Source organism: Anomaloglossus baeobatrachus, chromosome 12 (genome assembly GCF_048569485.1).
Source record: "Anomaloglossus baeobatrachus isolate aAnoBae1 chromosome 12, aAnoBae1.hap1, whole genome shotgun sequence".
Taxonomy (NCBI): Eukaryota; Metazoa; Chordata; class Amphibia; order Anura; family Aromobatidae; genus Anomaloglossus; species Anomaloglossus baeobatrachus.
The window spans coordinates 28,357,080-28,501,258 of NC_134364.1; the positions used below are offsets into that span (position 1 = coordinate 28,357,080).

General features: G+C 48.2%; 2 protein-coding genes and 1 long non-coding RNA gene across 3 annotated transcripts in view; all 3 read right to left on the bottom strand.

The window, feature by feature from the left end:
- Positions 1-9,175: 9,175 nt before the first annotated feature.
- PLEKHD1 (pleckstrin homology and coiled-coil domain containing D1) lies at positions 9,176-99,755 on the bottom strand. The gene is made up of 13 exons (XM_075329872.1): positions 99,271-99,755; positions 99,020-99,113; positions 76,736-76,825; positions 68,585-68,661; positions 65,876-65,967; positions 55,626-55,678; positions 53,815-53,909; positions 43,346-43,439; positions 41,222-41,397; positions 35,433-35,565; positions 23,389-23,533; positions 21,870-22,013; positions 9,176-13,316 (listed from the first exon to the last, which is right to left on the bottom strand). Exons 1-13 carry the CDS (start codon positions 99,753-99,755, stop codon positions 13,159-13,161), a joined length of 1,836 nt encoding a protein of 611 aa, XP_075185987.1. The 3' UTR covers positions 9,176-13,158.
- Positions 99,756-128,604: 28,849 nt separating this feature from the next.
- On the bottom strand, positions 128,605-132,886 carry LOC142258274 (uncharacterized). Its single transcript, XR_012727735.1, has 2 exons — positions 131,005-132,886; positions 128,605-130,944 (listed from the first exon to the last, which is right to left on the bottom strand). It is a non-coding gene; the product is annotated as an uncharacterized LOC142258274 (long non-coding RNA).
- A 2,413-nt stretch (positions 132,887-135,299) lies between these two features.
- The window catches only part of SLC39A9 (solute carrier family 39 member 9), a 34,793-nt gene continuing 25,913 nt past the window's right edge, over positions 135,300-144,179 (bottom strand). Inside the window, exons 7-8 of the mRNA XM_075330811.1 lie at positions 142,055-142,189; positions 135,300-136,081 (exon numbers count right to left, since the gene is read on the bottom strand). Coding sequence (XP_075186926.1) covers positions 135,848-136,081; positions 142,055-142,189 — 369 coding nt within the window. The 3' untranslated portion in view covers positions 135,300-135,847. The remainder of the gene's footprint in view (positions 136,082-142,054; positions 142,190-144,179) is intronic.

The following is a 144,179-nucleotide window of genomic DNA, read 5'->3' on the forward strand; positions in this document are numbered from 1 at the left end:
GGAGGTGCCTTCATAGTTGCGCCTCGTTCCTGGTGATTGCTCTGTTTCTTTACTGGGCTTGTCCTGTCTGAAATTCGCCAGTTGTACTTCATGTTTGCTCGGTGTGCTCTTGGCTCTTGTCTGGTGTAAGTGTTCTGATCTTGGCTTCTGATCTTGGACCTCTTCCTGACCACGTCTCTGTTTGTTCCCTGAACCGTATACGTTACCTCCCGGCTTCTGACCTCGGACTTCTTCCTGACCACATCTCTGTCTGCTCCCTGAACCTTATACGTTACCTCCCAGCTTCTGACCTCGGACCTCTTCCTGACCACGTCTCTGTCTGTTCCCTGAACCTTATACGTTACCTCCCGGCTTCTGACCTCGGACCTCTTCCTGACCACGTCTCTGTCTGTTCCCTGAACCTTATACGTTACCTGCTGGCTTCTGACCTCGGACCTCTTCCTGACCACGTCTCTGTCTGTTCCCTGAACCTTATATGTTACCTCCTGACTACCCTTCCATTCATACTGCTCGTAGTGGCTAGCATCACAGTTTCACTGTCCCTGTTCTTCCTGCCTATAGTACTTGGAATATTCAGAGACCTCTGTCAATCAATGCCAGTGCTCGAAGAGAGTACACCCACAGTGTGACCGACATGCAAGGAGGCAGAGAAGGATGACACCTCCGTGCTCACACCGGGCTGTTTGTCACACTGCTGAGGGTTTACTCCAAGGAAAAAGAAGTCTGCATAGAAAGCTCCCGCCAAGCCAGTGCTGTCAGTCACCTGTGAGGGAGTGTGACGCCTGCCTGGATCCACAGACTCAGACGGAGACAGCCTAGAGGGAAGCCACTCACCGAGCAGGACCCCCAGAACCCTGAAACCATTTAACCCCTATACAGGGATTTGGAATTACACAGGGCCCCGGTGATCACTACCTGTGGAAGGCTGCAGTCCGGAGAGTAGTCGTCAGGCAGGGTCAAATCAGGAATTGCAGAACAGGGACAGAATCGGCAGACAAGGACGTAATCAGAAAATGTAGCAGAGGTCAAATCCGGATCGGGCAGCGAGGTACATAAACAGCAGGCAGAAGGGTAGTCAGAAGACAAGCAAGGTCAGCACACAGGAATCAAAATACAAACAGCACAGGAACCAGGAATACAGACTATCTCTGGCAGTGGTCAGCAGACAGGAGGGGGAATAAGAAGGGTGTGGTGTCTTCCCATTGGCTGTAGCTGAACGCTGGCAACTTCAGCTGGATGACACATGCCACCTACAGTCAGCCAGTGGCACTGCAGATCCCCAGGAAACCCAGACCAGTGGGCACCGACTCCTCTCCCATCACCAGCACCATCCATAGCAGGAACACGGCATCGCCTGGCGATCGGACCAGAAGTCGCAGGAGCGGACTCCGGTGGGGACATGACAGTGAGGCATGGATATGCAAAACCAGAGGGCAGAGCTGTGCACAGAGCCATTTGAGCACACCAAGGGTACATTGAGCAAACTAATTAGCATATTGGAATAAACTTCATTTTCTGCATAATGGAAGATTAGAACACTAAAGGTAGGATTTTTATAGGGGCTGTAATCCCTACATTGCTACGTGCTTAGGTCACACTGTCAAGCCTGGGCTGACGGACTCCCTTGCAGCTTATATATCCAGCATTTAGCCATGTGCATGACTCTAAATAACCCAGCTATACAAGTAGAGTACAACTGATTACAATGGCATGGAGATACATAGATTAGTAATGTACAGTATATGTTCTGCTAATCCCATCATTACGATGAGTTGAGAATGGAAGCACAAAACCCAAAATGTCAATCAATCCCGTAACATTGTTGCACAAGTTATCTTCTTGCATGACCATCATCCGGAAATTGCTCTATGGATGCATCACGATGTTTCGGTGTATTTTCCTGCTCTCTTTTTGTACAATCACTTTCCATTGTTCGATTTCTACCGACTGGTGAAATGTATTTTTGTACAATAAATTGACAACACTTTCACCCAAATTGTTTGTCCTTCATTTGCAAGATTAAAGGGGTCTCTGCAAACCCACAAACTGCAAAGTTAGCTACTGACATGTCTATATTAGAAGCCCTTAAAGAATCATACCAGTAACATACACTTTAGTATAATGTTCATCAGTATACAAATGAGGGCGCTTTGGTGCACCCTTGGCAAGGCCAAAATGCCGATGCACCATTAAGACCTCCAATTTGCCAATCTATCACTCTCCCTAAGCTTGATTTACAGTGCTGTCCTTAAACTCAAATTACTGTTCATGTAGTTGCGCACTGACACTGAAGAACCCCAGTGCCGCGCTCTCAGTGTGGGTGCGAGCAGACTCTAATCCTTGGCTCCTCTCGGAATCTACTAGATCACTCCGTGCATAGTGGGAGATAAGAAGATCCCTACACCCACAATGATTGTGTGCGTGCACCGACACTGCATGCGCCACTGGGTTCCTTCAGTATCAGTGTGCATGAGAAAGTCGTAAAGGGCGTAATGTTGAACATTGCCCTCTCCAAGGGTACTCCATAGTACCCTCAATTACATATGGATCAAAAGTAAATATTTGTGCAACTACACCACTAAATTGTATGTTATCGGAATGATTCTTATAGGGGCTAAGTCCCTTATATAGATGTTTAAAGGGACTCTGTCACCAGGTTACCACCTTATCTGAAAGCAGCATAACATAGGGACAGGGACCCTGATTCCGGCAATGTGTCACTTATTGGGCTGCTTAGTATAGTTTTTATAAAATCACTGATTAATCAGTAGTTAATTATCATTAGAGGACTACTTGGCCTGCTCTACATTCATATAACTGGTAGATCTGCAGTAGAGAAAACACTGATTTTATCAAAATGACAGCAAACAGCTCAGTAAGTGACACATCGCTGGAATCGGGGTCTCTGTCTCTACATTATGCTGCCCTCAGATGCGGGAGCAAAAATCTGGTGACAAATTCCCTTTAAGCAACTAAATGGGGGTGACTGACTCCCTTTAAGGGTGTATTATAGGGTTTACTTGCTATAGACCCTTCTTAAATGGTTCAATCAGCATCAAGGTAGGTATTAAGTAGCAGAGCCAAAGAAATAAGTGAAAAAATGGTTATCAAATACTATATAGGCCTGTAACTTTTATCAGACTGGCTGGTTGCAGTAATAAGGTCCATCAGTAAAAAACACTTGAAAGGGTTCTCCTTGCTTCTCTTTGATGTAGCACATCACATATTTCTAGACCTTCCAGCTATTAACACTTTGGTTAATAGAAGTATAACATGAAACAGTCTTTTCACCCAGAAAAAGCTTTATTTTTATTTTTTTAATTAAATAAACATCTACTGAGAATAGTCTAGGAAAACGTCTAGGTTGGCACTGTAAATTAAAGAGATAGGGAAAAGACATTGAGGTCGAAGTAAGATGCCAAGGAAAGGAAGCAGGGCCGGCGTCAGCACCCGGCAAACCCGGGCAAATGCCGGGGCCCTGGGGAGCCGGGGGGGCCCACTCGGCCTCGTCAGTTCTCCTGTCCCTTGGCCGGGGCCCACTCGCCTTTACAGTTCTGCGGTCCCCGGCCGAGTTCCGGGGACCGCAGTCCTCGGCAGCAATCTGCGGCGCCGTCACTTTAAGGCGCGCAGACATCCTCGTTTGAATTTCACCTGTGGGCGGAGCTACCGCCTTCTCAGTCCCACAGATGAAGGAGGCGAGCTTCTGTCCGGCGCTGTGTGGGCCCCCTCTCCACCGTGACCTAATCGGGTAAGTGCCCTCCCCGCCTCCCCATTATAGGCCCCGGTGAGCTGCTTCTACCCCCTGGATGTATGCCCTGGCCCCTGCCAATGCCCCCACCCGCCGATTCCGCGGGTGCTGGCCCCGCCGAGCCGCGGGTGTGGGCCCTGCCGAGCCGCGGGTGCTGCCAGTGCCGCGGGTGTGGGCCCTGCCGAGCCGCGGGTGCTGCCAGTGCCGCGGGTGTGGGCCCTGCCGAGCCGCGGGTGCTGCCAGTGCCGCGGGTGTGGGCCCTGCCGAGCCGCGGGTGCTGCCAGTGCCGCGGGTGTGGGCCCCGCCGAGCCGCGGGTGCTGCCGCTGGTGCTGTCCCCGCCAAGCCGCGGGTGTGGGCCCCACAGAGCAGCAGAGTTGTGTGCACTGCATTTGTCTGAATATAGCAGAGTTGTATGTGTTTGTCTGAATGTAGCAGAGTTGTATGTGTTTGTCTGAATGTAGCAGAGTTGTATGTGTTTGTCTGTATGTAGCAGAGTTGTATGTGTTTGTCTGTATGTAGCAGAGTTGTGTGTGTTTGTCTGTATGTAGCAGAGTTGTGTGTGTTTGTCTGTATGTAGCAGAGTTGTATGTGTCTGTATGTAGCAGAGTTGTGTGTGTTTGTCTGTATGTAGCAGAGTTGTATGTGTTTGTATGTAGCAGAGTTGTATGTGTTTGTATGTAGCAGAGTTGTATGTGTTTGTCTGTATGTAGCAGAGTTGTATGTGTTTGTATGTAGCAGAGTTGTATGTGTTTGTATGTAGCAGAGTTGTATGTGTTTGTATGTAGCAGAGTTGTATGTGTTTGTCTGTAGCAGAGTTATATGTGTTTGTATGTAGCAGAGTTGTATGTGTTTGTCTGTATGTAGCAGAGTTGTATGTGTTTGTCTGTATGTAGCAGAGTTGTGTGTGTTTGTCTGTATGTAGCAGAGTTGTATGTGTTTGTATGTAGCAGAGTTGTATGTGTTTGTCTGTATGTAGCAGAGTTGTGTGTGTTTGTCTGTATGTAGCAGAGTTGTATGTGTTTGTCTGTATGTAGCAGAGTTGTATGTGTTTGTCTGTATGTAGCAGAGTTGTGTGTGTTTGTCTGTATGTAGCAGAGTTGTGTGTGTTTGTCTGTATGTAGCAGAGTTGTATGTGTTTGTATGTAGCAGAGTTGTATGTGTTTGTATGTAGCAGAGTTGTATGTGTTTGTATGTAGCAGAGTTGTATGTGTTTGTCTGTATGTAGCAGAGTTGTATGTGTTTGTCTGTATGTAGCAAAGTTGTGTTTGTCTGAATGTAGCAGAGCTGTGTGCATTTGTCTGAATGTAGCAGAGTTGTATGTGTTTGTATGTAGCAGAGTTGTATGTGTTTGTATGTAGCAGAGTTGTGTGTGTTTGTTTGTATGTAGCAGAGTTGTGTGTGTGTGTGTCTGTCTGTATGCAGCAGACTTGTGTGTGTGTGTCTGTAAGTGTATATGACTGTATATATTTGTCTGTTTATATGTATTTTTGTGAGTTTGTCTTTAAATATGTATATGTTCGTATCGGTGTCTGTGTGTGGATGGGGCCCACTGGGACTCTTCCGCCCGGGGCCCACAAAAACCTGGAGCCGGCCCTGAAAGGAAGAAATATGTTCTTAGAATTTAATATAAATACGAACATAACCTTTTGGACACTATTTCAGGATGGATGAAGTTCTTACTATAGGTTTGTAGATAGAGATTAGTTTTTCTACTAAAGAGCATAAAATTTCCTGCCCATGAAAAAAGCACTGGTCACCTATCTACATAAATGTATGATATCTAGGGGTCTCATCGATCACTAGGATGGGGATCCCTTGCCCTTGTTCCTGAGGCGTTTAAATGAAGTGGCAAATTACCACTAAGGCTATGTGCTCACGCTACAGGATTTACCGCGGATTTACCGCGGATTTTGCCGCGGATTTACCGCGGATTTGCCGAAAATCTGCAGCAGCAGCACTTCCAAGCCATTTCAATGGCATTTTGGAAATGCTGTGCCCATGCTGCGGATTTTTCCGCGGCGGATTTGCCGCGGATTTTGATCCGGAAAAATCTGCAGCATGTCAATTGTTTGGTGCAGATTTGGTGCAGATTTTTGGCTTTGAATGGGAAAAAAAAAAAAAAAAAAATCCGCATCAAAATCCGCGGCAAATCCGCAATAAATCCGCGGCAAATCCGCGGGTGTGGATTTGCCGCGAAAGTCACGGATTTTCAGGCAAAAAAATCCGCAGGGACATTCTAGCGTGGGCACATAGCCTAATTGTAATGTCTATGGAGTCACAAAGATAACAGCGCTGCACTCTGCCGTCTCTGATAGTCTCGTAGATACTGATGTGAAGGTAATGCACACAAGTGACCACTAGAGAGAAAAGAAGTCCATAAAGTAGAAAACTACGGCATACACCATCCAAGATCCAGAAAGTGCTTTTATTCCATATAGCGTGCAGGTAAAATAGTGGTGAAGGAATCAAATTGCCAAACATTATGATTAGAGGGTACAATCTTGCATGCCTGATGAGACATGTAATAGACTGGCTGAGGAAGACTAATAGATATTCTGACATAAAGTTGGAGAGTGAGTTCTGCAAGCCCTGGGATCTAGGAGCATTGCTACATACGTCACTAGTCAACATTCCACGGAAAATTAAACACTCCCTAGTGTGCAGAGATACGGTGATGGCATGGAAAGCAGTGAGAAAAAAATTTAATCTGTCCTGGCGAATTTCCAAATATTTAGATATCTGGAACTCACCGGAGTTCCCTATGGGCAGGAATAACAAACTATTTTCAGAATGGAGGAATAAAGGGATAAGGGGGGTGAAAGATCTGCTGCACGAATCAGAACATAGATGGATGACATACCAGGAAATGGTAGTAAAATATGGGCTATCCCCATTTCAGATCATACAATATAAACAGATAGAAAGGGGAATAATGGGACTGCTGAGAGATGTTAGAAAGGAACAGATGATGAATGACATGGACCGACTGATCATGAAAGATAGTCATGAAATTAATATATCCTCATTATACAAGGATTTGAGGGAAACGTTGGTTCCACTAAGTTCTGACCAAGTCTTGGGAACATGGGCAAGGCAACTGAAGGACACAGGGGCAGAAGAAAAGATACTGCAGGGATGGGTGAAAATGAGGAGTGAGGTGATCAATGGAGGCTGGAGGGATACACAATTTAGGCTGATGCATAGATCGATATATGGCTTTAACATCCCAAGCAAGCAAGGGATAAATAAATTAGACCATTGCCCCAAATGTAAATTGCCAAAAACAGACCTGTTTCATGGGATCTGGCAGTGCCCAGAGAGCCAGAAACTTTGGAAAAGGATACAGAAACTCATAAACGACATCTGGGGAGTGGAGTTGGAAATGGACCCAATGTTATGGATTTTTCATTATGTGGGAGAGGGGAGTGTGAAAGAGGGGAGGGAGCAGGGGGCCATAGTACCAAAACTGTTTCACAGTGTGGCAATGGTGGTCAAGAAGGCTATACTGGGTAAATGGTTGGAGGGGAACGCCCCGTCGGAAGATGAGGTGATAAACCGGATCAAATCATTGCTCAGAATAGAGCAGCTGGAAGCAGAAAGGAACAAAGATGAACGGGCAGGCACATTTTTTAAAAAGTGGAGCAAGTTTATAGTAAAACAATGTGGGGAGATAGAAATACAAAACATAGTAAACCCCTTTAAATACACAGAATGGTATCTACTGGAGGATATACAAGGGACATTGGGGAAGTTGAGATTGAGGTGCGGTGGCGGGACAGGACAATTGTCTTAGAAGTATATGCTAATCACCTAGGGAAAGAATGTGGAGAAGTCAAGTAAATCTCTCGTGATTTAAAGAGTGTGTATGGGTGCGAAGTTAGATGTATTAAGTTGCCAAGGGGGAAGTCCTGAGAACTAAGGAGAACAGGGTAGAGTTAAGACAAAAATCATTTACGCGTATGTACATTGGAAAGCTATATTATTATTTGCAATGTTATTGGATTTAATGTTATGATAATGAAAACTGAAATAAAATTTATGTTTAAAAAAAAAAAATAGCGGTGAAGAGAGAGCCGGGTGTAGGCCCCCCAAGGACGACGGCCGTTTCGCACCTTGTGTGCTTCTACGGGTCGGTGCGAAACGGCTGTCGTCCTTGGGGGGCCTGCACCCGGCTCTCTCTTCCCCGCTATTTTATCTGCACGCTATATGGAATAAAGCTGTAGGGTGGGAGAGAAAAGGCGCAATAGGGTCTTACCCGGTTTGAGGGTGAGCAAGAAAGGAGAAGGATACACTCACCTGATCGGGTTGTGCCAGTCACAACCCCTTTGTAGGCGTTAGTGAGTGCCTGGGTGGTTCAGCAGCGGCCCTGTTTGAGAATATGGTATATCACAAAAAACAGGGAGGAAAACGGGTTTCATGCCGCGCTAAAAAAGCACGAGTGTTGATATGTTGAAAATTGATATTCTTTTATTGAACAATTCCAACACGTTTCAGAGACATGTCCGTCTCCTTCTTCAGGGAAAAAAGAGAACAAAATTGTTCAATAAAAGAATATCAATTTTCAACATATCAACACTCGTGGTTTTTAGCGCGGCATGAAACCCGTTTTCCTCCCTGTTTATATGGAATAAAAGCACTTTGTGGATCTTGGATGATGTATGCCGTGGTTTTCTACTTTATGGACTTCTGTTCTGGATATCTCCTATCCTCGCCCACGTGCACCCATTACCATTTCTTCTAAAAGGAGGACTGAGGCTGTTCCAAGGTATTCGGTGTAAGACATTGCACGGTTCAGTGCGGAACCGTTTCAGTTAATTACATTGACACAAGTGACCACTATTCATTGTGATCTCCCTCGGAATGTTGACGACGGAATGTTCACAACATTCCAAGGGAGATTATTAGAGACAATATTAGAGACTGGTTCCGGTCCGGTAGATAGATTTTTACATTTTTTTCATCTGCAAACCACGTTCACTTCACACAGTTATATCAATCACTAAGATTATGCTTCTCTTGGAGAGCTTAGCGGTAGCCAGTAACAAAGATGCGCAGCCAAATTAGTAGCATTTACAGGATATCTTCCCTTATAGCCTTTTATTGCAGTATTAAAGGGAATCTGTCTTCAAGTTTTTGGCACATAATCTGAGAGCAGCATAATGTAGAGACAGAGACCCTGATTCCAGCGATGTGTCACTGACAGGGCTTCTTTAGTTTTGATAAAATCACTAGTTAATGACCAGTAGATTATCATTACAGGACTACTTGGGGTGCTGCAGGTATTCCAACATATTCATGAGCTCTGTATAACTGCTAGATCTGCAGCAGAGAAAACATTGTTTTATCAAAATGACAGCAAACAGCTCAGTAAGTGACACATCGCTGGAATCAGGGTCTTTGTCTCTACATTTTGCTGTTCTCAGATGGAGGAGCAAAAACCTGGTGACAGATTCCCTTGAACATGAAAAACCCTTAATACCTAAGCTGCACTCCTGGTCGCTAATAAGCAACAATAATTTGGATTTGTTTTTTGTGACTTGCTCCAAAAAAATGAATAAAATACCTTGTAAAAATCCACAAGTTACACTGATTCTGTTTCTCTTTTCATTTTGTTATATTCACATTTGTTGTTTGTGGAGCACAGTATGTGAAATCTCTGCTGGTAGTGCACCTTGGCGTTTCTTCAGAGCCTTCTCTAGGGGCGTGCACTATCACTCCTCTCTCCCATGTGCTGTCAATCACAGTGTGTAGATTATCTAGTAGACTCAATCTGTGATTGGCAGCCTCTGAGATTGAAGGGTTAAAGTGCACGTCCCTAGAGAAGACTCTGAAGAAACACCCAGTTGGTCTGCAACCAGAGATTTCACATGTGCTTCTGTAGCTCAAAAAAAGTAGAAGGGGGTAACTTCTGCAAAGGCCACTTTACACGCAGCGATATTGGTATCAATATCGCTAGCAAGCGTACCCGCCCCCGTCGGTTGTGCGTCACGGGCTAATCGCTTACAACATCGCTTACACCCGTCACATGGACTTACGTGCCTAGCGACGTCGTTGTGGCCGGCGAACCGCTTCCTTTCTAAGGGGGCGGTTCGTTCGGCGTCACAGCGACATCACTAAGCGGCCGCCCAATAGAAGAGGAGGGGCGGAGATGAGCGGGACGAACATCCATCCCGCCCACCTCCTTCCTTCCTCATTGCCGGCGGCCGCAGGTACGATGTTGTTCCTCGTTCCTGCGGTGTCACACATAGCGATGTGTGCTGCCTCAGGAACGACGAACAACCTGCGTCCTGCAACAGCAACGATAATCGGGAAAGGAGCGACGCATCAACGATCAATAATTAGGTAAGTAATTTTGATCGTTAACGGTCGTTCCTGCGTTTCACACGCAACGACGTCGCTAACAAGGCCGGATGTGCGTCACAAATTCCGTGACCCCAACGACATCTCGTTAGCCATGTCGTTGCGTGTAAAGCGGCCTTAAGGATGATGAAGGAGTCTGGAAGAGATGAAATTAGATTATTACTTGTCCTGAAGAAGAAGGCGGTGAATTTTGAAACCCGTAGACAATAAAATTATTATTCATCATCCTTATGGCGGCGCTGGAGAAGTTAACCCTTTCTTCTTTTTTTTGTGCTACATTTGCATGTCACGTGGGTCTCCTGCAGCCGTTCTTTGCCTACACAGTTGGTTGTGACTTTCACAACCTGTTAAAGGTGAGCCTCTCCCAGACCTTTCTCTGTATTATTAATTGGATAAGACCCTATGTGCATTTTCTGTCTCTCCAGAATTTTTTTGACAAAATGTGCTCCAGAAGAATCAAACGTAAATATCTCTGCAATTTTTTTGAGCAAGTCCTCTTTAAATTGCTTCAACTTGTAGCCACCACTAGGGGGAGCTCACTGCATATAAATGCACCTATCTAAAAATCCAATAATTAAAGGGAATCTGTCAGCACAAGATGATTGATTAAACTAAGCACAGGCGTTTGGTGCACCCTTGGGGTGGTCAAACAGTTCTGTACGACTGTCAATCTTAAAAAACCTAGAAGGGAACACTTTTTATGTAGATTTAGATTTGACTATGGCTTACTACAATCTCCCTATCTCATCAAGGTACTCGCAAGGCTCCAGTAAGCTGAAATGTGGCAAGTTCTTCTGTGGGGCAATTACAATAGAGAGTTAAGGGGGCTTTACACGCTACCATATCGCTGATGAAAGCACCCACCCCCGTCAGTTGTGCGTCACGGACAAATCGCTGACCGTGGCGCACAAAATCGTTAGGAGCCGTCACACGTACTTACCTGTGTAGCGACGTCGCTGTTGCCGGCGAACCGCCTCCTTTCTAAGGGGGCGGTTCGTGCAGCGTCACAGCGGCGTCACTAAGCGGCCGCCCAATAGAAGCAGAGGGGCGGAGATGAGCGGGCGTAACTTCCCGCCCACCTCCTTCCTTCCTCATTGCCGGCGGCCGCAGGTAAGCTGTAGTTCATCGTTCCCGAGGTGTCACACGTAGCGATGTAGCGATGTGTGCTGTCTCAGGAACGACGAACAACCTGCGTCCTGCAACAATCAACGATTTTTTGAAAATGAACGATGTATCAACGATCAACGATTAGGTGAGGATTTTTGATCGCTAACGACGCCGGATGTGAGTCCCAGAATCCATGACCCCGGCGATATATCGTTAGATACATCGTTGCATGTAACGGGGCCTTAAGGCTGTGTTCACACCTGTGTCAGTTTTTTTTTTTTTTTTTTTTAAATCTGTCGTCATCACAGAAGAATTATGTTAACTGCAGCAGGGAGCATAATGGACCCCAATATAAATTAAAGGTGTCTGATACGTCGTTGCGTGTAACGGGGCCTTTAGGCTAAGTGCCCAAGTTGCTTTTTTGCATGCTTCTTTTCTGCACACAAATAGCATGTTTTGTCAAACAAAAAGCAGCTGAAAAAAAGTGCATTTTTATTGCGTTTGCACATTTTTTATACGCGTTTTTCCTGCTTCTTTTTAGTCATGGCGATCGCGGGGTTCAGTCGCTATACCCCCTCGATCGCCACCAGGTCTCCAGCTGATGTTACAGCCGGTACCCAGATCTCACTGCCCAGAGTGGTGCCTGCGCAGTTCCTGGCAGTTTAACCCCCTGAATGCTGCGATCAATGCGATTGCAGCATTCACGGGGCAGGGAAAGGGATCTCTTACCTTTCCCTGGTGATCAGGTCTCGTAATGTGATCACAGGGACCCAATCGCTGGCATGGTAACCCAGGGTCATCATCATGACGACCCCGGGTTACTGAGCTACGGAGAGCCTCACACACCATGATGTATGCACGGTATGTGAGGTGAAGTGCTGCAATATATCACTGTAGTGATAAACCATTGCAGGGGATTATAGAAGCGCAGAAACAATTAACATACTGCTTTTTTTCAGCAACAAAATCTGCAAGGTAAAAAGAAGCAGCGTGTGCACAGCAGGTGACTATTCCCATAGACTTTGCTGGGATGATTTTTTCCCTGCAGTATTGATTAAAATCTGCAAGGAAAAACGCCATGTGTGCACACAGCCTTACTGTAGCCGCCACCTGACAGTGAAACATATGGCCACAACTTTTGTTCCCTGATTAGCTGCCTCTGTTATGGGAGGGGCGGCGTAAATAAAAAAAATATTATCATCTACTAAAATGATGAAAAATTAACCAGTTTCTTTCTCTTGCTTTATAAACGTTGCTATTTTTTTAAAAAAATCCATAATTTAGTTCCAGAGATAGGGTCCTTTTTTCTTTGGTGCTATTTTTTAATGTCTTTATGAAAGGGGCGTGGCTCCCAGTATTCTTTGGGGGCGTGTCTTTAGCCTAGGCTAATTGTGAGCCACGCCCCTTTTGAAAAGACCATATAAGTTTGCACCAAATATAAAGGCTCATATCTCTGGAACCGTATGATAGATTTAAAAAAATAAAAAAGCGGATTACTCAGGGGAGCAGAGACAATAAAAGAAAAGGCAATAAATGGCCTTTTTTGACCCAGTATAGGTTCCCCTTAAAGAAGGTCTTGCTTCCATTGCTGTGTGTTTTGTTTGAAGGACACGCCTGATGGTGATACACGCATAAAAAAATATTTGACACTAATTTGTACCACTAATGACGCATCGTATGGGAGAAAGGGTGACAATGGGTTGGTGGGGGTAGACCTTGTGGGTACATGTTGGGTGCTGGGGGCAGAGCTGTGCTGGAGTTGTACATTGGTCTGTGTATTGGGGGGCATTTCTCGCAACATGCAGACTCAGAGGCACTGTGCATGAAAGCTCTGCGGCAATATCCTGAAAGGTGATAAAAAAACACCCTGCACACAGTACTCGCAGGAAGACACGGACATTAGCTAGGGCTTTGTGAGCACAATCCTCATGGTGAATGGATGTCACTTGTCATGTCCTTGTGAAGGCTCCTTCTGAGAGATGATCTGGTAGAGAGTTTCCCGAAAATGTTTATCTCTTGTCAGGTTTCTGGCGGCTTCTTTGAGGCTTTGGATGTCGCTGGTCTCAGCCGGAGACATCAAGAAAGAGTGCGAGTGCCTTACTGCAAAAAAAGACAAGAAGGTAAAACAAAGAGAAGGGCTCACCTGTAAAAAGTAGCACAAGAGAGAAGTGAAAGCGATGCCTAGAGCAGTGATATGTCACGGCGGAATACCCATAATGACAGCTAGAGTGCCCCATAACAGTCTCCCAACATTTATAGTGGCAGCCTAAAAGGTTAATCCCATCTTAGGCCTCCTGCTTGGTCCGTTTCCTGACGTACCGGAGACACGGGCACACGTAGACCCATTTAAATCAATGGGTCTGCGCTCACGTGCGTGTTCTGCCATGGACCGTGTGTACGTATGGAGCATACGTATGTTCATGTGCTCCACACGTAGACACGTCCGTTTTTCTCCAGCATCACGGGTGTCACACGGAACGCAAACGGACCACATGGAGGTGCTCCGTGTGACTCGCGTCGGAGAAAACACATGTGTCTGAGAAAATAATAAAAAAACTTTACTCACCTTCTCCAGCCCTGCAGCCTCTGCCGCTCCTGTCACTTGCTTCAGACCGCTGCTCATTATGCTCATTGCATATTCAATTCACTGCGGCCGGAAGCAGCAGCAGCGGGGAGTCAGCAGTACCGGAGACCGAAGATCAGCACCACGGACAGCAAAGCCAGGGACAGGTGAGCAGAAAGTTCCCGTTCTCTGTGTGTTATCACGGATAATACACGGAGAACACACATGTGCCATACACACTGCTCACAGAGGGCAAAACACACCTTTGACACATCCATGAAAAATGTGCGTGGTTTTTCACAAACGTGTGAAAGAGGCCTTAGATGTTCATTTTTGGATAGTGCTTGTAAAAACGAGAACTTTTGCCATATACTTCTTATTAAAATTTCCAACCGTTCTCGAGAAATTAACGTTTTTTTTCTTTTGCTTACAGCTTGTTTCCTAAGACACCGACCACCGCTGCTGTCTAGTTTTAAGCACTGCTCTGAAGGTGTCCAGCAATGGGATGTAACAAGATGTTACTGTCACGGGTGTGTCACGGGTGACAGACAGTCATGTGGTTTATGGCAATAGAAGGTCACAGCGTTTGGCTGCGCAAAATGCTCCCTGAATTTCCATTGTTCCTCCTGTCAGTATTCAGTGTATTAGGTAGCTTTCCTGTTGGATTTTCATCTCTTCTCCTTTAGGACCCAGCGGAGCTCTCCTATCATCCAGCTGCTGATTATCAGTACTCTCCATGTGCTTAAAGGGAACCTGTCACCTAGAATATGCGTTCTGACCTATCAGCAGACGCATGTGTGCCCTAATTACACCTCCCTACTCATCCTTGTGATGTAAAATTGTATAATATGAAAGTAATAAAAAAAGTTTTATTACCTTCATATTTCCTATGTAAATTAGAGAACCGCTGGCCACATGGGCATCGTCTTGCCCTATGGACATCTGCATACATTCCGTGGTATCATGCCCCTGTGGGCTTGATACCATGGAGTCACATGAGCGACGTCCCCGTCGCTCATTCTATCCTGCGCACGTTTACACTTACCATTGCGGCAGGCTTCTCTTCCGGATTGTCCTTGTCAGTTTCAGACGCGCACTGCGCATGCGTGTCTGAAGCCGGCGATTGAACACCTGGAAAAGAAGCCTGCACCAATGCGCGCAGGATAGAATGAGCGACGGGGACGTCGCTCATGTGACTCCATGGTATCATGCCTACAGGGGCGTGATACCACGGAAAGTATGCAGACGTCCATAGGGCAAGGAGCCACCCATGTGGCCAGCGGCTCTGTAATTTACATAGGAAATATGAAGGTAATAAAACATTTAATACTTTCATATTATACAATTTTACAACACAAGGATGGGTAGGGAGGTGTAATTAGGGCACACATGCGTCTGCTCATAGGTCAGAACGCATATTCTAGGTGACAGGTTCCCTTTAAATACTCTCATCTTACCTGCACTTGTGCTGCTGATATTATTCAATTTAATTCAAGCTCTGGATACAAGCAGGCGGCTTGTACTCATCTGTGGTATTTTTGTTGTAACTTTGCTGAACTTCTACCTGAGTCCCCTGTGTGTCCTCCTTGTTGTCTTCTCTAGTGTTTACTGGGGCTGATGAAGAACTCATCCCACCTGTTCCCTATTTAGGGCCCAGCACTAGGGATACCTAGGGTCAGGTATCTGACTCAGCGCATAGGTACACAGGGACCAGCAGTAGGTTTGGTCAGGGGTCACCATCTTCCCTATCCCTAGACGCAGTGTTCCCCTTTCCTTCCCTTTTGCCGTTCGCTTGGTACTTCCTTGTACCTAACTTGACTGCTGCTGGTCAGTGCTTACAAGCTCAATACTAAAGAGCTTGGCAGCACTGTGCATGTCCTGTTTTCTAGCACTGGTGGTCGGTCTCCAAGACAATGAGCTGTAAACAAAAGAAAAGAGTTAATATCTAAAGAACAGAAGGAAACTTTAATAAACTGTAAATTGCAAAATTTCTAGTATTTACAAGCACTAATCATTAGTGAAGATGGAAATAACCCGTGACATAAGAGCTTGAAATAGTGTTTAAAGGAAAAGTAAAAAAACTAACAAAAAAGCACGCTCATCTTCTCTCACTACAAGGAAATAACATGTGACAAGTTGGATACTCGTCACCCATTTTGCACTGTCCTCTATGAACATGTATTAGGAGAGGCGGGTGCTCTTAGTCCAGGAGGGAAGGGAGTCGGGTCATGGCTGTTGCGCGAGACTTGTTTGCTTTATTGGATTCAGCAGGATTCTTCTTTTTCGGAGACTCGGAGATAATTGAGGAAGGATGATAAGCATGGGAGACAAATGTAGTTATGTCAAGACGGTAATATAAACTCTGTATGGCCAGTCCAAGGACGCTGAGATAAATAAGACAAATATATCAACAAAAAAATTAAAGGGGTTGTCCAGTACTTTTAAATTGACTATCCTTAGAATACTTCATCAATATTAGAGCAGAAGGGGTGCAACAGCAAGTGGTGACAACAGGGGTCATCAATATTAGATCAGAAGAGGTGCAACAGCAAGCGGTGACGACAGGGGTCATCAATATTACATTAGAAGAGGTGCAACAGCAAGTGGTGACGACAGGGGTCATCAATATTAGAGCAGAAGGGGTGCAACAGCAAGTGGTGACGACAGGGGTCATCAATATTAGATCAGAAGAGGTGCAACAACAAGCGGTGGCGATAGGGGTCATCAATATTACATCAGAAGAGGCGCAACAGCAAGCGGTGATGACAGGGGTCATCAATATTACATCAGAAGAGGTGCAACAGCAAGCGGTGACGACAGGGGTCATCAATATTACATCAGAAGAGGTGCAACAGCAAGCGGTGATGACAGGGGTCATCAATATTAGATCAGAAGAGGTGCAACAACAAGCGGTGACGACAGGGGTCATCAATATTAGATCAGAAGAGGTGCAACAGCAAGCGGTGATAACAGGGGTCATCAATATTACATCAGAAGAGGTGCAACAGCAAGCGGTGACGACAGGGGTCATCAATATTACATCAGAAGAGGTTCAACAGCAAGCGGTGACGACAGGGGTCATCAATATTAGATTAGAAGAGGTTCAACAGCAAGCGGTGACGACAGGGGTCATCAATATTAGATTAGAAGAGGTTCAACAGCAAGCGGTGACGACAGGGGTCATCAATATTAGAGCAGAAGAGGTGCAACAGCAAGCGGTGACGACAGGGGTCATCAATATTAGATAAGAAGAGATGCAACAGCAAGCGGTGACGACAGGGGTCATCAATATTACATCAGAAGAGATGCAACAGCAAGCGGTGACGACAGGGGTCATCAATATTAGAGCAGAAGGGGTGCAACAGCAAGCAGTGACGACAGGGGTCATCAATATTAGATCAGAAGAGGTGCAACAACAAGCGGTGACGACAGGGGTCATCAATATTAGGTCAGAAGAGGTGCAACAGCAAGCGGTGACGACAGGGGTCATCAATATTACATCAGAAGAGGTGCAACAGCAAGTGGTGACGACAAGGGTCATCAATATTAGGTCAGAAGAGGTGCAACAGCAAGTGGTGACGACAGGGGTCATCAATATTAGGTCAGAAGAGGTGCAACAGCAAGTGGTGACGGCAGGGGTCATCAATATTACATCAGAAGAGGTGCAACAGCAAGCGGTGACGACAGGGGTCATCAATATTAGAGCAGAAGGGGTGCAACAGCAAGTGGTGATGACAGGGGTTATCAATATTAGATCAGAAGAGGTGCAACAGCAAGCGGTGACGGCAGGGGTCATCAATATTAGAGCAGAAGGGGTGCAACAGCAAGCGATGACGACAGGGGTCATCAATATTACATCAGAAGAGGTGCAACAGCAAGCGGTGACGACAGGGGTCATCAATATTAGAGCAGAAGAGGTGCAACAGCAAGCGATGACGACAGGGGTCATCAATATTAGAGCAGAAGAGGTGCAACAGCAAGCGGTGACGGCAGGGATCATCAATATTAGAGCAGAAGAGGTGCAACAGCAAGCGGTGACGGCAGGGGTCAGGTTTTATAAGTTGCCGAAGTAACAACACAGCTTTTTCAAATGTATAGTGTCACGCTAGGTACGGGAAAGTACCAAACGAGCAGCGAAAGGTAAAGGAAGGGGACCCCTGCATTTAAGGAAGGGGGCATGGTGATCCCTGACTAAACCTACTGCTAATCTCGAAGGTCCATCACCGCCCTAGATAGGTTCCCCACCTATGTGCCGAGCCGTATACCTGACCCTAGGTAACCCTAGTGCTAGGCCTTAAATAGGGAATGAATGGGATGAGCTCTTCATCAACCCCACTAAATGCTAAAGAAAGACACAAGGAGGTCACACAGGGGAAAAAAGCATGAACTACGTATCCACAGATGACACAGGCAGGAGTTCAGCAAAGCTTCAGCAACAATATCAAAAAGGAGTACAAGCCACCTGCTTGCAACCAGAGCTAGAATGAACTGAATGATATCACCAGCACCAGTCCAGGGAAGAAGGGAGTATTTAAGCACCAAAAGAATACTAATGATCAGCAGCTGGGTGGAAGGCGAGCTCCTGCTGGGTCCTAAAGGGGAGAGATGAATCCAGCAGGAAAGCTACCTATACCAATTATTACTGGTAGCAGGAACAACAGAAAGTCAGGAAGCATTCTGCGCAGCCAAACGCTGTGACCTTCTATTGCCAGAAACCACATGACTGTCTGTCACATGTGACACACCCGTGGCATGTAATGGCCACAGCAGGGTACTGCAGATCTCCCATCCATTCAAATAGGAGTGGATGTGCCATACTTGACTGCAACCACTATAAAGTTCCCCTTCGTAACTGATCACATTCGGCCATCATCGGCAGCAGGAACAATTGACCGATGGGTGTGCCAGGTGTTGCGCCCCTACCAATCTGATATTTCTCCCGTGGATAGGTCGTCAATATAAAAGTACTGGACAACCCCTTTAAGCAAAACAAAAACTAATAAAGTCAACCCCTTTATTCAATAAAGGTATACAGATATTTGCTATTTTTATGATGCTTTTTTTGGATACAAATATTTAGCCATAAATTTCAATTTTTATTTTTCATTGTAAAGCTTAAGGATGAAAATGGAGTTGATGAGTGAGCAGATTTGGCATGAAAAGGGTTACAGTGAGATAATCTGACACTTTTCTGCCAAAGCCCGTGGATCACGCACCTGTCGGGGTCGCTGCCTGCTGCTGTCAAATAAGAGAGAGAGTGGTCACAGAGCTTCTGCGAGGAAATCCGAAAGCCAAATCCTAAATCCAAATCCTTCTAGAGGCCATGAACCGATAAAAGGGAAAACAAACATACATAGCAGTTTGTTTCCCCCATAAGCACCCGGGACAGAATTCTTTCATCATGGAAGCTTATGTGTGGGCTAAATCTGCAACGTTCCAGTATCACTCAGCATTGTGGCTGCAACGTTCCCTTTTATATTTATTTATAGAAAAATGCGATTACTTCTCATCCTCTGATTGGATGTTTTCTGTATTTTTCTTTTATTCTAGTTTATTCTTATGTCGTATACATTTAAAGAGGACCAACCACCAGGATTTCCCTATATAAACTAAAGCCAGGGCTATACTGGGGCTATCATGCTGATTCTATACATACCTTCATACATTTCCCTGTATAAACAATTCCCTGAAGAAGTTATTTATGAAACGTACGTCGGAGTGGCAGGACCGCACAGACACCAGTAAGTGACCCTTTGTATTCAGCCTTCTAAACCTTAATGCATTGCTCCCAGTTCAATTGAACCGCAATTGATAGTACTACGGCTATATGCATATCCTTGGTACTCGCTATGAGACCTAATTGGCACATTGCACTTTTTGGATATTGCATGCTTTGCACTTAGCACTTTTAAAAATTTTTATTTCTCCAGTAGAAATGGTTTGAATTGATCTTTAATGTGAACAGCACTTTGCACTTTATAATTTTTTACAAAGTTTTCTCTATTGAATTAAATTGTTAAAGTCATTGAGCACTTTATAATATTTCATAATTTATTATTCTAATAATTTTTTAGTGCAATTCAGTGCAATATTCATCGTTTTCAAATTTTATACATATTTTGTGTCTCTTTAATAGAATTGGCTGTTACTCTATTGTTACTATTTTTTGCCTTTTACAAATTGTCATTTGACTTTTCCATACATTAATTAGGCAATAATTTATTAATATTGTATGAATTAACTGGGTCTGGTTGGTCCTTTACACCTGTTTGACCACATAATTTTAATAAATTTTTATTGTGTATTTATGTAATAAAGATAATTATATTTTGGCCATATACTTTGTTTTCTTTTGTTGTATACATACCTTTAGTTGTGAGATCGGATGTATACTTTCTCAAAAATAGGCAAGTAAAGTTTGTGACATTCACTGTTATTTGATTGATAGCAGCTGCAGAATATCTAATAGGTGGGTTTCGTTTTGCCCGCCCCTGTCCTCCCTCTCCCCTGTCCTTCCTCCCTTTTTCCTCCTCCTGTAATAACAGAGACAGGGGAAGGAAGGACCTTGCTTCCTTCTTATTTTCTTTATTTTTCCTTTATTTTTTTTTATTCCTTAAGTTGTTGGATCTGGATCAACACCTGGAATCCCGGGCCCGGGTCCAGCACTCGGATAAGTTTGAAACCACGCTGATCCAGACTTTTAGGCTTTATGCCCACGGTGAAAGTGTCCTCTGGATATATCCGCAGGACATTCCGCAGGAGCTCCCAGAAAACCGCAGCACAACTTTGTCATTTTACATGCTGCGGATGTATTGCGGAATGTCCTGCGGATATGGTGCGGTCATTCTGCATTGAGGATACAGGACCATGGCTTCAACACTGCATCCTCAATGCAGAACAAGTGCTGCAGTGATCGGTGAGTTCATACTTACCTCCATCACCCAGCACTTCACATTCCGGCACTGTCGGCACTGTACAGGAGGTGGGCGGGCCTGAACTAGCTCCGGCTGTCACATGACCGGAGCTCGTGCAGGCCCCGCCCACCTCCTTTTTCCTGTACCTGGCTCCACCGCGCTCCTCCGCACTGGAGGAAGTGTCTCCGGTGTCTTATATCAAGGCAGGTAAGTATGGGACCCTGCGAAAAAATACGCAGGAATAATTCACATGCTGCAGATTTCTCCGCAGGGAAATCTGCATTATTTCCGCTGCGGAAAAAAACGCAGCATGGGCACAGCACTCCCCAAATGCCATAGAAATGGCTGGGGACTCGTACTGCGGATTTTTGAAAAATCCACGGAATTTCCTCGAAAAAAAAATAATTCCGCAGCGTGGGCACATAGCCTTAAGCCCGTTTTACACGGTACAATATATCTTACGATGTGTCGGCGGGGTAACGTTGTAAGTGACGCACATCCGGCATCGTAAGGTATGTTGTACTGTGTGACAGGTACGTGCGATTGCGATTGAACGGTAAAACGTTCATCGCACGCACGTCGTTCATTTCTCTAGAATTGGACGTCAGATTATTCATCGTACCCGGGGTAGCGCACATCGCAGTGTGTGACACCCCGGGAATGAAGAACAGATCTTACCTGCGTCCTGCGGCTCCCGCCGGCAATGCGGAAGGAAGGAGGTGGGCGGGATGTTTACGTCCCGCTCAGCTCCGCCCCTCCGCTTCTATTGGCCGGCTGCCGCGTGACGTCGATGTGACGCCGAACGTCCCTCCCACTCCAGGAAGTGGATGTTCGCCGCCCACAACGAGGTCGTATGGAAGGTAAGTACGTGTGACGGGGGTTAATCGTTTGTGCGGCACGTTCAACAAATTGGACATGCCGCACATACTATGGGGGCGGTTATGATCGCATACGATATCGTATGCGAAATTGCAACGTGTAAAGCAGGCTTTACAGTCCTGGTCCTCCCATCACTACTTTTTATGCATCTTGTTAGGTAACCAGGGGTTCCCATAAGAAATTCACAATAGCTGGTATTTGTAGTCCCACAATAGTTTTTAGTTATCACTTATTCACTGATATCAACACTAAAATCCCACCATTCTCTATAGTAAATACTATCGGTCACTGACTCACAGTGAGAGAAATTTGGTCTCTGTTGGTGAAAGCGGCAGCTCTTGATGCGCCTGGTTGCTGCTCTTGGCACGTATACAGAATTCTTCATTATCGCCGGCTTCATTGCCTCAATCTCGGAATTCCTGATGCATTCTTCAAAAAACTCTAAGGAGAATTCAGATCAGGCATTGTAAAAGTTTAATGACAGGTCTCTCCCAAGTGTATATTGTATTCAGGGGGTGCAGACGTAGCTGTACAGTTTAATAGCTGAATTCTAATCATACTGTTTAATTTTAGAGCACCAATGATGCCATGGAGCTATACCAGTGAAAAAGGTACAAAATATAAATTATAATTAACAAAATAACAATGACAAGCTGGTAGAGAGGAGGAGAGGACCCTGCCTTCGCGGGCATAGCGGGTAATGGAAAAGGAGATGGTAGGTTGGGGGGGCCATAGCAGCTCCGGTGGTGGTGGGGGTGAGGCGGCAGTGGAGTCATTGCATGCTATAAGCTTTCTTGAAGAAATGGGTTTTTTAGTTCTTTCTGAAGGTAAAAGGGGGGGCAAACAAATGTGGTCTGTCGTAAAATCCGGTGCTGGAATGGGGGCAGCAGTAGTGGTGAAGCGGGGTCACAGGAGGCAGTGGCGTTGGTGGAGTAGGGCAATGCTGCAGGCGGTGCAGTGGGTGTCCCAGATGCTCGCTGCAGGCACTGTGAGGCAGGAGGGGCATCCAGAAACTGTCGGCAGTGCGGGCTACAAAGAAATGGCGCCTGGAGTCGGCGCATGCGTAGATGGAGGGAGCTATCAGCTTAATGACAAGCCGAGATCTCATCTGTGCACGCGCCACCTTTGGACGTCATTTTCCTTAAGTCCTCTGCAGGGAATCAATGTGCCGGAGGCGGCGCATGCGCAGTAAGATCTCGAGCTGAGAGCGCCATCTGTGCACTCGCAGACTCCGGGCATCAATATTTGAAGCCCGTGCTGCTGACATTTTCAAAATGTCAGCCCCTGGCTTACAGCAGCCCAGCACCCAGCGCAAAGCACTGCCCGCAGTAAGCCCACAGCACAGCACCTGTGGCCCGCAGCATCTCCCTGCCTCCAGTGACGCCTCTACACCACCCCCGGTAAGCTACATTCACATTATAAGACACACCGCTCATTTTCCTCCCAAATATAGAGCACATGAGCAAGCGGCAGAGTAGGTGCTGGAGGTGTGTGTGGAAAAGTCGGGTGAGAAAGCGATCATCCAAACAATGGGCTGAACTGTCGCGTGGCTGACATCTATATAAAGTGTATGGGGGCTAAAAACTTCACCTTCCATAACATGTAATGAGTTCAATCACTTTACGAGAAACGTTACTAGACTTTGTCTACCTTAGGTCTCAGTCAGACATCCCTATGTCATGTACGTGGTCTATATGGTGGTTTTCAAGGATAGAACGGGTACCCAGTATAGTCTATGGAGCTAGTCACATATCCAATTACCAATGCAAGTCTACGGGTCTGTGAAAATCACATCTGAATGATCTCTTACGCTTACTTTTCAAGTGACTGACATCTGCCCTCATTTTTTCCTCTTTGTCTTGGTTTAAGACGGTGGAATTCAGGCCGGCTTCAAGCCTCCGCAAAGCCTCCTCTGCGTCATGAAGCTTCCGCTCGAGGTCCAGCTGAACCTTCAACTGCAGCTTAGGAAAAAAAAAAAGAAGTACATTAGTAAAGCTGTGAACCGTCTCAGACATTGCTGACTATGCCCAGTGCGAGAAAGATGCTTGTAACAGGCGGATTGTGAGAAAACACCAAGGAAATTACAAGACATGCAAAACCCAGAAACGACACTTGTTTGGGCAATCTACCGTATAATATAATATAATGCCAACCATTATGTATAAAGCCAATGAGGCTAGTGCGCTGGCAACACTAGCCCCACTGCTGCACTAATATAACACAAGGAAAGATAAGACAAACAGGAGAAAACGGCCAAAAAAAAGGATAAAGTCAATCTTAAGGAACACTCCTCCACAGGACCTTCCACCAAAGGGATTTGTATCTTCAGCAAAGATTGCTGGTTAAGACCACTACTTAAACCAACAGGGGTGGCTACAAATATGCTCTGCTAGGAGCTGCTGGCAAGAAAAACTGACAATACCTCCTCAAGCACCAAAAGAAATAAAACTACGTTTAATTATAGAGTGTTAGATGGTAATGAGTGAACCTGTCACTAGTCTACAAATAATAGAGAGACAAACGTGACAATTTCCGGACCCATTCAATTGAAAGGATCCTGTAATTTATTTTTATTATTTTTTATTATAGGGTCCAAACCTTCCCAAATGATTAAGACACTTGTGATATTAAATTACTCCAGGTTCTAGGTGAGGTTTAGTTTATTCCACTTGCACTACAGACCCCCTCTCACTATTACATCTGTCCGTACGCACCAATTAAAATGGTATTCATAGCATAAAGGCAATTAAAAAAAAAAAATCACCTTATTACATTATACCCAGATTCTAGAGCACTTTATTCTTCTACTCTTCTATGTGCTAGACAAGATTTTCTCAATGTTGATAAAGATCTCTTCAAATTTCATTTACATTTTGGAATCCATTTTAGAATAACAAAAACAGAAATAAAACAAACTAAAAAAATATATAAATTATAATAAAAAATAATAAAAATAAATTAGAGGGTCCTTTCAATTGAATGGGTCTGGAAATTGTCAAGGTTGTCTATTATTTGTAGACTAGTGACAGGTTCACTCATTACCATCTAACACTCTATAATTAAACGTAGTTTCATTTCTTTTGGTGCCTGAAAAGTTAATGTCAGTTTGTGTTGCCAGCAGCTCCTAGCAGAGCAGCTTTGTAGCCACCCCTGTTGGTTTAAGTAGTGGTCTTACCCAGCAATCTTTGCTGAAGATACAAATCCCTTGTACTCTGGTTGCTTTGGTGGAAGGTCCTGTGGAGGAGTGTTCCTGAAGGTGGAATTTATCCTTTTTTGTGGCCGATTTCTCCTGTTTGTCTTATCTTTCCTTGTGCCATATTAGTGCAGTAGTGGGGCTTGCATTCTTCACCTGCCAGCGCACTAGCCAGGGCATCAACAGAGTTTCTCAGGGTCCCAGGTTCCTGCTCGGCAACAGCTGAGGAGACTGTATAAAGCCTAACTTGGAGAGTAGGAACAGCTGCAGGTGAATGCAGGAGGTGTCCCTTCTACCCCTCACACTAGCGCTAGGATCCATCATTGTTATAGTATCACCTGTGTTTCCCGTTACTTGTGTTATTGTTTGTTGTATTTTTTGTTGTGCGTCACGTTCCCCATTGGTCTGAACGAACGTGCCACGCTAGTCATACCTGGCAAGCAAAACAGAAATGTCCTAAAATGTTTTCTACTTGATTACAAAGCAGCTGATATCCATTATTTATCTGGATCAAAAAAATTGTTTGATCTGGCCTAAAGGGGGCTTAACACGCTGCGATCTCGCTAGCGAGCGTACCCGCTCCCGTCGGTTGTGCGTCACGGGCAAATCGCTGCCTGTGGCGCACAACATCACTTACACACGTCACACGGACTTACTTTCCCTGCGACGTCGCTGTGGCCGGCGAACCGCCTCCTTTCTAAGGGGGCGGTTCGTGCGGCATCACAGCGACGTCACACGGCAGCCGTCCAATAGAAGTGGAGGGGCGGGGATGAGTGGAACGAACATCCCGCCCACCTTCTTCCTTCCTCATTGTGGGTGGCCGCAGGTATGAGGTTGTTCATCGTTCCTACGGTGTCACAAATAGCGATGTGTGGTGCCGCAGGAACGACGAACAACCTCGCTACTGACCAGACAACGATTTTTGGTAAATGAACGATGTAGCACAGACCAACGATTTTTGCCTCTTTTGCGATTGTTTAAGGTCGCACATAGGTGTTACACACTGCAATGTCACTAACGACGCCGGATGTGCGTCACAAACACCGTGACCCCGACGATAAATCGTTAGCGATGTCGCAGCGTGTAAATGGCCCTTAAAACTCGGACAGCAACTAGATCTGTTATTTTAACACTGAAGTCTGTGGGAGGGGATCACAATAGATGGCCGTCTGTTATGTCATCCGCTAATGGATCCATTTGTCAAGCACTGCACATGTCCAGAACAATAGAGGTGTTCAGAGAAGCCTCAAATGGAGCAAAAACAGATCCAATTGGAAAATGTGTATTCGCTTTTGTCCTGATTGTGCTCAACCAAGCTTTTTAGCCCTTTCCCGACATGGCGATTTTCCGTTTTTTTTGCTTTCATTGTTTCCTCCGTTTCTTCAAAAAATCATAACTTTTTTATTTGTCTGTCAAGATAGCCGCATCAGGGCTTGATTTTTGTGGGACAACTTATACTTTTGGATGACACTATCCACTATATCATGTAATGTACTGAAAAACATGAAAAAAAATCAAAGTATGTTTTCATTATTTTCATATTTTGAAAAACATTTTTAAAATTTTTATGTATTTTGTAGTTCCCTTTAGGGACATGAACCTGCAATTGTATGATCGCTTGCACTACACACAGCAGCCACTTTCGGCTCACACTGTGCACTGCAAGACAGGGGACACTTATGAGCGGTGACATCAGGAACATCACTGTTCATCACACCAGGTGTCCCTGGTCTTGCGGTGCGCAGCATGAGCCAGGAGTGGCTGCTGCTCAAAGCCTTTTACTAAAATGGTCAACAAGCGAAAGTGTGTGTGTGTGTGTGTGTGTGTGTGTGTGTGTGTGGTGGGTGGTTCAAATCAAGTATTTGTGTGTGGTTTTTCCTTTTTACTCACTGTGTTAGTAATGGGGGTGTCTGATAGATGTCTCTCCATTACTAACCCCTGGGCTGGATGCCAGCTGACACTACACAGCTGACATCAACCCCAACTACCATTACTCAGATTGCCACCCCACAAAGTGAAGAGCTGGGCAAAGTGCATCTAATGTGATGTGTCACTTCTGGGGCGGCTGCGGGCTGGTATTTTTAGGCTGGGAGGGGACCAAATAACGATGAATGTCCCCAGCCTGATTGTTACGTCGCCACCGAAGTCTGCTCCAGCGACTTCTGCTCCGATCGCCAGGCGACGCCGTGTTCCTGCCATGGATGGTGCTGCTGATTGGAGAGGAGTCGATGCCAGCGGCACCGGTGGGCGCAGGCTCCGATCATCCACTGGGCTGGGTTATCTTGGGATCTGCAGTACCACTGGCTGACTGTGGGTGGCGTGTGTCTTCCAGCTGAAGTTGCCAGCGTTCAGCTACAGCCAACGGGAAGAGACCACACCCTTCTTAGTTCCCCTCCTGTCACATGACCACTGCCAGAGATAGTTCTGATTTCCTGGCTCCTGGTCCACCCTATTCTGTTTGGTGATTCCTGTGTGCTGACTTCTGCGTGTTTTCTGACTACCCTTCTGCCTGCTGTTTTTGTACCTCGCTGCCCAATCCGGATTTGACCTCTGCTATGTTTTCTGATTACGTCCTTGCCTGCCGATTCTGTCCCTGTTCCGCAATTCCTGGTTTGACCCTGCCTGACGACTACTCTCATCGGACTACAGCCTTCCACAGGTAGTGATCTCCAGGGCCCTATGTAATTCCAAATCCCTGTATAGGGGTTAAAGGGTTTCAGGGTTCTGGGGGTCCTGCTTGGTGAGTGGCTTCCCTCTAGTCTGTCCATTACATCCCACCTGAGTTTCTTGATCGAGGCAGGCGTTACACTGATAATAACATCCCCCAGCTGTCTGCTCTTTCTTTGCTTGTTATCAAAAATAGGGGGGGCCCTAGATCATTTTTTTTTCTCATTTATTTATTTAATCATAAAAAGCTGTCAAATAAGCTCCACGGGTTGTAATTTTTTTTTATCTGTCTGTCGCTCTCTGTCTATCTATTATCTATCTCTATAGATCTGACAGAAATAAAGAAACTCTTCTCCAGTGATATATGTAAAACTCCATTATTGATACATCAACTCCAAGGGATATACTCGTATATATACATATCATATAGGAGAGGTTTGAGGTGTTTGGATTACACAGAAGAACATTTGTGAGATGCGCAGAACCGGAACAAAAAACATTGTCTGAATCAAACCATCACATTAGTTGTATAAATAACATTCAAATAATAGATTGTACTGTCATGAATAGGGAAAATAGGTAACATACAAATATATATTTGTATATATCTACACTAGCTGTAGTACCCGGCGTTGCCCGGGATAGTAACTGTCTCTCTGTCTCTCTCCCAGTCTCTGTCTGTGCGTCTCTGTCTGTCTGTCTCTCTGTCTGTGTCTTTCTTTGTCTGATTGTGTCTATGTGTCTGTCTGTTCTATCCCTCTATCTGTATTTGTATCAGTCTGTCTTCATCTCTGTGTCTGTCTGTCTCTCTCTATCTCTGTCTCTATGTGTGTGTCTGTCTGTCTCTTTCTTTCCCCGTCTGCCTCTTTCCCCATCTGTCTTTGTCTGTCTCTTTCCCCGTTCACCTCTTTCCAGGTCTGTCTCTTTCCCCGTCTGTCTCTTTCCCCGTATGTCTTTTTCCCATTCTGTCTCTTTCCCAGTCTCTCTCTTTGCCCGTCTGTCTCTTTGTCCATCTGTCTCTTTGTCTATCTGTCTCTTTCCAGGGCTGTTTTTTTCCAGGGCTATCTCTTTCCAGGGCTGTCTCTTTGCCCATCTGTCTCTTTGCCCGTCTGTCTCTTTGCCCGTCTGTCTCTTTGCCCGGCTGTCTCTTTGCCCGGCTGTCTCTTTGCCCGGCTGTCTTTTTGCCCGGCTGTCTCTTTGCCCGGCTGTCTCTTTGCCCAGCTGTTTTTTTCCAGGGCTGTCTCTTTCCAAGGCTGTCTCTTTCCCAGTCTGTCTCTTTCCAGGGCTGTCTCTTTGCCCGTCTGTCTCTTTGCCCGTCTGTCTCTTTGCCCGTCTGTCTCTTTGCCCGTCTGTCTCTTTCCAGGGCTGTCTCTTTCCAGGGCTGTCTCTTTCCAGGGCTGTCTCTTTCCAGGGCTGTCTCTTTCCAGGGCTGTCCTTTACCAGTCTGTCTCTTTGCCTGGCTGTCTCTTTCCAGGGCTGTCTCCTTCCAGGGCTATCTCTTTCCAGGGCTGTCTCTTTCCCCGTCTGTCTCTTTCCAGGTCTGTCTCTTTCCAGGTCTGTCTCTTTCCAGGTCTGTCTCTTTCCAGGTCTGTCTCTTTGCCTGGCTTTCTCTTTGCCCGGCTGTCTCTTTGCCCGGCTGTCTCTTTGCCTGGCTGTCTCTTTGCCCAGCTGTCTCTTTGCCCAGCTGTCTCTTTGCCCGGCTGTCTCTTTGCCCGGCTGTCTTTTTCCAGGGCTGTCTCTTTGCCCATCTGTCTCTTTGCCCATCTGTCTCTTTGCCCGGCTGTCTCTTTGCCCGGCTGTCTCTTTGCCTGGCTGTCTCTTTGCCCGGCTGTCTCTTTGCCCGGCTGTCTCTTTGCCCGGCTGTCTCTATCCAGGGCAGTCTTTTTCCAGGTCTGCCTCTTTGCCTGTCTGTCACTTTGCCCGTCTGTCTCTTTGCTCGTTTGTCTCTTTGCCTGTCTGTCTCTTTGCCTGTCTGTCTCTTTCCAGGTGTGTCTCTTTGCCCGTCTGTCTCTGTCTGTCTTTCTGTCTGTCTGTCTCTTTCTGTCTCTCTATCTGTCTCCCCACCGACATCATATTACCTCACACATAGGTTTCTTATACTAACAGTTTATTTTGTTCCTATAGCAACCACTGACAGTTGCTATTAATAGCCAGTAGCTCCCACCTCCGTTCAGTTTAATGGAGACAGGATTTTTTAGAGTAACTGTAAAGCACGGGGTTAAGTTTTCCTGTCAAAACATTATCTATGACATTCTCTGGGTCACATGAGGCATCTGTGCAAAATTTCGTGATTGTAAATGTGACGGTGCAAATTCCTTTAGCGGACACACACACACACACACACACACACACTGAGCTTTATATATTATCTATATATATAATTGCCTTATTCTGTCTGTCTGTCTGTCTGTCTGTCTGTCATGCTCCGAAATTGTGTCCTTACGGTGACACAAAGCTGATTGGCCGCTGGGCTCGCCATGGCCCCGCCCCCCCACACGGATTGGCCTCTCTCCCCGGCTCTCTGCAGGCCCCGCCCCCCTCACGCAATTTACGCTCGCTCTGGCCCAACTGACACGGAGCCGCGACTCCCAGGTGAGTACACACACACGCATCAGATCACACTCACTCTCACACTCACTCTCACACACACCTCACACATCACAACATGCTGGGATATCGCTTGCTTCTACACTGGCTCCGTCAGGATCCCAGCAGCGCCAGACATAACCTTGCGATGCTGGGATCTTGACGGAGGCCGTGAAAGCTGGTAACCATTATACACATCGGGTAACTAAGGTCCCTTAGTTACCCGATGTGTATCATAGTTACCAGTGTACACCGGCTCACACTCACACACACATCACACACACATCACATCGCATCCACACATCAAGGTCCTGCAGCGGCGGAAAATACAGACACATAACAGCACACACATAACAGCACACACATACACACACACAAATCAGATCACACTCACACACACCTCACACATCACATCGCATCCACATACTCACAACATCCTGGGATATCGCTTGCTTCTCGGCGGCGGTACTGTGCTGTTAGCTTCCAGGACCTGCGGGAGGATCACATGGCCAGAAGCATGTGATACCTCCAGATGTTGTGAGTATAAGCGCGTATGTGCGATATCGTCAGTGTCTGTGTGTGTGAGTGTATGCGATCGGGTGTGTGTGAGTGGATGCGATCGGGTGTGTGTGAGTGGATGCGATCGGGTTTGTGTGAGTGGATGCGATCGGGTGTGTGTGAGTGGATGCGATCGGGTGTGTGTGAGTGGATGCGATCGGGTGTGTGTGAGTGGATGCGATCGGGTGTGTGTGAGTGGATGCGATCGGGTGTGTGAGTGTCGGCAGAGGAGCACGGCGTGCTGGAGGAGGCTGGGAGCAGAGAGGCTGATCATGGGGAAGGCTGGGAGGAGAGAGGCTGATGCTGGGGGAGGCTGGGAGGGGGAGGCTGGGACGAGGGAGGCTGATGCTGGTGGAGGCTGATGCTTGGGGAGGCTGATGCTGGGGGAGGCTGGAAGGAGAGAGGCTAATGCTGGTGGAGGCTAATGCTGGTGGAGGCTGATGCTTGGGGAGGCTGATGCTGGGGGAGACTGGGAGGGGAAGGCTGATGCTGAGGGAGGCTGGGAGGAAGGAGGCTGGGAGGAGAGAGGATGATCCTGGGGAAGGCTGGGAACGGGAGGCTGATGCTGAGGGAGGCTGGAAGGAGAGAGGCTGATGCTGGGGGAGGCTGGAAGGAGAGAGGCTGATGCTGGTGGAGGCTGATGCTTGGGGAGGCTGATGCTGGGGGAGACTGGGAGCGGAAGGCTGATGCTGAGGGAGGCTGGGAGGGGGAGGCTGGGAGGAAGGAGGCTGGGAGGAGAGAGGCTGATCCTGGGGAGGCTGGAAGGAGAGAGGCTGATGCATGGGGAGGCTGATGCTGGGGGAGACTGGGAGCGGAAGGCTGATGCTGAGGGAGGCTGGGAGGGGGAGGCTGGGAGGAAGGAGGCTGGGAGGAGAGAGGCTGATCCTGGGGAAGGCTGGGAAGGGGAGGCTGATGCTGAGGGAAGCTGGAAGGAGAGAGGCTGATGCTGGGGGAGGCTGGAAGGAGAGAGGCTGAGGCTGGGAGGAGAGAGGCTGATGATGGGGAAGGCTGATGCTGAGGGAGGCTGGGAGGGGAAAGCTGATGCTGGGGAAGGCTGGGAGGACGGAGGCTGGGAGGAGAGAGGCTGATCCTGGGGAAGGCTGGGAGAGGGAGGCTGATGCTGGAGGAGGCTGGAAGGAGAGAGGCTGATGCTGGCGGAGGCTGATGCTGGGGGAGGCTGGAAGGAGAGAGGCTGATGCTGGTGGAGGCTGATGCTTTGGGAGGCTGGGAGAGGGAGGCTGATGCTGAGGGAGGCTGGGAGGAGGGAGGCTGGGAGAGGTAGGCTGAGAGAAGAGAGGCTGATGCGCACACACACACACACACACACACACACACACACACACACACACATACACACGCGCACTGCACAACACACCACACACACACACACACACTGGGAACCACAAACAACTGCCCTACACAGACACCCACACATACAGACAACGCTGCACACACACAACACCCAACACACAAACACCGCGGCACACACAAATATACGCACATACCGCACAACACACACATTGCACAAAACATACCTCCCCCAAAACACACCACACACACACAAACCGCGCAACACACACACACAACGCTACAGACACACAGCGCTCCACAAACAACGCAACACACGCAACACACATACAACACCGCTCTCACCCCCCGCCACACCCAGACAACACCCAGAACATGTACAGCGCCTACACAAACACTTGGTAACTACACACAACAACATCTCTATATATATATATATATATATATATATATAACAAAAATCATACATGAACTACACAATACGTAAATTCTAGAATACCCGATGCGTAGAATCGGGCCACCTTCTAGTATATATATATATATATATATATATATATATACACACACACATGTACACACTACAGTTCAAAAGTTTAGGGTCACTTAGATATTTCCTTATTTTTGAAAGGAAAGCACATTTTTTTTGCAATGAACCTAACATTAAATTAAACAGAAATCCCCTCTATACATTGTTAATGTGGTAAATGACTATTCTAGCTTCAAACGTCTGGTTGTTAATGCAATATCTACACAGGTGTATAAAGGCCCATTTCCAACAACCACCACTCCAGTGTTCTAATGGACAAGAACATAATGCCTGCTTTACACGCTTCAATAAATCTTTCAATCCGTCATCGGGGTCAAGTTGTAAGTGACGCACATCCTGCATCGTTCGTGACGTATTTGCGTGTGACACCTACGTGCAATCAAGATTGAACGAAAATACGGTGATCGCATACACGTCGTTTATTCCTCATACATTGGACGTTTTGTTGTATGAACCTAGTCAATTGAAACGTGTGACATCCCTCATACGATTTTGGTGTCTGAGGCTATGTGCGCAGGTGTGCGCTCTGCACCGCAGCTTAAAAAAGGTTGCTTCAGAGCGCAGCTGAAAAGCTGCGTTCTGAAGCGCCTCACAATGTCTGTCATGCACTAATCTCTGTCAGTCGGTCACTATCTCTGTCCCTCTCTCTCTGTCCATGTCAGTCTATCCCTCTTACCCCCTCTCTCATATACTCACCGATCCCCGATGCTGCACGGCATTCACACTGCTCCGGCGGCTTTTACTGTTTTGAAAAAGCCAGCCACCCATTAAACAATCTCGTATTCCCTGCTTTCCCCGCCCACCGGCGCCTATGATTGGTTACAGTGAGACACGCCCCCACGCTGAGTGACAGGTGTCACACTGCACCCAATCACAGCAGCCGGTGGGCGTGTCTATACTGTGCAGTGAAATAAATAATTAAATAATTAAAAAAACGGCGTGCGGTCCCCCCAATTTTAAAACCAGCCAGATAAAGCCATACGGCTGAAGGCTGGTATTCTCAGGATGGGGAGCTCCACGTTATGGGGAGCCCCCCAGCCTAACAATATCAGCCAACAGCCGCCCAGAATTGCCGCATACATTATATGCGACAGTTCTGGGACTGTACCCGGCTCTTCCCGATTTGCCCTGGTGCGTTGGCAAATCGGGGTAATAAGGAGTTATTGGCAGCCCATAGCTGCCAATAAGTCCTAGATTAATCATGTCAGGCGTCTATGAGACACCTTCCATGATTAATCTGTAAATTACAGTAAATAAACACACACACCCGAAAAAATCCTTTATTATAAATAAAAAACACAAACATATACCCTGGTTCACCACTTTAATCAGCCCCAAAAAGCCCTCCATGTCCGGCGTAATCCAGGATGGTCCAGCGTCGCTTCCAGCGCTGCTGCATGGAGGTGACCGGAGCTGCAGAAGACACCGCCGCTCCGGTCACCTCCACACAGCAAATGAAGACAGCCGGCGATCAGCTGAGCTGTCACTGAGGTTACCCGCTGTCACTGGATCCAGCAGTGGATGCAGCGGTGGCCGCGGGTAACCTCAGTGACAGCTCAGCTGATCGCGCGGCTGTCTTCATTTGCTGTGTGGAGGTGACCGGAGCGGCGGTGTATTCTGCAGCTCCGGTCACCTCCATGCAGCAGCGCTGGAAGCGACGCTGCATCATCCTGGAGTACGCCGGACATGGAGGGCTTTTTGGGGCTGATTAAAGTGGTGAACCAGGGTATATGTTTGTGTTTTTTATTTATAATAAAGGATTTTTCGGGTGTGTGTGTTTATTTACTGTAACTTACAGATTAATCATGGAAGGTGTCTCATAGACGCCTGACATGATTAATCTAGGAGTTATTGGCAGCTATGGGCTGCCAATAACTCCTTATTACCCCGATTTGCCAACGCACCAGGGCAAATCGGGAAGAGCCGGGTACAGTCCCAGAACTGTCGCATCTAATGTATGCGGCAATTCTGGGCGGCTGCAGGCTGATATTGTTAGGCTGGGGGGCTCCCCATAACGTGGAGCTCCCCATCCTGAGAATACCAGCCTTCAGCCGTATGGCTTTATCTGGCTGGTTTTAAAATTGGGGGGGACCGCACGCCGTTTTTTTTAATTATTTAATTATTTATTTCACTACACAGTATAGACACGCCCACTGGCTGCTGTGATTGGGTGCAGTGTGACACCTGTCACTCAGCGTGGGGGCTTGTCTCACTGTAACCAATCATAGGCGCCGGTGGGTGGGGAAAGCAGGGAACACGAGATTGTTTAATGGGCGGCCGGCTTTTTCAAAACAGTAAAAGCCGCCGGAGCAGTGTGAATGCCGTGCAGTGCCGGGGATCGAGGATCGGTGAGTATATGAGAGAGGGCTGCTCAATTCACTTACTCAGGAGTTTAGCGGTCACCGGTGAGCCCTTCACAGGTGACCGCTAATCAGGACGCGACACAGACAGAGCCGCAGCATGAAAAGATGCTGGAAGAGTGCCTGACGCCATCTGTCAAGCATGGTGGAGGTAATGTGATGGTCTGGGGTTGCTTTGGTGCTGGTAAAGTGGGAGATTTGTACAATGTAAAAGGGATTTTGAATAAGGAAGGCGATCACTCCTGTGGACAGCGCTCGATTGAAGCCAATTTCTTCCTACAAAATGCAGCAAGTCAACAGCAAATACACATTTTTTTATACCTGCATTCTTAGAGCATTTTTGACTGACTTCATTGAAGTCAATGGGTAAAAAAAGCAGCAAAAACGCTATTATTTTCTGCACAGAATATGCAAGTCGCAAATAAGCAACGTGCGCATGATACTTTATCATTCTCATTGACTTTATTGACATGACAATTCCCTTCAGGTTTTGTGACAAATTTGCATTCAAAAATGAAAACCAAAAAAAAGTGGAAAAAAAAACGAGAAAGTGTGCACACGGCCTACTGGATTCCAGTTCTAGAATTGGCGGTGTGTGCATCGGATGACATTGTAATCTCCAGAATTAGTCATGACTTTACCTTTAACTCTTTCTCCGTCTGTTCTTTCTCCACAGTGAGTTCAGCTAAGGAGTTCTGTAGAGCCTGGGACTCGGAGACATAGAAGGCCCGCTCCTCCTCCAGTAACCGGAATCGCTCTTCATTTTCCTTCATCCTGAGGTTTAGATTATAGCACAATGTAAGAAAATACAACAGTGCTAAGAAATACCCATATACACAAGCATGGACTAGTCATTATTTAGTAGATTAGCCAATTTACAGAGGACCTGTCACAGGTTTTTGCTCGTTTTATTGCTGCTGCTCCCTAGAGAAATCCTGTTTTGTTTTGTTTTTTCCAATTCAAGATAAACCGGGGAGAGAGCAATGATTCCCAAAGAAACCATGTAGTGGCAATTACATTGGTTTCTGCCATATCATCTCCATGCGGTGACCTGCTGCTATCACAGCAAACCATTCTACCAAACATGAGGGGTCTGATGACGTCCAATGGATTAAGGCCATGTGCGCACGTTGCGTTTTTTTCTGCGTTTTGGCTGCGTTTACAACTGCACTGTGTCATTGACAAAATGCATCCGTTGTGCTTCCCCAGCAAAGTCTATGAGAATCATGAAAAATCTGCGCGCACGATGCTTTTTGAAACGCAGCGTTTTGATTGTCAAAAATTTGTCAAAATCTCTGCATTTGAAGAAGCAGCATGTCAATTGTTTTTGCCAGCTGCGTTCTACACTCATTGAAATCAATGAGTTGTAGAAAATCACTGGCAAAATGTTAAGCAGTACATTTGCATTGCATTATTATTGATATCCGCATGTTTTTTTAACATAACAAAGACAGGTCTTTCGTCTTTCTCTCTCGGTCGGTCTGTCAGTCGGTCTCTTTCTCTCTGTCTCTATCTCTCTCTCTGTCCATGTCGGTCTCTCCCTCCCACCCCTTCTCTCATACTCACCGATCACCGGCGCGGCGCTGCACGGCGTTCACACTGTGGCGGCTTCTCCTCTTTTGAAAATGCCGGCCGCTCATTAATCCATCTCGTATTCCCTGCTTCCTCCGCCCACCGGCGCCTATGATTGGTTTCAGTCAGACACACCCCCACGTTGAGTCACAGCTGTCTCACTGCAACTAATCACAGCCGCCGGTTGGCGTGTCTATATCAAGCAGTAAAGAAAATAAATAAATAATTGAAAAAAAAACAACGTGCGGTCCCCCCAATTTGGATACCAGCCAGGGTAAAGCCACACAACTGAAGGCTGTTATTCTCAGGATAGGGAGCTCCACGTTATGGGGAGCCCCCCAGCCTAACAATATCAGCCAGCAGTCGCCCGGAATTGCCACATCCATTAGATGCGACAGTCCCGGGACTTTACCCGGCTCATCCCGAATTGCCCTGGTGCGGTGGCAAACAGGGTAATAAGGAGTTAATGGCAGCAGCCCATAGCTGCCACTAAGTCCTAGGTTAATCATGGCAGGCGTCTCCCCGAGATACCTTCCATGATTAACCTGTAAGTTAAAGAAAATAAACACACATATCCAAAAAATCCTTTATTTGGAATGAAAGACAAGACAACACCCTCTTTCACCACTTTATTAACGCCTCAAAAACAACTCCAGGTCCGACGTAATCCACGCAAGGTCCCACGACGCTTTCAGCTCTGCTACATCGGAAGCTGACAGGAGCGGCAATAGAACACCGCTGCTCTTGTGAGCTCCATTCAGCAACTGAAGTGAGTCGCGCGATCAGCTGTGCTGTCACTGAGGTTACTCGCAGCCACCACTCTCAGGTGGACGACTGCAGCTGTGGCCGCGAGTAACCTGAGTGAAAGCACAGCTGATCGCGCGGCTCACTGCAGTCAGTCAGAGGATTTGCGATCACAGGTGAGTCCTTCACGTGTGACCGCAAATCAAGCCGCGGCACACGCACAGAGTCGCGTGATCACAATGAAGTCGGGTGAAGTTCATCCGAGTTCATTCTGATCGCATGGCACTGTCTCGCAGCCAGCCAATGCTCTTTTTGACAGTGCGGTCCCACTCAGCTCTGCTGCAAGTCTATGGGGATGCTGTAGAGCCGAGTGGGACCGCACTGTGAAAAATGTGCGTTTTGGATGCTTTTCCCACTCTGTCTATGGCCTCTTTTACACGTCCGTGAAAATCACACACGTTTTTCACGGACATGTCAAAGGTGCGTATTGCCCTTGGTGTGCCGTGTGTATGAGCTACATGTGTTCTCCATGTGTTATCTGTGATAACACATGGAGAACGGGAACTTTCTACTCACCTGTCCCTGGCTTTGCTGTCCGTGGTGCTGATCTTCGGTCTCCGGTCCTGCTGACTCCCCGCTGCTGCTGCTTCCGGCCGCAGTAAAGTGAATATTCAATTAGCATAATGAGCGGCGGTCGGCAGCAAGTGACAGCAGCGGCAGAGACAGCAGGGCTGGAGAAGGTGAGTAAAGTTTTGTTTTTTTCTTCTCACAGACACGTCTTCTCTCCGGTGCGTGTCACACGGAACACATCCGTGTGGTCTGTTTGCGTTCCGTGTGACACCCGTGATGCCGGAGAGAAAACGGACATGTCGGCGTGAGAAACACACGGACACATGTAAGTACGGAACGGACACACGTTCCGTGCGCAAATACTTACGTGTGTCTCCAAAACCATAGGAATACCTAGGTCTACGTGTGTATGTGTCTCCGGTATGTGCGAAAACTGACCAAACACGTACCGGAGGCACGTACGTGTGAAAGAGGCCTATGGCAGAGAAAGCATCCAGAACGCATGAATTCTCCAGGAATGTGCGCACGTTGCGTTTTGCCGAATGCGTCTCAGAACGCAGCTTTTTCATCTGCATTCTGAGATGCACAGACAGTGACTTACATACTGTGGAATAGAATGCAACGTGCGCACATGGCCTTAAGCTTTGGCTGCTTGTAGATGATGTCTTAGAAGTGACTGAACATACTGTATATAAAAGGATTGCTTCTGGGTTCTTACGGATTGATACCCTTGCCATGTTCTGAGTCACCCTGATGACCCCATCCCAAAAGGTTCTCCGAGCCGGGCACAACTACCAGCTGTGCAACATTGTCCACTCATGGGTCCCGCAGCACCAACTTATGTTAGAGACATCCATTTATGGAGAGCAGAAGGGACTCGATACCACCTTGAAATAATTTTGTAGCTTGTTTCTTAGGACTAAAAGGGGCTTTACACATAGCAACATCGCTAGCGATGTTGCTCGTGAAAGCACCCGGCCCCGTCGTTTGTGCATCACGGGCAAATCGCTGCCCGTGGCGCACAATATCGCTAACACCCGTCACACATACTTACCTTCCTAGTGACGTCGCTGTGTGCGGCGAACAACCTCTTCGTTAAGGGGGAGGTTCGTTCGCCGTCACAGCGATGTCACACAGTTGCCGACCAATAGAAATGGAGGGGCGGTGACCAGCCGCATTAACGACACGCCCACCTCGTTCCCGGAGGACGCAGGTAAGCTGTTGTTTATCGTTCCTGGGTTGTCACACGTAGCGATGTGTGCTGCCTCAGGAACGACGAACAACCTGCGTCCCAAATGACCAACGAGATTTTGAAAATGAACAACGTGTCAACGATCAACGATTAGGTGAGTATGTTTGATCATTAACACTTGCTCAGAGCTGTTACACGCAACGACGTCAAACTCACTGCATACACACACAGAGGTAAGACCATACATGCTTAGAAGGAAATAAAGAATCAGGGAGGAAATAAACAAACAACGAGGCTTTTTCCCCCAACACATCAAATAATGCACAAGAGATCAACAGAACTAGATCACCACAGCACAAGACCGGTAATGCAAATTAAGCTATAATCGCCATGAGGGAACAGGCTCCACCATCTTTAAAAGGGCAGAAGCGGCTGTGATAGGTCTCCTGTAACCTGTGATCCTAGCAGCAATCCACTGGCTAGCAAAAATTAACCCCTGCTAGTGTGATCACAAATAAGCACATAACTGGTCGACGCCCGAGTCTGACTGTGCAAAAAAGCACCATAATGTGAGTGTGGCAATATGCCACTAGGTGTCACTAAAAGTCACTAGAGACAGGGAAGTCAAACACGCCGGTGGTCAGACGTCAGGAAGTCAGATAAGGTACACGGGGAGCAAGCAGAGTCGGGGTCAGGGTACAAGCCAGAGGTCAGAAGCCAGAAAGTCAGATAAGGTACACAGGGAGCGAGTGAAGCCGAGATAAGTCTAAGGCCGCATCACACGGTACGATATATCGGGCGATATGTCGGCGGGGTCACAGAATTCGTGATGCACATCTGGCATCGTTAGAGATGTCGTACCGTTTGACACCTCCGAACGACTGTGAACGAGCAAAAATACTCACCTTATCGTTGCTCGCTGACACGTCATTCATTTTCAAAATGTCGGTCCTCCTTCTGTGCTCTGGTTGTTCATCGTTCCCGAGGCAGCACACATCGCTCCGTGTGACACCCCGGGAACGACGAACACAGCTTACCTGCGTCCCGCCGGCAATGCGGAAGGAAGGAGGTGGGTTGGATGTTACGTCCCGCTCATCTCCGCCCCTCCGCTTTATTGGCTGGCCGCTGTGTGACGTTGCTGTGACGCCGAATATCCCTCCCCCTTCAGGAAGAGGATGTTCACCGCCCACAGCGAGGTCGTGCGGGAGGTAAGTACGTGTGACGGGGTTAAACGACTTTGTGCGCCACGGGCAATGAACTGCCCGTGACGCACAAACGACGGGGGCGGGTGCGATCGCTCATGCGTGTGACGCCGGCATAAGAGCCAGAGGTCAGAAGCCAGAAGGATAACGTCAGAGACAGGGACACGGGAAGAGAAGGGTAACAAAGGTCCGGGGTAGGGAGGCAAGATCAGAACACACTGCAGAGCAGGAACTACGACTGGCAGCGTTCCGGGTGAAGTTGCTCACTAATGAAGCCGAGCACTCACCCGGAACGAGGCACCTGAACACAGGCCCCTCCCCGCACCAGCACAGGACTCGAAGGCTGAGAATATTGGCTCTGCAGGACAGCAGAGCACTGTGGATCATGACATTGAGATGTTAGACTGTGCAGTGTGAACAGGTTCAGAAGTCACCATGACACTCGGTGAGTTTAGAGCTGAACAATGTGTGACACTTCTCTGCCATATAAAGGACACCAGTGCTTTGAAAATCAAGGACCATTTTACAGATATCACAACGGAACTTCTGAGCTTTGTTATGTCTCTGTCTACTATTGTTCTGCGGTATAGGATAGCATTGTATAGCATTCACCAAAATGTCCAGAAACTAAGAAATAGGATGTCTTAAGGGTTCTCAGATACTAGAAAAAAAATAATGAACTTAAGGAAATATGATTAGAACTGATAGATACCTTTAGTGCGGTAATCATACTCATTTTGCCTAGGGAGTACTATAGTACATAAAAATATCCACTGCCTGGTGACAGAATTAATACTGTAGAGGAAGGGTACGTTCCCACAATCAGTGTTACTCATGTGGATGCTGTGTATTTTCCAGTACAAGCACAGTGGATGGGATGAATAGAGATCTCCTGCCCTCGGTGCTTCTTTATTACGTTGCGTAATCTGACCTACGGTGCGTTTGAGATTGGAAAGTCTACATGATCCTGATGTTTTCCATCTGCAGAAGTATCTTACCCATTCTGTCTGCTCCAGTGATTTCTAACTACAAACCCAACCATACATAGATATTGGTTCTCCAGGACAGGTTGGGCCTGTTCTGCACAAGTTCCAGTCTGTAAGTTTCGGAGAGGTCACACAAACTCCATGATTGTCTCTTACCACCGCACCTGCTTTCAGCCTGAAGCTTCTCCTCCAGCAATTTCTGCATCTTGCTCTCGATCTGCTGCAGGTTGCCATGCACACTTGGCTTAAGATTTTCCATACGATGGCCTTCTGCGTGAGATGTATGCTGACTGCTGGCTTCCAATATTGCTAGGGCCCTCTGCTTCTCTACTGACAGCTCCTATCAATAAGTAATAAATATGTGCACTGCATTAAAAACGACCATAAAGATTCAACATTTATGTATTAGGTTACATGTATTATTTATTAGAGCAATCTAACTGCTGGGACAAAATGGTCATGTACTTATGGAATCGATAAGTCAACAGTGGTAGGCTCTTTTAGTCTCCTCACACTGGCATGTCACTCTCCACAACAATACATATTACCCCTTAAACCCCAGTCAGAGGCCTCTCATACAGCCAAATCAGATCTCTTGATTTGCACTGAGGAGGAGCAACACACTGAAACCTGTTTCTGCAAATAGAGATTCTGGTTTGGCTTTTATTCCAAGGGGAACTTTGCACGTTGCGGCATCGCTACTGCGATATCGTCGGGGCCAAATAAATCGAAAGTGACGCACATCCAGCGCCGGTAACGACGTCGCAACGTGTAAAGCCTAGATGCGCCGATAAACGATCGCAAAAGCGTCGGAAATCGGTGATCTGTGTAGCGTCGCTCATTTTCATAATGTCGCACCAATAGGAGATGCGATGTTGTTCCTCGTTCCTGCGGCAGCACACATCGCTGTGTATGAAGCCGCAGGAGCGAGGAACATCTCCTACCTGCCTCCACCGGCTATGCGGAAGGAAGGAGGTGGGCGGGAAGTTTACGTCCCGCTAATCTCCGCCCTTCCGCCGCTATTGGCCGCCTGCCGTGTGACGTTGCTGTGATGCCGCACGACCCGCCCCCTTAGGAAGGAAGCAGGTCGCCGGCCAGAGCGACGTCGCAGGGCAGGTAAGTGCGTGTGAAGCTGCCGTAGCGATAATGTTCGCTACGGCAGCTATCACAAGATATCGTATGTGCGACGGGGGCGGGTACTATCGCGCTCGGCATCGCCAGCATCGGCTGGCGATGTCGCAGCGTGCAAAGTACCCCTAAGCCAGATAGCAAGACTCATTAAGGGGTCGATATTGACTTTTAGGATAGCTACTTCCAATAGACATTACCTTTTAAACCCTAGTCAGAGGCCTCTCAAATAGCCAAATCAAATTTCTTGATTTGTACTTATGAGGGGCAAACACCCCAAAACATGTGTCTACAAATAGAGATTTTGGTTTGGCTTTTATTCTAAGTCAAATTGCCTGACTTGTTACAGGATTGATATTGACTTTTAGGATAGCTACTTCCAATAGACATTACCTCTTAAACCCTAGTCAGAGGCCTCACAAATAGCCAATTCAGATCTGTAGATTTGCACTGAGGAGGAGCAACACACTGAAACGTGTGTCTACAAATAGAGATTTTGGTTTGGCTTTTATTCTAAGCTACATGGCAAGACTCATTAAGGGGTCGATATTGACTTGTAGGATTGCTACTTCCAATAGGTGGCACTAGAGTTCAAGTCCTCTTCCTTTCTGAAGAGACAATTTGCATATTTGACTCTTTTAAAGGGGTTGTCCACTACTAGAACAACTCCTGCTGAATCCACCTGTTTCCCCCGGGTTACATAATAAAGTCTATACTCACCTCCAGTACAGGTGCCCTTCTAGCAGTGTCTGGGATCACGGTGTCGAGGCTCACGTAGGGCTGTGACATCACGTGAGCCCTGCGTCCAATCAGCGCCGGCTTCTCTCCCCCCGCCTAAGTCATTGCTTTGTAAAGTGACAGAGAGGACTCTACATCTCTTAATCTTTTATTTTACGGATGTGGTTTATCTAATTTTCTACTAGGGTTATACCTTTAGCCACTAATATCAGTTTTCAATTTTATTTTATTTTTTACAAACATTTTTCACGTAAAATTGCATGAAGGCGCCTGCGTGTATAATGTGCCAAATTGCATTTTGACAATGTGCCAGGTATTAGGGTCAATATGAATATATTATTTAGTAATTTAAATTTTATTTCTACATGTCAAAAGTGTGATGAAGTTTCTGATTATCACGGATCCTAATTTGATGGACATACCTCCATGGTCTTCTGCAGGTTTTGTGCGAGGCTGCACAGCTCCAGTTTCTCTTCTCCTACTCCTTTCAGACTATGGACGGTAACGTCTAGCTCCCTAAAATCACATGTACATAAAGTGAACAACAAGTACATGGTTTGTATAGTATTGATATGCACAGTTTTGTTTTTTCATTGTTTTATCTCACTAAAGGGGCTTTACACGCAACGACATCGCTAACGAGATGTTGTTGGGGTCACGGAATTCGTGACGCACATCCGGCCTCATTAACAATGTTGTTGCGTGTGACACTTACGAGCGACCGCTAACGATCAAAATTACTCACCTAATCGTTGATCGTTGACACGTCGTTCTAATCCCAAATATCGTTGATGGTGCTAGACGCAGGTTGTTCGTTGTTCCTGAGGCAGCACATATCGCTACGTGTGACACCCCAGGAATGACGAACAGCACCTTACCTGCGTCCTCCAGCCACGAGGTGGGCGTCACTTTCTTTCAGCTGCTCTCCGCCCCTCTGCTTGGATTGGACAGCTGCCATGTGACGTTGTTGTGACGCCGCACAAACCGCCCCCTTAAAAAGGAGGCGGTTCGCCGGCCACAACGACGTTGCTAAGCAGGTAAGTACGTGTGACGGTTCCTAGCGATGTTGTGCGCCACGGGCAGCGATTTGCCAGTGACGCACAACCGACGGGAGAGGGTGCTTTCACCAGCGACATCGCTAGCGATGTCGCTGCGTGTAAAGCAGCCTTAACATTACTTCTATTCCCACTTCCTCGCCTGCGCTCTTGAGGGGACTCTTGTCATGTAAGTCTATGTAGTGTCACCACGTGGTTCCACAGGATTACATTGGTTCACACACCTGTATTTTCTCCACCTCTGAGAAAAACGGTCTGATTATACCAATGAAGGCCCCGTTACACGCAACGACATCGCTAACGAGATATCACTGGGGTCACGGAATTCGTGACGCACATCCGGCCTCGTTAGCGACGTCGTTGCGTGTGACACATACCAGCGACCGCTAACGATGCAAAATACTCACCAAATCGATGATTGTTGACACGTCGTCCATTTCCCAAATGTCGTTGATCTTCTGGGACGCAGGTTGTTCGTCGTTCCTGAGGCAGCACACATCGCTATGTGTGACACCCCGGGAACGACGAACAACAACGTACCTGCATCCCCCGGCTACGAGGTGAGCGTGACTTCCATGCGGCTGCTCTCCACCCCTCCGCTTCTATTGGACGCCTGACATGTGATGTCACTGTGACGCCGAACAAACCACCCCCTTAGAAAAGAGGCTGTTCGCCGGCCACAGCGACGTCGCTAGGAAGGTAAGTATGTGTGACGGGTCCTAGCGATTTTGTCCGCCATGGGCAGCGATTTGCCCGTGACGCACAAATGATGGCGACGGGTGCGAACGCTAGCGATGTCGCAGCGTGTAAAGCTCCCTTTAGTCTATGAAGTGTCACCACGTAGATCCACAGGATTACATTGGTTCACACACCTGTATTTTCTCCACCTCTGAGAAAAACCGTCTGATTATACCAATGAGACTCTGATCACGGTTTGAACAAAGTCTGATCAGAGCGGGATCCGGTTTTTTTTTTCCAGAGATGGAGAATAAAAAATAAAAGAAGTTTCTCCGGGGGGCGGAGCCGGACATGGCCGAGTGAGGAAGCAGCTTCTCTGAGCTCCTCTCTGCAGAACTCCATAGCACTGGCCCAAGACTCCAAAATGGGCAAATTAACGGGCAAAAAGGCCACAGCACGAACCCCAAAGAAGGCTCCCATGGCTCAAGGCAAAATCGGGGCATATCTGTCTAATCCACGGGGCTCCAGCGCTCTATCGCAGCCCGAGCTGGAAAGGCAGCAAGAATCGCGGCCTGCTGACCCGATAACTGACCTCAAGACGTCGGTGGAGAGGCGGGGGTCGACAGTGGAGTCGCGGGGACCCGGGGGAACCGCGGTGACCACCGATAGCAGTGACGGTCACGGGCCGGGGGATGTGCGGAGGAGCGGCCGACAACATGAATCACAGGCCCCACTCCAAAATGGCCGCCGCACGCTTCCAGACCAGGCCCTGCAGCGTCAGCAAGATGACCCCTCAGCGGCAGCATCACCGCCCGCTACTCCTTCATCGCAGCCCGCGATGGGAATGGAACTTCCCGGTGGCCGGCAGAACATCGACTTACCTCCGGTCGCTTCCAGATGCCTAATGCCTCTTCAGCCTGCAGCACACACGCAGACAGGCTCTGGAGCGGCGTTCGGGAAACATCCATTACAGCAGCGCTCCCAGAGTGAGGGGGCCCCGCGGTCACCAGTCTCCCGCGTTGTCAACAGCACCACCGATGGAGGTAGGAAACAAAACCCGGGCACCCCGGCCCCACCGCATACCAAAATCTCCAGCCCGCAGGCGATAACTGGACTGGGGGAGGGGGGAAGGGGCACAGTCATGGCTGGCGACAGCAGCCCCCCATCATTTGCAAAAGGCACAATTATTTACCTGACGGCCCCCCCTATAACACCGCCATATACGGGCACTAATGTGGAGCAGAGGGGATCCTACAGCATCCAAGGGCCCCAGGACCAGACTGGGGGAAACCTCCAAGGGCCCCCTCCTTATACTCCCCCTGCGAGGTGGTCCACGGGCTCCTCAAGGGAAAATAGCCCGACGGGCCCAGGAGGTAGCATGGTGGCAACCACTAAAGGTCAGTGGAACGATGGGCCCAGGGCACCAGGGACCCCTCCACAACAGATTACCACAGTAGCACACTTGGGAGGAAATATAAGCACCTCTAGAAGTTCACAAATACTATATGACCCAGCTTTGCAGGACTCTATCGGCTCTTTTTCCACAACATCTTTCTCCACTAATGTGATAAATGAAGAGCGTCCAGCATCCTTAGCAGACCTACGGTCCCTTTTCCAAGCAATGCCCACTAAAAATGATATAGCTGCTTTGGCCAACCAGGTAGTGGCAGAATGTAAGCAAGAATTTGCCCAGCTACGGATGGACCTTTCTTCACTCACCCAAAGGGTGGATGTCCTTACAGACCAACAAACAACATCTCAAGCTGACATCCAATCTGTCCAAGCCACACTGCAGGTTCAGTCCAAGCAGCTATTCTCTCTCCAACAGCATGTGGACGACTTAGAGAATAGAAATCGAAGAAATAACCTGCGTATCAGGGGTCTGCCGGAGTCAATTGCCCCTCCTGACATACCTTCAGTCCTTATTTCAATCTTTAATAATTTACTAAAAAGACCACCCGGGGCCCCCCTGGAACTTGACAGGGCCCACAGGGCATTACGCCCCCCGGACCCAGGGGACCCCCGCCCGAGAGACATTGTATGCAGGGTGCACTATTTTGCAGCAAAGGAAGCTATCCTTCAAGCAGCTCGAAAGAAACAGTCCCTAACGTACAATGGATCTACAATACGCATCATGCCGGATCTTTCGAGACACACCTTAGCTCAGAGGGCGGTTCTCAAACCCTTGTTGGATGTCATTAGAGAAAGGGGTCTCCCGTTTCGTTGGGGTTTTCCCTTTTCTCTGTCGGTACAAAAAAATTCAAGATGGTGGGTAATGCGGTCACCAGAAGACCTCCCATCCTTTACCTCAAACCTGGGTCTACCCCCAATCTCCATCTCTCAATGGCCCACCACCTTGCTCCAACCGTGGGTCCCAAGGGAACGCCCAGCCCCTCCCCACGCAAATCCATCCCCCGTTCATGCAAGGGGACTCCCCCCGAGAGAGACTCGGGACCGGAGATTGGGCCGTCCGAGATAAAGGTCAAGATATCGGGGACTACCCAATGTATCGTAAACTTTAACTAGCTAAGTACATAGACTTTACTTTCTAACCTGCCGAGTGCCCAAGGCCCTTATTACTCAAACTTTTGATTATATGCGCCAGTGTTTATGGTAATCTCTAATGTTAACAGTATACTACGGAGCTATCAACGGTTATGTCTGATCTTTTTCTCCCCCAAGTAGGTCGGGACCCTCTGTCTTGCCCGGGTGAGGCGGACAAGCTCCCCCGGAACGTTTGTTCTCAGCTAGTGTATTGTGCGGGAGCTATACTCCTGCTGTTTTCTCTGCTTCAACTCCTATTCTTTTTACTCTTCATCTGCCTTTCACAGTTCACACTTCCTTCTCCCTCCCCAAATGGTGGCCGAGACGGGCTAGTCCGTCCCTATATCTCATGTACCTATAACACTTCAATCTTTTACAGATGGCCAACCTGACAATCGCCTCCTTCAATGCTAAGGGTCTTAACGTGCCGGAGAAGAGAGCACAGGTCCTCTACCACTTCCACAAGCACAAGGTGAAAATAGTATGTTTTCAAGAAACGCATTTCAAACAGGGACACGCCCCTATCTTAAAGAACAAGTACTACCAAACCTGGTTATTTTCAGATAACCCAGAATCCCGCTCAAAGGGAGTGGCGATTGCCATTCACAAGTCTCTTCCACATCAAATTATAAACTGCACATCAGACGGTACGGGACGGTATATTATCCTCTCACTAATAGCTGGAGACCAAACATTCTCAATCATAAATGCTTACGCCCCAAACCAGAGACAAGATGACTTTCTGGCTAGCCTTGCCGACACTGCGATGCCCCTAATTAGAGGTACAGCAATTCTCTGTATTGACCTTAATGCTACTCTGGACCCTACATTAGATAACTCCAAGGGGAAGTCCAGCATTTCATACACCACCATCAAACGTATCAAAAGGGTTCTATTAAGTATCCAGTTGTTTGATACTTGGAGAATAACACATCCGTCAGATAGAGACTATAGTTTCTACTCGCACTCACAAGACTCCTACAGTCGTATAGACTACATCTTCATACAGCACAATGCTCTCCCTTGGGTCCGACAGACTGGAATAGGCAGCATATTGTGGTCAGACCACGCCCCAGTATACTGTGAGGTAGAGGTTCCTTCCCTCCCAGCCCCTGCGGGAACATGGCGGCTTAATGAATCTTTGCTCATGGATGAGCTCTGTGTTTCTGATGTGCTGACCACGATCACTCATTTTTCAGAGGATCATTTGGCAGACGACACAGCCCCCACGTTTAAGTGGGAGGCACTGAAGTGCGTCTTGAGGGGCACTTTCATCAAACATGGAGCCCGTATTAAAAAAGAAAAAGCCCAGAATCTAACAGAGGCCCTCCGCAGGGTCTCGGGGTTAGAGCTTGCTCATAAGCGAGCTTTATCAGCCACCACCTTACAGGCCCTCTTGCAGGCCAGATTACAGGTCAAGAAATTGCTGGATGCGTCATACCAGCGCCTGTTGCAAGTGGGAAGGGGGAAATTTTATGAATTCGGGGATAAGCCGGGCAGACTATTGGCAAATGCACTGAAGGAAGGGAAAGCCCACACTCTAATTCCCTGCATTAAAAATACAAGAGACGAGATGCTCTATGCTACTCCTGATATCTCTTCTGCCTTCCATGCGTACTATTCCAAATTATACAATCTGACACCTCGGTTTCCTGAGATAGACCACGAGCCCCCTACAATGCCCTCTCCCTTTCAACCTCTTAATCAGTCCACAATTGAGGACCTCGAGAAGCCATTTCTTCTTGAGGACATTCTGTCAGTAATCCGTGACACACCCGGTAACAAAAGTCCCGGCCCGGATGGATTCCCAGCCAAATTTTATAAGACGTTTGCAGAACAGTTAGCACCCCTAATGCTCCTTTCTTTTAACGCTATATCAGATGAGACCCCATTCCCTCCCCACTCCACGACAGCTCATGTGGCTTTGCTCCGAAAACCTGGTAAAGACCCTACCGCATGTAGCAGCTTCAGACCAATATCGTTGCTCAATGTGGATTTGAAGATCTATGCTAAGCTTCTTGCAAACAGACTCAATCCCCTTTTGCCAGATCTGGTGCACTTGGACCAAGCAGGATTCGTTCCTGGTAGGGAAGCAAGGGACAACACCCTAAAAACCCTAGACCTGGTCCAACATGCTCACACCCAAAAAATCCCCGTGATGATGTTATCGTTAGACGCCGAAAAGGCATTCGATAGAATTTCCTGGCATTCTATTTCTCAGACTTTGTCCCATGTTGGTTTTGGTCCAACCTTCTCATCTAAAATTTTGGCCTTATACTGTTCCCCGACCGCGCGTCTAAAGATTAATGGCACCCTGTCGAGTCCCTTTGATATCCATAACGGGACTCGACAGGGATGCCCCCTATCCCCATTGCTCTATATCTTAGTCATGGAGCATCTGTTGTCGGCCATCCGGCTTAACCCCGACATACGGGGGATTAAAGTTGCCACTCAAGAATATAAATGCGCCGCCTTCGCGGATGACCTACTTATTTATGTGCAAAACCCACTCACTTCCCTTCCATCCTTAATGCGTGAACTCAATCGTTTTAGCAAATGGTCCAATTTTAAAATCAACCTTGACAAATCTGAAGCCCTAAACATATCACTTTCCCAAGCAACAGTAGATGCTATAAAACCAAACTTCCCCTTCAAATGGCCACCACACGGCAGTATCGGCTACCTAGGTATCACTATCCCATCTGATGTAACCAGACTTTTCCAGCTTAATTTTCAAAACTTTCTCTCCAAACTCGAGAGGGACCTGACTGTATGGCATAGAGGCACCCTCTCATGGTTCGGTAGGATCAGTGCCCTCAGGATGACAGCCCTGCCCAGACTGCTCTACTTACTCCAGACGGTCCCGGTATATGTCCCGGCGTCGTATTGGGTAAAGTTACAGCGCCTGTTTAATCAATTTGTGTGGTCCAAGGGACGGTCCCGACTCGGGAGGAATGTCCTAACTAGGACCAAGGGGGCGGGAGGGGTGGGGCTGCCTGACTGTCGGCGTTATTATCTGGCTGCTGCCCATGCAAGGGTCTTAGACCTCTTACATAACTCTGGATCGAAGCTCTGGGTCCGCCTGGCACACGACCTGTGCCCCTTATCTATTCTATCCATGCCATGGAACTGGCCACTTCTTACCAAACATAAGATAGGAATGTCCTACACCACTAAACAAACATTACAATCAGTACACTCAATGCCACGGATTAAGCGCCTGCTCCAGACTCAGGGACCCCTCATGCCACTGACGGATAACCCTGACTTTTTACCAGGGGCATCGTCTAATAACTTTTTGGGAAGCTCAAAACAGAACCCCCTGAGACTGGGACAGGTGGCACCAGAAGGGGTTCTTCTCCCACTTCCGGACATTGTGGGGCAGAGAGACTTCAAAATGCGGTTCTACTTTGAATATGCCCAACTTAAACACTTCATAACCACGCAGGGGCTAGACCTAACTTGTCCCTCATCCCCAACCCCTTTTGAACTTATCTGTACAGGGATACCCGACACTAGACATGCAATATCAAGGATTTATGGGATCTTGACAGCAGCAGCAGAAACACCACTTCCTCGCTTCTGTACTGCTTGGGAGGCAGAGCTCGGCCAGACATTCTCCAGGGATCAATGGGAACGATGCTTCCGCCTGACCCACAAGTCAGCGGTTGCAACGAGAATGCAAGAGACTTGCTACAAAATTCTCTCCAGGTGGTACAAGGTCCCGTCATCCCTTCATAAGTGGTGCCCCGAAATCCCTGACACATGCTGGCGGTGCGGAGCACAGGGAGGTACCATGGCCCATATCTGGTGGTACTGTCCGAGCTTGGCGGCCTTCTGGAGCAAGGTGCTGGTGGGCATCCAGGAGGTCACAGGGATCTTAGTCCCCAGTCGCCCCGAGGCAGCCCTATTGTTTATGTTTAAAATACCAGAAAAGGTGTATAAAAAGTCTCTTACCGGACATCTACTCCAGGCCGCCAAGACAGTAATCCCACGACATTGGAAAGACCCTACCCCCCCCGTCCATAGAGGAATGGGCGACAGAAGTAAATGTAATACACCGCATGGAGATGGTAATGGCTCAATCGCGAGGCCAGCTAGTGGAAGCCTCCTCTAAATGGTATCAGTGGGAATCTTTTCTCTCTGACCCAAGGTTTCTTGCCCTCGTTGACCCTCAGTAAATAAGACTCTCAGCTAGCCACACCTTCCATAGTCATTTGCATTCTTTTCAGGTTCACGCCCAACAGACGGGACGCCAGCCTCGGCCAACATACTCCTATCCACATCTTTCCCCCTACGGTTCTCCCCCTCTTGTCTCCCCCACCCACTTCTGATCTACTCTTTTCCTTGTTCATCCTTCTTTACCTTTACTTTGGTTTCTTGTTCTCTATTAGTAAGTCATGTTGTTTGATTATTTCCTCAACGACAGTTGTAAAGATTACTGAGCCTGTGGCCTTTAGCCGCCGTGATGGCTCCTTGTTTATCAAAATTGTATTCAATGGTTTGCAATGTTGTTGTACTCTTTCCTTTGAAAACCAATAAAACTTTAAATTGGAAAAAAAAAGAAGTTTCTCCACCTTTTCCATTATGTTAGTCATGTCATCTGAGTGAGGAACGTTTTTTTTCACAGACTCAGATTTGAATGGGCGAGTGTCATCCAATTATCAGAGGCAAACGTGCATGCTATGATTTATTTCATACACTGAATTGGTGATTCAAAGAAATTGTTCATCTGCTCTGCCTCATTGAGTAACATTGGTCCGGGTGCGATCTAAGGTTTTGATGGACAGAACTGTGTGATTGGCTGGGCTGGGCTGTGTTACCCTGCACATCACAGCACCGTTCCTGCTTGCGGCGTTCTGCGGCAAAGGAGCGAGCGCGCGAGATGCTGGGCTGTGATGAGCGGTGAAGCTCTGCCCACAACCCAGTCACTCACGTCGCTCAGTGATATCAGGTCAACTGGAAGTTGACGTGACATCACCGGACATCAGAGGTCACGGAGCCCGGGGGTCACGTGATGGGGATGAGCGGACTATAATAGTGCCGCTCACAGGCAGAATGTACTGCACAAGGTATTTGTGAGAAGTCTTGTTTCTGAATGTTATATTGATGTGGCTAGTAATGCTAAGTAGGGAACCACCCCTTTAAAGAGGTGGTCTAGGTCAGCAATAAGGGCTACCTGATATCATAGTATAACACAAACGAGTGCTATTTGATGCTTTATCGGATCACACGCTCTCCAGTGATATAGTATGGAGTAGTGACGACCACCGTTAATTTTCTCACGCTGATTCACCATGAGAAAAAGATTGTTGCATGCTTTTAATGGCACCATTCATCAGATGGCACGCACCCTTCCAGGTGTATGGGAGCATGTGAAACATCGCCCTACACTGATGTCATCTGAGTGCAGTGTAATATACTGCGAGACAGACAATGGAGAAGATGGAGAAATTACTCTCTCCATCTTCTCCGCACCGCTCCAATTGTCACATGCGAGAGAATCAGATCACAGTGAATGACACTCGGCGGACGCTCGCAGCAGAGTCCGAGATGAGTGTCATTAGAATAATTGATCCGATTCCCTCACATCTGATACTATATGCTTGTCTGACCCCGGCCTAAGAGGGATGATGAAGGCTAAAGGCCCCGTTACACGCAACGACGTATTAACGATATATCGCCGGGGTCACGGATTCCGTGACGCACATCCGGCATCGTTAGCGACGTCGTTGCATGTGACACCAACGAGCGATCGTTATTGATGGAAAATACTCACCTAATCATCCATCGTTGACACGTCGTTCCTTTTCAAAAAATCGTTGATTGTTGAGGTCGCAGGTTGTTCGTCGTTCCCGAGGAAGCACACATCGCTATGTGTGACACCTCAGGAACGATGAACTACAGCTTACCTGCAGCCGCCAGCAATGAGGAAGGAAGGAGGTTGGCGGGATGTTGGGCCCGCTCATCTCCGCCCATCCGCTTCTATTGGGCAGCCGCTCAGAGATGCCGCTGTGACGCCGCACGTAGAGCCCCCTTAGAAAGGAGGCGGTTCGCCGGCAACAGCGAAGTCGCTAGGCAGGTAAATCCGTGTGACGGCTCCTAACGATATTGTGCGCCACGGGCAGCGATTTGCCCGTGACGCACAACCGACGGGGGCGGGTACGCTTGCTAGCGATATTGCTGTGTGTAAAGCCCCCTTAAGACTGTGTTGACATCTATAACAGATGTGAGCGCACACCATGTGAATGGAGCAGATGGGCGCATTTATTGACTGTCTTCATTCTGAAGCCAATAGTCACCAAACGAGTCTTGGAAAATAGTAAAAAATAAGTCTTTTTTTTAAGTCTTAATGAAATTTACATATTCCCAAGAGGGTCAATAACGACTGTGCAGTCACAAGATGAGACAATCACTTAAGTATAATTTTCATATATATATATATATATATATATATATATATATATATGTGTGTGTGTGCGTGCGTGTGTGCATGTGTGTGTGTGTATATATATATATATATATATATATATATATATATATATGGGTACCCGAGTATGTATTGGGAACATGAGTTGCTTAGCAGCAGTAATCTTTGTGATCAGAAACTTAGCTGTTTGATCTTCTCTTGCTCCAGCCTCAGCTCTTGTACAAGATCCTCAAACCGACTCTTTTCAGTCTCCAGAACCTGATTTAACTTTTCCAGCTCCTTAGGAAACAAGATATAAATGGAGGGTAAGTCCATGTAAATAAAATCATAACAGTCAAGCTAAAATAATACGACTTGATGACATGCTGCACAGTCCCGGTGTTCAATAATGTGGACGTCTGGTCATTCGCCACTGAAGTTACTGGGAGTTCTGGAAAAGCACAAGCGACTTATACCACAAGTGCACTGATTTTGATGGGGAAAAAAGTGCTGGCATGCAGGGCTAATATTCCAATCAAGAATGTGCAGCTTTGTTTCATATTTAAGGATCTGACTTCCAGTTGGAAATCTTACATTTACAATTTTGGCTAGGGTCATATGAACGGTCTTCTTTCTTCTGAAAAAATTGATACAATTAGAGTAATCACACTCTGATTGGAGTGTGACCAAAATGTGACCGGAGTGTGATCAGAGTGTAATCGGAGTGTGATCAGAATGTAACTGGAGTGTGACCGGAGTGTGATCAGAATGTGATCAGAATGTGATCGGAATGTGATCAGAATGTGATCGGAGTGTGATCAGAATGTGATCGGAATGTGATCGGAGTGTGATCAGAGTGTGATCGGAGTGTGATCGGAGTGTGATCGGAGTGTGATCAGAATGTAACTGGAGTGTGACCGGAGTGTGATCAGAATGTGATCGGAATGTGATCGGAGTGTGATCGGAGTGTGATCGGAGTGTGATCGGAGTGTGAACAGAGTGTGATCGGAGTGTGAACAGAGTGTGAACAGAGTGTGAACAGAGTGTGATCGGAGTGTGAACGGAGTGTGAACAGAGTGTGCTCGGAGTGTGAACAGAGTGTGCTCGGAGTGTGAACAGAGTGTGCTCGGAGTGTGAACAGAGTGTGCTCGGAGTGTGAACAGAGTGTGCTCGGAGTGTGAACAGAGTGTGCTCGGAGTGTGAACAGAGTGTGCTCGGAGTGTGAACAGAGTGTGCTCGGAGTGTGAACAGAGTGTGCTCGGAGTGTGAACAGAGTGTGCTCGGAGTGTGAACAGAGTGTGCTCGGAGTGTGAACAGAGTGTGCTCGGAGTGTGAACAGAGTGTGAACAGAGTGTGCTCGGAGTGTGAACAGAGTGTGCTCGGAGTGTGAACAGAGTGTGCTCGGAGTGTGAACAGAGTGTGCTCGGAGTGTGAACAGAGTGTGCTCGGAGTGTGAACAGAGTGTGCTCGGAGTGTGAACAGAGTGTGCTCGGAGTGTGATCGGAGTATGATACAATTTTCTCCGATTTGGAGAATAGAAAAAAAAAATTCTCCATCGCACGAAGATGTCATCCGAGTGCCTGATTTTTTTCTACAGTCTTATAGACATGAATGGCCAAGTGCAATCTGAGAATCAGAGGCAAATCATGCTTGATGCAATTTTTTTTTCCATGGACCAATCACATATGAATAACATGGGGACGGGTGCTATCTGTCCAAACTACGGATAGCACTTATAAAATTTTTACGGCCGTGTGCACAAAGCCCTATAGGTGCAGATCCATTTGATACGAGCTCTTCTGCCTGCACTCATGGCTGCATGCTCTGTGCTTACGGCAGACAACCCTTTACAGCCAATAGAGAACGCACACTGAATAAATGCACTGAAAAGATGCTAACGTCGCCCCGTCTCTCGGAGGGTAGGTATAATATCAGTGTGAGGTTACAGAGGAAAATCTACCGAATCTGCCATAGAAGGTAACAGAATCAATCCTTTTTCCACAATGTTTCTATCACCTCTTTCTGCTCCCGCTGTGAGCACAGTTCTTCTGTTTCCTCCATCAGTTTATCTGCAAGAAAAGAGAATAAAAAAGAGAAATAAGCACAAGTCATCACATCACTTTGAAACCTACAAAGGAAAAAATATTCTCAGCGTAAACGATATCTGATGCATATCGTGTGATCAGAGTGTAATAGAGTGTGATTGAAGTGTGATCAGAGAGTGATCAGAGTGTAAAGGGTGCTTTACACGCTGCGACATCGCTAGCGATCTCGTTAGTGATGTGACACGCCAGATCGCAGATGTGACCGGCGCTATAAAAACGACTTATGTGCATCTGCGATCTGGCATGTCACATCGCTAATGAGATGGCTAGCGATGTCGCAGCGTCTAAAGCACCCTTAATGAAGTGTGATTGGAGTGTGATCAGAGTGTAATAGAGTGTGATTGGAGTGTGATCAGAGTGTAATAGAGTGTGATTGGAGTGTGATCGGAGTGTGATCAGAGTGTGATTGGAGTGTGATCGGAGTGTGATCAGAGTGTGATTGGAGTGTGATCAGAGTATAATGAAGTGTGATTGGAGTGTGATCAGAGTGTGATTGGAGTGCGATCAGAGTTTAATAAAGTGTGATTGGAGAGTGATAGAGTGTGATCGGAATGTGATCACAGTGTGCTCGGAGTGTGATCAGAGTGTGATCAGAGTGTGGTCAGAGTGTGATCAGAGTGTGATCAGAGTGTGGTCAGAGTGTGGTCAGAGTGTGGTCAGAGTGTGGTCAGAGTGTGGTCAGAGTGTGGTCAGAGTGTGATTGGAGTTTGATCATAGTGTGATTGGAGTGTGATCAGAGTTTAATAGAGTGTGATTGTGTCGCGGGCGGGGAGGAGTGTGTCAGCACACCGCGCTCACCCCTTCCGCTCTGGTCCGGCGGCTGCCGCTGCTCAGTGGTGGCTCGAGCTGTGGGCTGGATCCCGGGGGTTCTCGAGCGGCGCTCCTCGCCCGTGAGTGAAAGGGGATTTGGGGTGTTTGGATAATGTCCGTGACGCCACCCACGGTTGTGGTGATTTGTAGCACCACCGCTGCTCAATATGGGGGTCCCCGGGGGTGGTGATGTGGAGCAGCTAGGTGTTGTGTTGCCCCTCCGTGGGTAGGGGGTTGGTGATCCCGGGGCCCGGTGATGATATGTAGGATGCAGGGCCTGGTGGGCGCAGGGACGCGGGGGCAGCGCTGTGCCTTGCGGCACTGTGGTACTCACTCAGCCTGGGACAGTGACACAGTTCTCGGTAAACAAACGGCTGGTTGGTCGGTCCCACGGACGGCTGCACTTGCTCACCCAGTCGGTAGCGGTGATGTCCCTTTTCCTTGCACCTAATGTTGTCTGTTGGTCGCGATGGGTTCCCACCGGTAACCCTCTCCCCGGCTTCAAGCTGGACCGGAGGAGCTCTACTCTTTGCCCGCAGGCGCTGGCCCTCAGAAACTGGTGCCCTGGCGGTGGCGGTGTCTCTGTTGTACAGGTTGGGCTGTTGCCTTCACTCGGGACTTGGTTGTTGGGGGATCTACGTCCCCTTCACTGACGGATTTGGCAAGTTTGGCGACTCCTAGCCTTGCCGGGGTCCGAGAGGCCCCTGCCCTGGTGCTGACTGTCTTTTGGTACGCTGCTCCAGACCGCCGGGTCACTACCCGTCCGCGGTCCTTCCAGGAACTTCCAAACGGTCACCCCTTCAGACAATCACCACTGTTGCTGACCTTGCTGACCCTGTCCTGCACACAGCGGGACACACTTCAAGCTTCCTTTCTGTAACTGTTCTCACTTTCCTTCAGCTTCTCTTACTCCTCCTTTACCACTTCCACTTCACTTCACTACTTTTACTTCCTTAGCTCATCTTCGCTGTTTACTCCTCTCCGTCCCTCACTGGACTTCCCTCAAGCTCTTCCCTGAGCTGACTGCTGGTTTTTCCCGCCTCCAGAGCTGTGAACTCCTCGGTGGGCGGAGCCAACCGCCTGGCCCACCCCCTGGTGTGAACATCAGCCTCTGGAGGAAGGCAACAAGGATTTTAGTTTAGCTTTTTTGTTCCTAACTGGGATGTAGGGTGTGATGGTGCAATGACCTGTGACCCCTGGCTTGCCCAGGGCGTCACATTCCCCCTTAGCAAAATGCAGACCGTCCGCGGGCTGCCGTTCCAACACCGGTTTTATTTTTCTGTAAAAGGGATAACAAGGTTAATAAAACATAAATACATTTTTAATAACTCTTCCCTTACGGGAGGCACATTTCTTTAAACGTTTCAACAGTTTACGGTTACGGTTTCCGCTCTCTCCCACCCAAGTAACCTGGCCCTGATGCTGCCCCTAAAACCCAGGCAGCACCCCTTGACCCACAGTCCAGCACATGGTACCCGAGCGGGATCTGTCCTTCCCCTCCAGAGGGTAACCACCGGTTCCTTTGGTGGCTGGGCCCCAGCCTGCTCTGCTGCGGGCCCTCCCTCCAATCTGCCTCTCCGGAGGCGGCATTGCGGAAAACGATAACGGTAAACAACTTTTTACAAGCCACTTAACGTTTGTGGTTGCCCTGCAAGTTCACGGGCTTGTCCATGGATAGTCCTCCATGCGAAACAACTTTTAAACGGTCCCTTTGGGGACAACGGTGCCGGCTCCGGCCGGTTGCAAATCACACGGAAAATCAGATGAGGTACTCGGTAATCATTTCTCATTTTTCAAACTTTCAAACAACACAAACCACTCTTTACACTTCCTGACCCCTCTTACTCACAGGACGGTCTCCCTGTACCTAAGTGGGGGTCTACCTAGGTTGGGACGGGTGGACCTCCGGGGCCCGGTGTCAGTGGAGCTAGACAATGGGGTAGAGGGAACAATCGGTTCCTCCTCCCTGCTAAAGTGTGGAGCAGGCGGAGGTATAGGGGAGCTGGGTACAGGTTCATCCCTGGGCACTGGCACTGGTTCTGGCTCACGGTTGACCGCTTCCACCACTTCTTCATCCACGGGTTGTGGGAACAGTATCACTGGAAGAATCACCGCGCCGTTCTGTGTAGGCCAGTCTGCTGGGAAGTCACCCATTACAGTGTGGATTACCTCTGCTGCCTTCTCTGCTGGTGGAGGGACCGGTACTTCAGCCATGGCCCTCAATGCTGGTGGGCACCTTTTTAGATGGTCCCGGGAAACTGTGGCCAGAGTGCCCCCTTGGTCACGACTGATCTGGTAGGCTTTTCCATCTTCCCATTCCGTGGGTTGTATGACGTACAGAATTTGTTCCCACTGATCATCCAGCTTGTGGGTCTTCCTCTTCCGCTTCAACACCACATCTCCTGGCTGGAAAGGACCCGCAGACGCCTTCTGGTTGAACCGGTGCTCCTGCTGTTCTCGACTTCGACTGAGGTTTTTCTCCACGTACTCCTGGATTTGCCGGTATTGTGCTATCCTCCGACTTTCCCACTCAGCTGTCGAAGGGAGCGCTTCTGGGGACTCCAACCCCATCTCCAGATCTACCGGCAGGCGGCCAGGCCGAGCCCTCATCAGATACGCTGGAGTGCACTTTGTCGAGCTGGACGGGATATTGTTGTACATGTCGACCAAGTCGGGTAACTTTTCCGGCCACAGGTTCCGTTCCTCCAGCGGTAGCGTCTTGAGGAGTCCCAGGACCAAGTGGTTCATTTTCTCACACATGCCGTTGGCCTGGGCGTGGTAAGGGGTGGTCCGGATCTTCTTGCAGCCGTACAACTGGCAGAACTCGTGGAATACCTCTGCTTCAAAGGCCGGGCCTTGGTCAGTCAGCACCTTTTCTGGGTATCCATGGGGTCGGCAGAAATAAGCCTGGAACGCCCGAGCAGCAGTTCGACCAGTTAGGTCCTTAACGGGGAATACCACCATAAATCTTGAGTAGTGGTCTACAATGGTCAATGCGTAGGTGTACCCACTTCGGCTGGGGCTGAGCTTGACATGGTCTAGGGCGACCAGCTCCAGCGGTTGATGGGTGACTATTGGGTGCAGGGGCGCCCTCTGGCTGGTCTCGTCCTTTCTCCTCAGCGTACAAGGACCACACTCTCGGCACCAGGCTTCCACCGATTCACGCATCCCACTCCAGTAGAACCGCTCCCTCAATAGCATCTCCAGCTTTTTCCACCCGCACCGTCATGGTATGCCCGCAAGACAGTAGCCACGTCAGTTTGAGGAACAACCAACTGGCAGATTTTCTCATGGGTCTTCGGGTTGATTAGTTCACGGTACAGCCTCCCTTGGTGTAGGTAAAGCCGTTTCCGCTCCTTCCACAGGCGCTGGGCTTCGGCTGGAGCGGCAGGGTCTATTCCCACAGCACCCTGTTCCACCAGAGTCTTGACGAGGCGAACAGCCGGCGCCTGGTCCTGAGCTTCCTGCCACTCTTGACTGGGCCGTGGGTCCAAATCCACCCGTTGCTGATGTACTTGTACCTTCTCAGTAGGCGGCTGGTGAAATGCAGGCAACTCGATCTCCTCGAGGTCGTCATCTTCACACCCTTCTTCTGATAAATGGGGCATTCGGGAGAGTGCATCAGCATTTATGTTGACACGACCGGCTCGGTACTTTATGGTGAAATCATAGTTGGCTAGCCGGGCCACCCACCGCTGCTCTAACGCGCCCAACTTGGCCGTGTCTAGGTGAGTCAACGGATTGTTGTCCGTGAAAGTGGTGAATTTTGCTGCAGCCAAGTAGTGGCGGAACCGTTCCGTGATAGCCCATACCAACGCCAGGAGCTCGAGCTTAAAGGAGCTATAGTTCTCCGGGTTCCTTTCAGTCGGCCGGAGCTTTCGGCTAGCATAGGCAATCACCTTCTCCTTTCCATCCTGGACCTGGGACAGGACTGCTCCTAGTCCCACGTTGCTGGCGTCGGTGTAAAGGATGAACGGGCGGCCATAATCAGGGTACGCCAGGACCTCTTCTCCGGTCAAGGCCGCCTTCAGCTGGCAGAAGGATTCTTCATGCTTTTCCTCCCACACCAGTGGAGCTCCAATGGGTCTGCCACCTTTGGTCTGTCCCACGAGAAGATCTTGCATGGGGGCAGCCATCTTCGTGTATCCCTTGATGAAGCGCCGGTAGTACCCCACCAGGCCTAGAAACTGCCTTACTTCCCTCACCGTGGTTGGCCGCTGCCAGCTCTGGATGGCAGTAATCTTCTCAGGGTCGGGGGCAACACCATCTGCACTCACCACGTGCCCCAGGTACTGTACTCTGGGTTTCAGCAGGTGACACTTAGAGGGCTTCAATTTCATCCCGTACTTGGCAAGGGACGCGAACACCTCGGCCAGGTGCTCCAGATGGGCTTCATACGTCTGGGAATAAACAATCACATCATCCAAGTACAACAGGACGGTCTCGAAGTTTAGATGTCCCAGACAGCACTCCATCAGCCGTTGGAAGGTCCCTGGGGCGTTGCACAGCCCGAACGGCATACTATTGAATTCGCAGAGCCCCATCGAAGTGGTGAAGGCGGTTTTCTCCCGGTCTTCTGGGGCTACGGCCACCTGCCAGTACCCGCTGGTGAGATCAAGGGTAGAGAAGTAGTTTACAGTTCTTAATGCAGCTAAAGACTCTTCAATGCGAGGCAGTGGGTAGGCATCTTTATGGGTTATTTGGTTGATCTTCCGGTAATCCACACACATCCGCATGGTACCATCTTTCTTCTTAACCAGTACCAACGGAGCGGCCCAGGGACTACAGCTGTCCCGAATAACCCCTGCCTCCTTCATATTCCTCAACATATCTTTGGCACACTGGTAATGTGCAGGGGGAATAGGTCTGTACCTCTCTTTGATAGGGGGGTGCTCACCGGTGGGGATGTGATGTTGGACCCCTTTGATCTGCCCAAAGTCTAGTGGATGTTTACTGAAAACCTGTTCATACTCCTGCACCACCCTGTATACCCCTGCCCTGTGATGTGTAGGGGTGTCATCAGTGCCTACATGTAGCTGTTGGTGCCACTCCTTTACCTCCCCTTTGGGCAGGGGAACACTAGTGGTAGGTGAAAGTACTGAGGGACTGGCTTCATGGATAGTGTGAGGGTCTAGGGTGAGCAGCTTGGCAATGGTGGCATACCGGGGAAGCCTGACTTCTTCCTCTCCACAATTCAACACCCTCACAGGCACTCTCCCTTTCTTCACATCCACCACCCCTCGGGCGGCCATTACAGTGGGCCAGTGCTCAGAAGGTATGGGCTCCATCATGGCCGGGTAATCGCGCCCCTGAGGCACTACAGCTGCCCTACACCAAATCATCATCTCGCTCCTAGGGGGCACAGTCAACGGAGCTACATCCATTACTCTCACTCCACCAATCTCTCCTCCTGTTGAGCTTACATGCTGGCGGTACATCAAGCCTCGGATCTCACGCTGCACCGCTCTCTGCCGGCTCCCTGCCGCTGTGGCGGCTAGCTGTTGCAATAGGGTCAACACATCAGTCATACAGTGCTCCATCACATTGGTTCCTAGCACTATCTTCAGGTTATGATCACTGGGTTCATTCATGATCACAATCATGCCCTGATGTTGTAGTTCAGCTTGCCCCACTGTCATAGCCACTTGCTTATACCCCACTTGGGTCAATGGGAGTCCATTGGCAGCAATTAGTGTTATACTATTATCCGGGGGTGCCAGTTCGTCTGTCCCCCAATACCGCTGGTACAACGTGTATGGTATGGTGGTTACCTGTGATCCAGTGTCCAGGAGAGCCATCACCGGTATGCCGTCCACCGCCACGGGGATGATGGGTCGGGCCCCGATATATCGGTCTCGCCAGTCCGGGGGGCCACGATGTTCTACTCCTGAGGATTGGCCCGGGGCCCCAGGGGTTGCTCGTTTAACGGGCACTGTCGGACGTAGTGACCAGGTTTACGGCACTTGTAGCAGGTTGGAGGTCTGCTCCGTGGGATATTAGCACTTCTCCGCTGCATCCAGGGGACGTCCTCGGGGCTGTCAGCAAGCTGTATTTGTGCGGGAGGCTGGGATGGGGTCAGAGGTTGAAGTGCAGCAAGGATCTTGGCGAGGCCTCCGTCCATGCGACGGACCCGGGCTGCCAGCTCCTCCACGGTGTTGCTTGGGGCTGCAGGTATTGGAGAGGTCGGTGGGGCGGGAGCCACCACAACGGGGGCCGTCTTGACGGGCCACGGGGCTGGCTCCAGGACTTCTGAAGCTGGGGGTTGTAATGCCTTAATAGCCCGTTCCTTTAACACAGCAAAGTCCACATTAGGGTGTTCTAGGGCCCACAGCCGGAGTTGTTTGCGATCCTCAGGGGACTTCATTCCCTGCGCAAATTGCTCCACTAACATCTTATTGCTATCCGCCTCGTTGATGGGGTTCACCCGCTTTAGCGTGCGGAGGGCGGTTTGCAGACGTAAAGCATAGTCCCGAATGCTATCCGCAGTCCGTTGGCGGCACTGGTAAAACTGCATCCTCAGCTCAGCTTCAGTCCGGGTCTCAAAGGCAGTCTGTAGCCTCTCAAAGATGGCGGCCACAGAGAGTCGGTCCCCCTCGGCCCAGGTCTCCGCCTCCTGCTCCGCCGCGCCGGTTAACTGGCCTAGCACTACCGCCGCACGTTGCTTATCGGTCAGGGGGTACAGTTCTAGCAACGGGTTAAGCTTTTTCCGGAAGACCTGTAAAGCGTCAGGTTTCCCGTCATACTGCGGTAGCCAGGTAGCTCCGGGCGCATAGGGCAAGGAGAACGGCATCACCTGAGCGAGTGCGGGGGCCACGGCACCTCCCGCTAACGCGACTGGGGCCGGGGCAGGCCCATTCCCATCCACGGGCGCCGCTGCGGCTGCGACCGCCGCTCCTCCAGCGGCTCCGTCGGGCGCAGACATCTTGTTTCCGTCCCCCTTAGCTCTTTCCGGCCCCTCCTCTCTCGGGGCGGGGTTTTGGCCTTTGCGCCTCTGCTACTCAAGAAGACGCTCGAGCAGGAACTTTTCGCGCCAAAGATGGCGGCTTTTGAAATTTTTCAGCCGGATACCTCCGGCGGTCACAAGGCGCACCTCTACCAGACGGCAGAGCGGTAGGATCCTGTTCGTGACGCCAAGTTGTCGCGGGCGGGGAGGAGGGTGTCAGCACACCGCGCTCACCCCTTCCGCTCGGATCCGGCGGCTGCCGCTGCTCAGTGGTGGCTCGAGCTGTGGGCCGGATCCCAGGGGTTCTCGAGCGGCGCTCCTCGCCCGTGAGTGAAAGGGGATTTGGGGTGTTGGGATAATGTCCGTGACGCCACCCACGGTTGTGGTGATTTGTAGCACCACCGCTGCTCAATACGGGGGTCCCCGGGGGTGGTGATGTGGAGCAGCTAGGTGTTGTGTTGCCCCTCCGTGGGTAGGGGGTTGGTGATCCCGGGGCCCGGTGATGATATGTAGGATGCAGGGCCTGGTGGGCGCAGGGACGCGGGGGCAGCGCTGTGCCTTGCGGCACTGTGGTACTCACTCAGCCTGAGACAGTGACACAGTTCTCGGTAAACAAACGGCTGGTTGGTCGGTCCCACGGACGGCTGCACTTGCTCACCCAGTCGGTAGCGGTGATGTCCCTTTTCCTTGCACCTAATGTTGTCTGTTGGTCGCGATGGGTTCCCACCGGTAACCCGCTCCCCGGCTTCAAGCTGGACCGGAGGAGCTCTACTCTTTGCCCACAGGCGCTGGCCCTCAGAAACTGGTGCCCTGGCGGTGGCGGTGTCTCTGTTGTACAGGTTGGGCTGTTGCCTTCACTCGGGACTTGGTTGTTGGGGGATCTACGTCCCCTTCACTGACGGATTTGGCAAGTTTGGCGACTCCTAGCCTTGCCGGGGTCCGAGAGGCCCCTGCCCTGGTGCTGACTGTCTTTTGGTACGCTGCTCCAGACCGCCGGGTCACTACCCGTCCGCGGTCCTTCCAGGAACTTCCAAACGGTCACCCCTTCAGACAATCACCACTGTTGCTGACCTTGCTGACCCTGTCCTGCACACAGCGGGACACACTTCAAGCTTCCTTTCTGTAACTGTTCTCACTTTCCTTCAGCTTCTCTTACTCCTCCTTTACCACCTCCACTTCACTTCACTACTTTTACTTCCTTAGCTCATCTTCGCTGTTTACTCCTCTCCGTCCCTTACTGGACTTCCCTCAAGCTCTTCCCTGAGCTGACTGCTGGTTTTTCCCGCCTCCAGAGCTGTGAACTCCTCGGTGGGCGGAGCCAACCGCCTGGCCCACCCCCTGGTGTGAACATCAGCCTCTGGAGGAAGGCAACAAGGATTTTAGTTTAGCTTTGGTGTTCCTAACTGGGATGTAGGGTGTGATGGTGCAATAACCTGTGACCCCTGGCTTGCCCAGGGCGTCACAATTGGAGTGTGATCAGAGAGTGATCATAGTGTGATTGGCGTGTGATCAGAGTGTAATAGAGTGTGATTGGAGTGTGATTGGAGTGTGATCAGAGTGTGATCAGAGAGTGATCATAGTGTGATTGGAGTGTGATCAGGGTGTAATAGAGTGTGATTGGAGTGTGATCAGAGTGTGATCATAGTGTGATTGGCGTGTGATAGGAGTTTGATCATAGTGTGATTGGCGTGTGATCAGAGTGTAATAGAGTGTGATTGGAGTGTGATCAGAGTGTGATCAGAGAGTGATCATAGGGTGATTGGAGTGTGATCAGGGTGTAATAGAGTGTGATTGGAGTGTGATCAGAGTGTGATCATAGTGTGATTGGAGTGTGATCGGAGTTTGATCATAGTGTGATTGGAGTGTGATCGGAGTTTGATCATAGTGTGATTGGCGTGTGATCAGAGTGTAATATAGTGTGATTGGAGTGTGATCAGGGTGTAATAGAGTGTGATTGGAGTGTGATCAGAGTGTGATCGGAGTGTGATTGGAGTGTGATCAGAGTGTGATTGGAGTGTGATCAGAGTGTGATTGGAGTGTGATCATAGTGTGATCATAGTGTGATTGGCGTGTGATCAGAGTGTAATATAGTGTGATTGGAGTGTGATCAGGGTGTAATAGAGTGTGATCGGAGTGTGATCGGAGTGTGATTGGAGTGTGATTGGAGTGTGATCATAGTGTGATCAAAGTGTGATTGGCGTGTGATCAGAGTGTAATATAGTGTGATTGGAGTGTGATCAGGGTGTAATAGACTGTGATTGGAGTGTGATCAGAGTGTGACGAAAGGCTTTGACTTATCTCACTGTATAGGGGATGCAGTAGGATAAGATGTCCATAGGGTTAACACATTGTAGTAGTTCTTAGACTATTTTTTCTCTAACACTTTATACTATACAGTGCACACCAACCAATATATTCTTGTCTCTCCTTGGCTAGCTGCAGGCCCTGAGCCTCCAAGCTCCCAATCATGGCCTCACCCAGCTGGGCATTCTGCCAGGTCCTATGAAATAAAGGAATAGGCATTAGAAATGATTAGCACTTTGCGCCTGTCCCTATGGCTCAGGCCCATCACACAGCAGGACAGATGGACTGAGCCGGGATATGACCGAACACCGGGCTTTGCCACTTCATGCAACATTTAAAGAAGAATATTTACAGCTACTAATCTGATGACTTATATATCAATCATCAGTCTGGTAAATATATGCATACATATGTACAGTTAAGGAAATAAGTATTTGATCCCTTGCTGATTTTGTAGTTCGCCCACTGACAAAGACATGACCAGTCTATAATTTTAAGGTTAGGTTAATTTTAACAGTGAGAGAATATCCAAAATAAAATGCAGAAAATCACATTGTATAAATGATAAAAAATTATTTGCATTTTGTAGAGAGGAATGAGTATTTGATCCTCTACCAACCATTAAGGCTAGGTTCACACTTTCGTCAATTTGTATCAGTCACAATCCGCGGCTCTGGTAAACAATGGAATCTGTTTGGTGGATTCCGTTGTTCCCATAGACTTGCATGAGCGGCGGATTGCAACTGATGATGCTGCGTTGCATCCTCCGCTCGACTGATGAGTTGTGGAACGACTGACCGTTGGGCGGCAGGAACGCAACCTATAACGTTTTTTGAGCAGCGCAATCCGTATGTTTTTACTATGCATGCTCATTGGCAGTCGAATGATCAGCTGATCACCTGGCCACCGGCTATTGTGAACGATCAGCTGATCTCCCGGCCGCTGGCTTCTGAGAGCAATCAGCTGATTGTTCACAATAGCGAGCCACAGGACGGAATCCGCTTTCTCATCCAATACTTGTCATCCGTTGTACAACGTATAAGTCACAAGCGTCAAGCAACGCATGTGACTGATGCAAAACAACGGAAATGTGAACCTAACCTAAGAGTTCTGGCTCCTACAGACACTTAGACACTGCTAATCAACTTGTTACCTGCATTACAGACGCTGACTTACATTGTCACCTGTATAAAAGACTCCTGTCCACAGACTCCATTAATCAGTCAGTCGACAACATGGGTAAGACCAAAGAGCTTTCTAAGGATGTGAGGGACAAGATTATAGACCTGCACAAGGCTGGAATGGGCTACAAAACCATAAGTAAGACGCTGGGTGAGAAGGAGACAACGGTGGGTAAGAAAATAGAGCAAATACAAAACGAGAGTTAATCAACATCGATCTGGGGCTCCATGCAAAATCTCATCTCGTGGGGTATCCAGGATCATGAGGAAGGTGAGAGATCAGCCTAAAACTACACGGGGGAACTTATTAATGATATCAGACAGCTGGAACTACTGTCACCAAGAAAACCATTGGTAACACATTATGCCATATTGGCTTAACATCCTACATTGCCCGCAAAGTCCCACTGCTCAAAAAGGTGCATGTGCAGCTGGCCCATCTGAAGTTTGCCAATGAACACCTGGATGATTCTGAGAGTGATTAGTAGAAGGTGCTGTGGTCAGATGAGACAAAAATTGAGGTCTCTGGCCTTAACTCAACTCGTTGTGTTTGGAGGAAAAGAAATGCTGCCTATGACACAAAGAACATCCCCACTGTCAAGCATGGAGGTGGAAATGTTATGTTTTGATGGTGTTTCTCTGCTAAGGGCACATGACTACTTAACCGCATCAATGAGACAATGGATGGAGTAATGTACCGGTCATGGCTGAGTCTTCCGGCACAACAATGAACCAAGACATACAGCCAAGGCAACAAAGCAGTAGCTCAAAAAGAAGCACATTAAGGTCATGGAGTGGCCTAGCCAGTCTCCAGACCTTAATCCCATAGAAAACTTATGGAGGGAGCTGAAGCTCCGAGTTGCCAAGCGACAGCGTCAAAATCTTAATGATTTAGAGATGATCTGCAAAGAAGAGTGAAGCAAAATTCCTCCCGACATGTGCGCAAACCTCATCATCAACTACAAAAAACGTCTGATTTGTCTTGTTTGCCAGAGGGATCAAATACTTATTTTTCTCTGCAAAATACAAATAAATGTATATAATTTATACAATGTGATTTTCTGGAATTTATTTTGGATATTGTCTCTCACGTTAGAATTAACCTACCCTTATAGACTGGTCATGTCTTTGTCAGTGGGCAAACTTAAACAATCAGCAAGGGATCAAATACTTATTTCCTTCAGTCTATAAGGATACTATGCATGTAAAGATTATATATGGGTAAAATAAATATTGAACACCACCAATTTTCTAACAAAATATATTTCTAAAGGTGCTATTGACATGAATCTCTCACCAGATGTTGGTGACAACCCATCCATTCCACACAGGCAAACAAATCAAACCATAGATATTCATCAATTAGGTTATGTGTAATAATGAAAAAAATGACACATGGAAAAAGTATTGAACACATGATCAAAGGGAGGTGCACAAAGCCATGGAAAGTCATCAAACTAGCTATAATCATTGTGTGAACAGTATGATTTGATACAATAAAATATTCTGCACAATTTCTTGTTGCACAGCTGTGATTGGACTTAAAATGTCATTATTGGGAACAATAGTGTTTATGGGTTTTTTTTCTTCCTTTTCTTGGCAGGACAAAAGCAGAAATAATCTTACACTTACACTTTGCCAGATTCATGCAGCATTTCCAGCCATTGACTTTGGTCACTCTCAGACTCCGCGGCCAGCAGAATGTTCCCCTGCAGAGTACAATGGGAGAGCTGCAGTGCTTGGAGGCAGTATACGGATCAGATATTCTAGCCTAGCAATGTATATGTGACGCCCTGGCAAAACCAGGTAGTCACAGATGACTGTACCCCCCACCAAGGGTACAGGAATCGCCTCCTCCTTGGGAATTAACACCACACACCCCACACATGGGAACAACAGCCACAAATCCTAATTGCCCCCCCATGACAGCCAGGACACACCAGTGGGCGGAACCAGGCGGATAGAATCGCCCACGTAGGGGTCTTGAGGTGACAAGGGGTGGGAACCAGTCAGTCTAAGTTAAAGTCTGAGTTTGGAGTGGAGTTTGAGAGTGGAGAGTTGGAGGAGCAGTCGGTGACAGGAGCTGAAGTGTAGTGTGGCCAGGGTTGGAGCCCTTGGACTACGGGAGACCCGACTAGGTGGCAGATAGCTTTTTAGGGCCACAGGCGACTGAGACGCGGTCGCGGGAGACCTGAAGTGAATCGGGGCAGGGTTGTAGCCCGCCGGTACCGACGACGGGAATCCGGTCCGGAGGCCGTGCACGGGCGGGGTACCTGGACCCTAGAACGAGGCAAGCTTCAAGCTCCTTGTTAATTGACCACAGGACAAGGTACAAGGCCTTGTTCCTGAAGAGAGAAGCCCAAATAGAGCAGACCGGAAGCCTAACGCAGGGGACAGGGTGTCCGCCAAGAACCCATTGAAAAGTATACAAGGCACTCCCAAGATGATTTGAAGAAAAATGTATTCATGTGAGTAACAAAAACGTTTTCGGTCCTATGTGGACCTTCCTCAGTAGCACATGTGTGAGGGAACACGCTGTGTGGGCTGTCAGACGCGGAATCCACCGCTGTATTGGGGGCTGCGGATTCCGCGTCTGACAGCCCACACAGCGTGTTCCCTCACACATGTGCTACTGAGGAAGGTCCACATAGGACCAAAAACGTTTTTGTTACGCACATGAATACATTTTTCTTCAAATCATCTTGGGAGTGCCTTGTATACTTCTCACTGTTTGGCTTTGGAACCTAAAGTGCACCCCAATATCTCCTAGACGCATATATAGGAAGTGCCATTCTCTTCTTGCTAAGAACCCATTGAAGTCCCACGGGTCAGCGTCTGCGGGCAACGGCTCCCTCTGCGTCCAAAGCTGCAGGGGAGCGGATTTCTCCCGTTCCAAGCGTGGTTAATCCACACACCACAAGACCCAACTGCAGGAGGCAGGGCCCCTACATTGCTAACCCGTGTGTGGGACCAGCACACCCCTCCAGAGGCAACCGGCATCCGGCCTTGGTTTACAGTACAGACTCTGTGTGGATTATTTGTAATCGTGAGTACACCGGTGTCACCTGGTCCAACCTGCCGACAAGGCCTCAGCCCTGCTCCTTACCCCACACCTGGGCCACAGGACTACACCTCCCCTACCCATGGAGGGGATCCCACCTTGCTGCCCCGCTCCATCAGCCCCGGGCACCCACATACAAGGCAGCAGCGGTGCCAACATCACATCACCGCAACCCACGGGTGGCGTCACAAAGAATCTCCGCTGTAAATACCTCCCTTTTTCAATGTGTGCGAGGACGGGTGGTTGCACGAGCCCCGAATCCGGTCACCACTCGAGCCCAGGACACAAACCCGGATCCGAGCCCCCCTCGAGCAGCCCCGGTTGCCGCAGTGGAGGCGGCACCCATCCGCGACATATATACCCTAACTTTCCGACAAAAGTTTCCAATAAGCACCATAATACTTGTAAGAAAAAAATCTCAAACTTGTCTGTACACGGCTAAATCCCATTCATCAGTGTGGAGTGTGAACCTGTGTAGGGCTTTCACCTTCAAAGGCTACACAGTAATTAAGGAAGACATCACACTGCCCTACAAAAGCATGGGGAAGGAGCAGAACTGAAAACATGTAAACCTGCAAATCTAGATTCCATTGTGGTTAATATACTATATGGACAAAAGACTGGACACATCTCTAAATCCATGAATTCAGGTTTATCATTCAGTGGTATCATAGAGAAATGGAAACGTTTAGGATCCACAGCAACTCATCCAAATTTGGGCTTGGTGAATACCAGGAGAATTTGCCTGACTGCATTGTGTCTGCTGTAGAGATTGGTGAAGAAAGGAAAATTATCTGGGATTATTTTTTAGGGTTTAGCAGCTCAGGCTGCGACGCACTGGGAAGTTAAGGCACCCTCCCTTTTGGGGAGGTGCCTGAGCAACAAGTTTAGTTAGCCAGTTACCGGCTTGCTAGCTAGTTGTCAGGTTCTATGTATCTTCTACTATTACCTATACCTGTGCCCGCCTTACCGTACCTGCCAGTATCATCCGTTCTGTCAGGATCAGCCATCCCAGTCTGCACCTAAGGCCTAAAGGCCCATTTACACACAGCGACATTGCTAGTGACTTCGCTAGCGAGGGTACCCGCCCCCGTCGTTTGTGCATCACGGGCAAATCGCTGCCCGTGGCGCACAATATCGTTAGTCCCCGTCACATATACTTACCTGCCTAGCGACGTCACTGTGGCCGGCAAACTGCCTCTTTTCTAAGGGGGCGGTTTGTGCGGCGTTATAGCGACGTCACACGGCAGATGGCCAATAGAAGCGGAGGGGCGGAGAGCAGCCAAAGGAAAGACACGCCTACCTCGTTGCCGGAGGACACAGGTACGGTGTTGTTCATCATTCCTGGGGTGTCACACGTAGCGATGTGTGCTGCCTCAGGAACGAACAACGATATTATGAACGACGTGTCAACGATCAGCGATTAGGTGAGTAATTTTGATGGTTAGCGGTCGTTCGTACGTTTCACACGCAACGACGATGCTAACGAGGCCGGATGTGCGTCACGAATTCCATGACCCCAACGATATCTTGTTAGCAATGTCGTTGCGTGTAAATGGGCCTTTAGACACACGGCATGAAAATTGGACCGAGTGGAATGTGATAAAACATCGCATTCCACTCGGACCAATATTAGCCTATGTCCCAGCACCCATGAGCAATTATTTTCTCGGCCCCAATCGGACCGAGAAAAGAATCGCAGCATGCTGCAACTGTAATGTGAGACTCTTTCTCTCGCACCCATTTAAGTCTATGGGGCGAGAGAAAGATCACACTGCACTCGCAGTACACCGGTGTACCGTGAATGCAGGGCGAAAATCGCAATAGCCGGCTACGGAGGAGAGAGGGAGATAAATCCCTCCCACCAATCCTCAGCGCTGGCCCGTTCTCGCAGCTGAGGTCTGATCACATGATCGGACCTCAGCCGCAGTGACACTCGAATGACACTCGGCTTCTGCTGTGCTGCCAGCGCGAGCTGAGTGTCATGCAAGGATCGCATTAGTCCCCGTGTGGCCCCGGCCTGAGTCCGTTCCTGCGCACCCAACCCTGAGGTCAGCTGTCATAGTTTCGAACACTGCCCTGGGAGTGGCACCTGGCGTCTACCGGCAACCAAGCACCCTCACCATCTGAGGTTCTGGCAAATACCCGGTAGGCGCTTAGTTAAGCCCATCCCACTCACACATCAGAGTAAGCCCGGGTTCCCCTGGAGTCCACTCTCGTTCGCCCTCCCGGTGAGCATTACATACTGAGTAAAAAGTAAGGACAAAAAGAATGCAATGTTTTGGGAATCTCTTATAGACATTTTATTTGCAATAGAATACAGATCAGAAGGTGAACATTAGACATTTTTTTCTATTTAATGTGAAAAGATTAACTGAATTAGAACTTGATGACAGCAACACATCCCAAAAAAGTTGGGACAGGATTAGCAAAAGTCTTGAAAAGCGAGCTGGAAGGTCAATTTTCACCTAAGTCTTATGAGTCAGTATTAAAGGAGTTTGTTAAAGAGGCAGAGTCTCTCAAGACCAAACGTGGTCAGAAGTTCCCCAAACTGTGATTAACTGCAACTAAAAATGTTCTAACAAGGTCAGAAAATTCTATTCACCACAAAATTACTAAAACTTTGATTATTCCACCATCTATAGTACATAATATAATTGTAAGGTTCAGACACTCTGGAGAAATCCATGTACACAAGGGACAAGGCCGACGTTGGATGCTCATGATCTACGGGTCCTCAGGTGACACTGCATTAATAACAGGCATCGTTTAGTTGTGCAAATCACTGTCTGTGAACACAGTTTGCTGTGCCAATCCCAAATGCAAGTTAAAACACTAAGATGGAAAATAGAAGCCATATACCAACACAATCAGAAATGCTGACGTCTGGGACAAAGCTCATTTACAATGGACTGAAGGAAAATGGAAAACTGTTCTATGGTCAGATGAATCAAAATGTGACATTTTTTATGGAAGCCATAGACGCCGTTCCCTGCTAAATCAAGAGTAGAGGGACCATCCAGCTTGTTATCAGTGCACAGTTTCTGCATTTCTGATGTTTGGGGCTGCATTAGTTCCTATGGCATGACCAGATTACACATCATGAATGGCGCTATCAATGCAGAACATTATATAGATGTTTTAGAACAACATCTGCTTCATCCAGACAACGTCTATTTCAGGAGAGGCCTTGCATATTTCATCAAGACAATGCAAAACAAAATTCGTCATAACAACACCATGGTTTCACAGAAGACTTCAGGTGATGAACCGGCCGGCCGTAGTCCAGACCTTTCACCAATTGAAACATTTGGCATGTTATGAAATAAAAAATGTGGCAAAGATCCTGAGGAGCAGTAAGAATGTTACATCAGACAAGAATGGGACAACATTACTCTCCCCAAACTCCAGCAACTGTTCTCCTCAATTCCCAGCTGTTTATAGACTGTGGTAATAAGAAGAGGGGATACTACACAATGGTAGTGTTACAGTTGAACTGTGCAGAGCATTTTGCATTTGGAATGCTTTTGTCATGGCTCTGCTGTGCAGAGCTTTTTGCATTTGAAAATGCTCTGCTCTGCGTCTCGTGCACTTGCTGATAGTTTGTCTTTCAGCACTAGGGTCCACGCTGGTTTTGGGAGGTGCTTTCACAGATGCGCCTCGTTCCTGGTGATTGCTCTGTTTCTTTACTGGGCTTGCACTGTCTGAACTTCGCCAGTCGTACTTCTTGTTTGCTCAGTGTGCTCTTGGCTCCTGTCTGATGTAAGTGTTCTGATCTTGGCTTCTGACCTCAAATCTCTTCCTGACCACGTCTCTGTCTGCTCCCTGAACCTAATACGTTACCTCCCAGTTTCTGACCTTGGACCTCTTCCTGACCACATCCCTGTCTGCTCCCTGAACCTTATACATTACCTCCCGGTTTCTGACCTCGGACCTCTTCCTGACCACATCCCTGTCTGCTCCCTGAACCTTATACCTTACCTCCCAGTTTCTGACCTTGGACCTCTTCCTGACCACATCCCTGTCTGCTCCCTGAACCTTAGACATTACCTCCCGGTTTCTGACCTTGGACCTCTTCCTGACCACATCCCTGTCTGCTCCCTGAACCTTATACATTACCTCCCGGTTTCTGACCTCGGACCTCTTCCTGACCACACCTCTGTCTTCTCCCTGAACCTTATACGTTACCTCCCGGCTTCTGACCTCGGACCTCTTTCTGACCACACCTCTGTCTGCTCCCTGAACCTTATACATTACCTCCCGGTTTCTGACCTCGGACCTCTTCCTGACCACACCTCTGTCTGCTCCCTGAACCTTATACATTACCTCCCGGTCTCTGACCTCGGACCTCTTCCTGACCACATCTCTGTCTGCTCCCTGAACCTTATACGTTACCTCCCGGCTTCTGACCTCGGACCTCTTTCTGACCACACCTCTGTCTGCTCCCTGAACCTTATACATTACCTCCCGGTCTCTGACCTCGGACCTCTTTCTGACCACACCTCTGTCTGCTCCCTGAACCTTATACATTACCTCCCGGTCTCTGACCTCGGACCTCTTCCTGACCACATCTCTGTCTGCTCCCTGAACCTTATACGTTACCTCCTGGCTTATGATCCCGGCTTGTCTGACTACCCTTCTAGTCATACTGCTCGTAGTGTCTAGCATCACATGTAGACACGGCCCTAACACAACCTTCTCTCAGAAGTGTCACTGCTATAAATTCCTAAATGAGTTACAGTTTTCAGATTAAATGGAAAGATGTCTCATGTTCACCTTGTGATCTATGTTCTATGATCTTTTGTGATAAAATATGTATAAAATCAAATCCTCGCATTCTTGTTTTCTTTACAATTTACACAGAGTCCCAACTTTTTGAGAATTGGAGTTGTAGAATGGGATGTCATAAAAGCTCCTGTAGATAAATGTGAAGGTGTCTCAGTACTTTTGTCCATATAATGCATATGGCCCCTCTCATAAATATGATACCGCTACTCATTTGCAGTATGAAATATTTTGAGAAGAAGCAAAAGAACTGTGCCTTATTAAAAATACTTAACAGCAAAATAAGTATAAGATTTTGACTAGAAAAAATAAAATAATGATGAAGTTAATTAATGGGCTGGCAATAAAACCAACTGCACATTGGAAACCCATATTTCTAGGACATAGTAACAAGAAGGAGACAGTTGCACTCTGTAGTGCTAAGATATGTGTAACAATGCATATAGGAATATAGACATGTATTACTGCTATGAAAAAACATGTAAAAATTAATATACTTAGCACACAAAATGGCCAGTTTTATGTGAGCCCAACAGCCAGCGGCAAGGTGACCTCATTTTGTCACATCTAGGACAGACATGAAGTCAATTGAGGGAGCAAAGGCACAATAGGGTCTTAGCTGGTTCAAACAGGGTACAAATGGCAGTGGTGTGCTCATCTGATAGGGTTGTGTGATAAACAATACTGTATGGGTATGAAACATCAGCTGTTACAGACACACATGGAGATGAAGAGTTAAACTGGAAAAAAGTGTCTTAGCTCTATGCTGGTTTGAGAAATAATCGATGGAAAAGAAGTGCAAAGCACATGTCCCGATTTCTCTGTGCAGAGCATCTTGCCTTTGGAAATGCTCTGCTGCACCTTCCTGTGTTACGGAGCTACCGGTGTGTTTAATAGCGCAGGATTCCATGTTGGTGCTGATTACTGAGGTGTTCCACCTTCCTGGTAAATGCTCAGGCTTCTTTACTGAGCATGCTCACCCATAACATTGCCAGTTGTATTTTCTGGTTCTGCAGTTGGGCTGTTGGTGTGTGACTCTGTTCTATTCTTTGTTCTCTGACCCCGGACCGTTATTTGACTCCTCTCTGCACACTCCCTGTTCCTGTCATAACTTCCTGCCTGTTTGACATCGGACTGTTACCTGACTACGTCTCTGCTTTCCCCCTGAACTTATTACGTGCTCTCCTGGACTTCTGACCCTCAGATATTGCCCTGACTACGCCTCTGTTTTCCCTTTGTGCTTATACAAGTCCTCCTGTTAACAGACCCCGGCTTTCCTGACTACGCTCCTGCCCACACTCCCCGTAAGTAGTGACTAGTATCACAACACACAAGTGAAGAACATGTGGTTTATTCGACGCATTTCGAGGCTATCCAGCTTCTTCTTCAGGAGGGTTTCACATTGGTGATTGCTCCTAGAGAAGAAGCTACATAGGTTCAAAACGCGTCAAATAATCCACATGTCCTTCACCTTTGACTTTTCCATGGATCATTTTCCAAAGCAGCGCAGAATTAACACACTTTTTTTTTCCAGTTTAAAACATGGCCATATAACTATAATGCTCATGTACTGTAGATTGTCAGAAACCTTGGTAGCAGGTTCTGAACATTGAAATCTCTACTGCGTCAAGGTCAGGACCATCAAGGGACCAGAAAAGCAAGTCAACTCTCAGGATACATCTGCTGAAATTCTCCGTATTTATAGCACACTATGCACAGAAGCACAAGCTGTCTAAAGCATTAACGTACATTTATCCTGCCTGGTGAAGATGCTTTTAACCCTATGTCTGCATATGGCCATGAAGGAGAACAGCTTATGGATTATTTAAGTGCTCATAACCCAGTTTTTTGTCCAATCAGTGTGAAAACACTACAAGTGACATAAGGGATATCCCTAATCTCATTCCAACTGAGAAGTCGTCTTTTAGTGTACGTACGTGGAAATCTTCATGTGAGATCTTGATGACATATGGCATCCCCGATTCCTCTTTAGCATCTACCCTGCAGCCACTTAGCGGTATCACTCCCTAAAAAAAAAATCATATGTTAAATATTCAAAAATAGCAATAATCATGTAAAAGATAGTTGATATACTTTCAGACAACTTGATCAACATTAATCTATCTGCAGTTCAAAAGGATGTTTTCTGAACTCCAAAAATTCCTAACTGCTAGTCCCATTCTGCTGCCTGTTGTCAAGTGTAATCCATCTGTAGAAACTGAAAGTCTGAGATGGAGTACAAGAAGAAGGGCTGGGAGTCTGAGATGGAGTACAAGAAGAAGGGCTGGAGTCTGAGATGGAGTACAAGAAGAAGGGCTGGAGTCTGAGATGGAGTACAAGAAGAAGGGCTGGGAGTCTGAGATGGAGTACAAAAAGAAGGGCTTGGAGTCTGAGATGGAGTACAAAAAGAAGGGCTGGGAGTCTGAGATGGAGTACAAGAAGAAGGGTTGGAGTCTGAGATGGAGTACAAGAAGAAGGGCTTGGAGTCTGAGATGGAGTACAAGAAGAAGGGCTGGAGTCTGAGATGGAGTACAAGAAGAAGGGCTGGGAGTCTGAGATGGAGTACAAGAAGAAGGGCTGGGAGTCTGAGATGGAGTACAAGAAGAAGGGCTGGAGTCTGAGATGGAGTACAAGAAGAAGGGCTTGGAGTCTGAGATGGAGTACAAGAAGAAGGGCTGGGAGTCTGAGATGGAGTACAAAAAGAAGGGCTTGGAGTCTGAGATGGAGTACAAAAAGAAGGGCTGGGAGTCTGAGATGGAGTACAAGAAGAAGGGCTGGAGTCTAAGATGGAGTACAAAAAGAAGGGCTGGGAGTCTGAGATGGAGTACAAAAAGAAGGACTGGGAATCTGAGATGGAGTACAAGAAGAAGGGATGGGCGTCTGAGATGGAGCACAAGAAGAAGGGCTGGAGTCTGAGATGGAGTACAAGAAGAAGGGCTGGAGTCTGAGATGGAGTACAAGAAGAAGGGCTTGGAGTCTGAGATGGAGTACAAGAAGAAGGGCTGGAGTCTGAGATGGAGTACAAAAAGAAGGACTGGGAATCTGAGATGGAGTACAAAAAGAAGGGCTGGAGTCTGAGATGGAGTACAAGAAGAAGGGCTGGAGTCTGAGATGGAGTACAAAAAGAAGGGCTGGAGTCTGAGATGGAGTACAAGAAGAAGGGCTGGAGTCTGAGATGGAGTACAAAAAGAAGGGCTGGAGTCTGAGATGGAGTACAAAAAGAAGGGATGGGCGTCTGAGATGGAGTACAAAAAGAAGGGATGGAGTCTGAGATGGAGTACAAAAAGAAGGGCTGGAGTCTGAGATGGAGTACAAAAAGAAGGGATGGAGTCTGAGATGGAGTACAAAAAGAAGGGCTGGAGTCTGAGATGGAGTACAAAAAGAAGGGATGGAAGTCTAAGATGGAGTACAAGAAGAAGGGCTGGAGTCTGAGATGGAGTACAAGAAGAAGGGCTGGAGTCTGAGATGGAGTACAAGAAGAAGGGCTGAAGTCTGAGATGGAGTACAAGAAGAAGGGTTGGGAGTCTGAGATGGAGTACAAGAAGAAGGGCTGGAGTCTGAGATGGAGTACAAAAAGAAGGGCTGGAGTCTGAGATGGAGTACAAGAAGAAGGGCTGGAGTCTGAGATGGAGTACAAGAAGAAGGGCTGGAGTCTGAGATGGAGTACAAAAAGAAGGGCTGAGAGTCTGAGATGGAGTACAAAAAGAAGGACTGGGAGTCTGAGATGGAGTACAAGAAGAAGGGCTGGAGTCTAAGATGGAGTACAAGAAGAAGGGCTGAGAGTCTGAGATGGAGTACAAGAAGAAGGGCTGGAGTCTGAGATGGAGTACAAGAAGAAGGGCTGAGAGTCTGAGATGGAGTACAAGAAGAAGGGCTGAGAGTCTGAGATGGAGTACAAGAAGAAGGGCTGAGAGTCTGAGATGGAGTACAAAAAGAAGGGCTGGAGTCTGAGATGGAGTACAAGAAGAAGGGCTGGAGTCTGAGATGGAGTACAAGAAGAAGGGCTGGAGTCTGAGATGGAGTACAAGAAGAAGGGCTGGGAGTCTGAGATGGAGTACAAAAAGAAGGGCTTGGAGTCTGAGATGGAGTACAAGAAGAAGGGCTGGAGTCTGAGATGGAGTACAAGAAGAAGGGCTGGGAGTCTGAGATGGAGTACAAAAAGAAGGGCTTGGAGTCTGAGATGGAGTACAAGAAGAAGGGCTGGAGTCTGAGATGGAGTACAAAAAGAAGGACTGGGAGTCTGAGATGGAGTACAAGAAGAAGGGCTGGAGTCTAAGATGGAGTACAAAAAGAAGGGCTGGAGTCTGAGATGGAGTACAAGAAGAAGGGCTGAGAGTCTGAGATGGAGTACAAGAAGAAGGGCTGGAGTCTGAGATGGAGTACAAGAAGAAGGGCTGAGAGTCTGAGATGGAGTACAAGAAGAAGGGCTGAGAGTGTGAGATGGAGTACAAGAAGAAGGGCTGGAGTCTGAGATGGAGTACAAGAAGAAGGGCTGAGAGTCTGAGATGGAGTACAAGAAGAAGGGCTGGAGTCTGAGATGGAGTACAAGAAGAAGGGCTGAGAGTCTGAGATGGAGTACAAGAAGAAGGGCTGAGAGTGTGAGATGGAGTACAAGAAGAAGGGCTGGAGTCTGAGATGGAGTACAAGAAGAAGGGCTGAGAGTCTGAGATGGAGTACAAGAAGAAGGGCTGGAGTCTGAGATGGAGTACAAGAAGAAGGTCTGAGAGTCTGAGATGGAGTACAAGAAGAAGGGCTGGAGTCTGAGATGGAGTACAAGAAGAAGGGCTGAGAGTCTGAGATGGAGTACAGAAGAAGGGCTGGAGTCTGAGATGGAGTACAAAAAGAAGGGCTTGGAGTCTGAGATGGAGTACAAGAAGAAGGGCTGAGAGTCTGACATGGAGTACAAAAAGAAGGACTGGGAGTCTGAGATGGAGTACAAGAAGAAGGGCTGGAGTCTAAGATGGAGTACAAAAAGAAGGGCTGGAGTCTGAGATGGAGTACAAGAAGAAGGGCTGGGAGTCTGAGATGGAGTACAAAAAGAAGGGCTGGGGGTCTGAGATGGAGTACAAAAAGAAGGGCTGGAGTCTGAGATGGAGTACAAAAAGAAGGGCTTGGTGTCTGAGATGGAGTACAAAAAGAAGGGCTGGGAGTCTGAGATGGAGAACAAGAAGAAGGGCTGGAGTCTGAGATGGAGTACAAGAAGAAGGGCTGGGAGTCTGAGATGGAGTACAAAAAGAAGGGCTTGGAGTCTGAGATGGAGTACAAGAAGAAGGGCTGAGAGTCTGAAATGGAGTACAAGAAGAAGGGCTGGGGGTCTGAGATGGAGTACAAGAAGAAGGGCTGGAGTCTGAGATGGAGTACAAAAAGAAGGGCTGGGAGTCTGAGATGGAGTACAAAAAGAAGGGCTGGGGGTCTGACATGGAGTACAAAAAGAAGGGCTGGAGTCTGAGATGGAGTACAAGAAGAAGGGCTGAGAGTCTGAGATGGAGTACAAAAAGAAGGGCTGGAGTCTGAGATGGAGTACAAAAAGAAGGGCTGGAGTCTGAGATGGAGTACAAGAAGAAGAGCTGGGAGTCTGAGATGGAGTACAAAAAGAAGGGATGGGAGTCTGAGATGGAGTACAAGAAGAAGGGCTGGAGTCTGAGATGGAGTACAAGAAGAAGGGCTGGAGTCTGAGATGGAGTACAAGAAGAAGGGCTGGAGTCTAAGATGGAGTACAAGAAGAAGGGCTGGAGTCTGAGATGGAGTACAAGAAGAAGGGCTGGAGTCTGAGATGGAGTACAAGAAGAAGGGCTGGAGTCTGAGATGGAGTACAAGAAGAAGGGCTTGGAGTCTGAGATGGAGTACAAAAAGAAGGGCTTGGAGTCTGAGATGGAGTACAAAAAGAAGGGCTGGGAGTCTGAGATGGAGTACAAGAAGAAGGGCTGGAGTCTGAGATGGAGTACAAAAAGAAGGGCTGAGAGTCTGAGATGGAGTACAAGAAGAAGGGCTGGGGGTCTGAGATGGAGTACAAAAAGAAGGGCTTGGAGTCTGAGACGTAGTACAAAAAGAAGGGCAGGGGGCCTGAGATGGAGTACAAGAAGAAGGGCTGGAGTCTGAGATGGAGTACAAAAAGAAGGACTGGGAATCTGAGATGGAGTACAAGAAGAAGGGCTGGAGTCTGAGATGGAGTACAAAAAGAAGGGCTGGAGTCTGAGATGGAGTACAAGAAGAAGGGCTGGAGTCTAAGATGGAGTACAAGAAGAAGGGCTGGAGTCTGAGATGGAGTACAAGAAGAAGGGCTGGGAGTCTGAGATGGAGTACAAAAAGAAGGGCTGGAGTCTGAGATGGAGTACAAGAAGAAGGGCTGGAGTCTGAGATGGAGTACAAAAAGAAGGACTGGGAATCTGAGATGGAGTACAAAAAGAAGGGCTGGAGTCTGAGATGGAGTACAAGAAGAAGGGCTGAGAGTCTGAGATGGAGTACAAGAAGAAGGGCTGGGGGTCTGAGATGGAGTACAAAAAGAAGGGCTTGGAGTCTGAGACGGAGTACAAAAAGAAGGGCAGGGGGCCTGAGATGGAGTACAAGAAGAAGGGCTGGAGTCTGAGATGGAGTACAAAAAGAAGGACTGGGAATCTGAGATGGAGTACAAGAAGAAGGGCTGGAGTCTGAGATGGAGTACAAAAAGAAGGGCTGGAGTCTGAGATGGAGTACAAGAAGAAGGGCTGGAGTCTAAGATGGAGTACAAGAAGAAGGGCTGGAGTCTGAGATGGAGTACAAGAAGAAGGGCTGGGAGTCTGAGATGGAGTACAAAAAGAAGGGCTGGAGTCTGAGATGGAGTACAAGAAGAAGGGCTGGAGTCTGAGATGGAGTACAAAAAGAAGGACTGGGAATCTGAGATGGAGTACAAAAAGAAGGGCTGGAGTCTGAGATGGAGTACAAGAAAAAGGGCTGGGAGTCTGAGATTGAGTACAAGAAGAAGGGCTGGGAGTCTGAGATGGAGTACAAAAAGAAGGACTGGAGTCTGAGATGGAGTACAAGAAGAAGGGCTGGAGTCTAAGATGGAGTACAAGAAAAAGGGCTGGGAGTCTGAGATTGAGTACAAGAAGAAGGGCTGGGAGTCTGAGATGGAGTACAAGAAGAAGGGCTGGGAGTCTGAGATGGAGTACAAGAAGAAGGGCTGGGAGTCTGAGATGGAGTACAAGAAGAAGGGCTGGGAGTCTGAGATGGAGTACAAGAAGAAGGGCTGGGAGTCTGAGATGGAGTACAAAAAGAAGGGATGGGAGTCTGAGATGGAGTACAAAAAGAAGGGCTGGAGTCTGAGATGGAGTACAAGAAGAAGGGCTGGAGTCTAAGATGGAGTACAAAATGAAGGGCTGGAGTCTGAGATTGAGTACAAGAAGAAGGGCTGGGAGTCTGAGATGGAGTACAAAAAGAAGGGTTGGGAGTCTGAGATGGAGTACAAGAAGAAGGGCTGGGGGTCTGAGACGGAGTACAAAAAGAAGGGCTTGGAGTCTGAGACGGAGTACAAAAAGAAGGGCAGGGGGTCTGAGATGGAGTTCAAGAAGAAGGGCTGGAGTCTAAGATGGAGTACAAAAAGAAGAGCTGGGAGTCTGAGATGGAGTACAAAAAGAAGGGCTGGAGTCTGAGATGGAGTACAAAAAGAAGGGCTGGGAGTCTGAGATGGAGTACAAGAAGAAGGGCTGGGAGTCTGAGATGGAGTACAAGAAGAAGGGCTGGGGGTCTGAGATGGAGTACAAAAAGAAGGGCAGGGGGTCTGAGATGGAGTTCAAGAAGAAGGGCTGGAGTCTAAGATGGAGTACAAAAAGAAGGGCTGGAGTCTGAGATGGAGTACAAGAAGAAGAGCTGGGAGTCTGAGATGGAGTACAAAAAGAAGGGATGGGAGTCTGAGATGGAGTACAAGAAGAAGGGCTGGAGTCTGAGATGGAGTACAAGAAGAAGGGCTGGAGTCTGAGATGGAGTACAAGAAGAAGGGCTGGAGTCTAAGATGGAGTACAAGAAGAAGGGCTGGAGTCTGAGATGGAGTACAAGAAGAAGGGCTGGAGTCTGAGATGGAGTACAAGAAGAAGGGCTGGAGTCTGAGATGGAGTACAAGAAGAAGGGCTTGGAGTCTGAGATGGAGTACAAAAAGAAGGGCTTGGAGTCTGAGATGGAGTACAAAAAGAAGGGCTGGGAGTCTGAGATGGAGTACAAGAAGAAGGGCTGGAGTCTGAGATGGAGTACAAAAAGAAGGGCTGAGAGTCTGAGATGGAGTACAAGAAGAAGGGCTGGGGGTCTGAGATGGAGTACAAAAAGAAGGGCTTGGAGTCTGAGACGTAGTACAAAAAGAAGGGCAGGGGGCCTGAGATGGAGTACAAGAAGAAGGGCTGGAGTCTGAGATGGAGTACAAAAAGAAGGACTGGGAATCTGAGATGGAGTACAAGAAGAAGGGCTGGAGTCTGAGATGGAGTACAAAAAGAAGGGCTGGAGTCTGAGATGGAGTACAAGAAGAAGGGCTGGAGTCTAAGATGGAGTACAAGAAGAAGGGCTGGAGTCTGAGATGGAGTACAAGAAGAAGGGCTGGGAGTCTGAGATGGAGTACAAAAAGAAGGGCTGGAGTCTGAGATGGAGTACAAGAAGAAGGGCTGGAGTCTGAGATGGAGTACAAAAAGAAGGACTGGGAATCTGAGATGGAGTACAAAAAGAAGGGCTGGAGTCTGAGATGGAGTACAAGAAGAAGGGCTGAGAGTCTGAGATGGAGTACAAGAAGAAGGGCTGGGGGTCTGAGATGGAGTACAAAAAGAAGGGCTTGGAGTCTGAGACGGAGTACAAAAAGAAGGGCAGGGGGCCTGAGATGGAGTACAAGAAGAAGGGCTGGAGTCTGAGATGGAGTACAAAAAGAAGGACTGGGAATCTGAGATGGAGTACAAGAAGAAGGGCTGGAGTCTGAGATGGAGTACAAAAAGAAGGGCTGGAGTCTGAGATGGAGTACAAGAAGAAGGGCTGGAGTCTAAGATGGAGTACAAGAAGAAGGGCTGGAGTCTGAGATGGAGTACAAGAAGAAGGGCTGGGAGTCTGAGATGGAGTACAAAAAGAAGGGCTGGAGTCTGAGATGGAGTACAAGAAGAAGGGCTGGAGTCTGAGATGGAGTACAAAAAGAAGGACTGGGAATCTGAGATGGAGTACAAAAAGAAGGGCTGGAGTCTGAGATGGAGTACAAGAAAAAGGGCTGGGAGTCTGAGATTGAGTACAAGAAGAAGGGCTGGGAGTCTGAGATGGAGTACAAAAAGAAGGGCTGGAGTCTGAGATGGAGTACAAGAAGAAGGGCTGGAGTCTAAGATGGAGTACAAGAAAAAGGGCTGGGAGTCTGAGATTGAGTACAAGAAGAAGGGCTGGGAGTCTGAGATGGAGTACAAGAAGAAGGGCTGGGAGTCTGAGATGGAGTACAAGAAGAAGGGCTGGGAGTCTGAGATGGAGTACAAGAAGAAGGGCTGGGAGTCTGAGATGGAGTACAAGAAGAAGGGCTGGGAGTCTGAGATGGAGTACAAAAAGAAGGGATGGGAGTCTGAGATGGAGTACAAAAAGAAGGGCTGGAGTCTGAGATGGAGTACAAGAAGAAGGGCTGGAGTCTAAGATGGAGTACAAAATGAAGGGCTGGAGTCTGAGATTGAGTACAAGAAGAAGGGCTGGGAGTCTGAGATGGAGTACAAAAAGAAGGGTTGGGAGTCTGAGATGGAGTACAAGAAGAAGGGCTGGGGGTCTGAGACGGAGTACAAAAAGAAGGGCTTGGAGTCTGAGACGGAGTACAAAAAGAAGGGCAGGGGGTCTGAGATGGAGTTCAAGAAGAAGGGCTGGAGTCTAAGATGGAGTACAAAAAGAAGAGCTGGGAGTCTGAGATGGAGTACAAAAAGAAGGGCTGGAGTCTGAGATGGAGTACAAAAAGAAGGGCTGGGAGTCTGAGATGGAGTACAAGAAGAAGGGCTGGGAGTCTGAGATGGAGTACAAGAAGAAGGGCTGGGGGTCTGAGATGGAGTACAAAAAGAAGGGCAGGGGGTCTGAGATGGAGTTCAAGAAGAAGGGCTGGAGTCTAAGATGGAGTACAAAAAGAAGGGCTGGGAGTCTGAGATGGAGTACAAAAAGAAGGGCTGGAGTCTGAGATGGAGTACAAAAAGAAGGGCTGGGAGTCTGAGATGGAGTACAAGAAGAAGGGCTGGGAGTCTGAGATGGAGTACAAGAAGAAGGGCTGGGAGTCTGAGATGGAGTACAAAAAGAAGGGCTGGGAGTCTGAGATGGAGTACAAAAAGAAGGGCTGGGAGTCTGAGATGGAGTACAAAAAGAAGGGCTGGAGTCTGAGATGGAGTACAAAAAGAAGGGCTGGGAGTCTGAGATGGAGTACAAGAAGAAGGGCTGGGAGTCTGAGATGGAGTACAAAAAGAAGGGCTGGGAGTCTGAGATGGAGTACAAAAAGAAGGGCTGGGAGTCTGAGATGGAGTACAAGAAGAAGGGCTGGGAGTCTGAGATGGAGTACAAGAAGAAGGGCTGGGAGTCTGAGATGGAGTACAAAAAGAAGGGCTGGGAGTCTGAGATGGAGTACAAGAAGAAGGGCTGGGAGTCTGAGATGGAGTACAAGAAGAAGGGCTGGGAGTCTGAGATGGAGTACAAGAAGAAGGGCTGGGAGTCTGAGATGGAGTACAAGAAGAAGGGCTGGAGTCTGAGATGGAGTACAAGAAGAAGGGCTGGAGTCTGAGATGGAGTACAAAAAGAAGGGCTGGGAGTCTGAGATGGAGTACAAAAAGAAGGGCTGAGAGTGTGAGATGGAGTACAAGAAGAAGGGCTGGGAGTCTGAGATGGAGTACAAGAAGAAGGGCTGGAGTTTGAGATGGAGTACAAGAAGAAGGGCTGAGAGTGTGAGATGGAGTACAAGAAGAAGGGCTGGAGTCTGAGATGGAGCACAAGAAGAAGGGCTGGAGTCTGAGATGGAGTACAAGAAGAAGGGCTGAGAGTGTGAGATGGAGTACAAGAAGAAGGGCTGGAGTCTGAGATGGAGTACAAGAAGAAGGGCTGGAGTTTGAGATGGAGTACAAGAAGAAGGGCTGGAGTCTGAGATGGAGTACAAGAAGAAGGGCTGGAGTTTGAGATGGAGTACAAGAAGAAGGGCTGGAGTCTGAGATGGAGTACAAGAAGAAGGGCTGGAGTTTGAGATGGAGTACAAGAAGAAGGGCTGGAGTTTGAGATGGAGTACAAGAAGAAGGGCTGAGAGTGTGAGATGGAGTACAAGAAGAAGGGCTGGAGTCTGAGATGGAGCACAAGAAGAAGGGCTGGAGTCTGAGATGGAGTACAAGAAGAAGGGCTGAGAGTGTGAGATGGAGTACAAGAAGAAGGGCTGGAGTCTGAGATGGAGTACAAGAAGAAGGGCTGGAGTTTGAGATGGAGTACAAGAAGAAGGGCTGGAGTCTGAGATGGAGTACAAGAAGAAGGGCTGGAGTTTGAGATGGAGTACAAGAAGAAGGGCTGGAGTCTGAGATGGAGTACAAGAAGAAGGGCTGGAGTTTGAGATGGAGTACAAGAAGAAGGGCTGGAGTTTGAGATGGAGTACAAGAAGAAGGGCTGAGAGTGTGAGATGGAGTACAAGAAGAAGGGCTGAGAGTGTGAGATGGAGTACAAGAAGAAGGGATGGGAGTCTGAGATGGAGTACAAGAAGAAGGGCTGGAGTCTGAGATGGAGTACAAGAAGAAGGGCTGAGAGTGTGAGATGGAGTACAAGAAGAAGGGCTGGGAGTCTGAGATGGAGTACAAGAAGAAGGGCTGGGAGTCTGAGATGGAGTACAAAAAGAAGGGCTGGAGTTTGAGATGGAGTACAAGAAGAAGGGCTGGCGTCTGAGATGGAGTACAAGAAGAAGGGCTGAGAGTGTGAGATGGAGTACAAGAAGAAGGGCTGGAGTCTGAGATGGAGTACAAGAAGAAGGGCTGGAGTTTGAGATGGAGTACAAGAAGAAGGGCTGAGAGTGTGAGATGGAGTACATGTCTGTCAACCTGCATACAGGCATAATGCAGAGACAGGCTCTCAGTTTCGGGCAGGAAAGACATTGGAGACCAAAACATGCTGTGAACAGAGGTGAAAGAAGGCACTAACACATATAGTGCTGGAGGAATGCGAATTATGAGTAACCCCCCCCCCCCCCCCCCACACTGAAAAGAGTATATGGAAAATTATAGAGCATGAGAATTATGACAGTACCTTACACTGATATCACTACTTTTCCTGCTCATAAGTACAGCGAGTCTTTGCTTTCTTGTGCTACCAGTAGAAGCCAGTGAGTCCTTTTTCCCTGCACACACACTGATCGCTTTCCTCGGTATACACACATAGGGGGGATTTATTCATACTAGCATAGTGCCACTTTGGCAGCATAATTTATTAGTTTGACAGGCGGGTGAGACCACAACAAGTCCCACCCATGCCACACGCGCATTGGCGTAGCCTGTCGGGGCTAGCATGTAGACGCCAAAAGTTGCAATATCTGAATTGCACGAAAAATACTTCCTAAAAGACATCTAATGTCTCGTCACCTTACTGTATGCAGGACTAGCTGTCAATCATTGTGTGGCTGGGAAGAGGCAGAACGCTGCTTTCTCTGGGACTTCTGGAAGTCCCTAAACAACTTTTTACAGAAAAAGAAAAGCAACAAAGTTTGGATAATAAAAAAAAACGCACAACGTACAAAACGGTAACCCGGATGTGATGCAATGTTTGCTCACTCATTTGACTAATAATGGGGCTGATCCAGAATGGGGATCAAAGTACAATATATTTTACGGACCATCGATCTGTACTAAAAAATGTTCATGTGAACTACTACATACAGACATTTATTTGTATGAACCCTTAAAGGGAATCTGTCAGCAGGTTTTTGCTCCTACATCTGAGAGAAGCATGATGTAGAGACAGAGACGCTGATTCCAGCGATGCGTCACTTACTGGGCTGTTTGCTGTCATTTTGATAAAATCAGTGTTTTCTCTGCTGCAGATCTAACAGTTATGTAGAGCAGTTATACAGAGCAGTTATACAGATCTAGCAGTTATATAGATCTAGCAGTTATACAGATCTAGCAGTTATAGAGATCTAGCAGTTATACAGATCTAGCAGTTATAGAGATCTAGCAGTCATACAGAGCAGTTATACAGATCTAGCAGTTATATAGATCTAGCAGTTATATAGATCAGTTATACAGATCTAGCAGTTATACAGATCTAGCAGTTATAGAGATCTAGCAGTTATACAGATCTAGCAGTTATAGAGATCTAGCAGTTATACAGAGCAGTTATACAGATCTAGCAGTTATATAGATCTAGCAGTTATATAGATCAGTTATACAGATCTAGCAGTTATACAGATCTAGCAGTTATAGAGATCTAGCAGTTATAGAGATCTAGCAGTTATACAGAGCAGTTATACAGATCTAGCAGTTATAGAGATCTAGCAGTTATATAGATCTAGCAGTTATACAGAGCAGTTATACAGATCTAGCAGTCATACAGATCTAGCAGTTATACAGAGCAGTTATAGAGATCTAGCAGTTATACATATCAGTTATACAGATCTAGCAGTTATACAGAGCAGTTATACAGATCTAGCAGTTATACAGATCAGTTATACAGATCTAGCAGTTATACAGAGCAGTTATACAGATCTAGCAGTTATACAGATCAGTTATACAGATCTAGCAGTTATACAGAGCAGTTATACAGATCTAGCAGTTATACAGAGCAGTTATAGAGATCTAGCAGTTATATAGATCAGTTATACAGATCTAGCAGTTATAGAGATCTAGCAGTTATACAGAGCAGTTATACAGAGCAGTTATACAGATCTAGCAGTTATACAGATCAGTCATACAGATCTAGCAGTTATACAGATCTAGCTGTTATACAGATCAGTTATACAGATCTAGCAGTTATACAGAGCAGTTATACAGATCTAGCAGTTATACAGATCTAGCAGTTATACAGATCTAGCAGTTATACAGATCAGTTATACAGATCTAGCAGTTATACAGATCAGTTATACAGATCTAGCAGTTATACAGATCTAGCAGTTATACAGATCAGTTATACAGATCTAGCAGTTATACAGATCAGTCATACAGATCTAGCAGTTATACAGATCTAGCTGTTATACAGATCAGTTATACAGATCTAGCAATTATACAGATCTAGCAGTTATACAGATCTAGCAGTTATACAGATCAGTCATACAGATCTAGCAATTATACAGATCTAGCAGTTATACAGATCAGTCATACAGATCTAGCAGTCATACAGATCTAGCTGTTATACAGATCAGTTATACAGATCTAGCAGTTATACAGAGTGTGTCGCCAGGGGTTAAGGGGATACCCAGAACCGGGCCAAGGGGTCGCTTCTGGAAAGGGGATCACGGTGTCGTGACCCGGTCTGTGCTCCCTGGTTCCACAATAAAAAGGGGGGTTATGTTCGTGACGCCACCCGTGGAATGTGATCAGAGATGACCACCGCTGCTGCAGAACCTCCGGGGTGATGGAAGGCAGCTTGAGATGGGACGGCTCCCCACGGGTAGAGCCTTTTCCCCGGGGCAGTGTGTTAGTCTATGGGGGGAGTGCAGGACACGAGCACAATAAACAGGCAGACTCACGGTTTTGCAGTTTCTTTGTCCTTTACTGATGATGGTATTCAGCAGAGTACTGTCCACGGAGTCTGTGAGGGGTTCAGGGTTTCTCCCACCCAGCCGGGCCGTTTTGGCTTCCTTGCCTGCACTGTGTGTCTGTGGCCCTGCTGCGGTATGAACTATGCAGCTGGCTCTGCTCTGTTCTGCTCCTAGGTACCGACCTGACAGGCAACTCGAGTCCTTCCTAGTATGTTCTGAACTCTGCGTTTGTTGCTTGTGTCTGTGGTACAGGTGAAAGATCTGGAATCTTCACTTCTCTGGTGGTAACTGTGCAGTATGTAACCTGCAGTCTCGGATCCAGCATCCGTTTTGTGTGCTCCACTGGGATGATCTCAGCAATGCTCTGTCTCCCAGGAATGTTCCTTTGTGTACGCTTTCTCCTTTCCTCAGACCCTCAGCTAGGCCTGGAATTGGTCAGTGGATCCTGAGGTGAGCTAAAGCCAGCTTCCAACCTGCAGAGATCCTGTCTCCTCAGTGCTCTGCACTGAACTTCCAAACTGAAACTACTTCTGACCATTTCCTCCCCCCCAGCAGAATGTACAGGGAAGCAGCTTGGTCTCCCCCTTCTGGCCAGGAGGTCTTGGTGTTGTGTGTGGGGAGTTAACCCTTTGTGTTGTTACTGTGGCAACCCTGGGGTGCCACATTCCCCCTTAGTGAAGAACAGTACTCCGGGACTGTGAAACAAACAAACAAGTTATCACAACAATTATATATATACAGAGTCTCAAAAGGAAAAAATACAAAAACCTTAACGCTCAAAAAGAGTCCAAAATGTTCAAAAATATATAAGTGTTCATACAGTATAGTCTCTGTAGGTACTGGGCTTTTGGTCTTAACGTTGCAATTATATAAACATTTAAACAACCAAACGCTTCTTACAGGTGTCTCTACTCTGGTCGTAAGTGCAGTAGGCCTCACGGCCCTCGGGCCACCAACATGTGATCAAGTTGTAACTCTCCGTGCTGCCACCTTACACCACTCTTCTCTCACCTTTTCTGTACACTAAACTGTTACGGTTTTTCATATAAACATTATAACATATGTACATTTTATATGCAATTCCTCATTAGTCTTTATATCTTGCTGGTATCTGACCCTGAGTACTACGCTGTGACCTGCGTACTGCTGGTGTACTGGGTGTACTTAGCATAATGGTGTGAGTGGAAGTGTACCTATTTGGTGTTTCTGGTACTTGTGAAGATGGGAGATTGACTGTAGGACTGGCAAGCTCACTGGGACCAGGAATCTGTTCTTCCTCTACGGTTTCGACTTCCAGTTCTTCTTGTCTTGAGACTTCTTGTGGTATGGGTTCTGATTGTGGTTCCGCCACTTGAGGGAAGGCGATCATTGGGACTACTACTGCTCCATAGTAATTTGGCCATGTTTTTGGGAAATCTCCTAAGACTGTATGGAATACATCTTCTTCCTTCTTGACAGGTTGTACCTGTATGGGTAAGGTGACTTCTGGTGTCTTCAGGGTTTCAGGACACGGTTTGAGTTGATCTCTTGAAACGACAGCTGATGTCCTTCCTTCATCCTTACTGATGAGACACACTTTGGGATTATCCATACTGGATGGTAAGACTGTATATGGGGTGGTTTCCCACTGATTATCCAATTTGTTTGTGCGCCGTTTCCTCTTGAGAACTTGGTCACCAGGTTGCAATGGGGTTGCTAGAGCATGCTGGTTGAAGGTTCTCTCCTGTCTTCCCCTAGCTTGTTGGAGACTTTTCTCTACGCACTCTTGTACTTTGCGATACTGCTGCTGACGTAGGGTATCCCAATTGGATTCTTGAACTTCCGCATCTGGCTTCAGAATTCCCATATCTAAATCAATTGGCAGTTTACCGGGCCTTGCACGCATAAGGTAAGCGGGGGTGCAGTTTGTAGAACTCACCGGGACATGATTGTACAAGTCCACCAAGTCTGGCAATTTCTCTGGCCATTGATTTCTTTCTGACTCTGGTAAGGTCTTCAACAGGTCAATCACAATATGGTTCATCTTCTCACATAAGCCATTTGTTTGGGGATGGTATGCTGTTGTGCGGATCTTTTTACAGCCATACATGTTGCAGAATTCTTGGAAGATCTGTGATTCGAAAGCTGGACCTTGATCTGCAAGGACTTGTTCTGGGTAACCATGGGGTCTGCAAAAGTACGTCTGGAATGCTTTAGCTGCTGTTCTAGCTGTAAGGTCTTTCACGGGTACCACCACTAAGAAGCGTGAGTAATGGTCCACGATGGTTAAGGCATAGACATAGCCGGACCGGCTTGGTGACAACTTGACGTGGTCTAATGTGACTAGCTCGAGTGGTTGCTTGGTTACTATGGACTGGAGTGGAGCTCTCTGGTTCTGTTGATCCTTTCTTCTGAGGTTGCACGGTCCGCATTTTCTACACCAATCTTCAATTGATTTTCTCATGCCAACCCAGTAGAATCTTTCTCTTAAGAGCACTTCCAACTTTTTCCAACCAAAATGACCAGCACCGTCGTGGTAAGCTTCCAGAACCATCTTGACGTCTCTCTTGGGCACGATGATCTGCCAGACCAACTCGTGTGTTTTTGGATTGGTGTGCCTTCTACAGAGCTTCCCTTGGTACAGGAACAATTTACCTCTCTCCTTCCAGAGATGTTGTGTCTCAGCTGGGGCATTCTGATTAGGGTATGCACCTTGTTGTGTAAGCAGTTCTTTCACTAGCTTCACAGCTGGATCGCTGTCTTGTGTGTCAGCCCATCCGTGGTGTGCTAATGGGTTGAGAGTTGCCTGCTGTTGTTTTTGGTAGACACTCGGTTGATACTGTCCCATCTTAGGACGGTGAAAGGCTGGCAGCTCAATTTCTTCCAGTCCCTCCGGTTCCTCTTCCACGTCCCCCGAGTGTGGCATCCGGGATAAGGCATCTGCATTCCCATTCTTGTGGCCTGCCCTGTACTTGATGACAAAGTTGTAGTTTGACAGTCGGGCTATCCATCGCTGTTCCAGCGCACCTAATTTTGCAGAGTCCAGGTGGGTCAACGGATTGTTGTCAGTAAAGATGGTAAATTCTGCAGCTGCCAGGTAGTGTTTGAAACGCTCTGTTACAGCCCAAACTACTGCCAGTAGTTCTAACTTGAAGGAGCTGTAATTCTCTGGGTTTCTTTCTGTAGGCCGGAGCTTCCTGCTTGCAAAGGCAATAACTTTCTCCTTGCCTTCCTGCTTTTGAGACAATACTGCTCCCAGTCCTACGTTGCTGGCATCCGTGTACAAAATGAAGGGTTGATGGTAATCTGGATATGCCAGGATCTCTTCTCCTGTCAGTGCCCACTTCAACTTCTTAAAGGACTCTTCTCTCTCATCACTCCACTGGAAAGGAGGATTTCGGGCTGCAGACTTCTTTGACTGTCCTACCAGGATGTCTTGAAGGGGAGCTGCTAGCTTCGTGAACCCTTTTATAAATCTTCTATAGTAGCCCACCAGTCCCAGGAATTGCCTCACCTCTTTCACGCTGGTGGGTCTCGGCCAATCTCTGATCACGGTAACTTTTTCAGGATCTGGTGCTACCCCTTCTGAGCTCACGACATGTCCCAGGTACTGTACCCTTGGCTTTAGAAGGTGACACTTGGATGGCTTGATTTTCATGCCGTATCCGGATAAGGCTTCAAACACTTCTGCCAGGTCTTGTAGATGCTGTTCATAGGTCTTGGAGTAGACTATGACGTCATCCAGGTACAAGAGGACAGTTTCGAAGTTCTTATGTCCTAGGCAGCACTCCATCAGTCGCTGGAAGGTACCAGGCGCGTTGCAGAGTCCAAACGGCATACAATTGAACTCACAGAGGCCCATCGGTGTGGTGAACGCTGTCTTCTCCTTATCAGCCTCTGCCACAGGAACTTGCCAATACCCACTAGTCAGATCTAGGGTGGAAAAGTAAGTAGCGGATTTTAATGCAGCCAATGACTCTTCTATCCTAGGTAATGGGTATGCATCCTTGTGTGTAATGCGGTTGATCCGTCTGTAGTCTACACACATCCTCATGGTCCCATCTTTTTTCTTAACTAGCACTAGTGGGGCTGCCCAGGGGCTACAACTGTCTCTTATTACTCCTGCTTCTTTCATTTCTTTGAGCATGTCTTTGGCGCATTGGTAGTGAGCTGGTGGTACTGGTCTATACCTCTCCTTTATGGGTGGATGGTTACCTGTGGGTATAGTGTGCTCTACCCCTTTGATCTGCCCAAAGTCTAATGGGTGTTTGCTGAATATTTGTTCATATTCTTTCACTACTCGGTATACTCCATGCTTTTGATGGGAGGGTGTAGAATTGGTACCTACATGTAGCTTTTGGCACCAATCCTCCAGCTTTCCCTCTGAGCCATTGTCTTCCGCCTGACGGCTTCAAGGGCTCAACGGTGGTGATGGCGTTGTTATCAACCGTATATAGCTTAGCCATGGTAGCATACTTTGGTAGGGTGACCTCATCTTCCCCACAATTTAGAAGGCGTATTGGCAGTCTTCCCCGATGTACCTCAACTATTCCTCTGGCCGTCAGTACAGTGGGCCTACTATCTGAGTACACGGGTTCTACCAGGGCCTGATAGTCTCGCCCTCTGATGCCTATTGCGGCTCTACACCAGACCAGCATTTCTGTTTTGGGAGGAATTACAATAGGTATTGGGTCACTTACCCTTGCACTGCCAATTTCACCTCCTGACATTTCTACCTGCTGCTTCAGCATCAAGGCTTTAATTTCCTTCTGCAGGAGTCTCTGTTGCCCAGGTTTGGCAGTCTCGACGATCTGCTGCAAGACAGTAATTACCTCTGCAAAACAATTTTCAATTACATTCATTCCTAGCAGCATAGTTGGTTCACGTTCTCGTCGGTCAACATCAACAATGATAATACCCTGATTCTGCAATTCTACTCTCCCAATCTTAATGGTCATTTCTCTGAAACCAACCTGTGGTACTAATTCACCATTGCTAGCCCATATATTCAATGCAACATTAGATGGACCACTGCTAACTTCTGAATCAGCCCAGTACCTCTTATAAAGGACATACGGAATTGATGTTATTTGGGAACCAGTGTCCAGCAAGGCGTTGAGCGGAATGCCATCCAGCACGATGGGGATGACTGGACGTCCCCCCACATACTTGTCGTGCCAGGGTGAAGGACCTTGAGAGTTCATTCCTGAGGAGCGGCCCGCCTCCCCAGGGGATCCCCATTTAAAGCACATTCACGGGCAAAGTGACCTGGCTCATTGCAACGGCGGCAAATGGGTTGTCCATCCGGCTGGTAGCGGTCGCTGGGTCGTCCTCTCGTCGCTTGGTATCTCCTAGGCCTCATCCATGGGACATCCTCCTTGCTGGTCGCCAGCTCAATCTTGGGTGCAGACTTGGATCCACGCAGCTCCTGGACGATTCTAGCCATGGAAGCAACAGTGTCTGTAAGGGCTTCAAGCTTTTGATGTAGAGCCTCATTAGTGATGGGCTCCAGGTGGTTAGCAGCAGCCGCTGACATGGCCGATGTCACCGGCACTACTGGCTGCTGGGGTGCCACTGTAAGGTGTTGAACAGAGTCTATATCCTGCGGCTCCTCCACCTGCTGGAGGCGGATGGCTCTATCCTTTAGCTGGGCAAATGTTAGTCCTGGATCCTGGATCACCATCATGCTCAGTTGTCCCCGGTGGGAAGGGGATGAGAGTCCATCCAGGAATTGGTCTATCAGCAGCTTATCTGCTCCAGGGGCTAAGGCAGGTTCTGCTAATTTAAGTGCTCTGAGCGCCTCCTGTAAGTTTAAGGCAAAGTCTCTTGCGCTCTCTCTAGGTTTTTGCTTGCATCCAAAGAACCTCATTTTAGCCCGGCTGCCAGCAGTGGATTCAAAAGCTGCTTTTAGTCCAGCTATTATATGCTCTACAGTGTCCTTTGCATCGTCCGGCCAGGATGTAGCCTCCCGCTGGGCATTGCCAGTTAACTGTCCCATAAGCATACCAACACGCTGGGCTTCTGTCAGGGGGTACATGCTGTAGTAGATTTTTAGCTTTCCGATAAAGTCATTAAGTGTGTTGGGCTCACCTGAGTACTGCGGCAGCCACACTGCACCCGGGGTGTACGGCATCAGGAACGGCATGATAGGTGCCGCTGCACCGCCGGGTACAACAGCGTCTCCCTGCTGCGACATCTTTGCGCCCCCTTAGTTAATTTCACCAGTCTTCTTGACAGCAAGCCTGGGACACTTTTCTGCGTTTTCGTTCGGGTCGCAGCACCGAGCGCACCTCCTCAGCAAGCGGTGGGCGGAGTCTTAGTTTAGGCGCGATGTTTTCCCGCGCGTAGCAGGTAATGGCGTGATTAAAGATGGCGCCTGGAAAATTTTACCAATGATGTTTTTGGATTTTTCCAGGTATGTTTGCAAAGTTTAAAGTCCGTTCTTTGTTGCAACAATTCACAGTGCAAGTCTTTTATGCTATGCAATAAGTCTTTACAGGCGCACGTCACCCGGGTTGCAGCCGGGTCCAGTCCGGATCCTGTTCGTGACGCCAAAGTTGTGTCGCCAGGGGTTAAGGGGATACCCAGAACCGGGCCAAGGGGTCGCTTCTGGAAAGGGGATCACGGTGTCGTGACCCGGTCTGTGCTCCCTGGTTCCACAATAAAAAGGGGGGTTATGTTCGTGACGCCACCCGTGGAATGTGATCAGAGATGACCACCGCTGCTGCAGAACCTCCGGGGTGATGGAAGGCAGCTTGAGATGGGACGGCTCCCCACGGGTAGAGCCTTTTCCCCGGGGCAGTGTGTTAGTCTATGGGGGGAGTGCAGGACACGAGCACAATAAACAGGCAGACTCACGGTTTTGCAGTTTCTTTGTCCTTTACTGATGATGGTATTCAGCAGAGTACTGTCCACGGAGTCTGTGAGGGGTTCAGGGTTTCTCCCACCCAGCCGGGCCGTTTTGGCTTCCTTGCCTGCACTGTGTGTCTGTGGCCCTGCTGCGGTATGAACTATGCAGCTGGCTCTGCTCTGTTCTGCTCCTAGGTACCGACCTGACAGGCAACTCGAGTCCTTCCTAGTATGTTCCTGAACTCTGCGTTTGTTGCTTGTGTCTGTGGTACAGGTGAAAGATCTGGAATCTTCACTTCTCTGGTGGTAACTGTGCAGTATGTAACCTGCAGTCTCGGATCCAGCATCCGTTTTGTGTGCTCCACTGGGATGATCTCAGCAATGCTCTGTCTCCCAGGAATGTTCCTTTGTGTACGCTTTCTCCTTTCCTCAGACCCTCAGCTAGGCCTGGAATTGGTCAGTGGATCCTGAGGTGAGCTAAAGCCAGCTTCCAACCTGCAGAGATCCTGTCTCCTCAGTGCTCTGCACTGAACTTCCAAACTGAAACTACTTCTGACCATTTCCTCCCCCCCAGCAGAATGTACAGGGAAGCAGCTTGGTCTCCCCCTTCTGGCCAGGAGGTCTTGGTGTTGTGTGTGGGGAGTTAACCCTTTGTGTTGTTACTGTGGCAACCCTGGGGTGCCACACAGAGCAGTTATACAGATCTAGCAGTTATACAGATCTAGCAGTTATACAGATCAGTCATACAGATCTAGCAGTTATACAGATCTAGCTGTTATACAGATCAGTTATACAGATCTAGCAGTCATACAGATCTAGCTGTTATACAGATCAGTTATACAGATCTAGCAGTTATACAGATCTAGCAGTTATACAGATCAGTTATACATATCAGTTATACAGATCTAGCAGTCATACAGATCTAGCAGTTATACAGAGCAGTTATACAGAGCGGTTATACAGAGCAGTTATACAGCTCTAGCAGTTATACAGAGCAGTTATACAGCTCTAGCAGTTATACAGAGCAGTTATACAGATCTAGCAGTTATACAGATCTAGCAGTTATACAGATCAGTTATACATATCAGTTATACAGATCTAGCAGTCATACAGATCTAGCAGTTATACAGAGCAGTTATACAGAGCGGTTATACAGAGCAGTTATACAGCTCTAGCAGTTATACAGAGCAGTTATACAGCTCTAGCAGTTATACAGAGCAGTTATACAGATCTAGCAGTTATACAGATCTAGCAGTTATACAGATCAGTCATACAGATCTAGCAGTTATACAGATCTAGCAGTTATACAGATCAGTCATACAGATCTAGCAGTCATACAGATCTAGCAGTTATACAGAGCAGTTATACAGATCTAGCAGTTATACAGAGCAGTTATACAGATCTAGCAGTTATACATATCAGTTATACAGATCTAGCAGTTATACAGAGCAGTTATACAGATCTAGCAGTTATACAGAGCAGTTATACAGATCTAGCAGTTATACAGATCAGTTATACAGATCTAGCAGTTATACAGAGCAGTTATACAGATCTAGCAGTTATACAGATCAGTTATACAGATCTAGCAGTTATACATATCAGTTATACATATCAGTTATACAGATCTAGCAGTCATACAGATCTAGCAGTTATACAGAGCAGTTATACAGAGCGGTTATACAGAGCAGTTATACAGCTCTAGCAGTTATACATATCAGTCATACAGATCTAGCAGTTATACAGATCAGTTATACAGATCTAGCAGTCATACAGATCTAGCAGTTATACAGCTCTAGCAGTTATAAAGATCTAGCAGTCATACAGATCTAGCAGTTATACATATCAGTTATACAGATCTAGCAGTTATACAGAGCAGTTATACAGATCTAGCAGTCATACAGATCTAGCAGTTATACAGAGCAGTTATACAGATCTAGCAGTTATACATATCAGTTATACAGATATAGCAGTTATACAGAGCAGTTATACAGATCAAATATACAGAGCAGTTATACACAGCAGTTATACATATCAGTTATACAGATCTAGCAGTTATATATAGCAGTTATACAGATCTAGCAGTCATACAGATCTAGCAGTCATACAGATCTAGCAGTTATACATATCAGTTATACAGATCTAGCAGTTATACATATCAGTTATACATATCAGTTATACAGATATAGCAGTTATACAGAGCAGTTATACAGATCAGTTATACAGAGCAGTTATACACAGCAGTTATACAGAGCTCATGAATACACTGGACTACCTTGCAGCACACCAAGTAGTCCTCTAAAGATAATCTACTGCTGATTAATCAGTGATTTTATCAAAACTACACTAAGCAGCCCAGTAAGTGACACATCGCTGGAATCAGGATCTCAGCCCCTAGGTTATGTTGCTTTCAGATTAGGTGGAAAAAAACCTGGTGACAGATTCCCTTTAAAAACTAAGTCAAGCCTCCCCAATTAGTCTGTCCATCCTTACATCTTATACCGTTCACCTTGATATATCGACATCACAAGGTAATAATGACTACAAAACATGAAAAATGAAAGTGATGCATCCTAGATAGTGAGACTATTTCTGCATTTAGTTAGCGAGATCTTCAGAGCTGTCATTCTACAGCCTCAGCCCTTATTAACGTCAATGATGATTAATTCCCATTAATGAGACGACATAATAAATTAGTGAGATTACAGCTCATTTAGCTGATGCCGGTACTGACCTTGGGGTGGATATTAAAATATCTGTTGCTTTCAAAGTTGCGTCTTTCATTCTCAGCGTAATAAAGCAGAAAGCTGTCCTTTATTATAAAAAACCTGTAAGAAGTGGAAAATGTGCCTCTTACATGACTGATCTAGCGCCAAAACTAGTCAAAATGGGGCTGCGTATCAATGTGATAGCATTTGCGGTTTATACTATGAGGGTAGGCTTTGTAGTACAATGGTCAGTGCTGTATCCCATAACTTATCTTACCGCTTGGACCATTTAGCCGATTGTCTCCCAAAAGGTCTTTTCCACAGCACGCCCTGCAGCTGCACCTTGGTCCTGATATCCAGATTATCCGTGTCCGTCTGCTCCATTGATGGGGATGGAGAAACGGAGCTTGATTTAGAGGTGAACATCTTTCCTCCAGGCGTGGTCCTAACTAAAGGCTGCCAGAGGACAATCGGATGTTGTGGCCTGCCAGGAAAGGAGGAGGGGGGGAGAGGATACAGACAAAAGAGGAGGGAGGGCGAATAACGGGAGGATTGACGGAATAAAAGGATGGATGAAATGGAATTAAAAACGAGTGCACTGCGGGTGTTATTATGTAAGAAAACAATAATTAGACTCATGAACCGGTGGGAGGCGGACGGGACGGGAGAGAATGATGGGAAGGTTCCACTCTCAATCAATAGCTGCTCTGCTGAGTCAATACATCCCTCAGTAAATGAAAGTTCATGGCCATCGCTGATCATTTGTCTAATGACACAAAAAGCCAGGAGCGAGCAATCATCTAGAAGGGGAGAGTGCATCTGTCACCACATTCCCTCCGGTCACCATATCCAAGTCACTTCTGCATTGATGTCCTGACTTTTCGGGGTTTATCCGGGCTCATCGTTTACTCCCGGTGGGCAGGAGGGTCAATCTGCAGCCGGTAGAACCTGTAAAGCAGCAATCTTTAGGTTATTCTCTCAGGGGAAAAAAAAAATCCCTCGGCAAGGGGTAAAGTTTGGATTGTACAAGACGGTCATTTCTGTAATCTGACCTTGCACTTGGCACGCACTGTATGTTTATGTCTTGTGTAATATTAGGAAGTTTGCCAAAGGAGTACGAAGCTTGTACATAAGAAACCATGCATAAATATCATGGTATACAGTAAACCCCTTCACCCCAGAGCGATTTTTACCATTTCGGTTCTTTTGTTTTATCCGCCCCCTTCTTCCATCCACATAGCCATATGAGGACTTGTTATTTTGAAGAACGAATTGTGCTTTTGAAAGACATCATTCAATCTATCTGGAAAACTGAAAAAAAAATCCAAGTGGGTTGAAATACCAAAACAAAAACTGTAATTCCACAAATTCTATTTAGTTTTTAGTTTTTTTATTTACCATGTTCACTATACGATTAAACTAACTTGACAGTATAATTCCTCAGGTCACTACGAGTTCGTAGACACCAAACATGTATAGTTTTTTATTTACCATGTTCATTATACGATTAAACTAACTTGACTGTATAATTCCTCAGGTCACTACGAGTTCATAAACACCAAACATGTATAGTTCTTTTTATTTACCATGTTCACTATACGATTAAACTGACTTGACTGTATAATTCCTCAGGTCACTATGAGTTCATAGACACCAAACATGTATAGTTTTTTATTTACCATGTTCATTATACGATTAAACTAACTTGACAGTATAATTCCTCAGGTCACTACGAGTTCGTAGACACCAAACATGTATAGTTTTTTATTTACCATGTTCATTATACGATTAAACTAACTTGACAGTATAATTCCTCAGGTGTCTACGAGTTCATAGACACCAAAGATGTATAGTTCTTTTTATTTACCATGTTCACTATATGATTAAACTGACTTGACTGTATAATTCCTCAGGTCACTATGACTTCATAGACACCAAACATGTATAGTTTTTTTTATTTACCATGTTCACTATACGATTAAACTGACTTGACTGTATAATTCCTCAGGTCACTATGAGTTCATAGACACCAAACGTATAGTGTTTTCTTTTTTATTTAGGTGGTGAAAAAAAAATCAGAGATTGGTAAAAAAAAAAATGTTGGAATCAGTTGTGTATAAATTTTACCCTCACTATTAGCGTCCCAATAATTGGCCTAGTAGTGGAAACAGCTGTGGCCTTGTCCATTCATCGACATTCAATATTTTCCTGACAGTTGGGGGCAGCAGAGTGCTGCTTGTGACAGATCGGTGGCAGCGGTGGGATATCTGTGTGACCCCCCCGGCTGTGTCCGTCACAAACTGGTGGCAGTGGTGGGATGCCTGCTTGATCTCCCGAGATGTCTCTGTAACATGTGGTATGTGCACTAAAGAAACACCAAAAAGAATGAACCCATGCTTGACATGCCAGAACGACTTGCTGTGCAAATGATCAGGCTTTTTCTACTTCTTGTACTCGCTTCAGGCTTCTAAAATGCAAAGCAGTTGCCAGAAGTGACCGGACGATCCTTCAGGAACCTTCTGCTTGGAGCCACTCGCTCTGTATACAAGTAAGAAAGAATGACGGCGCAGTAAAAAGTGTTAGAGCAGACGTTAAACTAAGCAGGTAAAAAATGGTGTTATCACATTTCTTAAAGGGGTTATCCGGCTTATTTTGCTTATTTTTGTTTATTTCACTATTGGGCTACATTGGGGCAGGTAAGTAGATGACAACTACCTACGTGCCCCGCTGTCAGCCCCTCTCCCCCGGCTGAGTGAGGTCATGTGACCGCTTCTGCCGGGATTTTGCTGCTTCCTGTGATGTCACGTCGACAGGGGCGGGAGCTTATGCTCGCCTTGTAGACGGGCATCACAGCCGACGTCATGTAGCTGCCCTGCTGGGCATGTACACTGCGCCGGAGTCACTGCCCCCCTTCCCCCGCACCCTCTCACGCCACTGCTGTGGGACCCGTGAGCTGAGGGGAGGGGCCTGGCGGCGGTTGCCGATGTGCCACTGCCAGCATCAGACCCCTGCTCAGGATCGCACGTGCAAATGTATTGGCATCACAGATGAGAGGGAGCGCTGCGCTGCTTCTCATCACTGTCCCGCTGTCTGTACTCTCTGACAGTTCAGTGCAGTGGTGACGTCACTACTGTGCTGATATGGGCAGAGCACAGACAGCGGGCGAACGAGGAGCAGCAGCGGGGACCAAGGAGAGGTATGTATTTATTCCCTACACAGTGGGGGCGTATAATGCTATAATGGGTTGCAGAGTGCTGTGTGTGTGTGGGTGGGGTTGCAGACCCCTATGTGGTGGGGTGCAGAGCGCTGTGTGGGGGGTGCAGAGCCCTATGTGGTGGGGTGCAGAGCGCTGTGTGGGGGGTGCAGAACCCTATGTGGTGGGGTGCAGAGCTCTGTGTTGGGGGTGCAGAGCCCTATGTGGTGGGGTGCAGAGCGCTGTGTGTGGGGTGCAGAGTGCTGTGTGGCGGGGGTGCAGAGCCCTATGTGGTGGGGTGCAGAGCGCTCTGTGGGGGGTGCAGAGCGTCGTTTGGGGGGTGCAGAGCCCTATGTGGGGGGGTGCAGAGTGCTGTGTGTGGGGTGCAGAGCCCTATGTGGGGGAGTGCAGAGCGCTGTGAGGGGGGTGCAGAGCGCCATGTGGAGGGTGCAGAGCGCCGTATCGGGTGGTGCAGAGAGCTGTATGGGGGTGCAGAGCTCCGTGTGGAAGGTGCAGAGCACCGTGTGGGGGTGCAGAGCCCTATGTTGGGGAGTGCAGAGAGCTGTGTGGGGGGGTGCAGAGAGCTGTATGGGGGGGTGCAGAGCTCCGTGTGGAAGGTGCAGAGCGCCATGTGGGGGGTGCAGAGCCCTATGTGGGGGGGTGCAGAGCGCTGTGTGGGGGGGTGCAGAGCTCTATGTGGGGGGTGCAGAGTGCCGTGTGGAGGGTGCAGAGCGCTGTGTGGGGGGTGCAGAGAGCTGTATGGGGGGGTGGGTGCAGAGCTCCATGTGGAAGGCGCGGAGCGCCGTGTGGGGGTGCAGAGAGCTGTATGGGGGGGTGCAGAGCGCCGTCTGGGAGGTGCAGAGCCTTATGTGGGGCTGTTACTTCCAGTTCTGTAGTGATGAGAGGTCAGTGGTGGGCAGAATACTGACAGCCAATGAATGTGCAGAGGGCGGGGCTGGACAGTGAGGCTGGGCGGTGCCAGCTCGGACTGGGAGGTTTGGCATAGGAAGATGTCATGTTTGGTTGAGCTGCAAGTAAATAAAGTGTCTGCAGAGAATATAGGGAAAATTCAAGAGGAACAAAAGTTAGAAAGCAAAAAAAAATGTAGGCCTGTTTTATATAACAACTGTGCACAGATTAGCTTGAAAAGAATGTTTGAGTTTATGTTGGACAACTCCTTTAACTAATCAGTATAGGAGGTTAAATCTCCTTCATCAGGACTAAATCACATTCTCTCCTGATGAAGGAGATTCACTCTCAGAAATGCGTTGAGAATAAACATCATAATTCCTATTCTGGAGCTGTTACTTGCTCGGCTTTCACCCATTCATGCTCCTATCCTGATTATCCACATGTCTGTATAGTAGTTGTGACTCTCACAACTACATGAGGTGAGCCTTTTTAATACATTGGGTATTATTTATATCCTAGATAAGACCACTTTGCATTTCTTTTGTCTCTCCAGTCTATTTCTCACATTCCTTAATTTGCCTGCTTGCTGCAGTTTTTATAAAATCCCTGTTTTATCTGCTGCAGATCTACCACTTCACTGAATGCTGACCTCTGTATAACCCCGCCCACACCACTGATTGGCCGCTTTCTGTGTACATTGTGCGAAGGAACAAATCAGTGGACGGGTGGGGTTATACAGAGCTCATGTATATGGCAGCAGGTTTACTGATGCACTAGTGATAATCTCCTGCTGATAAAACAGGGATTTTATCAAAAGTACAGCAAGCAGCTCAGTTAGTCACACATTGCTGGAATCAGGGTCTCAGATTAGGTGGGAAAAACCTTATGACAGATTATGACAGGCCTTTAAGTTTGATTCTTTGGCAGCATGCTATTACTATTTAAAGATCCATTATTATAATGGAGCAGTGTATGGTTATTTTGGTAGAAGGAGGGGAGTTTTTAGCCCCAGTTCATGAGAGTGACACCAATTTATGATAGTGATAAAGTAGGTACAGTAATGTGACGCCCTGGACAAGCCAGGGGTCACAGGTAATTACACCACCACACCCTACACCCCGGTTAGGCACATCTAAGCTAGACCCAAAAACCCTTGTTGCCTTCCTCCAGGGGCTGATGTCCACACCAGGGGATGGGCCAGGCGGTTGGTCCCGCCCACCGAGGAGTTCACAGTCCTGGAGGGGCGAAAAGAAAGTAGATTAGTTTGGACAGTGAAAGTGTGAGGAGCAAAGTGGTAGTAGAGCAACTATCTGACAGCATCCGGGTGTGTGGCCCGGACAGAGACAGCATGGTTAGCAGACGGCAGTGACAGTCTGCAGGAGTGGCCTATCGGAGTTGCCGTAAGGACCGTGGACGGGCGGTGGCCCGGCGGTACCGGACCGGAACACAAGGAGAAGCCAGCACCATTGGCAGGGGCCTTTCGGACCCCGGCAAGGCTTGGAGTCGCCGTGAATTTGCCAAATCCGTCAGTGAAGGAGACCTCCTGGGTTTCCAAACAACTAAGTCCTGATTGAAGGCAACAGTCCAACCGAGTGAGAGGGACACCGCCACCGCCAAGGCATCAGTTCCTCAGGGCCAGCGCCTGCGGGCAAAAAGGGGGCTCCTCCGGCCCATATCCAAGCCGGGGAGCGGGTTACCGGTGGGAACCCATTGGAACCAACAGCAGTACTCAGGTGCAGGGAAAGGACAGTCACCGTTAACCTACCGGGGAAAAGCATCAGCAGCCGTCCGTGGGACACGTCTTTCCAGCCGTGTGTTTTACCGAGAACTGTATCATCGTCTCAGGCTGAGTGAGTACCACCGTGCCGTGCGGCACAGCGCTGCCCCCGCGTCCCTGCACCTCACCAGGCCCCGCAACCCGCCTGCCAACACCCATCCTTACCCCCATCACCGGGCCCCGGGACAATCAATCCCCTACCCACGGAGGGGAGAACTAACAACTCAGCTGCTCCCTGTCACCGCTCCCGGGATCCCCATACAGAGCAGCGGTGGTGTCACCAAAATCACCACAACCGTGGGTGGCGTCACGGACAATAACCAAATCCCATAGGAATAACGTTTGGAACACCATTCTAAGTCCGAACTGGGTGCAAAAACCTAAAAAAAACATCACTATGGGGAGATAAGGTATGCACACCAGTGACTATGTAAGGGGAATACATGAAATAGCAGAAACTGCTGTGTGAATACTGACTTGAAAAATCCAATAGCTATATGCAAGAGTGAATATGGGAAAAATGGAATCTGCATTACTGCCATGAACATATGAATCAAGAGAAATTTAGCTACTGAATTGATCAATGCAATAGAGCCCCAACACTACGCCAAAGTATTCCTCTACGTTGGGGTCCCTAGCTTGTGTGTGTCCTCTCATGCAGTTAAAAAACCTACCGTGTATGGGAAGCTGAGACCCAGGCTATTTATGCGTATGATATGGATTGGCAATAGGTGTGGTTGGGGAGGGTTCACAAACGAAAAAATACTAACAAATAGGAATAACGTTTGGAACACCATTCTAAGTCTGAACTGGGTGCAAAAACCTAAAAAAAACAGCTTAACTGCATGAGAGGACACACACAAGCTAGGGACCCCAACGTAGAGAAATACTTTGGCGTAGTGTTGGGGCTCTATTGCATTGATCAATTCAGTAGCTAAATTTCTCTTGATTCATATGTTCATGGCAGTAATGCAGATTCCATTTTTCACATATTCACTCTTACATATAGCTATTGGATTTTTCAAGTCAGCATTCACACAGCAGTTTCTGCTATTTCATGTATTCCCCTTACATAGTCACTGGTGTGCATACCTTCTCTCCCCATAATAACCAAATCCCCACCACCAATCAACCCCCTTTCACTCACGGGCGAGGAGCGCCGCTCGAGTCCCCGGGATCCGGCCCATTGCTCGAGCCACCACCGAGCAGCGGCAGCAGCAGCAGCGGCTGGACCCGAGCAGTGGGAGAGCGCTGCGTCCCCTCCTCCGCCCGCGACAGTAGCATCACTGGTGATAAACCTCGTGCTTCCTCACTAAAGGTGCCCATGCATGTTCACTAAGGCTGTCAGCTGATTAGTTGATCACCCAAAGGCTATTTATTATACTATGGAATATAGAGAATTAACGGCACATACCATCCGATTTCCAGAAAAATAGATTATTTTATTAGTTCCAGAAGTGCACATAAAAGGCAAGAGGAGAGCTGGATGCGGGTGTCCTTAGGACGACGGCCGTTTCGTGCTTAACAGCACTTCTACGGGTCCACCATATTCCATAGCGCTTTACAGACATCGGCATCACTGTCCCCACAATCTAAGCTCCCAATCATGATGTCTATGGAGTGTGGAAGGGAAACAGAGACCCCGGAGGAAACCCCCGCAAACACGGGGAGAACATACAAACTCCTTGCAGATGTTCTTGGTGGGATTTGTACACAGGACCCCAGTGCTGCAAAGTAACAGGGCTAACCACTGAGCCACCATGCTGCTCACTGTACAGTGCTAACCACTAAGCCACCGTGCTGCCCACTGTACAGTGCTAACTACTGAGCCACCATGCTGCTCACTGTACAGTGCTAATCACTGAGCCACCATGCTGCCCACTGTAAGTGCTAACTACTGAGCCACCATGCTGTTCACTGTACAGTTCTAACCACTGAGCCACTGTTCTGCCCACTGTACAGTGCTAACCACTGAGCCAACATGCTGCCCACTGTACAGTGCTAACCACTGAGCCACCATGATGCCCACTTACAGTGCTAACCACTGAGCCACCGTGCTGCCCTCTGTACAGTGCTCACCACTGAGCCACCGTGCTGCCCACTGTACAGTGCTCACCACTGAGCCACCGCGCTGCCCACTGTACAGTGCTATCTACTGAGCCACCGTGCTGCCCACTGTACAGTGCTATCTACTGAGCCACTGCGCTGCCCACTGTACAGTGCTATCTACTGAGCCACTGCGCTGCCCACTGTACAGTGCTATCTACTGAGCCACCGTGCTTCTCACTGTACAGTGCTAATCACTGAGCCACCGTGCTGCCCACTGTACAGTGCTAACCAATGAGCCACCGTGCTTCTCACTGTACAGTGCTAACCAATGAGCCACCGTGCTGCTCACTGTACAGTGCTATCTACTGAGCCACTGCGCTGCCCACTGTACAGTGCTATCTACTGAGCCACCGTGCTGCCCACTGTACAGTGCTAACCAATGAGCCACCGTGCTTCTCACTGTACAGTGCTAACCAATGAGCCACCGTGCTGCTCACTGTACAGTGCTAAACACTAAGCTACAGTGACAAAGGAATGGCGCTCACCTGATGTAGTTGTGTTAAGTACAACCACTACAAAGGCTTAGATCGGCTGCTGCAGTCCACCACTGAGCCCGGCATCTGAGATTGGTAAGGAAGGGGTTAATCCTGCGCTGCCGATGGACAATGAAATCAGAAGATGAATAATGCTGGAGTGTGACTTATTTGTCATTGTGTTTCGGAGGATCCAGACTCCATCAGGACAATCGTGATGTCTGGATCCTCCGAAACGTATAGACAAATAAATCACACTCCAGGATTCTTCATCCTCTGTCTTCATTGTCCATCGGCAGCGCGGGATTAACCCCTTCCTGTCCAATCTGAGATGTTTTATTTGTTATTACCAGGGGTTTTTTTTACTGCTTACTGAAAACAGAAAAAAAAAAATGTAAAACCTCTAAAACCAGAAACACCTGGATGTTATAAAATGAGATTCCGCTGCCGTTGACTTTTTCTATTAAAAAAAGAAACAAACAAAACAATAGCATAAAACCATGGTGACATGTTGTGTCCAATTGTTCAATGTTTCCTTTTTGCACAACTTGCTGTTCTCTATTAAGGAGCCTAATGGCAAAATTCACAACAGGTGTTTGACCCATAAATCGCCCAATAAACTTTGGGGTTCAATTAGAATTGGTATTTATGCGTCCAGTCCTCATCACACTGTTCACATGTTGACTTCATGAGACCAAGACCTAACAATTGATCAGCAGTACCGCGCCATTGCAAGGCTTCAAGCAGGATGTTCTCAGAAGGAAGTGGCCATTGAGCTTTAGAGTGTCACAGAGTGTCATCAGCAGGTTGCAGCATAGATACAGAGAGACTGGAAGTGTGCCGCCCCCATGCCAGCAGCCGTGCTGCTCGGATCCGGATCTGTGGTATGGCTCGAGGGACTCTACCGGACCCGGAGGTCACGCGGACACTTCGAATAAAAAGGGGACGTATTTGTACGGGTGTTGTGGAAATCTGTCTGTGACGCCACCCACGGTGTGTGGTGTGATGTAGCACCACTGCTGCTGCTGTGGGGCTCCCAGGGACGATAGGCTGGCAGCTGGATGTTAACCCCTCCGTGGGTAGGGATAGATGCCCCGGGGCCCAATGTCTCTCTGCAGGGGATGATAAAGGCAGGGGCCGGTGCACCCGGTCAGACCAGGAATATTACTCACAGTTGAATAAATCACACAAGTCCTTTGGTAAACCAAGGTGATGGTGGCCGGCTGCCGAGGCCGGGGGTGTATTTCTGGTCCCACACCCGGGCCGGTGGTCAATTCCCCTTTCCTCTGCACTTTGTGTTTTCTATGATAGACGTCCCAGTGTGTGACACAGGAGTCCGCTCCCGGTCCTTTGGTTAGGAGCCGTGCCCGTCAGACGCTGACCCGTGGGATCTACCGGGCCCTGGCGGATGCCCTATCCCTCTCGGTGGGTGGTTGTCTACTTTTCGGGACTTAGGTTGGGACAGGACCTAAAATCCTGCCCTCAATTGGTTAATTAGCTAGGCCGTTGGTGCCGGTCCTGGCTTCAGGGTCCAAGTACCCCCTTTTGTGCACGGTTTCCGGGTCGGTTCTCCGGCGTGTGGGAGCGGTTTTATGCGGGGGCCTAATCTGTGTGACTACCTGGTTTTTCCAGGGCGTCACAGAAGAGTCACAGAAAGGCAGAGAGTTGGACACACTGATTACTGATTCATTGTGAACAATGCCCTTTGGAACTGGATTATGAATGCCACACAACTCCAGGCACATATAAGGGAGGTGAAAAGCACCCAAGTGTGACGTCAGACCTTTCAAAACGGTTTACATCAGCGTGGTCTGTGTGCTGGACAACCTGCAAGGTACCAAACCACACCACCAGGCACAGGAGTTATCTACGCTGGACGAGGGACCGGTGGCCTCAGCGCTGTTCACTGATGAAAGTCGATTCATTCTGAGCAGAAATGATAAAACCAAAGAGGAAAATAATATAAACATATATCCTCCTGTAACTGATTAAAAGCATAATGCATATAAATAAACACAGGGTACTTAGTAAACACTATTTTTGATCAAAAAAGCATAAAGCCACCCCACCGCGACAAGGTGTACCCAGTTGGGACAGCACCTACACTCTCTAATATTAAAACCGCACCATGTGTCAACAGACATCAATCTGAATAAGGGCAGAGAGTGGCTGCGTCCCGACTATAGGCACACAGCCATTGGAGGCACTAGATGAAATGCCCGGCTCACTAAGAAGGGGACCGCACCCTGTACTGATATTATTAAAGAACTCCAGACTGATGTTTTACAAAACCGGCCAGACTTGACCAAAGGCCGGAGTCACACTTGCGCGTATCTCGCGCGAGTCTCACATCACATCATCCGGCACGGCTGCACACTCTCCTGACAGGAGCCGGTCGGCTGCATGTATTTCTATGCAGCTGAGACGCTACTGTCCGGAGAGCATCAGGCCATGCCGGGTGATGCAATGCGAGACTCTCGCGAGATACGCGCAAGTGTGACTCCGGCCAAAGGCATTTTTGTTCAGAAAAAAATATGAGTCATTTCACCAAATGTTTTTTAAGCAAAGTGCATACAAAAAACTTTATTAAAGTGTCAAGTACGTTAAAAACAGAAGGATTTTTTACAATTATTCATTCAGTGGTAAAATACACGAATACAGGAAAAATGGAACCTTTTAAGCAAGTGATCCATATGGCGGTACATTAGGCCAAATAGTTTGCTGCAATGAAACAATCTATGTATAAGGCCCCTTTCACACGTCCGTGTCTCTGGTACGTGTTTGGTCCGTTTCCTCACGTACCGGAGACACGGGCACACGTAGACCCATTAAAATCAATGGGTCTGCGCTCACATGCGTGTTCTGCCATGGACCGTGTGTACGTGTGGAGCATACGTGTGCCCGTGTGCTCCACACGTAGACATGTCCTTTTTTTCTCCAGCATCACGGGTGTCACACGGAACGCAAACGGGTCACAAGTAACACAAACGGACCACACGGATGTGTTCTGTGTGACACGCACTGGAGAAAACACATTTCTCTGCGAGAAAAAAAACAAAACCTTTACTCACCTTCTCCAGCCCTGCTGTCTCTGCCGCTGCTGTCACTTGCTTCCGACCCCGCTCATTATGCTCATTGCATATTCACTTCCCTGCGGCCGGAAGCTGCAGCAGTGGGGAGTCGGCAGGACCGGAGACCGAAGATCAGCACCACGGACAGCGAATCCAGGGACAGGTGAGCAGAAAGTTCCAATTCTCCGTGTATTATCACGGATAACACACGGATAACACACGTGTGCCATAAACACGGCTCAAGGAGGGAAAACGCACCTTTGACAGGTCCGTGAAAAACGTGCGTGGTTTTTCACGGACGTGTGAAAGAGGCCTAATGCTGTATCACTCCGTATAGTTATCATGTCCAATCAAAATTTGATTCCACAATGTCAATATTCCATTCATAAATCAGTGCAAAACATCAGTAAGCAGTCGACTATACACCGCACATGTAGATACACTTTTCATCACCGACTATATTGCTACAAAGTATAATGATTTTTCCAGGCAAATTACTGGCCAAAATGTTAAATTCATGAAAAGGAAAGAATGGCTGAATCAAACACTGGTTACCGGATTTTACTATAGATATTCCAATGCAAAGTATACATATATCTAGTAGAAAGTGAGTAGCATTGTCATGTGTCACTCCATAAATTACCAATAGTTACAAATAATAATACATGACAAATGCTCTCACACTCCACGGTCGCCTATACACATAAAGAGCAAGCACAAGCTAAAGGGGGCTTTACACGCAGCGATATCGCTGGTGAAAGCACCCGCCCCCGTCGTTTGTGCGTCACAGCAAATCGCTGCCCATGGCGCACAATATCGTTAGTCCCCGTCACACGGACTTACCTATCTAACAACGTCGCTGTGGCCGGTGAACAGCCTCTTTTCTAAGGGGGAGGTTCGTGCGGCGTCACAGCGACATCACACGGCAGCCATCCAATAGAAGTGGAGGGGCGGAGAGCAGCCGAAAGAAAGTGACGCCCACCTCGTTGCCGGAGGACGCAGGTACGGTGTTGTTCGTCGTTCCCGGGGTGTCACACGTAGCGATGTGTGCTGCCTCAGGAACGACCAACAACCTGCGTCCTGCAACAGCAACGATATTTGGGATTAGAGCGACGTGTCAACAATCAACGATTTGGTGAGTATTGAGACCGTTAGCGGTCGTTCGTACGTGTCACACGCAACAACGTTGCTAACGAGGCCGAATGTGCGTCACGAATTCCGTGACCCCTACGACATTTCGTTAGCGATGTCGTTACGTGTAAAGCGGCCTTTAGTTGCAGAATCCAAGGCTAAATCACCATTACCCATGTGGGGTGAAATAGGTCAGATGCGGTCAGGCTGAAAATAATATAAACATATACCCTGCTGTAACTAATTAAAAGCATAGTGCATATAAACATAGGGGACTTAGTAAACACTATTTTTGATCAAAAAAGCGTAAAGCCATCCCACCAAGACAAGGTGTACCCAATTGGGATAGTACCTATACTCTCTAATATTAAAACCGCACCATGTGTCAATGACCACATGGTTATGTCTTATGGCCAATGTGAACATGAGCTTACAAGCTGCGGCTCCGGCTCACTTTTTTGTTTTCTTGAGCAGAAATGATGTCTGCCAATGATGTGGGAGATGTCAAGGAGAGCACTCTGCATCAGCCACTGTTGTCACCAGTGGTGTTACAGTGTGGCAGGTGGTCTACTCAATGCAGAACTACCCTCAACATTCTGACTGGTACAATGACAAGCCCCTACTACCGGGATACCATCAACAATCCAGTCATTGTGTCTGCATGAACAGCACAGGCCTAATTTCATCTTTATGGACATTAATGCTCCAGCCCATTGAGGTTGCATCATTAGGGAATACAAAATGGATACAGCCGCACACTAAATGCCATCAATGTATAAGGGAACTCTGGTACTGCATTACTGCTATATGAAAAAATGAGATTTTTAGTTTATGAATTGGCCAATGCATGTAAGCCCGGACACCAACGGCAAGGTAATCTCAACAATCCGGGTCCCTAACTAAAATGCCACTATCTAGGTTAAAAACATCCTTGTCTGGGCAGCTAGACTAAAAATCTAACTTGAAATGCCACTATCTGGACTAACCTCCATGTCTAGGCAGCTAGGACTCCTGGTATAAGGATTGTGAACACAGCCTGGTTTATAGGGCGGAGTGCTCAGTCAGAAAAAAACTCACTGCAAATATTTCAAAAGACTGACCTGCACATCCTACAAGTGTGTATAGGTGCCGGCTGAAAAAACCTAGCAAATACAAAATGGATACAGCCGCACACTAAATGCCATCAATGTATAACGGAACTCTGGTACTGCATTACTGCTATATGAAAAAATGAAAAACTCCTAGCATTTTAGTTAGGGACCCGGATTATAGAGATTACCTTGCCGTTTGGTTTCCGGGCTTACATGCATTGGCCAATTCATAAACTAAAAATCTCATTTTTTCATATAGCAGTAATGCAGTACCAGAGTTCCCTTATACCTGCTGAATGACTTTTTTTCTACGGTTTTTATACAAGAAAATGCCATGGCAGATGACATGACCAGTGATACCATAAATTCACCCTTGAATATTACCTGCTTAACCCAGCAGGAAGTACGCCGCCGCCTCGAAATCACTAAGGTTGACAAATCTCCGGGCCCCGATGGCATACACCCCAGAGTACTACAGGAATTGAGTTCTGTGATAGATAGACCATTATTTTTAATCTTCTCAGATTCCTTAATAACAGGGTCGGTACCGCAGGACTGGCGCATAGCAAATGTGGTGCCAATATTCAAAAAGGGGACAAAAACTGAGCCGGGAAATTATAGGCCGGTAAGTTTAACCTCTACGGTTGGTAAAATCCTTGAGGGTTTCTTGAGAGATGCTATACTGGAGTATCTCAAGAAAAATAACCTTATGACAGAGTATCAACATGGGTTTATGAGGGATCGATCCTGTCAAACTAATTTGATCAGCTTCTATGAAGAGGTAAGTTCAAGCCTGGACCAGGGAAATGCAGTGGATGTTGTGTATATGGACTTTTCAAAAGCTTTTGATACGGTGCCACACAAAAGGTTGGTACATAAAATGAGAATAATGGGGATAGGGGAAAATATGTGTAACTGGGTTAAAAACTGGCTCAGTGATAGGAAACAAAGGGTGGTTATTAATGGTATGTACTCGGACTGGGTCTCAGTTCATAGTGGGGTACCACAGGGGTCAGTATTGGGCCCGCTTCTTTTCAACATATTTATAAATGACCTTGTTGGGGGCATGCGGAGTAGAATTTCAATATTTGCAGATGATACTAAACTCTGCAGGGTAATCAATACAGAGGAGGATAATTTGATATTACAGGGAGATTTATGTAAATTGGAGGATTGGGCTGAGAAGTGGCAATTGAAGTTTAATGTAGATAAATGTAAGGTCATGCACTTGGGTAGAGGAAATAACATTTATGATTATGTACTTAATTGTAGAACACTGGGTAAAACAGACACAGAAAAAGACTTGGGTGTATGGGTGGATGGTAAACTTCACTTTAGTGGCCAGTGTCAGGCAGCTGCTGCCAGGGCTAATAAAATAATGGGATGTATTAAAAGAGGCATAAGTGTTCATGAAAAAAATATAGTTCTACCTCTGTACAAGTCACTAGTGAGACCGCACTTATATACTGTGTACAATTCTGGTCACCGATATATAAGAAGGACATAGCTGAACTGGAGAGGGTGCAGAGAAGAGCGACCAAGATTATTAGAGGAATGGGTGGGCTGCAATACCAAGACAGGTTATTAAACTTGGGGTTATTTAGTTTGGAAAAACGAAGGCTTAGGGGGGATCTAATCACAATGTATAAATATATGAGGGGACAGTACAGAGACCTTTCCAAAGATCTTTTTACACCTAGACCTGCGACTGGAACACGGGGGCATCCGCTACGTCTCGAGGAAAGAAGGTTTAATCATAATCACAGACGAGGATTCTTTACTGTACGAGCAGTGAGACTATGGAACTCTCTGCCGCATGATGTTGTAATGAGTGATTCACTACTAACATTTAAGCAGAGCCTGGATGCCTTTCTTGAAAAATATAATATTACCAGTTATGTATATTAGATTTTATGACAGGGTATTGATCCAGGGAACTAGTCTGATTGCCGGATGTGGAGTCAGGAAGGAAATTTTTTCCCCATTGGAACTTGTTTGCCACATTGGGGTTTTTTTGCCTTCCTCTGAATCAACATGTTAGGCTACGGGTTGAACTAGATGGACTTAGAGTCTCCCTTCAACCTTAAAAACTATGATACTATGATACTATGATACATTGATGGCATTTAGTGTGCGGCTGTATCCATTTTGTATTTGCTAGGTTTTTTCAGCTGGCACCTATACACACTTGTAGGATGTGCAGGTCAGTCTTTTGAAATATTTGCATCATTAGGGAATGTCTGCTGGAGACTGGGGGACCTGAAATGGATCAGCTGAGTCGCCGTGTAGAGGTTCGTAACTCTGTATCCCAGAACCTCAATGACTCGAGTACCACCTTTCAAGATGAGTGGGATGCCATGCCTCCGCAGACAAAAATTCGAGTTGTGAGATGACATTGTCAAGCTGTAATTGTTGCTAAGACCACGTGACATTTGTTGAATATACCCACCACTTTTGTTGGCTTTTGTTTCCGTTAATTGTTTCCACCATTGCTGCTTCTACATAAATGCCCTACTTTCATGATACTATATCACTGTAGCGTGAACTTATTACATTTTACTTAAATGTCACCTAAAAGCCCAGTACCTCACTTTTTGTGAGTTGTATATGCTGCGAAAAGTTGATATCTTGTTTCAACAGGACAACCCCAGATTTTAAGACCCTTTTATTTTTTGGTGCATCACTAAAAACTTTTTAAAAAGTGTCTAAGAAAAGAAGCTATATAAAAACTTGCAGAGGCACTAAAGTTCTTTTTGGGCTTTTGGTTTAAAAGTAAGCTAAGTAGTTGTGTAAGGTTAGACTAGAAAGTCTAAAAAATTGCTTCAAATTTGTCATAGAGCATGAGCCACTTTGATAAATTTGGTGCATTTAAAGGCCGCTTTACACGCAACGACTTCGCTAACGAGATATCGTTGGGGTCACGGAATTTGTGACGCACATCTGGCCTCGTTAACGACGTCGTTGTGTGTGACACCTACGAGCGACCGTTAACGATCAGAAATACTCACCAAATCGTTGATCGTTGACACGTCATTCATTTCCCAAATGTCGTTGCTGGTGCTGGACGTAGGTTGTTGGTCGTTCCTGAGGCAGCACACATCGCTACGTGTGACACCCCGGGAACGACGAACAACAGCATTGCGTCCTCCAGCAACGAGGTAGGCGTGTCTTTCATGCGACTGCTCTCCGCCCCTCCGCTTCTATTGGCGGGCCGCTGTGTGACGTCGCTGTGACACCGAACGAACCTCCCGCTTAAAAAAAATCTTAATTACTTACCGGTAATGGGATTTTCAGAAGCCCATGACAGCACCACCTGAGAGAGGGGTTCCGCCCACATCAGGACAGGAAACCCACTGATAAAAAGGCGGTACCTCTCCTCCACATCAGTAGGTTTACAGAGCCAGAGAGGACCAGCAAAACACAAACAAAAATGTTAATCACACCACCACCAAAGGAATACACCATTAACTCTAACACTCCCCGAAGGGTGCCCATAACCAGTGACTAGGGGGGGGGAACTAAGGGTGCTGTCATGGGCTTCTGAAAATCCCATTACCGGTAAGTAATTAAGATTTTTCCCTTTCGTCCATGACAGCACCACCTGAGAGATTCTAGAGACCAATCACCTTAGGGAGGGACCACCGCCTGTAATACCCGTCTACCAAGAAGGGTCGGCCGTGGAGGACATGTCAAGTCTATAGTGACAGAAAAAGGTAGAGGAAGAGGACCAAGTGGCAACCCTGCATATATGATCAATAGACACCTCTGCCCGCTCAGCCCAAGTAGTAGAAAGTGAGTTCTCAGGTAAGCTCCCCAGTCTAAGTGACCTGCATCTGTTGGGATGATATCCGTGATGTTGGGACACCCGGACACCCCTGCGGACAATAGAGTTAAGTCCTGCCACCAGGACAGAGAAAGCAACACCTTTGGATCCAAGCGGAGTCTCATATCCAAGAAGCCTCCTGACTGTTGCTGTCAGACCAGGACCTCCATCTGAAGGGATCTCATATCTATCTGAGCCCAAGGAACCGTGGGGATGCAGGATGTGAGGGTCCCCACAAGAGACATAGCCTGTCTGAGGGTCATGACTGGTTTTTCAATCGCCAAGGTGACCAGGGATTGTGACTTCAGTATCTGCTCCTCCAGGAGAAAAGACTTCTGAGCGACTGAATCAAGGATCATCCCCAAGAAAGACCGACACTGGTGAGGTTTGTGTTCTAGATTTCTCCTGATTTATGATCCACCCTAAGTGCTCTAGGATGGAGATCACTATTCCTTTCTCTCCCTGTCATATAGATGTTACAATGAAATACCCCCGAGGGGGCGACTTCAGTTGTAATGTCAGCCCTTTTGCAATGATCTGTAGAATCCACGGGCTGGAGGAAACAGTCTCAAGGAAGAGGGATAGCCTCCCCCCCACTGGGATGGTGGAGTCATTGAAGGCCTCGTGGCTTGGTAGAGGATGATGGATCAAACATAATCCTGAGGACCTCTTCCGTCTATCCTTCCAGGAGTTCTGGTCTCTGGGAGGCTCCTTATGGAAAATTGCTTCCTCCGAAACGGACGGCTACGAGGGAATGGAGTTCTTACAGCTGGAAATCCTTGTTTATTGTTTGCCACTTTGGACAGAAGGTCATCTAGTCGTGATCCAAACAAAAAGTCTCCTTCACAAGGTATCCTGCATAGTCTGTTCCTGGACTGTACGTCTCCCTTCCAGCATTTCAACTAGAGGGCCCTTCTGGCTGAATTGGAAAGAGCTGCTACCTTTGCAGATTTGAGCGAGTCGATTGAAGCATCCGCTAGAAGTCTGCCGCCCCCTGTATACGTGGAATTAAGGAAATAATGTCCTTACTAGACACGGTACCCTAGAGGTTAGTCTTCTAATTGTTGGACCCAGACCATTATGGACCTTGTTACACATGTACCTGCCACCGCCGGGCGAAGAGCTCCTGCTGCAGCCTTCCAGGTACCACGGACCTGCATTCCAGGCCTCCAACATGAGGTCTTGTGTGGATTCAGGATCTTTATCATCCCCATAGTGGAGTGGACAGCTTTCACTAGGGGTGTCACCTCAGAGGATGGGAAGCATAGTCTGCCGTCCACGTCTGAGGAAGATGAGGAATCCAAGGCTGAGGAAGAGGCAGGTGAAAATTTTCTGGAACCCCGTTCAGAGCCGCCTGATTTATCTGAAGTTCCCCCATCATTCCTAGTGGATTGTTTATGTGTTTCCCTGACTTCAGCACGGCTCATATCTCTCAACTCAGCCTTGAGGCTTGATGCTTCCATACATAAGCCAAAACCAAAGAGTAAGAGATGCAGTTTCCTTCTACTAAAATTACCCCTTTTTTTTCCCAGCTTGTATGGCTGAGAACAGAGAACAATAGACGTTAGTTTCCATATTACAATAGTTTCTTACCTAGCCTGTTAAGGTTGACAATAGAGAATAGTGGATGTGGTTCCCCCATATTATAACAGCCTTTTCTTGGTTAGTAATAGCTGACAACAGAGAATAAAAGCAGTAGTTCTCCCACATTATAACAGTTATTCTATGACTTGTAAGATTGACAACAAGGGATAATAGTTGCAGCCTCTCTATACCAATAACAGTTGTGTATAAAGGCTGACAACAGAGAACAATAGAAGTAGTCTTTTCTGGTGCTGAGGGATTCACTTATTTACACTTTATAATTATATTATTCCAGATGTTGTAGACTATGTATCTTTGATCACACCTAGAGTGTCAAAACGGTATATTAAGCTTTTTGTGGTAACATTATGTGTGTTTTTGGGTTTTTTTTTTTTAACAGTGCTTTGAGATTTTTTTGGCCAGGCACCACCCTTCCTCAGTCAGCAGAGGACAGTAACCACCTGATCCACATAGCACAATCTGGACCAGAACTGAGAATCACAAGTGATACAACAGTCCAAGCCTCCCAATATAGCTAGGGTCACAGGTGCACCACAACACTCAGCAGCCTCTTTTTTTTTTTTTTTTTGTTTCATTTTGTATGTAATTTCAACATTATGATCTAAATAAAACAGAAGAACTCTCTGAGACAGGTGGGACAAGGCCCTCTTGGTAATCTGAGGATAGACAGTCCTTGTAAACCCCACAATTCCTATGATTCCTCTTAGAGGGACCTCCTGAAGAAAGAAGGGAACATAGGGGGAGACTTTGAAACAATAAAATGCTGCAGCAGACACTCACCCCCCAAGATGGCGGATCTGGTACCGGTTTCGGAGGTAGTTTATGACTTCCAGATTTGGATTTCTCAGATCCCCTGGAATGTCGACTTGCCGGACTGGAGGGACTAGCCCTGCCGGAGGAGCGCTCCCCTTGCTGCCCTGGGAATCTGTATGCTGTTCCAGCACATCCTGCTCTGGAGGAGAGTTGTCTTCCATTCTGAATAGGGGAGAAGTCATACTCACCAGAATGCAGCGAAGGTGACTCCTCATACCTCCCTGGTTCAAATTTCCCGCCCGAAATCCGTTCACTGGGCGCCGCCATCTTGGAACACCTTGCACATGCGATGAACTTCCGGGTGCCGCGTCACTTCCTCTTCACCCCGGCGTTCCGTCAGCAGGGCGCCCGTCTCGCGGGCTCCGTGTGAGGATCACATAGCCTGGGGCGATGCAGAGCCGAGCTCCCGCTCCAGGCCCGCGCCCCACCACCGCAGACAGCCGAAGCCCTGGGGAGGTGAATCCGGCTTTTGGTAAGAAACCAAACTTCCACACCGGGTCAGACCTGGGAGAATCCGTGGGTTGTCCCATCAGGACAGGAAACCAAACTGATGTGGAGGAGAGGTAGCGCCTTTTTATCAGTGGGTTTCCTGTCCTGATGTGGGCGGAACCTCTCTCTCAGGTGGTGCTGTCATGGACGAAAGGCAAAAAAGAGACTGTTCGCCGCCCACAGCGACATCACTAGGAAGGTAAGTACGTTTGACGCGTCCTAGAGATATTGTTCGCCATGGGCAGCGATTTGCCCGTGACGCACAAATGACGGGCGCGGGTGCGATCACTAGCGACATTGCTAGCGATCTCGCAGCGTGTAAAGTGGCCTTAAGACTTTTGAGTTTAAAGGCCCATTTACACGGCCCGGTTATCGGGGATGGAGAGTTTGTAGGGTGCTCGATGACTATCAGGCCATCTAAACAAGATGGCAAATACTCAATGAATGAGGAAATGTTGGGTGCGATGAAGCTTGATTAAAAATCATGGTTATCGGAAGTACATTGTCGTAGCTAATAAATAGGAGATGTGCTACAGAGAACAGTGATATTCTATGTAAACAGGATGATTTAACTATTAACAATTGCTCTGTGTATAGAACATACATTAACGTGTGTAATCAGGCCTTTAAGTGACCGCTGATCGACTTGCACACAACCAATCGGAGGTGGCTTAGTGGCCGTGATTGGAACTTCTGTGCACCTCTTAGGGTGGGTGTTGAGTGATCAAGAGGGTTTTAATGCCCCCGTTGTTTGTGCGTCACGGGCAAATCGCTGCCCATGGCACACAATATCGTTAGTCCCCGTCACACGGACTTACCTTCCCAGCGACGTCGCTGTGGCCGGCGAACCACCTCTTTTATAAGGAGGCGTCCAATAGAAGCGGAGGGGCGGAGAGCAGCCGCATTATCGAAATGCCCACCTTGTTGCCGGAGGACGCAGGAACACTGTTGTTCGACGTTCCTGGGGTGTCACACGTAGCGATGTGTGCTGCCTCAGGAACGACGAACAACCTGCGTCCTGAACCAGCAACGATATTTTGAAAATGAACGACGTGTCGACGATCAACGATTAGGTGAGTATTTTTGATCACACACAACGACGTCGCTAACGAGGCCGGATGTGAGTCACGAATTCCACGACCCCGACGACATCTCGTTAGATATGTCATTGCGTGTAAAGCCCCCTTTAGGACCCGGAGTCCAATGGGTTGCCTTTCAATTGAATGGCCACTCAAATCTAAAAAATATAGAAGTTTAGTTACTGTAAGAAATGACCGGCGATTCTGCAGCCCGAATTCCTGGTTGAGTAGTTGGGTCATTTATGTTCTTTTTCAGTCTTCAGTATAAAACTTACTGTTCTGGTGAAGAAAGACTAATGTAGTCCTTGATAGTTCTCATTGATGCTCTTAAGATCTCAGACTCCAGTACAAACATCCATAAGTTCCCTACATCGTCGACTTCATTTCATCCATTAATATGAATAATTTAATTAACCCTGAACAGTTTAGACTTTTTCTTTTTGTGAGCGACAAAAATAATGGTATTTTTAAAGGAGAATGAGTTAATGATCCACACATTAAGGATGGGACCATATGGCGACTTTGTTTTGCTGCTCAATCCGTGTTGCGGCCAATTGCTGTATGCCACTGCTACATCACAGCATAGTGCAAGTGATTGGAGTAGTATTGTCGTTTCGCTGGGTACGGGGAAGTAACGAGCGAACGACAAAAGGGAAGGGAATCCCTGTGTCTAGGAAAAGGGAAGATGATGACCCCTAACTGAACCTACTGCTGGTCCCTGGGTTCCTCACCACCCTAGATAGGTTCCACACCTATGCGCCAAGCCGGATACCTGACCCTAGGTATCCCTAGTGCTGGGCCCTAACTAGGGAACGTATGGGATGAGCTCTTCATCAACCCCACTAAACACTAGAGAAGACACAAGGAGGACACACAGGGGAAAATGCATGAACTACTTATCTACAGATGACTAAGGTAGAAGTTCAGCAAAGTTTTCAGTAGCAATACCACAGAGGAGTACAAGCCACCTGCTTGCAACCAAGGCTTGAATGAACTGAAAATATCACTAGCACCAGTCCAAGGAAGGAAGGGGTATTTAAGCACCAAGATAATGCTGATGATCAGCAGCTGGGTGGAAAGCGAGCTGCTGCTGGGTCCAAAAGGAAGAGAGGAATCCAGCAGGAAAGCTACCTATACCAATGAGTACTGGTAGCAGGAACAATGGAAAGTCAGGAAGCATTCTGCGCAGCCAGACGCTGTGACCTTCTATGGCCAGAAACCACATGACTGTCACCCATGACAATTGTGACCGCAGGGTATGGCGGTTACAACAAGCGTTGCAAAAAGTCATAACCAGTGTGATTTTTTGCAATTTACTTGTGGTGGTGCCTTGTAGGTTGCAACGCAACGCAACGCAACCCCGTTGCCATGTGGTGAAGTAGATGTGGCATACGGTGATCTCTGCTCATGTGACCTGTGTTGTGCCCAAAGTCATCCTGTAGCCTCAGTTTGATGGGGGGAAACAGCTAATTTTGTCTGGGGAAGCTTTCGCCAGGCAGGGATTTCCACTTCAAACACTACTGAAGGGTAAATGTAGTAATACATGGCAGCCGTACAGATGGACCGATTTGCTTCTAGTGAAATGACGACCAAAAAAACCCACTAAACTGAACCACTAGTGTATTGCAAATGGTAGCTAAAAGAGCATTTTTGGCAGCCCCATGTCCCGCATGAATGATCTTGGGAGCTCAGAAATAGAACATAGTGGAGTCTGCAGCCATCAATCGTCTCGAGAAGCAATATCTGCCTCCATTTGCCAACACACTTCCAGTATTACACGGGGTCACCCGGAGAGTTTGGTGGAGGAGGGATAACGCTATGGGTCGTTTTTCAAGGGTCGGTCTCAGCCATCTACTTGAAGCAAAAGTCTGAATGCTTCAGCACAACACATTTTGGGAAACTAAGTTCAAGCTTTGTGATAACAGTTTGGGGAAGGACTTTTTCTGTTTCCCAGAACTGTGCTCCTATAAAGACAAGATTGAGGGAGTTTAGTGGGAAGAGCATAACTGGCCGCGTAGAGCCCGGACCTCGGTCTCCTCCAACTCCTCTGGGATGACCTAGAAGGAGATTATGAACACGGATCTCCCCTCTAACATCCATGTCTGACCTCACAAATGAGCTTCTTCACTAATGGGAAAATTCCAACAGACACATCCCAATCTTGTAGAAAATAACACGCTATCATCACTAGGTACGAGTACTGAGCATGGTAGTGCCCGCTCATCACTAGTTACCAGTACAGAGCACCTGAGCATGGTAGTGCCCGCTCATCACTAGTTACCAGTACTGAGCACCTGAGCATGGTAGTGCCCGCTCATCACTAGTTACCAGTACAGAGCACCTGAGCATGGTAGTGCCTGCTCATCACTAGTTACCAGTACTGAGCACCTGAGCATGGTAGTGCCCGCTCATCACTAGTTACCAGTACTGAGCACCCGAGCATGGTAGTGCCCGCTCATCACTAGTTACCAGTACTGAGCACCTGAGCATGGTAGTGCCCGCTCATCACTAGTTACAAGTACCGAACACACGAGCATGGTAGTGCCCGCTCATCACTAGTTACAAGTACCGAACACACGAGCATGGTAGTGCCCGCTCATCACTAGTTACCAGTACAGAGCACCTGAGCATGGTAGTGCCCGCTCATCACTAGTTACTAGTACTGAGCACCCGAGCATGGTAGTGCCCGCTCATCACTAGTTACCAGTACTGAGCACCTGAGCATGGTAGTGCCCACTCATCACTAGTTACAGGTACCAAGCACCCGAGCATGGTAGTGCCCGCTCATCACTAGTTACGAGTACTGAGCACCTGAGCATGGTAGTGCCCGCTCATCACTAGTTACGAGTACTGAGCACCTGAGCATGGTAGTGCCCGCTCATCACTAGTTACGAGTACTGAGCACCCGAGCATGGTAGTGCCCGCTTATTACTAGTTACGAGTACTGAGCACCTGAGCATGGTAGTGCCCGCTCATCACTAGTTACGAGTACTTAGCACCCGAGCATGGTAGTGCTGTGTAGCCCCACAAGTGCAGTGTCGGTGCATTACCTTCAGGGACTCCACGTGGATGGAACAGTCTGGTCACAGGTAGGAAACCTTCTTTTAGGATTGTCGTGACGCCACTCTCAGAATTGCGGTCAGTGGGGACCGCCACTGCAGATTAAGGGATGCCTGGGGCTGATGGTGGGTGCAGTCAGTTGTAATAGCCTCCTGAGAGTGAGGCAAGCCCCAGGGCCCTGTGTAAGTGTGTGGAACCACAAGGCGCAGAATAACTCAACACAAGCAGAATGTCTTTCAGGGGTTTTACTCACATTAGGTGGCGGGGTGAGTAACCCGGGCGTAGCTGGGATGAACCAGGCTGGAACCAGGTGTCCTTCAGGCTGACTTGTGAGGGTGGCTACTGACTCGCCTTCCTTAGCCCTTTGCGTTTTGGGGTAACCCCGACTTGCAGTCCCTATGGGGGTCACCCAGGGAAGTTGCTGCTCCCCTCGTTTCGGCCCGTTTGCTTGTAGCCTGGACCAGGTCACTCCGGCTGCTTGCCTCCTGTGAACTATGGGCCCTCGCTTTGCTACGTGGCTGCGGACTCTGTGGTGTTGTCTTGGGGGTGTAAAGTACCCCCTCAAGCAGGTTTGGCAAGGGAAAGGTGAATCTATCCCTGCACTGGGACCTGTTACCCCTTCGGGCCTGGTACCTCCCTAGCAGTCCTCTTACTCTCCACTCCGTTGCTCTCTCTTTAGCCCTGTGTGGATTTCGGACGGCACCACTAGGTGACCGTTCTCCCCCGTCGGTAGTCACTGCGCGGACGCTGTTAGACTGCAACAGCTCCAGGGTCCGCTTCTGCTCTCCCTGAGCTGCACACTAAACCGGCTCACTCGTGGGACCTGCACTGCTGCTCCTGTCTGAGCTCCACTTCAATGCTCCTCACTCCTCCACACTCTGCTTCAGACTGCTCTCCTCCTTTCCCTTTGTGCCTGCCTACGCCACCTAGCAGCCAGGCTCTCTACCACACCCCTTGAGTGGAGATGGAGGCCTCGCCCCCTCCTGGGATCCCCAGGGGTCCCCTCAAAGGTACATGTGTGAGACCTGATCACTATGCGCCTGTGTAGTCACACCTCGGTCAGCCTTCTGGATTACCTGTTTTGTACTGTCCCCAGCATGGGTGCAGTACTCAGTGGTGCCTGACCAGGTCAGGGGCGCCACAGTGCCCGCTCATCACTAGTTACAAGTACCATACACCCGAGCATGGTAGTGCCCGCTCATCACTAGTTACAAGTACCGAACACACGTGCATGGTAGTGCCCGCTCATCACTAGTTACCAGTACTGAGCACCCGAGCATGGTAGTGCCCGCTCATCACTAGTTACAAGTACTGAGCACCCGAGCATGGTAGTGCCCGCTCATCACTAGTTACAAGTACTGAGCACCCGAGCATGGTAGTGCCCACTCATCACTAGTTACAGGTACCAAGCACCCGAGCATGGTAGTGCCTGCTCATCACTAGTTACCAGTACTGAACACACGAGCATGGTAGTGCCCGCTCATCACTAGTTACAAGTACCGAACACACGAGCATGGTAGTGCCCGCTCATCACTAGTTACGAGTACCAAATACCTGAGCATGGTAGTGCTCACTCATCACTAGTTACGAGTACAGAGCACCCGAGCATGGCAGTGCCTGCTCATCACTAGTTACGGGTACTAAGCACCAAAGCATGGTAGTGCCCGCTCATCACTAGTTCCGAGTACAGAGCACCCGAGCATGGTAGTGCCCACTCATCACTAGTTACGAGTACAGAGCACCCGAGCATGGTAGTGCCCGCTCATCACTAGTTACGAGTACAGAGCACCTGAGTATGGTAGTGCCCGCTCATTACTAGGTACTAGTACAGAGCACCTGAGCATGGTAGTGCCCGCTCATCACTAGTTACGAGTACCAAATACCTGAGCATGGTAGTGCTCACTCATCACTAGTTACGAGTACAGAGCACCCGAGCATGGCAGTGCCTGCTCATCACTAGTTACGGGTACTAAGCACCAAAGCATGGTAGTGCCCGCTCATCACTAGTTCCGAGTACAGAGCACCCGAGCATGGTAGTGCCCACTCATCACTAGTTACGAGTACAGAGCACCCGAGCATGGTAGTGCCCGCTCATCACTAGTTACGAGTACAGAGCACCTGAGTATGGTAGTGCCCGCTCATTACTAGGTACTAGTACAGAGCACCTGAGCATGGTAGTGCCCGCTCATCACTAGTTACGAGTACAGAGCACCTGAGTATGGTAGTGCCCGCTCATTACTAGGTACTAGTACAGAGCACCTGAGCATGGTAGTGCCCGCTCATCACTAGTTACGAGTACCAAATACCTGAGCATGGTAGTGCTCACTCATCACTAGTTACGAGTACAGAGCACCCGAGCATGGCAGTGCCTGCTCATCACTAGTTACGGGTACTAAGCACCAAAGCATGGTAGTGCCCGCTCATCACTAGTTCCGAGTACAGAGCACCCGAGCATGGTAGTGCCCACTCATCACTAGTTACGAGTACAGAGCACCCGAGCATGGTAGTGCCCGTTCATCACTAGTTACGAGTACAGAGCACCTGAGCATGGTAGTGCTCACTCATCACTAGTTACGAGTACAGAGCACCTGAGCATGGTAGTGCTCACTCATCACTAGTTACGAGTACAGAGCACCTGAGTATGGTAGTGCCCGCTCATCACTAGTTACGAGTACTGAGCACCCGAGCCTATTAGTGCCCACTCAACACTAGTTACGAGTACCGAGCATGGCAGTGCCCGCTCACTAGTTACGATTACCGAGCATGGCAGTGGCCGATCATCACTAGTTACGAGTACCGAGCATGGTAGTGCCCGCTCATCACTATGAAATAAGAGAAAGAATATACCAATACGGGATCACCACAAGGTTAGGGTACATATGAAAAATTCACTTTATTATACAAAAAACCACAAGAAAACACATGCCCTCAGCAGAGGTATAGTACACACGATAGATAATAAAAACACTTAAAAAAGCCTATGGCATGTAAAAAACCTGTCCCATTGGGAAACAATACATACAATAAATGCCAAGTATATCAATACAATTTTAGATATCAAGACAATCTCTCCTCATGCACCATACAGATGTTAAATTACATTGTTGTTTCACTGTCCAGAAGACAGAGGAACGAGGTACTGTGTTAGCACCAAATAAACAAGATTGAGGTCTAAGATCACAGACCACTAATTGGCTACAAGACTCTGTTTAAAGAGAAAAGACATATAACGCTGAATAGCCAATAGAGTAGTCCTGCACCAAATCTAATACCAAATATGTATACCCTCAGTCTATACTCACTAACAGCATAATACCAGCAGATAGAAAACACCATGCAAAGTCAGGGTAACATGAGGAGAGGGTTTCCCAAGGGATAACCCCACGCGTATCGCCGCCTCCAAGGGTGGCTTCCTCAGGGGAAGAAAGAAAGCTTGTGTTTTCTTGTGGTTTTTTGTATAATAAAGTGAATTTTTCATATGTACCCTAACCTTGTGGTGATCCCGTATTGGTATATTCTCTCTCTTATTTCATGGTTCAGTTCTTTGTATACCAGGAGATCCCACGGGTAGTGCCCTTCCTCTTTAATTATTGGCCCGCTCATCACTAGTTACGAGTACCGAGCACTCTGTTATAGTGTGTCCCTACCCCGCCTGTGCTCATGCTGTAATAGTCTGTCCCTCCTTGACTGTCCTGTATGTACTGCTTCTGGTGGGGGATTGTTTGTTCTTCCCAGTATAGGACTCATCTAATCCACAACTTGGTAGACAGAATAGAGCCAGGACGTCTAGAATCCTTTCATGTATCAAATGTCCAGCGGAGGTGTGCCCTTCTGCCCACCTAAGGGGCTGATCCCAGGAGAAGAGAACAATGAGACAAATGTTAGTTAGTTGGATCTCGGCTGGAGAAGAACTCGGATCTATTGCTGAGGCTAGATCCTAGTGCCTGTGTATGGACTGCTACAGATTGGAGATCAGTGACCACGTGGGATTGTGTTTTGTTGTTCACCCTGGTGGACTCAAGGAACTCATATAAGGACCATTGCCATATTTTCCCTGGCGTCTGAATACTGGGAGGCGCCCCGGGATCTGTTTTGTTGTGGACTCCTTGCAGATTTTAAGGATTTATATTCATGTTTGGTGCTTTCTCTTTGTGGTTCCAATAAAGCCCTTTTGGATTGTTCCTCGGCCTGGCGTCCATTACTGCTTTGTCGCATACCCCGTCACACACCCGAACACGGTAGTGCCCGCTCATCACGAGTTATCACCTATTTCACATCTTTTCAGTGGACAACCCCTTTGATCATGAGAGCAATAATTAAATTTCTAACTATGAAAAATGACTTGTTAAATATTAAAAACTACTTTCATTTGTGATCGAAAAAGGTTTAATAGAAAATATTAATTTTCTCACTTCCACAAGATGATATCATCGGTACTATGTTTAATGGACCAATGTTATTAATGATTAAATTCCTATTATGGAAGCTCTAAATTGCCAATCCCCAGCAAACTAAAAGGCCCGTTACACGCGCCGATTTATCGGGATAGGTCGTCAGGGTCACGGTTTTCGTGACGCACATCCGGCATCGTTTGCGACGTCTTTGCGTGTAACACCTACGAGCGACTCCGAACGATCGCAAATAGGATGAAAATCGTGGATCGTTGAAACGTCGTTCATTTTTAAAAAATTGTTCGTTTGGGGGACGCAGCCGACATATTGCTCCGTTTGAATGTTGTTCGATGTTGGCAGGGTGTCAAACGACCGCCTGGGTCCAACAATATATCGTTGATCGCTGATGCGTCCATTTTATCGTTACGTGTGAAAGCAAATAAATGACCTATAAGCGATACCGGCAAATCGTAAATACGATCTGGGCGTGTCACGTCGCAAATGCGATCGCAAAATTGACGTGTGTAAAGCGGCCTTTAGCAAGGTACATTCACATATAAAACGTTAAAAAGTGGAGTCTAAACTCTAAAGGAATTAGACAAACTTGTTTATTTTGATGATTTAACATTTAATCAAGTAAAATAACATTATACATAAAATGTATAGTTAAAAATCAATTTACTTATTCACAACTGAATTGAAAAAAGAAAAAAAAAAAAAAGACATAAGGCAGATCATGTTGGAATGATTTCATGTACATAAAAAAAAAATAAAAAATAAGAGATTCTGGCTAGAAATAACCATGGACTCCAAACCAAGGGAGACTTTCAAGCTTTTAAAGCGCATTTTCCTTCTGGAGTACAGCCTACAAGAGTTCCATCCCCAGGACTCGAGCGCTGGATACAGACGGCCGATATTGCACATTAGAGAGTCAATAGAATCCAGAGCAATAAGAATGCGCAGGAGAAAGTATTGAAGGGTTTCCGAGGAATACGCACTCCTCTGCCATGTTCCAAATTTCAGCCCGCATCCTGCTTCAGAGGACGTGAAGTATATGCAGGTAGCCCTAGACATGACAGCACGGGACAAGGCTCTTACTACATTGTTATATGAAAAATCAGTATGCCATGGAAAAGTAAGAAGAAACACCATTTGTACCCGCAACCTTTATGAACGGATTAAGAAACACGAGTGTCAAATATGGCCGCAACGAGCAGTAAATGTTGTAATCCCTAAACCGGGGGTGATACAATGCAGACTTAAAAAGAAAAAAACCCTCAGAAAATTCCCTTTATAAATCAGGTTTGTGCGTAATATTATTATTATTATATATAATATATATAATAATTTATAATATATATTTTGTATAATATTTATTATAATATATTATAATAAAGATTATAATTTTTATTAATATTTTTGTTACAAATATATTTGTATTTTTTTTTTTTTACTAATTAAAATCTTTATTAAGAGCAAACAAAACAAACCCAAAACATAAGTCTTGAAAATTTCACATTGACCTATTGGGGTTTTTTTTTTTTTTAGACTAATTTCTCGTTTCAGGAAACAACACATGTACATAGACAACACAATGGTCAAATCCCGACCCCCATCTTGTTAATTAAGGTGTTTAATGAGCGCGTGGAAGTGTCATTGTGAAGGCAGGGGGAGCTGTCACATCACCAGCGTCGGACTGGCTACCGGAGGAATCTCCAGTAATGCCAGGCCTGGATTCAGGTACCTGCATTGCACTCCAGAGCTCTCACCTGAGCTCCAGCGTGCAGCCGAGACTGTACCGCGAGCGCCGAGTGATTGATTCCCCAGCGATTGCGGTTCAGTTCATGACAGCTGCAGACAGGCCGGGCTGATCTCCAGTGCTCTACCCTGAACTCTGCAATACAGGTACCCGAATCCAGGCCTGGCATTACTGGAGATTCCTCCGGTAGCCAGTCCGACGCTGCACGTCACCTTTTGTGATCGTTGTATGATATTATCACCTGTGTATAGAGGCGTTACCAGTTATGTACTCCTGCCTGTGCTGATAAGGAAACTCCTGTAAAATCTTAGGGAAAAAGGACAGGAAGTAGGAGTCTAAAAAAAGGCCCAGTGGTCAATGTGAAAATTGCTAGACTACCAATTTTGTTTTTGTTAAAAGGGGTATTCCCATCTTCAAGATCCTAGCCCAGTATGTAGTAGGTTTAATAATATTAGCAAATACCTCCAATTAGAAATGCAGTTTAGTAGTGGTTTAGCCATGTCTCCTACCTTATGTGCAGGGCATTGCAGGATCTTGGCTATCCATGGTTATATTCACTCATAGTGACAGTCAGTGAGTTGCTCGTGGTCATAACCATAGATACCTCATGTGCAGGGCATTGCAGCTTAGGTAAGAGACATGGCTATAGGAGAACTATACTACATTTCTAATTGGAGGTATTTGCTAATATTACTATTATTACACCTACCGTAGTTTCAGGAGTATAAGACTACTTTTAAACCCCTGAAAATCGTCTCAAAATTCGAGGGCCGTCTTATACGCCTGGTATTGTCTTATGGGGCGTATAATTAGGTACTCTTTTTTTTTTTCCTATTATAAGTGGCAGGTGGCTGTCTGTGCGGCTGGCTGTCTCTCCTTGCGTGCAGGCGGCTGGCTGCCTCTCCATACAGGCGCCTGGCTGGCTGTGCTGGCAGTGGAAGCTGCGGTGGCTGTGCAATGGATGTCCCAGATACTCTGGCTCTGCTCATGGTGACCGGAGTCAGCGCGTGCGCAGATGGAGCTTTTAGCTGAGAGCTCCATCTGCACATGCGCCGTTCCGTGCACCATTTCTTTGAAGCACGGGCCGCCAACAGAGCATCTGGGACACCTGCCTGCTCCACACAGCCAGCACACCTTTCGCTGCCAGGCACAGACCACACCAGCACCACCACTGCCTCCTGTGACCTCGATTCATCATCGCTGCCAGGCACAGACTCCACGAGCACCACCACTACCTCCTGTGACCCCGCTCCACCACCGCTCCCAGGCACAGACCCCACCACTGCCTCTCCTGTGACCCTGCTCCACCGCCACTGCCAGGCATAGACCCCACCCGCACCACCACTGCGTCCTGTGACCCCCGATCCAGCACCGATGCCAGGCACAGACCCCACCACTGCCTCCTGTGACCCCGCTCCACCGCCACTGCCAGGCACAGACCCAACCCGCACCACCACTGCGTCCTGTGACCCCCGATCCAGCACTGATGTCAGGCACAGACCCCACCACTGCCTCCTGTGACCCCACTCTACCACCACTGCCAGGCACAGACCCCACCCACACCACCACTGTGTCCTGTGACCCCGATCCAGCACAGATGCCAGGCATAGACCCCACCAGCACTGCCCCCTGCCTCCTGTGACCCCGATCCAGCACCGTTGCCAGGCACAGCCCCCACCTCCTGTGACCCCGCTTCATCACCGCTGAACCCCCCCCCCACAGTAAGACAACAGTGGAGTATAAGACGGACGCAATTTATTTTTTTTACCATTTTTTCTCTCTAAATTTGGGGGTCGTCTTATACACCGTAAAAATACGGTATTACCGTACATATTGGGATAGGCTCTTGGAGATGGGCATACTATTAATACAGCTCATGATACGACAAAAAAAAAAAAAAAGTAACACAAAAACCTGATTTTAAAATAGATACGTCATTTTCTGATGACCGCTTATTTACGAAAAATGGTTTGTGGCCTACTTTAAGCATTTGCTTACAGCCAGCTCATTCATTCTCTATGCAAAGCTGGAATTCTTTACTAATGCTACAAGTTATTGGCTTTATCAATTTCAAAAGAGATGGTATGCCGTATGTTATTCTTGCAAGGACAGCTGCACTTCTAGGTTGTCAGGCTGTCTGGAGAATTAGCGAGCCGCAGCATCCACGACGTGACAAGCTCACAACTGCATGACGTGTAAAGCAGGTGGAGGATTCACCCCACAACAACGGATCCCACCCAAGCAAATGGGTCCTGAATCCGGGAAGAACAGACGATGCCGCCTCATAAACACTGTCATTAATAGAAATACTTCATATCAAACACTGCTGTCAAAGGCCAGAAAGGAGGATCTGTACCCAAATAACCTTGTGCGTAACTGCGGAGGAGGGCAGGGGTTAATACCGGATTACACCTCTGCATTGCCAATCCATTTACCGGGTTACAGGATAGAATTGCTTACATTTAAGGAGGATCTGAAGTCTCAGTAAGTGTGGGCATTCTCCAGAAAAGAAGTAGTCTGGATCATTTCTAAGAACTGTATACTGTGCCATGCCTATGCCTGGAAATATATGAATTAAAGAGGACCAACCACAGGATTATCCTCAGGTTTTGCTAGTTATTTCCGCCCCTTTCTGCCTGGCTGGCTACACTATACTGGTAATTAAAGGGAACCAACCACAAGGATTTTCCTATATAGACTAAAGCCAGTGCTATACTGGGGCTACCATGCTGATTCTATACATACCTTTAGTTGTGAGATCGGATGTATACGGTACTTTCTGAAATATTGGCAAATAAAGTTTGTGACATGCACTGTTATTTAATGATAGTTGCAACAGAATATCTAATAGTTGGGTCAGGTTTTGCTAGTCATTTCCGCCCCTGTCCTGTCTGCCTGTCCTTCCTCCACCTGTTTTGGTTATTACGGGGGGAGGAAGGGCAAGGGGGGGGGGAGGAAGGGCAAGGGGGGGGGAGGAGGAAGGGCAAGGGGGGAGGAGAAAGGGCAAGGGGGGGAGGAGGAAGGGCAGGGTGAGGAGGAGGAAGGGCAGGGTGAGGAGGAGGAAGGGCAGGGTGAGGAGGAGGAAGGGCAGGGTGGGGAGGAGGAAGGGCAGGGTGGGGAGGAGGAAGGGCAGGGTGGGGAGGAGGAAGGGCAGGGTGGGGAGGAGGAAGGGCAGGGTGGGGAGGAGGAAGGGCAGGGTGGGGAGGAGGAAGGGCAGGGTGGGGAGGAGGAAGGGCAGGGTGGGGAGGAGGAAGGGCAAGGGGGGGAGGAGGAAGGGCAAGGGGGGGGAGGAGGAAGGGCAAGGGGGGGAGGAGGAAGGGCAAGGGGGGGGGAGGAGGAAGGGCAAGGGGGGGGGAGGAGGAAGGGCAAGGGGGGGGAGGAGGAAGGGCAAGGGGGGGAGGAGGAAGGGCAAGGGGGGGCAAGAGGAAGGGCAGGGGGGGAGGAGGAGGAAGGGCAGGGGGAGGAGGAGGAAGGGCAGGGGGAGGAGGAGGAAGGGCAGGGGGAGGAGGAGGAAGGGCAGGGGGAGGAGGAGGAAGGGCAGGGGAGGAGGAGGAAGGGCAGGGGGAGGAGGAGGAAGGGCAGGGGGAGGAGGAGGAAGGGCAGGGGGAGGAGGAGGAAGGGCAGGGGGGGAGGAGGAAGGACAGGGGGGAGGAGGAAGGACAGGGGGGAGGAGGAAGGACAGGGGGGAGGAGGAAGGACAGGGGGGAGGAGGAAGGACAGGGTGGGGAGGAGGAAGGGCAGGGTGGGGAGGAGGAAGGGCAAGGGGGGAGGAGGAAGGGCAAGGGGGGGAGGAGGAAGGGCAAGGGGGGGAGGAGGAAGGGCAAGGGGGGGAGGAGGAAGGGCAAGGGGGGCAAGAGGAAGGGCAGGGGGGGAGGAGGAGGAAGGGCAAGGGGGGGGAGGAGGAAGGGCAAGGGGGGGAGGAGGAAGGACAGGGGGGAGGAGGAAGGACAGGGGGGAGGAGGAAGGACAGGGGGGAGGAGGAAGGACAGGGGGGAGGAGGAAGGACAGGGGGGAGGAGGAAGGACAGGGGGGAGGAGGAAGGACAGGGGGGAGGAGGAAGGACAGGGGGGAGGAGGAAGGACAGGGGGGAGGAGGAAGGACAGGGGGGAGGAGGAAGGACAGGGGGGAGGAGGAGGAAGGGCAGCGTGAGGAGGAGGAAGGGCAGGGGGGGAGGAGGAAGGGCAGGGTGAGGAGGAGGAAGGGCAGGGTGAGGAGGAGGAAGGGCAGGGTGAGGAGGAGGAAGGGCAGGGTGGGGAGGAGGAAGGGCAGGGTGAGGAGGAGGAAGGGCAGGGTGAGGAGGAGGAAGGGCAGGGTGGGGAGGAGGAAGGGCAGGGTGGGGAGGAGGAAGGGCAGGGTGGGGAGGAGGAAGGGCAGGGTGGGGAGGAGGAAGGGCAAGGGGGGAGGAGGAAGGGCAAGGGGGGGAGGAGGAAGGGCAAGGGGGAGGAGGAAGGGCAAGGGGGGGAGGAGGAAGGGCAAGGGGGGAGGAGGAGGAAGGGCAGGGGGAGGAGGAGGAAGGGCAGGGGGAGGAGGAGGAAGGGCAGGGGGAGGAGGAGGAAGGGCAGGGGGAGGAGGAGGAAGGGCAGGGGGAGGAGGAGGAAGGGCGGGGGGGAGGAGGAGGAAGGGCGGGGGGGGGGGAGGAGGAAGGGCAGGGGGGGGAGGAGGAGGAAGGGCAGGGGGGGGGAGGAGGAGGAAGGGCAGGGGGGGGAGGAGGAAGGACAGGGGGGAGGAGGAAGGACAGGGGGGAGGAGGAAGGACAGGGGGGAGGAGGAAGGACAGGGGGGAGGAGGAAGGACAGGGGGGAGGAGGAAGGACAGGGAGGCAGACAGGGGTGGGAATAACTAGAAAAACTCAACCCACCTATTAGATATTCTGCAGCACCTAGCAATCAAATAACAATACATTTCTGTAACTTTACTTGCCTGTATTTCAGAAAGTATACATCCAATCTCACAACTAAAATTATGTATAGAATCAGCATGATAGCGCCAGTATAGCACTGGTTTTAGTTTATATAGGAAAATCCTGGTGGTTGGTCCCCTTTAAGTGACAACTAGGCACTACCACAGCCACTGAGGCATTTCCCTATACACTTAGACACTGTCAAACTGTATAGAGACAAATATTAACAAGCAAAATAGCAAGAATCAGTTGTCAATTCATTCCTATATTTCTGGAGGAATTTCAGGGTTTAAAGGGGTTGTCCACTATTGAACAACCTACAATAAATGGGCCCAAAGCATTAAGGAAAACAAAACTGAACACATCTTGTACCAGCACTGCATCGCCAGCCGATCTTCTGGGATCAATATCTAGCCAGGGCGTCATTTGAGCACTGCAGCCAATCAGCAGCTGATCATTTTATCCAGCGTTTAGTCTGGCTTGACCAAATGAACGGTAGAAAATAACTGGCTGCAGCGTTCACACCATGTTGATCCAAGCAGACCAACCGAGTATGAACGAGCAGCACCGGAATCAGTTAGTATATACCGTATGTACTAAGACTATATACGTATGTACTAAGACTATATAGTTTCCCAAGGGAGGATTAGCCATATACCTTTAGATTTCTTAAAAAATAACCAGCAATGAAATGCCAACCAGGTATAAGATGGCAGCGGTAACATGTGAAGTAGACATGTGCGCAGAATACTTTTCATCTTGAAATTTCTGTTTTACGACTGTAGGGAGCCCCGACACATGGCAATGAGCATGCAGGGGGGTCCATGCCAAGGCGCCGCTGCACAAACATCACTGTCTCCCTGTAAACTAAAAAATAATGATTGGAAAAGCTAAAAGAACCCAAAATAGAACCTGTCGGAACCCATTTCTTTGAAACCATAATTCTCAATGATCCTGAATACACAATAGCCCAAACAATAACAATCATTGTAAAAAAAGAAAAAACACAAGACAAAACAAACACACATGTATGTACAGGGCATAAGACGATACGTCGCCCCCGCCGGAGCCCCCCACAAAGTCATTGCCCAATACACAATGATTCTTGAACAGACATGGGTCTTCGAGTGTCCTGGCATTGTCCGGTGTGATCAGTTCGGGGTCGCGTACACGTGGACCTCAGTGCTGATGTCCTATAGATAAGACCAGAGGTATTAGACATCCCAGAACTAAGGCAAACACTTCCATGCGGCTCAGTCCTTTAGCGGCGGCGCCTGAATCCGGCTTGTGGCTGTGTCCCATTCCGCCAACTTCTGGTAGTACGTGGACCGTGGCCACATAGAGGAACGTCCCGGCGGAGAAAAGCATGGCCACTCCTGTGGCGTTTACTTCAGAGAGCGCCTCTTTACTGCTCTGTGAAGAGAACACAAACTGACATCATCTTATGTGCACCGGCATTACACATGCAAAGGGGACGAGTCCTTATAACAAGTCATCTATATACCGTATATAATTGCCTTATTCTGTCTGTCTGTCTTGCTCCAAAATTGTGTCCTTACGGTGACACAAAGCTGATTGGCCGCTGGGCTCGCCATGGCCCCGCCCCCCCGCACGGATTGGCCGCTCGCCCAGGCTGCGCCCCCACACAGATTGGCCGGCCCGCTCGCCCAGGCTCCGCCCCCCCCCACAGATTGGCCTCTCGCCCCGGCACCCTGCAGGCATCGGCAACTCGGCCACGCCCCGCCCCCTCACGCAATGCACGCTAGCTCTGGCCCCGCCCCCCCCCACGCATTCCCCGAACCGACACGGTCACGGAACCACGACTCCCAGGTGAGTACTGTACCCCCGGGAGCCCACATCAGCATACGCCGCCAAACCAGCCGACACATACCCTCGCATTGCAGGGGCTGGCCGGCGTATGCTGGTGTGGGCTCCCGTGCGAGCGGGGGACGAGATACGCTGGTAACCATGGTAGCATAGTTACCAGCGCATCAAGGTCCTGCAGCGGCGGAACACACACACACACACACACACACACACATCAGATCACACTCACTCTCACACACACCTCACACACACACATCACATCGCATCCAGACACTCACAACACTCTGGGATATCGCTTGCTTCTCGGCGGCGATACTGTGCTGTGAGCTTCCAGGACCTGCCGGAGGATCACATGGCCAGAAGCATGTGGTATCTCCGGATGTTGTGAGTGTGAGCGCGTATGTGTAATATCGTCAATGTGTGTGTGTGTGTGTGAGTGTATGCGATCGGGTGTGTGTATGTGTGTGAGTGTATGCGATCGGATCTGTGAGTGTCGGCAGAGGAGCACGGCGTGCTGGAGGAGGCTGGGAGGAGAGAGGCTGATGCTGGCAGGAGAGAGGCTGATGCTGGCAGGAGAGAGGCTGATGCTGGCAGGAGAGAGGCTGATGCTGGGAGGAGAGAGGCTGATGCTGGGAGGAGAGAGGCTGATGCTGGGAGGAGAGAGGCTGATGCTGGGAGGAGAGAGGCTGATGCTGGGAGGAGAGAGGCTGATGCTGGGAGGAGAGAGGCTGATGCTGGGAGGAGAGAGGCTGATGCTGGGAGGAGAGAGGCTGATGCTGGGAGGAGAGAGGCTGATGCTGGGAGGAGAGAGGCTGATGCTGGGAGGAGAGAGGCTGATGCTGGGAGGAGAGAGGCTGATGCTGGGAGGAGAGAGGCTGATGCTGGGAGGAGAGAGGCTGATGCTGGGAGGAGAGAGGCTGATGCTGGGAGGAGAGAGGCTGATGCTGGGAGGAGAGAGGCTGATGCTGGGAGGAGAGAGGCTGATGCTGGGAGGAGAGAGGCTGATGCTGGGAGGAGAGAGGCTGATGCTGGGAGGAGAGAGGCTGATGCTGGGAGGAGAGAGGCTGATGCTGGGAGGAGAGAGGCTGATGCTGGGAGGAGAGAGGCTGATGCTGGGAGGAGAGAGGCTGATGCTGGGAGGAGAGAGGCTGATGCTGGGAGGAGAGAGGCTGATGCTGGGAGGAGAGAGGCTGATGCTGGGAGGAGAGAGGCTGATGCTGGGAGGAGAGAGGCTGATGCTGGGAGGAGAGAGGCTGATGCTGGGAGGAGAGAGGCTGATGCTGGGAGGAGAGAGGCTGATGCTGGGAGGAGAGAGGCTGATGCTGGGAGGAGAGAGGCTGATGCTGGGAGGAGAGAGGCTGATGCTGGGAGGAGAGAGGCTGATGCTGGGAGGAGAGAGGCTGATGCTGGGAGGAGAGAGGCTGATGCTGGGAGGAGAGAGGCTGATGCTGGGAGGAGAGAGGCTGATGCTGGGAGGAGAGAGGCTGATGCTGGGAGGAGAGAGGCTGATGCTGGGAGGAGAGAGGCTGATGCTGGGAGGAGAGAGGCTGATGCTGGGAGGAGAGAGGCTGATGCTGGGAGGAGAGAGGCTGATGCTGGGAGGAGAGAGGCTGATGCTGGGAGGAGAGAGGCTGATGCTGGGAGGAGAGAGGCTGATGCTGGGAGGAGAGAGGCTGATGCTGGGAGGAGAGAGGCTGATGCTGGGAGGAGAGAGGCTGATGCTGGGAGGAGAGAGGCTGATGCTGGGAGGAGAGAGGCTGATGCTGGGAGGAGAGAGGCTGATGCTGGGAGGAGAGAGGCTGATGCTGGGAGGAGAGAGGCTGATGCTGGGAGGAGAGAGGCTGATGCTGGGAGGAGAGAGGCTGATGCTGGGAGGAGAGAGGCTGATGCTGGGAGGAGAGAGGCTGATGCTGGGAGGAGAGAGGCTGATGCTGGGAGGAGAGAGGCTGATGCTGGGAGGAGAGAGGCTGATGCTGGGAGGAGAGAGGCTGATGCTGGGAGGAGAGAGGCTGATGCTGGGAGGAGAGAGGCTGATGCTGGGAGGAGAGAGGCTGATGCTGGGAGGAGAGAGGCTGATGCTGGGAGGAGAGAGGCTGATGCTGCGGGTAGAGAGGCTGATGCTGCGGGTAGAGAGGCTGATGCTGCGGGTAGAGAGGCTGATGCTGCGGGTAGAGAGGCTGATGCTGCGGGTAGAGAGGCTGATGCTGCGGGTAGAGAGGCTGATGCTGGTGCAGCATGGGGGATGGAGCACGATGAGGGGTGCGCAGCATGGCGGATGGAGCACGTTTGGGAGTGCGCAGCATAGGAGATGGAGCACGATGGGGGGTGCGCAGCATAGGGGATGGAGCACGATGGGGAGTGCGCTGCATGGGGGATGGAGCACGATGGGGAGTGCGGAGTATGGCGGATGGAGCACGTTTGGGAGTGCGCAGCATGGCGGATGGAGCACGTTTGGGAGTGCGCAGCATGGCGGATGGAGCACGTTTGGGAGTCCGCAGCATGGCGGATGGAGCACGTTTGGGAGTGCGCAGCATGGCGGATGGAGCACGTTTGGGAGTGCGCAGCATGGCGGATGGAGCACGTTTGGGAGTGCGCAGCATGGCGGATGGAGCACGTTTGGGAGTGCGCAGCATGGCGGATGGAGCACGTTTGGGAGTGCGCAGCATGGCGGATGGAGCACGATGGGGAGTGCGCAGCATGGGGGATGGAGCACGATGGGGAGTGCGCTGCATGGGGGATGGAGCACGATGGGGAGTGCACACCTCCCCCCCAACACAAATACACACGCGCGCGCGCACTGCACAACACACCACACACACACACACTGGGAACCACAAACAACTGCCCTACACAGACACCCACACACACAGACAACGCTGCACACACACAACACACAACACACAACCACCGCGGCACACACAAATATACGCACATACCGCACAACACACACATTGCACAAAACATACCTCCCCCCAAAACACACCACACACACAAACCGCGCAACACACACACACACAAACGCTATAGACACACAGCGCTCCACAAACAACGCAACACACATTCAACACCGCTCTCACCCCCCGCCACACCCAGACAACACCCAGAACATTTACAGCGCCCTACACAAACACTTGGTAACTACACACAACAACATACATACATACATACATATACATATATATATATATATATATATATATATATATATATATATATATATATATATATATATATATATATATATATATATATATATATATATATAAAATCAAAAATCATACATGAACTACACAATACGTAAATTCTAGAATACCCGATGCGTAGAATCGGGCCACCTTCTAGTCACCTATAGATAGGCTGCAGCTCCATTCACTCTCAGGAGGCTGGCAGAGAAAGCTGAGTGTTTGGCCCCCACATAGCCCTCCAAATGGTAGCCCCCACACATAGCCCTCCAAATGGTATGAAGGCCCCCACATAGCCCTCCAAATGGTATGATGGCCCCCACACATAGCCCTCCAAATGGTATGATGGCCCCCACACATAGCCCTCCAAATGGTATGATGGCTCCGACATAGCCCTCCAAATGGTATGATGGCCCCCACGCATAGCCCTCCAAATGGTATGATGGCCCCCCTCCAGTCCATATAGACCTCCACACAGTATAATGGCCCCCACACATAGCCCTCCAAAGAGTATGAAGGCCCACCACATAGCCCTCCAAATGGTATGATGGTCCCCACACATAGACCTCCAAATGGTATGATGGCCCCCACGCATAGCCCTCCAAATGGTATGATGGCCCACACACATAGCCCTCCAAACAGTATGATGGCCCACACACATAGCCCTCCAAACAGTATGATGGTGCCCACACACATAGCCCTCCAACCAGTATGATGGTCCCCACACATAGCCCTCAAAACAGTATGATGGCCCCCACGCATAGCCCTCCAAATGGTATGATGGCCCCCACGCATAGCCCTCCAAACAGTATGATGGCCCCCACACATAGCCCTCCAAACAGTATGATGGCCCCCACACATAGCCCTCCACACAGTATGATGGCCTCCACACATAGCCCTCCACACAGTATGATGGCCTCCACACATAGCCCTCCAAATAGTATGATGGCCCCCACACATAGCCCTCCAAACAGTATAATTGCTCCTACACATAGCCCTCCATACAGTATGATGGCCCCCACACATAGCCCTCCAAACAGTATGATAGCACCCACACATAGCCCTCCAAACAGTATGATGGCCCCCCACATGTCCACCGCTACTCCATTCTAAGGGATAAAGTGCCCTGTTCTGCAGATCCCAGCGGTTGCACCTCCTACTGATAGGTTATTTTCCGCTCTTATGAGCAGGTGATAAAGGGGTTGACCAGATAAACCAAGATATAAACACACACATAATATATGCACTATTAGGGATTTGTGATGTAATTTCTACCTAAATAATCATTTTGAAAGTGTACAGGAATCCAGTTATAAAAAATGGCGATCTGTCCCCAGCTTTCTGCCGCCCTATGTGATAGACAACCCCGAATACAGCAAACAAATCGCAAACGGCCGGATTTCTACAAAATAAAGCTCTTTACTTAATGCTCCAACATCTCAGCTTATCACAAGTCTTTACTCAAAAATAACATAGCTACATATAAATCACACACATATATTTTAATTATACAGGAGGGTGTAATCACTACAGTTAAAGGGACTCTGTCACCAGGTTTTTGCCACCTAATCTGAGAGCAGCATAATGTAGGGACAGAGATCCTGATTCCAGCAATGTGTCACTTACTGGGCTGCTTAGTGTAGCTTTGATCAAATCAGCCGTAGATTATAAGTGGAGGACTAGCAATCCTGCTGCTACGTAGTCCTGCATATTCATGAGCTCTGTGTAATATTACCCCTGAGTGGCAGGCTTTGGAAAGCTGCCAATCAATGGTGTTGATGGGGTTATCCAGAGCTCAACATTCAGAGAACTGGTGGATCTGCAGCACATAAAACAGGGATTTTATCAAATGACATCAAGTAGCACAGTAAGTGACACATCATTGGAATTGGGGTCTCTGCCTCTGCATTAAGCTGCTCTCAGATAAAATGGCAAAAATAGGGAGACAGACTCTCTTTAACAAATCAGTAGTACTTTTGCAACAGAACATTCAGCAGTCATCGAATGTCCCATGATGATCCCCACGTCTAATAGCTTACATGTAGAAGACTACTTGCAGTAGTTTTTAATAATACCGTACACCAGTTGCTGTGTGAGCCAAACACTGCGGCCAAGAGCCCCATTTATGAACTATAGCTCAATCCACCCTCCCACTAATGAGGGACAGCTTTCTCCCTATACTAAGCGTATGGAAAAAGGAGTCAATCAGTGGCAGGTGGGACGGGGAGATAACGGCTCGTGAACATTAAGGCCTCCAGTGGTTTGGAGGATTGGTGCTGCTTTGATTCTATGTCTTTCACAACCTTGCTCTATATGGTGTACATGCATAATAGTTTATACGCCATCCTTCACAATTGGTATTTTATGGTTGGCTTACCTTACTTAATCCCAAATATGTTAACATGGACAATACTGGAGCCGCCAGCGCAAACACGAGCAAATGCTTCCGGATTCGGTTACGCTCCAGCCCCGCATGCATGAGAAAAGAAACCAGGCCAAACGCAGCCGGAGCCTAGGGGGAAGAGGTATCAAAGTATTAATTCACCAATGTGTACACAATTATTGAGAGAGTCCATCAAGAAAGAGCTGCAGTCACAATACAGTGGAAAGGGGCCAGAAGACCACTGGAAATTGCTGAAGACAGAGATCGATAAGTATTTGAATAATATATATATGCAAAAAGATTGACAGGAATTTGGCCCAGCCACCACGACAGTAGTCAAAGGCATGTGTGGAAGCAACCAGGTGAGGAATTCAAAAACAAGTGTGTCCTGCCTACAGTCAAGCATGGTGGGGGGAGTGTCATGGTTTGAGGCTGCATGAGTGCTTCCAGCTGTGGGGAGCTACAGGTCATTGAGGGATCCATAAATGCCAACATGTACTGTGACATACTGAAGAAAAGCATGATCCCATCCCTTCAGAAACTGGGACACGCAGGCCAGTATTCCAACATAACCCCAAACACACATCCAAGACGACCACTGTCTTGCTAAAAAAAAAAAAAAAAACGAAGGTGAAGGTGCTGGCCAAGCATTTCAAGACCTAAACCCTATTGAGCATCTGTTGGACCTCCTCAAACGGAAAGTGGTGGAACGCAAGGTATCTAACATCCACTGGATCCGTGATGTTGTCGTGGAGGATGGAAGAGGATCCAGCGGCTCCTGTGAAGCTCTAGTGAACTTCATGCATAATAGTTAAGAAAGTGCTTGAAAAGAATGGTGGCCACACAAAATAGTCACACTTTGGTCACAATTTGGTCATTTTCACTTCGGGGTGTACTCACTTTTGACATTAATGTGTTGAGTTATTTAGAGGGCACCATATTTACACTGTTATACAAGCTGTACACTAACTACTTTACATTGTATCAAAGTGTCATATCTGCAGTGCTGTCCCATGAAAAGACATAAGAGCCGTTTCCCATTGATTTCCATCATACTTGGTACTCGAGTCGAGCCTGTCCAAGCGTCCGACTTGCTCAATTCTAGTAGCGAGCACTCAAGCATGGTAGTGCTTGCTCATGACTAGTTACAAACACATCCAGGGTCTGCTGAAAACCCCCGTGTTCCTATGAAGATCAGCCTGTGTGTGTAAATTATATATATATATATATATATATATATATATATATATATATATATATATATATATATATATATATATATATATATATATATATATATATATATATATATATATATATATATTTGCCTTATTCTGTCTGTCTGTCTGTCTGTCTGTCTGTCTGTCATGCTCCAAAATTGTGTCCTTACGGTGACACAAAGCTGATTGGCCGCTGGGCTCGCCATGGCCCCGCCCCCCCACACCGATTGGCCGCTCGCCCAGGCTGCGCCCCCACACGGATTGACCAGCCGCTCGCCCAGGCTCCGCCCCCCCCACAGATTGGCCTCTCGCCCCGGCACCCTGCAGGCATTGGCAATTCGGCCACGCCACGCCCCGCCCCCCTCACGCAATGCACGCTAGCTCTGGCCCCGCCCCCTCCCTCCCCCCGCGCATTCCCCGAACTGACACGGCTGTCACGGAGGTGAGTACTGTACTCAACCCCCACCCCCCCCCCCGGCCCCCGCTCGCACGGGAGTGGTGTGGATACGTTGGTAACCATGCTCGCATGGTTACAAGCGCATCAAGGTCCTGCTGCGGCGGAAGATCCACACGCACACACAAACATACACACACAAACATACACACACATCAGATCACACTCACTCTCATACACACCTCACACACACCTCACATCGCATCCACACACTCACAGCATCCGGCGATATCGCTTGCTTCTCGGCCTCGATACTGTGCTGTTGTGACCTTCCAGGACCTGACGGAGGATCACATGGCCAGAGGCATGTGATATCTCCGGATGTTGTGAGTATCAGCGCGTATGTGCGATATCGTCAGTGTCTGTGTGTGTGAGTGGATGCGATCGGGTGTGTGTGAGTGGATGCGATCGGGTGTGTGTGAGTGGATGCGATCGGGTGTGTGTG

What these genes read in the sequence shown, in the direction of transcription:
- PLEKHD1 (XM_075329872.1), bottom strand. Translation starts at nt 99,755, where the DNA reads ATGATCAGCGATGGCCATGAACTTTCATTTACTGAGGGATGTATTGAC. An exon ending in TCGGCTAAATGGTCCAAGCG is followed by an intron (nt 99,114 to 99,270) that starts GTAAGATAAGTT and finishes CACTTCTTACAG; the next exon opens with GTTTTTTATAATAAAGGACA. An exon ending in AAGCTTCAGGCTGAAAGCAG is followed by an intron (nt 35,566 to 41,221) that starts GTGCGGTGGTAA and finishes TCTAAACCTCAG; the next exon opens with GATGAAGGAAAATGAAGAGC.